The 137,626-nt window shown below is 44.2% G+C and overlaps 1 protein-coding gene across 2 annotated transcripts; it reads right to left on the bottom strand.

Annotated features, from left to right (window-relative positions):
• Positions 1 to 48,177: 48,177 nt before the first annotated feature.
• On the bottom strand, positions 48,178 to 131,887 carry LOC137439136 (uncharacterized). 2 transcript variants are annotated; one of them, XM_068134852.2, is made up of 11 exons: positions 131,787 to 131,887; positions 128,369 to 128,458; positions 125,727 to 125,940; positions 121,618 to 121,855; positions 116,745 to 116,877; positions 116,461 to 116,500; positions 114,414 to 114,570; positions 110,005 to 110,101; positions 76,876 to 77,006; positions 51,078 to 51,173; positions 48,178 to 50,764 (listed from the first exon to the last, which is right to left on the bottom strand). In XM_068134852.2, exons 1-11 carry the CDS (start codon positions 131,815 to 131,817, stop codon positions 50,381 to 50,383), a joined length of 1,611 nt encoding a protein of 536 aa, XP_067990953.2. In that variant the 5' UTR covers positions 131,818 to 131,887; the 3' UTR covers positions 48,178 to 50,380. The 2 variants fall into 2 exon arrangements, with proteins under 2 accessions (XP_067990953.2, XP_067990954.2); XM_068134853.2 differs by having other exon boundaries at positions 114,423 to 114,570.
• Positions 131,888 to 137,626: the final 5,739 nt, after the last annotated feature.

The following is a 137,626-nucleotide window of genomic DNA, read 5'->3' as shown; positions in this document are numbered from 1 at the left end:
AAGACCATGAAAAACAATAATTATACAACGACACAGTAACACAACGGCTTGAATGTGCAGAAATACTGTGGTGTCTGGCCTCCTTGTAACGTAATGAGTTAAATCGAATCACGTGACTGTTCAGGGTGGACCAGTTGAAGCATTAAAAAAAGTACTAGTACCCGACTGCAAAGCCGCAATGAGCCGGCGAAGCCAAAGCCTCTTGCCACTGTTTTACCCATCACTATGGCATCAGTCGACAGTAGGTTAGGTAGTTGGTAGTAGGTAGGTGTAGTAGGTACCGTACCGAGTTCAAAATGATACTGAAGCACGCGGTGCTACGCGCGCGACTTGCTACCAAGGAGGAAGCGGACAACGCGGTAAGTTTAATGTTCTTTATTCAAAGAGGTCACTGGAGCACTGGCGCGCTCCGGGCTAAGCGCCCGGTGTATATCCTGAGGCCACGCCTACCCCTCGGGCGTGGCCGCCGCCCACTTGGTGCGCGGAATGATGTAACCATGCCAGTCGGCTTTCGTGTCCTCCCCCCCCCCCCCAGAATTCCCGCGCACCTGGAGGGCCAGTTTGCGGGGCAAACGGCTGACCCGGCCGAAGCGCCATCTGGCGACCGGCGGCGTCCGGGGTGCAGGGATGCCAGGTGGGATGCCCCCGGCTGTAGCCGGGATGGGTGCCGGACCGGGGGGCGACGTGCCTGCAGTGCTGGGCGGTGCCGGGGGTCCGCCCGCAGGGGGCGGCCCCGACGCGGGGGCCGAGCCACCGGCGGTGGGTGGTCCACGTCGAGGTGGGCTGGTTTGAGGCGGTCTATGGAGACCCGGTCAGCAGTGCCGCCGATGTCCAGTGTGAAATGTTTCACCCCAGTCTCCAGCACGCGGAAAGGCCCGTCGTACGGGGGCCGCAGTGGTGTCCGGTGGGCGTCGTGCCGGACGAAGACGTACTCCGCGGTGCGAAGCTCCGGGGCGACGTGTGTCGGAGGGTGCCCGTGGTGCGCCGTCGGCACTGGGGCGAACCTCCGGGCGGTCTCCTGCAGTGGAACCGCTCGCACAGGCCGTTGGCCTGGGGGTGGTAGGCCGTGGTTTGGTGCAGCTGGACCCCGAGCCCCCGCGCGACCGCGGCCCAGAGCTCCGAGGTGAACTGGGGGCCGCAGTCGGACGAGATGTCCGAGGGGGTGCCGAACCGGGCGACCCAGGTGGCGATGAACGCCTGCGGGACGTCTGCCGCCGTCGTCGCCGCCAAAGGCACGGCCTCCCGCCACCGGGTGGTGCGGTCCACCATGGTAAGGACATGGGTGAAACCCCGCGAGGGGGGCAGAGGTCCCACTAGGTCCACGTGCACGTGGTCGAACCTCCGTGCCAGCACCGTAAACGGGGCCAATGGGGCCTGGGTATGCCGGTGCACCTTCGCGCGCTGGCACGCGAGGCACGTCCTGGTCCAGCCGCGGACGGCCTTCCGGAGGCCATGCCAGACAAACTTGTCGGCGACCAACCTCTGGGAGGCCTTCGTGCCCGGGTGGGACAGGCCGTGGATGGCGTCAAAAACCTGGCGCTGCCAGCCTGCGGGCACGATGGGGCGAGGCCGCCCGAGGGAGACGTCGCAAACGAGGGCCGTGCCCACGCCGTCGAAGGGCACCTCGGTGACGCGGAGGCCTGTGACGGCGGTCCGCAATGCCTGGACCCCGGGGTCGGCGGCCTGGTCCGCGGCCATCCGGGCATCGTCGATTCCAAGGTGGACTGCGTGGGTGACGGCCCGGGAAAGGCAGTCGGCCACCGGGTTGTCCTTTCCCGCGACGTGTCGGATGTCCGTCGCGTACTCGGACACGGCCGCGAGGTGACGCTGTTGCCGGGCCGAGCACGGCTCGGCGACCTTGCCCATCGTGAAAACCAGCGGCTTGTTGTCGACGAAGGCCGTGAACGCACGGCCCTCGAGCAGATGGCAGAAGTGCCTGACCGCCAGGTGAAGCCCAAGCAACTCGCGGTCGAAGGTACTGTAACGGCGTTCGGGCGGGCGAAGCTGCCGGCTGAAGAACGCCAGCGGTTGCCAAGCACCACGCACCCATTGCTCGTGCACCGTGCCCACCACATAGTCCAAGGCGTCGGTGGTGAGGGCGATCGGTGCATCGGGCGCCGGGTGCGCGAGCATGGTGGCGTTGGCCAAGGCGAGCTTCGCGCCCGAGAACGCCGCGTCCATCTGCTCGGTCCAGGTAACGTCACCTTTGCCCGGCTTCCCTCGAAGGGCCTCGTGTAAGGGGCGCAGGAGCTGGGCGATGGGGGCAGGAACCGATGGTAAAAGTTTACCATGCCCAGGAACTCCTGGAGCCCCTTGATCGTGTGGGGGCGCGGAAACCCCTTCACCGCCTCCACCTTGGCCGGTAGGGGGATGGCCCCGTGCGTGGTGACGCGGTGCCCCAAAAAGTCAATTTCAGCAACACCGAACCGGCACTTGGCGGGGTTCACGATCAGGCCGTGCTGGCCCAGACGTTCGAAGAGCGTGCGGAGGTGACGAAGGTGCTCTTCGCGGGACGTGCTGGCGACGAGGATGTCGTCCAGGTAGACGTACAAAAAATCCAAGCCGCGCAAGACGCTGTCCATGAGGCGCTGGAACGCCTGAGCCGCATTTTTCAAATCGAAGGGCATCCGAAGAAATTTGAAAAGCCCGAATGGCGTGATGACAGCCGTCTTCGGGATGTCCTCCGGCCTGACAGGGACCTGATGGTAGCCGCGTACGAGGTCCACCTTTGAAAAGAAGGACATCCCCGCCAACCGGGTAGAGAAGCCCTGGATGTGGGGGATGGGGTAGCGATCGGGGGTGGTGGCGTCGTTGAGGTGCCGGTAGTCCCCGCACGGTCACCATCCCCCGCCGGGCTTGGGCACGATGTGGAGCGGGGACGCCCACGCGCTCTCGGAGCGCCGCACGATGCCGAGCCGCTCCAGCGTAGCGAACTCCGCTTTAGCTACGGCGAGCTTCGTCGGCTCGAGGCGGCGTGCCCGGGCAGAGACCAGTGGCCCGGCGGTGGGGATGTGATGTTCCACCCTGTGCTTGACGGTCCCCGCCGAGAAGGTGGGCGGCGTGAGGGCCGGGAAACCCGCGAGGAGGCGGGCGAATTTGTCCGCTGCCAGAAGCGTACAGATGAACCTGGCCGGAACGGAACCGCTCAGCAACCCGCTCGGCGAGCCACTCGGTGAGCCGCTCTGTGAGCTGCTCAACGAGGCGGGCAGCGCGCACGCGAGCGAGCTGAACGTCTCAGCCTGGACAAGCCTTCTGCGCTTTACATCGACCAGTAATCCATTAGCACATAAGAAGTCCGCGCCGAGCAGTGCCATGGGCACGTCGGCCGTAACGAACGACCAACGGAAAACCTGCCCTCCGAACCGCAGAGAGAGACAGCGTTTTCCGTACGTGCGTATAGACGTACCATTGGCCGCAAGCAGCGCGGGACCTCGGCCCACGGTGTGCTTGTCGGACGTACCGGCAGGAACGACACTCACCTGCGCCCCCGTGTCGCACAGGTAATGGCGCCCGGACAAGGTGTCCGTTATGTACAGAAGGCTGTTTGAATTGCCGACGCTCACCGTTGCCACCGAGCGCCAGCTCGCCCGTTTCCCGACCTGCCGAATGAGCACGGCGGGCGACACTTCCGAGCCTCATGGCGTGGAAGAAACACCAGGCGGGCAGCTGCGGCGTCGGAGGCCGCGGTTTTCTTCGCGGCGGCGGCGGTGGTGGTGGGCGGGGCGTGGCGGCAGACACGAGGTGCGGTGCATCGGGGAAAGCCTCGGGAACCTCAGGAGCCTCGGGAGCGGCAACCGTGCCAAGGACTCGCCTGCATGTCCAAAGCCGCGTAGCATTTGTCGGCCTCGGCAGCGAGCGCACGGGGTTCCGTTAACGCGGAACCAGCCAAAGCGAGGCGGACTCGTGCTGGCAGCTGGCGTCGAAATAACGCCCGGAATAGAGCGTTCGGGGTTTCGTTGCCCATGAGCGCCAGCATATGGTCCATACGGACCGACGGTCGCATGTCCCCGATCTCGGGGAAGTCCAAGAGGCGATCGGCCCGTGTGTCCATCATAAGGCCGAACGTGGCGAGGAGGAGACGCTTGACCGCCTCGTAATTGCCGTCGGCAGGTGGATCCCTTAGGACCGATACGACGCGGGTGGCCGTGCCGGGCCGAGGGCGGCGACCACGTGGCAGTACATGGTCTCGTCCACCGTGATGCCTCGAAGTCGGAACTGGTCTTCTGCCTGCAGGAACCAAACTTCGGCTTGTGACTCCCAGAATTCGGGGAGCTTGATGGAGACCGCGTTGGTAGCCATTGTTGCGGCGGTTTCGGGTGGTCAGCGACGGCTGGCTCGAATGTCGGAGGTCACCAATGAAGCACGCGGTGCTACGCGCGCGACTTGCTACCAAGGAGGAAGCGGACAACGCGGTAAGTTTAATGTTCTTTATTCAAAGAGGTCACTGTAGCACTGGCGCGCTCCGGGCTGCGCGCCCGGTGTATATCCTGAGGCCACGCCTACCCCTCGGGCGTGGCCGCCGCCCACTTGGTGCGCGGAATGATGTCACCACGCCAGTGGGCTTTCGTATCCGCCACAATACCATTTGCATTCTGGATGAGCTTAAAATTTATAAAATTTCCTTCTTGATTAATTCGGTGAATTCTGTCTCAACTTCGGATATTTCCGGCCGTGAAAAACTATGCCCGACGGCCGCGAGATTTCTAAAAAAATAATTCCAAAGTCAATTTTAGAATATTTGATGCCGTTTTCAGCGTCCGAAATGTGGTAATTGAAATTTACCGCAATGAGCCGGCGAAGCCAAAGCCTCTTGCCACTATTCTACCCATCACGATGGCATCAGTAGGTTAGGTAGTTGATAGTAGGTCGGTGTAGGTACCGTACCTGGTAAGACTTGGTAAAAGAGAAGAGCAGACATTCCTCCCCAATACCTACATACAATAAATGTCACAAGAAGCTTAAGGAAGTAACTATACGATGTGCTAGCTCAGGGCCTATTTTAAGAAATTTTAACTGGGCTTAACATACGTTTTCCAAGTATGTGTGTCGTCTTCTAACTTCAGTCGCTGTCAGGGCTGGTTCTCTCCAGGCACGGCGGCTTCCTCCACCAGAAGAAGTTAGCTTGCAGTAAGATCAGTGCCGTCAGATCAGACGATAGCGCCGTTTCAACGGCAATGTCAATGTGTGACTGTCGTTAATCAAACTGAGCTTTCTTTCTTTATGTAAACCGCTTATACCGTATTTCTGGCCGTGAAAAACTATCCCCGACGGCCGTGAGAGGAGTGAAAGGCCCTCGGAGATAGCTTCATCACGGGAGATTCCAATGATTCGGAAAGCTTTGGTTTCAACAGCGTGAAGCCGAGCTAGGTGTGAGGCAGGAGCACCGGCCCATAGGGGAGAACAGTATTCCATTGAGCTGTGGATGAAAGCCTTGTATGTGGTGAGGAGCTCAGGTGTGCCGAGGAAGGACTTCACACGACAGAGGATGCCCAGTCGGCGACTGGCTTTGGAGGCCAGTTTGGAAATGTGGTTTTCCCAAGAAAGATCATGGCAGATAGTGAGACCCAAAAGCTTGAGCGACAGAACTTCTTGGAGAGGCTTGTTGAGAAAGTAGATGGGAGGGTTGTCCAGTCGATCTTTTCGGAGAGACATAGTAAGAGTGTGAGATTTGTCAGGATTGAAAGACATGTTCCACTTGTTTGACCAGTCTGTGATTTTGTCCAGGTCTTCAGAGAGTGAGGAGCCTGCAGACTGCCGATCTGAGGGAAGAGGATTGGAGCGGCAGAGAGTGGAGTCATCAGCAAAGAGACAGAGAGGATTTTCCAGAGAGTCGGAGAGATCATTGATAAAGACCAGAAAAAGCACAGGGCCCAGATCACTGCCTTGGGGAACTCCAGCCTGAACAGGAAGGGGAGATGAGAGAAATCCATTCAGGGCCACACGTTGTCTACGACCAGAGAGGAAGTCCGCAAGCCATGCATGGAGATTTCCATGGATACCATAGGAGGAGAGTTTGGTGAGCAGAGCTGGGTGCCAGACCGTATCGAAGGCACGTGATATGTCAAGGGAGACGGCTCTGATTTCCTGTTTGGAATTGAGGACCTCCATCCATTGTTGAGACACCAGAAGCAGCATGTCCAGAGTAGAATGACCTGGTAGGAATCCAAATTGATGATCGGAGATCAAGCCATTGGAGAAGTGGAAGGATTTGATATCCGAAGCAATGATGGATTCCATGACTTTGCTGATAATTGGGAGCAGGCTGATTGGTCTGTAGTTGCAAGGATCTGTTTTTGCACCTTTTTGTGTAAAGCGGTAATGTTTGCTGATTTCCAGGATGCTGGCAGATGACCTTGAGCAAAAGAGAGGGTGAAAAGAACAGAGAGAGGGTAAAAAGAACAGAGAGAGGGTGAGATAGAGTGGCAGAGCAGAATTTTAGGACCCGTGGGCTGATGCCGTCTGGTCCAGTTGCAGTATCAGAGTCGAGGTTTGACAAAAACTCCTCCACCTTGTCAGGAGAGAAGGACACAGAGTCTAGGAGCAGTTGGGTTCGACTGGGTAAGGTGGGAACAGAGAGAGATGGGTTTGGGACAAAAGATTTTGAGGCAAACACAGAGTTGAGGCATTCGGCTTTGTCACTTGCGGTTTCAACTGTGTAGCCATTTGAGGTAAGGGAGGGGATGGAGGGGGAACAAACACAAAAACGGATTTGACCAGATGCCACCAGGATTTGGAGGAAGGAGACAGGTTTGAGAGTTCAATCTTGAGTGTGGAGAGATAGTGCTTCCTGGCACTCCTGAGGGTAGACACACACTTGTTCTGAGCTAGGTGGAAGGAACTGAGATTGCCTTCAGTTGGATTTTCCTTCCAAGAGGCAAAGGCAAGTTGTTTCAGGGCAACTGCCTCACCACAAGATTCAGTGTACCATGGACGGGAGGAAGGGTAAGACAACTGAAGACGAGATGGGATAAATCTGTGCATGAGAGAGAGCAGTTTGCTTTGGAAGAATTCCCAGGAAGAATTGATGTCAGAGGCAGTGGAGATGGGAGACCAGTCCAGATGATTGATGGCTGCTTGAAGACCGTGCCAGTCGGCCTGAGTGAAATGCCAGACTCGGCGACGCTGAGGAGGCTCTCTGAGAATGGCCAGAGAGATGTCCACTTTAACAAGCACATGATCAGAAGAACCGATTGGGGCAGAAGTAGAGCAGCAGACATTAGCAGGGAAGTTTGTCATAACCAAGTCTAGAAGAGAAGATACACCATTGGCTGAGATCCGGGTCTGGAAATTGACAGATTGTGTCAATCCCAGTGAGTCGCAGAAGTCCTTTGCTGAGGTGCCATGGCTGGTGAGAGATGAACCCACACCCAGCCACCTGGCATGATGACAGTTGAAGTCGCCACATATGAGGAAGAGAGAGTTGGGATGAGTGGATAGAAGTTGGTCCATGTTGTCAGGCAGTGAAATGTAAATGGAGTCATCGCTGTTTGGAGGACGGTACAGAACACATATGAACAAAAGGTGGGAGCGGAGAGGAAGCCGTAGCCAGAGGTACTCCTGGGGGTGAGGTGGAGAGAGGGCAGTGCAAGAAGAGTGAGGAAGAGAGTTTTTGATAAAGATAGCCACCCCACCACCAGGACGAGGCTCAGGTCTATCATACCGGAGGAGGGAGTAACCAGGAAGAGATATTAAGGAATCAGAGACATCTTGAAGGCAGAAAGTTTCTGTTAAGCAGATCAAGTCTGGATTGTCAGAAGCAAACTGTATGGAGAGATCAGTCAGGTTTGAGCGAAGGCCCCGGATGTTTGAGGTCCACACCGTTAATGAAGAGAGAGGGGGAGCATCGGGTACAGGACAGGGGAGCGGAGATGTCGGGTAAGATGAAGGATGAGAGGGGGAGGTAGGGAGAGCAGTTGATAGTTTGTCAGATATTACAGAAGAGTTACAAGAAAAGGAAGGATGAGGAGAACGAAAGGTTTGATGGTGAAGGGATGAGGCACAGTGAGGGGTTGTTTGAGGGGGGGGGGCAGAGGAAAGTAGACAGTTGGGGGAGGTGGAGGTATGAGATAGAAGGGAGACGAAGTGGGGAGGAGGCAGCTTTGAGGAGGAGGAGGAGGGGGGGAGGGAGAATTGGAGAGGAATGGTATGGGAGGATATTTGAATGGGAGGGGCAAGGGGGGAGTTTAGGAGGGGAGGTGCAAGGGGGGAGTTTAGGAGTGGAGGGGCAAGGGGGGAGTTTAGGAGTGTAGGGGCAAGGGGAGGGATTTGGAGGGGAGGGGCAAGAGGGGAGTTTAGAAAGTGGATGATTAATGAAAGACGAACATTGATAACAAATTGGGTTCATTGTGATTTTCAAGTTAGCAATCCGATTAAGAACGATGGAGGAAGGATGGAAAGAATGTGAATTTAGAGCATGCAGTGATTTAGAGTTATAAGGGATTGAATTTATTTTTTTGAAATGGAATGAGTTGGAGAGGAAATTGAAAAAAGCCTTTTAAATATGAAGAAAAACAGCGCGTTGTAATATACCACTGAATAAAACACTGAAGAGGAAAGTTTAAACATATTTAAATAATATTTAAACAGAACCGTGAACAATCTTATATGCACAAAATTCTGATGGTGGGAGGGCCGAGAGGGACCACCACGAGTCACGTGAACAGAGCAAAAGGTGGATGGCAAGGAGATAATGGTGGCGGGGCGAACAGCACACATGGACAGAAGTACAGGATGAGACACCAGCACACGTGGTGAAAAGGAAAATAAATGTTTGGTTTTTTTTGGGGGGGGTGGGGGGGGGTGGGGATTTAAAACGTCAGACAAAGAGTATTATGTTCGGGGTAGAAGGGAAAAATCGAAGAGCCAAGCAAAACACGAAGTCGGGGACTTAAGTTAGCAAACAACGACGGGGGTACAAGGCCGCACACAAGGAGCAGAACACGGTTAATTATGGTATTTGCCAGACGGTATTTAAAACGTTGGACAAGTGGTCGATGTTCAGGGAAGTTAGGGGGAGAAGAGAAAATCAAAGAAATAAGCAATACAGTGAAGGAAAGAACTTAAATTCACAGAACACCTATGGGGGTAGGGAAGCCGAGAGAAACCAGGCCGCGCACGCGGTGGGACAGAAAACGATTAAATTATACAAAAGTTTGCAAGAATTGCAAATCAACACCAATGAGAAAACACACTGCAACACATGCACAATAAAAAACAAGTAGAAATTGACGAAGACACGAATGGAAAAAATACTATAACTTTGCTGCCGTGCAGAGGTCGAAGACGCTTCCTTGCTCCAGGGACCGGAAACGGAAGTGACCTTTAATCACTTTAATTACCTTTAATCCAAGATGGCTGCCATACCACGTGACCTATGACATCATAATTATCACAAAAACATTCTGCATGTGTGTCGGTCCTACCCTGGAAGTTTCGGCTCAATCAGCCATGTGGTTGCTGCGAAAAAGGAGGTTTAGCCTGTACGGACAGACAGACAACCTGAAAAACATAATGCCTCCGGCGACTTTCGGAGGTGGAGGCATAAAAGAATGAAGGGGATAATTGCCTCCTCAATTCAGATGATTGGGCTGTGGTTCTAGCACGTGATGTGGCGCTGGCACATGATGTGGCGCTGGCACGTGATGTGGCGCTAGCACGTGATGTGGCGCTGGCACGTGATGTGGCGCTGACACGTGATATGACGCTGACACGTGATATGGCGCTGACACGTGATGTGGCGTTAGCACGTGATGTGGTGCTGGCACGGGATGTAGTGCTGACACGTGATGTGGTGCTGACACGTGATGTGGCGCTGGCACGTGATGTGGTGCTGACACATGATATGGCGCTGGCTCTCACCACGATGAGAATCATTTTTAAACTTGTGGCCAAATTGTGACAGCTGGCCAAATTGTGACTGCTGGCCAAATTGTGACTGCTGGCCAAATTGTGACTGCTGGCCAAATTGTGACTGCTGGCCAAATTGTGACTGCTGGCCAAATTGTGACGTCTTTGATCACAACTAATGTGATAGTAGTAGAAGCAGTGCGATGGAGACTGTTGTCCATATGCACTGAGGACCAAAACGAGTGGACCTCGTCCATGAGCCAGCTGGTCATTATGGAAAAGGCGAAACATTTATTTGAAAAATTAAAACAAGAAGGTGAAAGTTTGACAATGGAGAATTATAACAGCAAACCGACATTGTTGTTTGTTGTAGTCGTTGTTGTTGTTGTTGTTGTTGTTGTCGTAGTTGTAGTAATTGTTGTAGTACAACCTCGGACAGTTCTCTCTAATTTGCTGCGTGGTGTATCTACCAGTTATTAATCATTATCTTGCAAGTCTTTTGACCCTACAGAGTTGGGCTACAGAAGGACAGCACATGAGATACCTCACATCTACAGTATATTACCATAGTTCATCAACCGACCTGCTGCTGCCCCAGACCTGTGAAATAATCCAGACCTGTGAAATGACCCACACCTGTGAAATGACCCACACCTGTGAAATGACCCACACCTGTGAAATGACCCAGACCTGTGAAATGACCCAGACCTGTGAAATGACCCAGACCTGTGAAATGACCCAGACCTGTGAAATGACCCACACCTGTGAATGACCCACACCTGTGAAATAATCCAGACCTGTGAAATGACCCACACCTGTGAAATGACCCAGACCTGTGAATGACCCACACCTGTGAAATAATCCAGACCTGTGAAATGACCCACACCTGTGAAATGACCCAGACCTGTGAAATAATCCAGACCTGTGAAATGACCCAGTCCTGTGAAATGACCAACACTTGTGAAATGACCCAGACCTGTGAATGACCCACACCTGTGAAATGACCCAGACCTCTGAAATGACCCAGACCTGTGAAATGACCAACACTTGCGAAATGACCCAGACCTGTGAAATAATCCAGACCTGTGAAATGACCCACACCTGTGAAATGACCCAGACCTGTGAAATGACCCAGACCTGTGAAATGACCCAGACCTGTGAAATGACCCAGACCTGTGAATGACCCACACCTGTGAAATGACCCAGACCTGTGAAATGACCCAGACCTGTGAAATGACCCAGACCTGTGAAATGACCCAGACCTGTGAATGACCCACACCTGTGAAATGACCCAGACCTGTGAAATAATCCAGACCTGTGAAATGACCCAGTCCTGTGAAATGACCAACACTTGTGAAATGACCCAGACCTGTGAATGACCCACACCTGTGAAATGACCCAGACCTCTGAAATGACCCAGACCTGTGAAATGACCAACACTTGTGAAATGACCCAGACCTGTGAATGACCCACACCTGTGAAATGACCCAGACCTGTGAAATGACCCACACCTGTGAAATGACCCAGGCCTGTGAAATGACCAACATTTGTGAAATGACCCAGACCTGTGAATGACCCACACCTGTGAATGACCCAGACCTGTAAAATAACCCAGACCTGTAAAAAGTCACACACACAAACGCTGTGTTTGATTCAAATTCCACTGAGCCAAAAAGGAATTATCCTATAGACTGGAAGGCTTGAAGCCTGAGGCCTACACAAACTTTGTGCCTCAGAGCACCTGTGACGCCGATAGGCTGCACCCTTTCAACATTTCCTGATGCTTTTAATAGTCGCTGTTGGTCTTTTCACACTGATAAGAAAAGTTATTGGGAACTCATGGCATTTGGGAATAAAACACTTCTGTTTGGAGCAGTTTTATGTCATGTCCCATGGAGCGTATTATTTCATTATATATTTAAAAAAATGATTTTTCCAAATTATTTTCCAATTTCATTCCAGATTTCGATGTAATTATTGAGGACATGAGTTCCAAACGTAAAAATATTGAATCAGATTTTGAATATCCGCTTTTAATAAGCCGAAATGATAATATTGCCGGGAGCCAATCACAGTGCACCTAGCCTCACACAGCCAATCAGTGTTACTGTGAACAGACAAATGGACAGCCATCCTTGTCTTCTCGATTAACTAAATACACTGCATGGCCAAAAGTATGTGGACACCCGAACATCACACTCGTATGTGCTCATCGACCATCTCATTCCAAAATCATGGGCATTAATATGGAGTTGATCCCCCGCCCCCCCCCCCCCCCCCCACCCCTTGCTGCTATAACAGCCTCCACTTTTCTGGGAAGGCTTTCCACTAGATGTTGGAATATTGCTGCGGAGATTTGCTTCCATTCAGCAACAAGAGCATTAGTGAGGTTGGGCACTGATTTTAGGCGATTCGGCCTGGCTCGCAGTCGGCGTTCCAATTCATCCCAAAGGTGTTCGATGGGGTTGATGTCGGGCTCTTTGCAGGCCAGTCAAGTTCTTCCACACCGATCTCGACAAACCATTTCTGTATAGAGCCTGCTTTGTGCATGGGGGCACTGTCATGCTGAAACAGGAAACGGCCTTCCCCAAACTGTTGCCACAAAGTTGGAAGCACACAATCATCTAGAATGTCATTGTATGCTGTAGCGTTAAGATTTCCCTTCACTGGAATTAAGGGCCCGAGCCCGAACCATGAAAAACAGCCCCAGACCATTATTTCTCCAACACCAAACTTTACAGTTGGCACTATGCATTCGGGCAGTTATCGTTCTCCTAGCATCTGCCAAACCCAGATTTGTCCGTCAGACTGCCAGATGGTGAAGCGTGATTCATCACTCCAGAGAACGCGTTTTCACAGCTCCAGAGTCCAATGGCGGCGAGCTTTACACCACTCCAGCCGACGCTTGGCATTGCGCATGGTGATCGTGGGCTTGTGTGGAAAAGCCCATCACTCGGCCATGGAAACCCATTTCATGAAGCCCCCGACGAATCGTTGTTGTGCTGACGATACTTCCAGAGGCAGTTTGGAACTCTGTAGTGAGTGTTGCACCCGGGTACAGACGATTTTTACACGCTACTCGCTTCAGCACTCGGCGGTCCCATTCTGTGAACTTGTGTTGCGGCTGAGCTGTTTTTGCTCCGAGACGTTTCCACTTCACAATAACAGCACTTACAGTTGACCGGGGCAGCACTAGCAGGGCATAAATTTGACGAACTGACTTGTTGGAAAGGTGGCATGCTATGATGGTGCCATGATGAAAGTCACTGAGCTCTTCAGTTTGGCCCATTCTACTGCCAATGTTTGTCTATGGAGATTGCATGGCTGTGTGCTTGATTATATATACCTGTCAGCAATGGATGTGGCTGAAACAGCCGAATCCACGAATTAGAAGGGGTGTCCGCATACTTTTGATCATGCAGTATACGTAACCTTGTCCAACAGACTTTAATTCTTTCCAGGTGGACAATTCCTTGAGCAGAAATGAAGAGTAATTCTCGAAATTTCTTTGGAACAATATTTTCTAAAGAGTGAACAAAACCAGTAAGGTTCTGCAATCAAAAGATGTGGACATACTTGATGCTATGAATCTTCTCAAGTCTCTGAAAACGTATCTTCAGGAAATTAGAGACAAATTCAGTGAATATTCGTCCCACCGCTCGTCCCACCGCTCGTCCCACCCCTCGTCCCACCCCTCGTCCCATCGCTCGTCCCATCGCCCGGCCCATCGCCCGTCCCACCGCCCGTCCCACCGACCACCCCATCGCTCGTCCCACCCCTCGTCCCACCCCTCGTCCCATCGCTCGTCCCATCGCTCGCCCCATCGCTCGTCCCATCGCCCGTCCCACCGCTCGTCCTATCACCCAGCCCCATCGCTCGCCCCACCGCTCGTCCCATCACCCGTCCCATCGCCCGTCCCATCGCCCGCCCCATCGCCCGTCCCACCGCTTGCCCCATCGCACGTCCCATCGCCCGCCCCATCGCTCGCCCCAACGCCCGGCCCATCGCCTGCCCCATCGCTCGTCCCACCGCTCGCCCCATCGCTCGTCCCACCGCTCGCCCCATCGCTTGCCCCATCGCTCATCCCACCGCTTGCCCCCATCGCTCGCCCCACCTCTGCACGCCCCGCTGCATGTACCGAGCTCGACTATCCGCTCGAACTCCTCTATCCCGAGGCCTATTCGCTACACTCGGCAAAAACTTTTGTCTTTAAACAACACCACTCGATTGACTCCTGGACTCGTGCCAGGCCTCAGAGAACTTGAAATCGGCGTTGGTCTCCCGAGAAAACGCACAAAGCGAGGCGGGAGGAGAAAGCAGAGAAAAATACCGATTGTGATTTCTCTTCGCGCCCAGCGACGGCCCGGCCCACATTTTAATAATTCCTGCGAAAAAGTGTCCCCTGAAAACTTCAATAACCTCATCTATCCCTGTAGAACATACACAGCACCAAAACAACACCGTTCTGACCTGTATCTCGCCTTATTCAACGCTCAGTCTGTAAGTAGTCCTGACAAGCGAACCAAAATTACCTCTTTTATTCAAGATAACGATATTGACGTGCTTTTTCTGACCGAAACTTGGCTCCGACCCAGTGGCGACGAAGCGAGATGTGCTGATCTCAACCCACCTGGATACACCCTGCAGTCATTTCCTCGCTCCTCTAGGGGTGGGGGCGTGGCTGTTATTTACAGAGACAACTTCTCTCCCTTTGTGTCCTTCAACAAGACTTTTTTGTTTGACGATTCAACCTACGAGCTAGCCCATGTCACCTTCACTCTGTCAGAAAACACTCTTCATTTCTTCTGCCTCTACCGACCTCCACCTAACCGGAAAAACAAGCTTACTGTCTCTATGTTCGTGACCCAGCTTCCTAATCTGCTCGACCACTGCAATACTCTTCCTGGTTTCGTCTTGATTTTGGAGATTTCAACGTCCACTACGACCAACCACAACTTCCTCTCACTTCAAAGATCATTGACCTCTTTTCTACTTTTAGTCTGTCTCAGTCTGTCTCCCAACCTACACACGTTAAAGGACACATCCTGGATTGGTTAGTGCACAGATGCGATGATCAGTTGGTGCAGTCCACGTCAGTGACCTGTGCTATCACCTCGGACCACTTCTGTGTCACCAGCCACCTGAGTATTGCTGTTCCTCGTCTTCAGCCCACCTTCATCACTGCCCGCAACATCCGTGCCATCGACCGTTCCGCCTTTAAAGAGGACCTTCACACCCGTCTCTCTGGCCGTTCCTATGTCAATGCAGAAGACCTCGACCGTTGCCTCCGCACAGCGTTGGACTGTCATGCTCCAGCGACACGGTGCGCCGTTCCCAGACGCAGGAGTACTCCGTGGTTCAGCGCAGTCAGCGACGAAGTCAGGGCTGCCAAAAAGGAATGACGACGTGCTGAGAGACAGTGGCTGAAGACTGGCCTCACAGTCCATAAACAGTTGTATAACATAGCTAAAAGACTCGTCATAAAAATCATTCTGAAAGCAAAAACGTCATATATTTCTGATCGGATTACTAGGGGCTCCTCCTGCAAGCAACTGTTCAGCATTACCAACCGCCTGTTTGCCACCAAAAATAAATCCGTTCTTCCCACTGTGTTTCCTCAAAACGAACTACCCCAACGCTTCCTGCATTTCTTTCACAATAAAATTCAGTCAATAAGAAACAATCTTGACAAGCAGTCACTCCTTTCCTTCGATGATGCTGAACACTGCTTTCACGGACGACCTCTTAGTTCGTTTACTCCTGTTACTGAGGACATTGTCAAATGTACAATCCTCAAGTCAAACACAAAAACATGTGATCTTGACCCCCTTCCCACCGATTTGTTTCCTGAGTGTTTGGACACCCTCCTCCCATTTATTACTGCAGTTATCAATGATTCTCTGACTACTGGTTCATTTCCGCTTCTCTTTAAGCAAGCTCTTGTTAAACCACTTCTTAAAAAGCCCACCCTTGACCTTAACGACATGAAAAATTACCGTCCTATCTCCAACCTGTCTTTCCTGTCAAAGATCACAGAAAGAATTGTGCTATCACAGATGAATGACCATCTAGTTTCAAATAATCTTTTCAATTCTCGCCAGTCAGCATACAGACCAGGCCATAGCACCGAGACCGCTCTCCTAAGAATAACCAATGATCTTCTGACCTCTCTTGACTGTGGTAAGGTTTCCGTTCTTGCTCTTCTAGACTCGTCTGCCGCCTTTGACACGATTGACCATAGTGTCTTAATTCGTGGTCTTGAAATCACATTTGGTATAACTGGTACTCCCCTTTCTTGGCTGATGTCCTATCTTACTGATAGAGTGCAAACAGTTGTTGTCAATGGCCAGAAATCAGCCCCTTCTCCGCTTTCCTTTGGCGTTCCCCAGGGCTCAGTCCTGGGACCTATCCTCTTTCTTTTGTACACTCAGCCTCTATTTGATCTTGTTGCCAGACATTCAGTTGATCACCACGCCTTTGCGGACGACAATCAGCTGTACAAAGGAAGCACGATTCAACAAATCGTGCCCACTGTTGAAGTGTTAGAAGGCTGCATTGCCGACGTGAAGGCGTGGATGACCCAAAACAAATTTCAGCTGAACGATGCTAAAACAGAGTCTATGATTGTAAGATCGCACAGATGTCCTCTACAATGTTCACTTCCTACCACTATTCATGTTGGTGAAACCGATGTAAACTTTGTTTCGTCGGCCAAGAACCTTGGTGTGGTTTTCGACTGTAACATGACATTTTCCAAGCAAGTACTTCAAACTTGCAAATCAGCATACTTTCAGCTGCGAAAGATCGCATCCATTCGCCACTTTCTTATTCCTCAAGCTGCTCTAACTCTGGTCTGTGCCCTTGTCCTCTCAAGGCTAGACTATTGTAATTCTTTGTATGCTGGCTGCCCTCAGTTTCTCTTGGATAAGTTACAAAAGGTTCAAAACTCTGCCGCTCGTCTTGTCTGTAAGGCGAAGAAGTCTGACCAATGTGACAGTGTGACATGGTGCAGACCAGGGGTCGACAACCTTTTTGATATGAAGTGCCAGTTTGAAATGTTCTTGCTAATTAGTGTGCCATATCAACATTAAGTTTAACATTAAGTTTAATTATGACACCACTTCAAAAAAAATTTCCCAACAGACATGGAATTTTATTCCATCCACATAGGCCACATGCATAGCAACAACATTTTAAAGAAACATTTATCTCTCATAATCAGGACATTGTAATCATTTTATCTTTGTAAAATTTGCCCCCCATGAGGTTACAAATTATATGCACGGACCCCATTTCAAAACACTGCTTTCATTAACTCATTTACAAAGTATTGCATTGGGAACAAATGTCAAAAAGGGAGAATAAAGTGTATCAAACAGAAATACCAGTACGAAAGAAGATTGCTGCCATCCTCATGAAAACATCCACATCTGAGTTGGAAAAAAAGAGATGGACAAACAGCTACATATGCAACCCATGTGTACTACAAATAAACAGATGCCTACCAGTCAGTGTGGTCCCTGGCCCTGCTTTCCTTTGCTGAGCTCCATTATCTGGGGGTTGTAGTTAGTCACTTTAAGTTGCACACATGCTTCGGAGTGGTCGGTTGTCAAACGACTGCGGGAGCGGCTGCTGCACGTTCTTCATGTGTGAGAATATCTGCTCACAGAGGTACGTTGACCCGAAGACGGACAGCAAAGCCAGTGCAACGTTCCAGAGACAGCTGAACTTCTTCGGCACGGATGTCCAGCAGGTGAAGATGCAGGTTTCGTGATCTTGCACTGCCATGGTTTCTAGTTGTTTCCGTAGCTCTGCAAACTTAGTCACCCACAGTGTTGAACTCCTCAGCTCAATCAGCTGCATTTCCATGTCCTGTGTATCCAACCAGTCTATCAGAGATAAATCCAATTCGTGTCCATCAAAGCTGTCTGGCTTGATCAAGAAAGAGAACATGGGTCCATACTTCTGAAAGTCCCAAAATCGTGTTCTGAACTCAGACTCAAGCTCGCTCATGTAATTGCATATTTCAGCGGTGCTGATGCTGTGCTACGAGGACAGCTCCCTTTCGTGTCTGAAGTAGCGGAAAGTGGAGGTAGCAACATCGCTTGAAAAGATTGCTAGCTTGCCGACAAAAGCCGTCCATGTGTCGAACATGTCCAAAACAGTTTGCCCTGCACCTTGCAGTCAGAGATTGAGCTCGTTGAGGTGTCCCGTAATATCCATGAGAAACATAAGTTTCACAACCCACTTCTCGTCCTCGAGGTCTGGGTAGTTTTGGCCCTTTTCAGCCAGGAAGGCCTTGATGGCATCAAAGCCATCTCATCGTCCCAGCGCATCTGGTCACAGCAACGCACACGATCGCACCTCCTGTCTGCAAACCCTGGCTAAATCACCTGAGTTCATCCCCACCGTACAAAGCAACATCAAGCTCACCCTGTTCAATACCCGGTCCCTCAACAACAAAAGCCTCATCCTGAACGACTACATTCTGGAAAATAAACTGGACTTTCTCTGTCTCACTGAAACCTGGCAACAACCTCTGGACTACTTCTCACTCAACCTCACTACACCCAATGGATATTCTAACATCAATAAACCACGCTCGGAGGGCCGAGGTGGTGGAATTGCCGTAATTCACCGACAGGACATCAAGACCAGCCTCATCTCCATCGCATCTGCTCCATCATTTGAACACCTGGCTTTTAAACTCTCTGGTCACACACAGTCAGTCATGGCTGTCGTCTACCGCCCTCCCAAACCACACCCATCATTCCTGTCTGACTTCTCCTACTTTCTGACCCAGCTCTGTTCCCTCTCCCCCTCAATCCTCCTCCTCAGTGATTTCAATATCCACATGGACTCTACTGACTCCACAATAACCACTGACTTCGCTGATTTACTCACCTGCTTTAACCTCACTCAACATGTCAACTTTCCTACCCATAACCGTGGGCACATTCTGGACCTTGTCTGCTCTACTGGATTAGTTTTGCACCATCTCTCTGGCTCCGACCTCACCCTCTCTGACCACTTAGCCATCACTATGACCATCAACATCCCCACCCCAGCACCAAGGAATTATCGCACTATCAACTTCCGTAAGCTAAACGCTCTTTCACCGACCTCATTCTCATGCACCCTCTCTGAAAAAATGTCCACTTCTCCCTTCGTTGACCTCCACACCCCTTCTGATGTCACTGACTACGACAACCACACTCTCTCCTCCTGCCTTGACCAGCTTGCGCCTATAAAAACCAAAACAGTTTCTTTCACCCATTCTGTTCCCTGGTTTACCCCTGAACTCCGCCTGATGAAAACTCGTGCTCGCCAACTCGAAAGACTCCGCAATAAAACAGGTCTCACAATTCACTCCCAAGCCTACAAGGACCACCTACAACACTACAAAGATGCCCTCTCCCGCGCCCGCTCCGCCTACTACTCTCAAATTATCCACTCTGGCTCTGGAAACCCAAAAGCACTCTTCTCTACAATAAACAAACTCCTCAGCCCCCTGGACACCACCACCCAGTCATTCACAGTAGACAACTGCATCTCCTTCCTTTCATTCTTCCGAAGCAAAATTGACAACATCTACAGCAGCTTAACCACCACTGCACCTGCTCCCCCTCAAACCACCTGCCCCCCCCTTATCCTGCCAACCCCTGTCTCAGTTCTCCCCAGTCTCCCCTACTGACCTCTCTGAACTCCTCATAGGAATGAAAACTGCCACCTGCACTCTTGACCCCATCTCCTCCAGCTTTGTCAAGGCCTCCCTTCCTGCTCTCTCTCCACTTATCACTGCAACAATAAACTCCTCCCTGTCTACAGGCATCGTCCCACCATCCCTCAAAATTGCTGCTGTTACCCCCATTCTGAAAAAACCTGGACTCAACCCTGACACCTTAAACAACTTCAGACCCATCTCCAACCTACCCTTTCTGTCAAAAGTTTTGGAACGCGCTGTAGCCACTCAACTTAAGCATCACCTCTCTGCCAATAACCTGTATGAAACATTCCAATCCGGATTTCCGCTCCAACCACAGTACTGAAACTGCTCTCCTCAAAATCACCAACGACCTTCTCCTCTCCTCTGACGCTGGCAACCTTAACATTCTCATCCTCCTTGACCTCAGCGCCGCCTTTGACACCATCAATCACACCATCCTCCTCACCTGACTTGAAACCACCTTTAACATTACCGGCACTGCCCTCTCTTGGATCAAATCATACCTCTCCGACAGACGCCAGTTCATCTCCATCAATAACTGCAAATCCCCCACTGCTCACCTCCCCCAAGTTGTCCTCCAAGGTTCAGTTCTTGGCCCCCTCCTCTTCATCCTGTACCTGTCCCCCCTTGGTCACTTAATCCGCCGTCATGGTCTCCATTTCCACTGCTTCGCCGATGACATCCAGCTTTTCATCTCCACCAAGTCCATCTCCACCGCCACCCACTCTATCCTGACAAACTGCATCACTGAAATAAAATCCTGGCTTCAAATCAACTTCCTCAAACTTAACTATGATAAATCTGAAATAATCATCATTGGCCCAAAAACGCTCACCAAATCCACCCATAACTTTGCCCTCAACATCGACGGTTTCCCAGTATCCACCTCCCCTCACATCCGGAATCTTGGCATCATCTTTGACCAAACCCTCTCCTTCGACAAATACACTAAACAGATCACAAAGACAGCCTTCTTTCACCTGAAAAACATCGCCCGTCTCCGTCCATCCCTCTCCTCCGTGGCTGCAGAAACCCTCATCCACGCCTTCATCACCTCCCGTCTGGACTACTGCAACAGCCTCCTCTTTGGTTCACCCTCAATAATCATCAATAAACTCCAATACATTCAGAACTCCGCTGCCCGTCTACTCACCCATTCCCGGACCCGTGACCACATCACCCCCGTCCTTTACAAGCTTCACTGGCTCCCCATCCCCCAGAGAATCCAGTACAAAATCCTCCTCTTGACCTACAAAGCCCTCCATAACCTGGCCCCATCCTACCTGACTGACCTCCTCTCCAGACACACTCCCACCCGCAACCTCCGCTCTGCTGGTAGCAACCTCCTGACCCCCCCCCCCCCCCCCCCCATGCGGACCAAATTCAAATCCTGGGGGGACAGGGCCTTCTCCATCGCTGCTCCCACCCTCTGGAACTCACTACCTCACACCATCAGACTCCTCCTCACTCACCACATTCAAAACATCACTCAAGACCCACCTGTTCAACACTGCATTCAACATTTAACCCACAGCATTTAACCCCTGACTATCTCTTCTCCTTCCTCTTGCTTTGATTATTTACCTGTTGATTTTTGTCTTTTTGCACTTGTTTTTTGTACTCTGTCAAAGCGTCTTTGGGCTTCTTGAAAAGCGCTATATAAAATAAATGTATTATTATTATTAAAGCAGCTGACAAACCGCTCCAAAACTTTTCCGCAGCTTAGCCACCTAACCGCTGAGAGGAGAGGGATATCTTTGTATGTGCAGTCCATTTTCTCGAGCAGGGACTGGATCTGTCGGTGTGTCAGAGCAGATCGCTTAACTATGAAGTTAATAACCTTTACTACCGTAGCCATAACCTCATTAAGATCTGAATTTGACATCTTTGCACAGAGGTTTTCTTGGTGTATTATGCAGTGGAGTTTCATGATGGGGTGACCGACTTTTTCCTCAATTAATCTGACAGCTCCCCTCTGTTTCCCGACCATGGCGGGGGCGCCATCTGTAATCAGGGAGACCATGCAATCCCGTGGGATTTTTATGATTAGAATATCCCACCTATATGAATGTGTTAAATAGGTACCAAGAACATGAAAAACCATGTTGGCAATTTTGAAAGTGTTGCAGATGGCAGCCATCTTGGATTTCAAAATGGACGTATTAAGGCCTATTGTTGCTATAAGGCCATGAATGTTCTGTGAGGTTAGGCTAAGTTTAGTAGTTGAACATACACTTATCAAGTCAAGGAATGAATATATGAAAATTCAAAATGACTGCCAATATGACATCAATATTTCATCCTTTTGAGTCAGTGGTACATTGTCCATACTACATGCTAGTTGTGTGGTTGGTTGCCAGAGTTTATTGCCTGCTCCAATCCTTGTGGAAGTTAAAATAACTCATCTTCACTCTCACTATCCTCCTCTTCATCATCTGAGAGAACTGTGTCTTCTGAGTTGTCACATCATTCTGAGTCCTCACTACAGCTACAAAGATCTGTGCAATTCAATCCATTCCTTCTGCATTTGCAGCGATTACTTGAACATCGTGTCTTTGCACAGGAACATTTCACCAGATCAATTGCTGCTTGCGGAGCAGGCGGCAAGGCTGTCATGACTGGTTTATATCGGCCATCTACCAAATTCCAACCACATTCCAGCGGTTCTGGTAGGTCTGGATTTGCAATGATGTCATTATTCCAAATCATGGCCTGGTAGTGCGCTCTCAAGATGGCATTACGCAGTGCAGCTTGGGTTGGAGGTAAACCTTCTGATTGAGCTTGCTTCTTCTTGAATAGCCACCACCTTACATCAGCTACATTCAACAGCTGTGTTAGGGAGATACAACTTGCATACAAATGATTCAATTGCAGCAAACAAAGTGTAAGGTAGTTCATCTGTTGTTCCGAGCTGTACAAGGGCATTTACTATCTCGTCAGTTGGATCAAGTTCCTGCAGAACTTTCCAGAATTTATTCTTTCCTTTTCCAGCAAATTTTCCTGTGACATCTGCTCCTGAAATCCCGGTAGAGCTGCAGCTTTCCTTGGACCCAAGGCACTGTGGATGGGCTCAAGGGGTATCGCCCTATGTTTTTGACCAGCCCCTGTTACAAAGGAAGTATTTGGACATAAACTGGGGTATCGTCTGATGGCAAGTACAAGCACATCGGTGTCTGGTGAGTGGATGTCTAGAGAGGTAGCACCATTTACAGAAGCATCAATGGAATGCAGAATGCGTTTGGTATCTGCTTCTTCTTGACTACTTGAGAGGTCAACTACTGCTCTATGTGTAGCTCTTGCCTTATTCCGCAAGGCAACCACAAGGGACTTGCCCATTGTTACATCATGTTGCAGTATCTTTTCAGCCAAATAGGTGGTTAATGCATCTTTCGTTGACACGTGGGCAAGCAACTGCTGCATGCTTAGTTTGCCAATTGATGTGGAATCAGTAATATGATACGCCACTGCCCTGTTACCACCCAAACGTCTCTCACGGGTTGAAGCTTTCAGATATTCTCCAGTGTCATAACGGTCAAACACCAAATGTACCTCGTCGTAGTCACCATACTTCTGCCAGTGGCGTCCAATGAAGTGGTTTGCTAGGTCATGACAGGTTTTGATGCATTCTGGCTCGTCCAACGTTTGTAAATCAGCCATTGCATCGATGACAGCAACACACTTATAGTCGACTCCAGCTTGATCAACTCTTTGGTTATTATTTTCCTGGGTCACTGCTTCGACCTTTGGCAGGTTTTCTAGTGTCAACATCAGGTCACTCTTCGATGTGGTGTGAAGGAGTGAACCATCGGCTGCAAACAACGACCTCGGTACGACAGAAAATTCAATGTACCAACAGCTTGCTTAAGGTCAATATCTCTTGCTTTGGATACTACCAGTAAACGGGCAAACAGTGCCCGATCTTCCTGGAGTTCCACAATTTTGTCTTCAATTTTTGTCTGAGTTTTCATCGCACTTGACGACCACATCTGCAACTTCTGTTTCTTCATTGGTGCCCAAATGTTGACTGTTTGTAGTGATTCTATCTGAAACAAATTGAGCAAAACACTCCTCTCCAATCTGTGTTCTTCTGCAAACGTCATGTAGGACTCTCTCTGGCATGACGGCTTTGGTAACCATATTGATCAACTGCTCACATTCATCTGTAAAGGGGTTTGTGAACTTGTTGATAGTATCCTTCATAGACTAGGCTAAATTTCTGATTTTTTTTTGGCAGAGGCATTTCTGAGTAAAAGTTGGTATCCGGGCGTTTTAGGTGGATATGAGGGTGCTGATCACGAAAAAAACGGATACCAAGCTGAAATGTGCATATTTAGGGCCTAAATCAGCAAAAAACAAAATGGCCGCCAAAAAAGTTTATGTGATATTTGTTTTTTTTCTTCAGAAAAGTGGAATGTCGTAGTAATACTTGGTATCCATGCTTATTAGCTGTATATGAGGGTGCTGATCACGATATAAAATAATACCAAGCTGAATATTACATATTTAGGGCTTAAATCAGCCAAAAAACAAAATGGCCGTCAAAAAAAGTATACGCGATATTGACATTTCTAATTTTCTTTTAAAAATAGGAATGTCATAGTAGCACTTGGTATCTATGCTTATTAGCTGTATGTGAGCGTGCTGACCACGAAAAGATAGGATACCAAGCTGAATTGCAGGCTTTCAATGGAAGATGTTTCATACACCATATTGGCTTTTATTGCCGTTTTACCTTGATTGGCATTACATTGCTTTCAGATCACTGTCAACTGTATTTTCTAGTTAAGGTTGTTATCATGTCTAGTTAAGGACGGTTTATTTACCGGGACGGTGACATGCAACCTCTCTTTCTTTTATTTTCAGACTAAATCAAGATGGATCCTGTTGCTACTCTGAAACGACCATCATCGATTGACTTCGCCTTATGCATTTTATGCCAAACAGATGGGGATTTGCGATCTGCCAGCAATCAAGGTCTAGCCACACTCGCTAAGGCTTACGAAACCAGAAAGAAATTACGCGACCCAAAAAACCGCAATATAATTGAGCGTCTGGATCTGGCGTTGGGTTCGAATACCACCTCAATCGTATGGCACAAAAACTGTTATGTCCAATTCACCGATAAAAATAAACTTCTTCGCCTAGAAAGACTGGAAGATCATCATCAGGACCGAGAAAATGTACCAACATGCAGCTCAGTTGTTGGGTCTACCCAAGGTCGTGTCATACGTCGGAGCTCTGTCAAGCCAGTTGACTGGACGCTGTGCATGTTTTGTCAGGATCGTACGTCAAAACAACGATTAAGTTCAGTTATGACATTCAATGTCAGCAAAGATATTTTAGAGGCATCTAAATTACATCACAAGCTATGCTTCAGTTTGGCAGACGTTAGTGACCTCATCGCAGCGGAAGGTAAATATCACCTTCCTTGCTTAAGTTCGTTCAAAAGAAGTACATCCAAAGTCAAAGAAGATTTTCACACCAGTCAAGACTTACCTTTGATATGGCTTTCTTCAGAACTTATGTATGCAGCCCAAAAGGGTCATGTGCTGAGGCTAAGTGACGTCTGGGATCGGTATGTAAATCTTTCAGAGGAAGCTAACACAGTTATTCCGAAGTCCTTTGTAAGTCGTCGGACAACATTCAGGGAAAAACTGCAATCTCGAGTAGGTGATACCATCCTCTTTGTTCGACCTGATGGTGGGACATCTCAGAGAGAAACGTTGTTGGTACCATCTAAGTATACCGGCAATGCTGTATCTGGACTGACGGATGAAGCAGACGAACAACTAACAATGCCTAGGTTCGGGCCTGAAGAGGACATCTTCCTGTCGCTGGTGCATGTTGCCCTAAAACTTCGAGGAGATTTGCTTGATAAGCCTGGCCACGTGGGATTTGAAGTGAGCATCGGAAACGCACTAAGTTGCGTACCAGAGACTGTCTACATGTTCCTCAAGCTCTTATATGGTGGTCCGTGTCAGCTTGAAATAGAACCATGCGTTGCCAAAGAAGATGATACGAAACTAGAACAACAAGTCCTCAGCAGTGCTCAGGACATGGTATATGGAGTGAGCGGAGGCAGTAAACTGACGCCGAAACATATAGGGCTCGGCAGCACCCTGCACCAAACTACACGATCTAAGGAGTTGGTGGAAATGTTCCATAAGGCAGGACACACCCTCAGTTACCATCAAGTGTTGCAGTTGGACACAACCTTAGCCAAGTCCACAATTAAGTCTATGAATCCAAACACCGGTGCCGTCATACCACCTAATCTAGTTCCTGACCGCTTTCTGTTCTACACTGCTGACAATATCGACATACTGGATGAGACATTGGACGGAAAAGAAAGCTTCCATGCCACTCAGCTGGCAGCGTGGCAGAGAGGACCATCCGCAGACGTGAAGTGGGACAGCATGGTTCTTTCTAAAGACCGAATGCTGCATGTCCCAGAGGTCATGGACACCTTAAATGCTGCAACTATGCCTGCCGTCAGGGCCGAACCATCTTTCAGTGGCCAAGTGGAAAAAACTTGGTATCATCAACCGTCCAAGGACACTGATTGTGCAGCAAGGGCCCAATCGGTGGATTTAGCGTTCAATTTCATGCGACTCAACTCAACAACGGAAACCAGTTGGACAGTATTCAATGAGTCCCTGACACAAAATGATCCTCCACAAACTACAGTTGGCTATATGCCCATAATCCTGGCACCAGCGCACGAGTTTGATACACTCAAAACAGTCGTGGAGCGATGTTTGGAAGTTTCATCTCGCTTCGGACAAGAATACACGGTACTGAGTGTGGATCAAGCACTTTATTGCAAGCTCATGGAGTTGAAGTGGTGCAATCCGGAGTACAAGAAGAGACTCATTCCACGTCTAGGAGGGCTACACATTTCAATGAACTTTTTAAAAGTTATTGGAGAACACATGCACGGATCTGGATTGGCAGAGGCCTGGGTTGAAGCTGGTCTAATGGGACAGAACACCATTGAAGCAGCATTGGCTGGCAAAAAGTTCAACAAAGCCATGCGAGCACACAAAATTACATGCCAGGCCCTATGGCGACTATTAGGACCCAATCTACTAGACTATGTGAAAGAAGCCGACGAGCAACTGCATATTCAAATATCCAAGGCTGCATCCGACCTGGCAGCTGTTGAGATCCTTGTCACCTTGCTGACAAACCCAACGTTTTCATCATTGATGTCAGATTTCCTGGAACGCAGAAAGGAGGACAATGTCAACTTCTCTTTCTGGTGGGGATACCTGGAAATGGTAGCAATTCTACTTATGTTCACAAGAGCCCAACGAGATGGACTTTGGGACCTTCACATCCATTCATTCACCTGCATGCTACCTTTCTTTCTCAGGTATGACCATGTAAACTATGGACGCTGGGGTCCTGTCTACTTGGCTGAAATGAGAAACCTACCAGAGTCAGTTCTCGAAGAATTCAAAAAAGGAAATTTTGTGGTCAAACGGTCGGCGCGTAAGTTCAATCAGGTTGATCCCGACCAGGCACAAGAGTGGTTGAATGGAACTGGTAAAAGGGCCGGAGGAATCGTTGGTATCACCAAAACCAATACAGCCTTGAACAGATGGGCATTGTCTTACAACCTGAGAGCACATATTGCAGCAGATACGCGTGAAATGTTGCAGATATATCCAAAAGACTTGCTCAGCCATAACGAATCGAAACCAGCAAGACAACAACGTGACAATGCAGACGAGAACATTCTGCTCAGCATATTGGAACGCTTCCATGTGTTTGCACCTGATACGCATCACGCTGCGCTGCAAAACATTGCAACAAAAGACGTTGCTAGTGAAGAAATCCAAACATCGCTACTGAACGCACGAGTCATGGGTCAGAAACAACTGGATGAATTTGTGGAGGATAGACTTGTTGGAGACGCAGAAACCTCAGTGCCTCAGCACTCATTGTATGACACCATCAAGAAGAACAATGCTCCAACATTCGACGATCTTTATAAGGTAGTACAACACAGTGCCGAAAAGAACAAACGCACTGTTCTGAAAGCTGATCAAAACTTCCTCCAACGTTTGGTAACGGCATATGCATCTGGCCACACGATCAACTTGGACAACGTGTTGAACCACGAACTTCTTCGAGTACCAGTCTCGCTGGCAGAGCTCAATGGCAATTTAAGGACAGGAAACAAATCGTTGCTGGCTGATATGTTGACAGCAGATGTTCCATGTCCTGCTACGCTCGATCTGCACGGGAAATCAGCTTGTCTTGTTATAGATGGACAGGCTCGAGTCGTGGCCATTGGGAAACCGGTTGCTGCCAAGACATTTGGAGACTTGGCAGACGTTTTCACAAGATCAATCTTCCAGTCAGGAATGCAATATCTTCGCATAGACGTTGTATTTGACAGATACCGAGATGAGTCGATCAAAGCAGGAACAAGAACCAAACGAACAAAGACAAGTCGTCCAATACGTCGTATTGTAGAAGGACGGGAGGTGCCACTGCCTAACTCCTGGATAAACTTCATTGCCCTTCCAGAAAACAAGGCAGCCCTTGCTCGCTTCCTCTCGGAAGAACTTCTGGCACATGCTCCTGGTGATACAGAGATTGTGGTTGCAGGGGGGTTTGACGATGAGCGTGAAATCAGGTCATCACGTGGCAATACTGACCTCACTCCACTAAAAGCAACACACGAAGAAGCGGACACACGCATAATTCTACATGTCATAGATAGTCGGCTGGACACTGTAGTTGTATGTGCGAGAGACACTGATGTCATGCTGTTGTTGGTGGCACATTTTCCGCGTGTCAGTTGCAGAAATCTATGGATGATGGCTGGTACTGCCCAGAAGAGAAAGTACATACCCATAGGTCCATTATATCACAACTTGCCATCAAATTCAGTCCAATCACTTCTGCCATTTCATGCTCTTACGGGATCGGACACGACATCGCACATCTGTGGACACACGAAACGTTCAGCATGGAAAGTCTTCCTTGAGTATCACCACCTTCTTGTGGGTTTGGGAGTAGGGAATTTGACCCCTGAAGTGTCAAAATCGACAGAAATATTTGTCTGCAAAATCTACGGGATGAACAATCTGGAGACAACAGATAGCGTTCGTCGGGTCATGTTTGAGAAGGCCTGCAAACCAGAAGCGATGCCACCCACGAGCGATGCTCTCAAATTCCACATCCAGCGTGTGCATTACCAATCTCTGATATGGAAGGAGGCACACTGCCCACTTCCGAACCTGCCGAATGTCACGGAGTTGGGATGGAAAAGGGTCGCTACCAATTTGCAACCAGTGCTGATGACACTCCATCCAATTCCTGAGTCGTGTCTTGAACTTGTTTCTTGCAGTTGCAGGTCACGGTGTCGTACCATGCGCTGTAGCTGCCGTAAAGCAAAACTTGGCTGCACAGCTGCATGTGTATGTCGGCAAGAAACTGACCAGGACGGTTGCTTTAATGACAATGTGTAATGTGTTAACGACATTATTCAACTTACCGTCGAGCCTGCATATCGTAAAAGACGTCATGACTGTGCTACCTGTATATAGTTAAACGTTCATATGTGATTGTTCACTGCATGTAATCGTATTAATCAATGAAGATCAAAAGTAAAGTTGTATTGCCTTGTAATCGTGTTGTTTATTATATGAGCTGTGTGGCACAAGGGTCCATGTGTAAGTGTCTGTAGATATCATTTCAGCTGCAGTTAGCCGATATTTAGAGCTATTTTGTGAGCAACCACCTTGAATGTGTCCTGTTTCAGTATATAGCTTTGGTCCAACACTAATAATAGTGCGCTCATATGCTTCCTTGACCTCGATAACCTGGGGCTAGACATCAAAATAATGATTCTATGTTCACTAGAACTGGAGATATCGTCAATATAAGATTTGATGGCGGCCATCTTGGAAAATGGCCGAAACATCGATTTCTGCTAAAATAGTATATACAAATTTGATTGCCCGGAAATATTCATCTTGTTTCACGTAAAGTGTACTTGTTGAAATGTCTTCCTGTGTGATTCTGAGTTCAGCGGCTAAAAGTTAAATATTTTGGCGGCCATTTAGTTTTTTCCAGATTTGAGCATCAAATACCAAAAATTCAGCTTGGTATCCTATTTTTTCATGATCAGCACCCCCAAAATAGGTTAAAAACACTTGTTACCAACTTTTACTCAGAAATGCCCCTATAACTTGTATTAGATGCATTTCTGGAAATTTAGCCTAGTCTATCAGTGCAGCTACATTCTTCACCTGTAGTTTGGTTTTGGCATCTGCATTCTCATGATGCTGCTTCATTGTTTGGTTTCTTGGTACAACAGCTGTTGCCTCTGCATCTTTTTCTAGCCGGGCAAGATCTGGTGCCACAAAGAAGAACTTTGCGCGGGCCAAGGGGCTGAGTGTAATACCAATGAGTCCACCAAGTACTTTCATCGTCCGGTTTACTTGCTCGAGAGCGTGATCGGGACCAATTGCACAGAATGGGTTGATGTTCTTGTTGACGACCCAATTTCCATCCATAAACTCGGCCCATATTTCTGGATCTGATTTGGCCAAAGCTTTCATGTCTGCCAAGTACACAGAAAGCAAGCGGGCATAGTTCAACTTGTCATGGGCAAAGAAGTACTTTACAAACGTTTCCGTTGCATCAATATGAAGCATCCAGTCACCGCTTCGCACTGCTCTTATGTACGTTAGCATTTCCTAAACCATCGTCATATACTGGCAGATGGCCCGTGCCAGTGGTCTGTTAGCTATAGCTTCATCAAATTCACTCATTATCTATGTGCTATACATGTTCTTGAGAAAGGCAGTTGAGAAAGTCGGTCACGAAAGGGTTAAGGTAAAAAAATAAAAAATTGAAATCCAAGATGGCCGCCATCTGCAACACTTCCAATTTTGCCAACATGGATTTTCTTACTCCTTGGGACCTAAATAGTCTACCTAGACAAGTCACAGTGAAGATGTCACATGTCAGCCAAATGAGGATAGTAAACAAGTCATAGAGAAGCTGTTACATGTCAGCCAAATGACGATAGTAAACAAGTCACAGTGAAGACGTCACATGTCAGCCAAATGAGGATAGTAAACAAGTCATAGAGAAGATGTGACATGTCAGCCAAATGAGGATAGTAAACAAGTCACAGAGAAGAGGTCACATGTCAGCCAAATGAGGATAGTAAACAAGTCACAGTGAAGATGTTACATGTCAGCCAAATGAGGATAGTAAACAAGTCACAGTGAAGATGTTACATGTCAGCCAAATGAGGATAGTAAACAAGTCAAAGAGAAGATGTTACATGTCAGCCAAATGAGGATAGTAAACAAGTCACAGTGAAGATGTTACATGTCAGCCAAATGAGGATAGTAAACAAGTCATAGAGAAGATGTCACATGTCAGCCAAATGAGGATAGTAAACAAGTCACAGTGAAGATGTCACATGTCAGTCAAATGAGGATAGTAAACAAGTCATAGAGAAGATGTCACATGCCAGCCAAATGAGGATAGTAAACAAGTCATAGAGAAGATGTCACATGTCAGCCAAATGAGGATAGTAAACAAGTCATAGAGAAGATGTCACATGTCAGCCAAATGAGGATAGTAAACAAGTCACAGTGAAGATGTCACATGTCAGTCAAATGAGGATAGTAAACAAGTCAAAGAGAAGATGTCACATGTCAGCCAAATGAGGATAGTAAACAAGTCAAAGAGAAGATGTTACATGTCAGCCAAATGAGGACAGTAAACAAGTCACCGTGAAGATGTCACATGTCAGCCAAATGAGGATAGTCAACAAGGCAAAGAGAAGATGTCACATGTCAGCCAAATGACGATAGTAAACAAGTCATAGAGAAGATGTCACATGTCAGCCAATTGAGGTTAATAAACAAGTCACAGTGAAGATGTCACATGTCAGTCAAATGAGGATAGTAAACAAGTCAGAGAGAAGATGTCACATGTCAGCCAAATGAGGATAGTAAACAAGGCAAAGAGAAGATGTCACATGTCAGCCAAATGAGGATAGTAAACAAGTCATAGAGAGGATGTCACATGTCAGCCAAATGAGGATAGTAAACAAGTCACAGTGAAGATGTCACATGTCAGCCAATTGAGGTTAATAAACAAGTCACAGCAAAGATGTCACATGTCAGCCAATTCAGGTTAATAAACAAGTCACAGTGAAGATGTTACATGTCAGCCAAATGAGGATAGTAAACAAGTCAGAGAGAAGATGTCACATGTCAGCCAAATGAGGATAGTAAACAAGGCAGAGAGAAGATGTTACATGTCAGCCAAATGAGGATAGTAAACAAGTCATAGAGAAGATGTCACATGTCAGCCAAATGAGGAGAGTAAACAAGTCAAAGAGAAGATGTCACATGTCAGCCAAATGAGGATAGTAAACAAGTCACAGTGAAGATGTCACATGTCAGCCAAATGAGGACAGTAAACAAGTCAAAGAGAAGATGTCACATGTCAGCCAAATGAGGATAGTAAACAAGTCATAGAGAAGATGTCACATGTCAGCCAAATGAGGATAGTAAACAAGTCACAGTGAAGATGTCACATGTCAGCCAAATGAGGATAGTAAACAAGTCATAGAGAAGATGTCACATGTCAGCCAATTGAGGTTAATAAACAAGTCATAGAGAAGATGTCATGTCAGCCAACTGAGGTTAATAAACAAATCCCAGTGAAGATGTCACATGGCAGCCAAATGAGGATAGTAAACAAGTCACAGTTAAGATGTTACATGTCAGCCAATTGAGGATAGTAAACGAGTCCCAGTGAAGATGTTACATGTCAGAGAATTGAGGATAGTAAACGAGTCACAGTGAAGATGTCACATGTCAGCCAATTGAGGTTAAGAAGTCCCAGTGAAGATGTCACATTTCAGCCAATTGAGGATAGTAAACAAGTCCCAGTGAAGATGTCACATGTCAGCCAAATGAGGATAGTAAACAAGTCATAGAGAAGATGTTACATGTCAGAGAATTGAGGATAGTAAACGAGTCACAGTGAAGATGTCACATGTCAGCCAATTGAGGTTAAGAAGTCCCAGTGAAGATGTCACATTTCAGCCAATTGAGGATAGTAAACAAGTCCCAGTGAAGATGTCACATGTCAGCCAAATGAGGATAGTAAACAAGTCATAGAGAAGATGTTACATGTCAGCCAAATGACGATAGTAAACAAGTCACAGTGAAGATGTCACATGTCAGCCAAATGAGGATAGTAAACAAGTCATAGAGAAGATGTGACATGTCAGCCAAATGAGGATAGTAAACAAGTCACAGAGAAGAGGTCACATGTCAGCCAAATGAGGATAGTAAACAAGTCACAGTGAAGATGTTACATGTCAGCCAAATGAGGATAGTTAACAAGTCACAGTGAAGATGTTACATGTCAGCCAAATGAGGATAGTAAACAAGTCAAAGAGAAGATGTTACATGTCAGCCAAATGAGGATAGTAAACAAGTCACAGTGAAGATGTCACATGCCAGCCAAATGAGGATAGTAAACAAGTCATAGAGAAGATGTCACATGTCAGTCAAATGAGGATAGTAAACAAGTCACAGTGAAGATGTCACATGTCAGTCAAATGAGGATAGTAAACAAGTCAAAGAGAAGATGTCACATGTCAGCCAAATGAGGATAGTAAACAAGTCAAAGAGAAGATGTTACATGTCAGCCAAATGAGGATAGTAAACAAGTCACAGTGAAGATGTCACATGCCAGCCAAATGAGGATAGTAAACAAGTCATAGAGAAGATGTCACATGTCAGTCAAATGAGGATAGTAAACAAGTCACAGTGAAGATGTCACATGTCAGTCAAATGAGGATAGTAAACAAGTCAAAGAGAAGATGTCACATGTCAGCCAAATGAGGACAGTAAACAAGTCACCGTGAAGATGTCACATGTCAGCCAAATGAGGATAGTAAACAAGTCAGAGAGAAGATGTCACATGTCAGCCAAATGAGGATAGTAAACAAGGCAAAGAGAAGATGTCACATGTCAGCCAAATGAGGATAGTAAACAAGTCATAGAGAGGATGTCACATGTCAGCCAAATGAGGATAGTAAACAAGTCACAGTGAAGATGTCACATGTCAGCCAAATGAGGATAGTAAACAAGTCATAGAGAAGATGTCACATGTCAGCCAATTGAGGTTAATAAACAAGTCACAGCAAAGATGTCACATGTCAGCCAATTCAGGTTAATAAACAAGTCACAGTGAAGATGTTACATGTCAGCCAAATGAGGATAGTAAACAAGTCAGAGAGAAGATGTCACATGTCAGCCAAATGAGGATAGTAAACAAGGCAAAGAGAAGATGTCACATGTCAGCCAAATGAGGACAGTAAACAAGTCAGAGAGAAGATGTTACATGTCAGCCAAATGAGGATAGTAAACAAGTCATAGAGAAGATGTCACATGTCAGCCAAATGAGGAGAGTAAACAAGTCAAAGAGAAGATGTCACATGTCAGCCAAATGAGGATAGTAAACAAGTCATAGAGAAGATGTCACATGTCAGCCAAATGAGGACAGTAAACAAGTCAAAGAGAAGATGTCACATGTCAGCCAAATGAGGATAGTAAACAAGTCATAGAGAAGATGTCACATGTCAGCCAAATGAGGATAGTAAACAAGTCACAGTGAAGATGTCACATGTCAGCCAAATGAGGATAGTAAACAAGTCATAGAGAAGATGTCACATGTCAGCCAATTGAGGTTAATAAACAAGTCACAGTGAAGATGTCACATGGCAGCCAAATGAGGATAGTGTGGAAGTGTAACTCAGTGTAACTTATTAATTGGCACTGGTAACTTATTAATTAACCTGGTAACAAAGCAGATACATTTTACATGCAAACTCTGTGAAAGCCGAGTTTGTAAATGAGTGTCAGGAATGCGCCCGAACATGATAATCTCTTGTCCACCTGGTCACAGCCCCTGGCTGAAGCACCCCCCTATCGTTTGGTAAACGGAACTCACAACAGGAGGGGAGCGAGCTGATACCAGGACTTGGTACATGCATGACCTCGGGGCATTAGCGGAGAGGGGATTAAGTCCAGTTTGTCCATATAAACGAGAGCAAACGTGGAGTCGACAGGACTTGCTACCAGAAGCTCTGACCAACGGGAGTGGCAGAGGAACATCAGCCGAACGAGAAGGACATTGGAAAAGAGTTAACCTGATCCATTATATTATGCGGTATTATTTGGTAAATGGAATGAAGTGAATAACCAGTTAATAAACCAGACCTTTTGTAAACCTGTGTCCGGTCATTGGAGTCCTGTGAGTCTCTCAGCTACAAATTCTCCGACAATTTGGAGGCACCGCTGACATCAGCTGGACACAAACAAGTCTTTGAAAGGTGAGTATGTCTTGTTTTGTCCAGTATGATTTACGAACTTGGGAATAGTTATGTTGTATATACATGGAGGATTTGTGTGGGACTGGCGATTGTCCATAGGTAATACAAGGATGAAACGTGTTAAATGATTCTTTTTATTCGTGTTTTTTTTTCTAAATGATTTCTGTAAATACGTATTTTTACGCTGGTCATTAAGGGTCTTACTGTGACCTGGGAGCAAACGGAGCAAGCGTGCACCTTGCGACCATTTGCTTCCAGGACGTGTAAGGCCGGTACACTCGTTTACCCACCCGTACACGTATAAAGTACTTCTTTTTTTTTGCACTTGTTCAAAGCACTCGACTTGCTCGGCGAGCGAGCGACTTGCTCGGCGCTCGGCGAGCGACAGGGAACCGGGAAAGGGAATTATATTTATATATATATATTTTTACCTCATTCCAATTTATGGTATTGCGACAAAAAGGCTTATATCTTTGGAAACGACTGGTCGGATTTAGACAAATTAAAACTCGTTCGATCAACAAATAAATTCATGACAGACAATCCCACCTCATGCCGGTCCAGAATTACTGTGAAAGATGGCGATTGGATAAAAATTGCATACCAACACTCCCTCACTGTCCCTCATTGTCCCTCATGTCCATTCCGGCACCCTGTCTCTTGCTCCCGCTCTTTTTCCCTCCCTTTACTTCCCATTGGCGGACGTTTTGCGAGAAGCAAAGCGTTTTGCAGGACGCTTCCAGGAAACAAAACCAGTGCTGTTGTTTTTTTTGACGAAATTTGCCAGATAAATAGCATGGGTGACACGGAACCAGTGCTGTTGTTTTTTTTTGACGAAATTTGCCAGATAAATAGCATGGGTGACACGGAACCAGTGCTGTTGTTTTTTTTAACGAAAAATAATTCTGTATTATTTAGTTAACCAGTTTGTGTGAAACCTCAACCTAAATATAAAAATTGATCTGCTTGGTGTTAGTTTAAGGGCTGTTCCAAATTTATCCTGATTATGAGAGATAATTACAGGAAATGTGTACTGTTCTTGTTTGGTGATTATGAGACAAAAACAGCAGAGTGGGAATCGGCAGACAATGGAACAGCTAGCGACGAGTGTTTGTGAGTAACAACCACCCTCTGGTCGAGGCTCATAGAAGGGGTGATGCTTACTGATTCGGCACGCTTACAATAGGTGTTAATGGTGGGATGTCAGAGGTTTTGGTGTGGGTTAATGTTCACACTGTTTTGGAAAATAATGCTCGATGCAACATGATCCTAAAAAGAACCCATCCCTACATCGACAGATCAGGAAGGGAAGGAATGGAAAATTTGTTAAGGTTTGAAATTAATCGGACAAGTGGGTCCCAAGGTATGGTCACCATACTCGCAAGCCGTTCGCTTTGGCTCTGCGAATGGACCAAACCATTTCATGTAAATAGAGGGGGGGTTCTGTGGTCGTTCGTTTTGGCTCTGCGAATGGACCAAACCATTTCATGTAAATAGAGGGGGGGTTCTGTGGTCGTTCGTTTTGGCTTTGCGAATGGACCAAACCATTTCATGTAAATAGAAGGGGGGGTTCTGTGGTCGTTCGCTTTGGCTTTGCGAATGGACCAAACCATTGCATGTAAATAGAAGGGGGGTTCTGTGGTCGTTACTGCCACGTGGTTTCAAAGTTTTTGTTGTTGCTTGCACGCATGTTTTTTTTTGCAAGCACGTACGGGCAAGCACGTACGTGCGGGCACGCCCTAGTATATATAAATAGAGGTAATATTGAGATATGGAATTAATTGCTTTCAACAATGCAAAGGGTGACAAGATATGGGATTTTAATGGGATTTTAATGGGATATTGATTTATTGATTAATTACAACGTTTCACTTTCGTTGTTGCAACGTTTTGCTCCAACGTTTTGTGAACATTTAAATGTTGGGTTTTGCTAACGTTTCCACAACGTCGCTACAACGTTTTACTTTCGTTGTTGCAACGTTTTGCTCCAACGTTTTGGGAACATTCAAATGTTGGGTTGTGCTAACGTTTCCACAACGTCGCCACAACGTTTCACTTTCGTTGTTGCAACGTTTTGCTCCAACGTTTTGTGAACATTTAAATGTTGGGTTTTGCTAACGTTTCCACAACGTCGCTACAACGTTTTACTTTCGTTGTTGCAACGTTTTGCTCCAACGTTTTGGGAACATTCAAATGTTGGGTTGTGCTAACGTTTCCACAACGTCGCCACAACGTTTCACTTTCGTTGTTGCAACGTTTTGCTCCAACGTTTTGGGAACATTCAAATGTTGGGTTGTGCTAACGTTTCCACAACGTCGCCACAACGTTTCACTTTCGTTGTTGCAACGTTTTGCTCCAACGTTTTGGGAACATTCAAATGTTGGGTTGTGCTAACGTTTCCACAACGTCGCCACAACGTTTCACTTTCGTTGTTACAACGTTTTGCTCCAACGTTTTGGGAACATTCAAATGTTGGGTTTTGCTGACGTTTCCACAACGTCGCTACAACGTTTTACTTTCGTTGTTGCAACGTTTTGCTCCAACGTTTTGGGGACACTCAAATGTTAAATAAACCGGATAAGAATTCACGAGTTATTTAATTATGAGCGATTATAGAAGTACTTATTTAATTAATTACATTTCTTATTAAATTACAGTAATTACATTACAGTAATTACCTGAGGTAATTACAGTAATTACAGTTCCGGTAATTACAGTAATTACAGTAATCATTACAGTAATTACAGTAATCTTATTACAGTAATTACATTACATTAACTCAGGCACCTTTTGAGTAAGGAAGCTGATATTTGGACATGACACTGACCAAGTGATGTGGCTGTCAAGGAAAATATTGATTTATTGATTAATCATTTAATAAATTAACTCGTTGATTTATAAATGACTTATTTAATTAAAAGTCCTCAGAAATACATCTTCGGATGAAATACTTACAGATTGGTTATGCTATGAGCCAATTGATTAAGGAAAATATTTTGTGATGGCCATATTGGCAATTTCGTGGCCATATTCGTGGCAACTCAGTTAGTGCCACTGCACCTTTAAAATGCATCCCTGCGTTCATTTTTCGATCGATTGAGTTGAAATTTTGAACAATCGGATCTGGACTGTCGTTGTTAACGACTCTAGCACGCACTCGTCCAATCAGGATGGAGCGGTATGGTCCCCGGATCATCACTGCCCGCAGTTTTTAATTAATTTTACTTTTTCTCTTGGTCATATAATTTTGAAGACATGCATGTCATGATAGAGGAAATGTTTGTTCTGTTGAACGGAATAAATGTTGTTTATTTGTGTGGGGGTGTATTTTTGTGTATTTTGGATATATTTTTCACACTAATTCCAGTTAACATCCTGCAAAATTTGCTCGTTTGCTGGCCGAGTCGAAATTGCGTTGAGTTTCTATGGCATGCGCCATTAAAAGCGCTGTGTAATGGTTGAGCTCCCTTTATTTCGTTTTGGTCATGCGGATGAGCAAACAAAGTGACAAATGCTGCGGCTGGAGCAGTAAAAGCGATGTTTTTTTTTTTAAATGGAAACGATGTAATGAGTAATTAAAAGTGGGAGGGGGCAACACCACGCATACCTCTTTTAAGGTGTGTATAAACCCTGGAATAAACGTGGGAGGGGGCAACACCACGCATACCTCTTTTAAGGTGTGTATAAACCCTGGAATATTTCAGCAATCAATACAATGCTGAAACTATGTAAGTTAAGTTAATGAGTAATTTAATGAGTAACTTAATGAGTAATTTAATAAGTAATTTAATGAGCAATTTAATAAGTAATTTAATGAGTAATTTAATAAGTAATTTAATGAGTAATTTAATGAGTAATTTAATGAGTAATTTAATGAGTAATTTAATAAGTAATTTAATGAGTAATTTAATGAGTAATTTAATAAGGAATTTAATGAGGAATTTAATGAGGAATAAACGTGGGAGGGGGCAACACCACACATACCTCTTTTAAGGTGTGTATAAACCCTGGAATATGTCAGCAATCAATACGATGCTGAAATGATGTAATTTACTGTGTAAGAGGGTCGACCTTGGGTTTGTTTGGGTTTTATTGTTTATTTTTGTGGGTGTGTATTTTCGTGTATTTTTGATATATTTTCACGACTAATTCCAGTTAACATCCTGCAAATTTGCTCGTTTTCTGGCCGAGTCGAAATTGCGTTGAGGTCCTATGGCATGCGCCATTAAAAGCGCTGTGTAATGGTTGAGCTCCCTTTATTTCGTTTTGGTCATGCGGACGAGCAGACAAAATGACGAATGCTGCGGCTGGAGCAGTGAAAGCGATTTTTGAATTGTTCAATGATTATTCGATATTGTTATGACTTATTGTCAATAGGTATACTAAGTGGCCATGAGGTAGCCTGTTGCTATGTACAGTTTTATTCTATTGTTGATTATACCACATAGCTGTGGTGATAAAGGAAATGTTCGTTTTAAATAGATGATTATGATAGGACCATGACTATAAAATCATGATGATTATTATGAATGATATCATAGGGTTCAAATGCAGAATGCTGCATGAACTTGGGAAAGAACTTTCAAGCCCTATGGGATAAATTGGGTATTACAAGCGATGGAGTTTCTAAATTTAGCATGATTGAAGGAATTTGACAGTCCCATTTCAGGAGTTTTACGAAATTTATATTGCCAAGAGATTTTGGGTACTATTAAAAGAAAAATGATGAGATATTTTTCCCAAAGAACTTTAGTATCTGCCATCCATTTTGGCTGTCTCACGAATGAAGGATGAGTTGCCTTTAGTGGTTGCAAAGAAAATTTGTGGAGACCAGGCAAAATGGGGAAATATGTCAGATATGACCCTAGGACAGGACGGTGATTCATCAATTAACATGAGGTACGAACCAGAGGTGACGACCGATGAGATTCGATCTCAGTCAATGGATGGACCTGTCCTGACATCATTGGGGAAAGGGCTTATGCAAGGAGTCATCCAAAATGATTAATTTGATTTATTGATGAATATTGATGAATTAATTGAAATTGAATAATTGATTGAATTGTTAATTGATTGAATCTAATTGATTGAATTTAATTGAATAAATTTAACTGAATAAATTGAACTGAATAAATTGAATTGAATATATTGATTGTTTGATTGATGAAAATGCGGTCTCAAGAAAGAAGCTTTGATATCTTTGCGAGATATTATCAATGTGGAGGCAACCTGGGAAAATTGAGCAAGGTGGTGAGTTTATATACAGATATATATGTGCGGTTACCATTGTGTGATTTCCCCGTCAACAGAGCGGACACCTGAGGATTCACCCATTTCATACTGACCCTCCGGCTCATCTGCAAATACTGATCTGTGAGATTGGATTGTGCAAAAGCCACGGCTGAGGGAGATTCTCTGGAAATCACCGTGTGAACAGGTGGAGAGACCCTTCCTGGAGGTACGAGTGAAGCTTTAGAGGAACAAACTACAACACATCCAACGCTACTTTGATAAAAGGCAGAATGGGAAATGGAGCCTGCAAGAATACACAAGGACAACCAGAGATTCCACAAAAAGGTACTTGTACACATCATATGTACGACCGTTATGGTGCAGAAGCTATAAGGCAGGTCGAGAATTGGTATTTGTGGACAAAGGGACATGATGAGGAGTTTCCAAGAGATGGTACATTTGAGCGAAGTCGATTGGAAAGATTGGAACAAAGATTGAAAGCCAGGAAGAGACAGAATCTAACGGTAGACTGGCTTGCATTCCATCTTTGGGATGGTGAATCCAGACAACGGGAACAGCAAGAACGGATAACGGATCTAGAACTTAAAATAAAAAGGATACAGGATACAGTGGAGGAGACAAATGCACAACTGCCCTCGAAATTAGGAATGAAAGTGACAGTTGTCCCATCAGATTTCCAGTTGTCTCCCCAAAAAGGACGGTACAGAGAATTTTTTCGTGTTTCAGGAGATAACGAGAGATTGCAGTGGCAACTCAGGGATGTAGAGATGCAGCCCAGCAATACAAGTGCACAGGTGCACAGATCAGACAACGACAGAAACCGGTGTTTCAAGTGTGGACGGATGGGACATTGGAAAAGAGGATGTCCGTATACCAAAAGGAAGACAAGTTCATAGGGTAAACCAAGATCAAGGGTACCAGTGCTGACCGATACCTCAGACAATGATTAGGCCTTCATTGCGACAAATCCCAAATGACGATTGGCCTCAACAAATTAGATTACTGGACAAACATGAATAACTGTCGATGATTCTTGTGTCTGAAAAGGTTTTCGGAGCAAGAATTATTCATTTTTCTTTTGCTTGTAAGCAAATTGATAATTAATTGATCAAATGCCAAAATTGGATCTTTTATGTTGGGCACACAATTTTAAATTTACAAAGTTGGAACAATTGCTTTGCAAATTTTAAACCAAGGGACAAGGGTCACATGATGATCAGGTGGGAATTTCGGACTATTGTTCCACACGATTGATAAGTCAGTGGTCGACTGACATGTAAATGGGTGTGTAGTCAAATTTGGATAAATTATTGTGGGAACTGAAAAGGTAATTTCAATGTGACATCATAGGGGTTTTCTAAGAATAAACTTTTTTGGTCCATTTGTGTATTAGCATTTATAAAAAATTGAAGGACAAATTTTATGAAATTGAAATAAAATTGACACCCATCTTGATCTGTAAATAATAGTTCCAACGCAAACAAATACGCATAATGCATGTGTGTGTGTATTTTTTGTGTCAATGTTCGTGTTTTTTATTGTTTTGTGTATCAATCTTACAAGATTGTTGACACCGACAGTGTGCCTGTCTGGAAATGGATAGTCTTATGTGGATGGGATTGAATATGCAGAGAATCCGTAAAATAAAATAGAAATAAAATTTGATTATGAACATTATCTCTTTTGTCAAGGGAGATGGAATATAAAGATTTGATGTGCTGGGTTATGAGCAGCCATTAATTAAATAGTAAAATTGTGAGTAATTTGGGGATTCCATTTTTGATAGAATTTATATGAGAATAACAGCTATTTATGGATATGAGCTTCATAAAAAGAAATGAGTGAGTACAAAATTATCCAAATTTGGGAGAGGTCTTACACTGACTTCCCAGAATACTCTGCTCATGGATTTATATATATATATATAAACTTGAATTTTATCAGCATATAAATTGTGCTGCATGTATGGATGTGTATTAGGCATAGATGATATGGGAAAATAGTAAAGAAAATCTTGCTGATTGGAACTATTGTGAGTTTTAAAACGGAATGCATTGTGCATCTTAAACCAAGGGGCAGACATGAACGCGCTGTTACGTTATTTATACTCAGAACGCGCTGTTACGTGTACCTGCAACATATTTGTTAATCTCGCACACCTATATTGGCATACTGGTGTCAGTAGTACTCACTGGGTGCATAGAAATGGATGAGCAACAGTTAAGGGGGTGTAAAAAAAAAAAAACACTTACTTGGATATTTTCTACAAAAGTAGGGGTTTCAATAAGTGGTACCATACACATGGGATTCATCAAATTAAGTTTTGGAGTTCAAACAAAGTCACTGGTTAACAGATGGGAATGGATAGTAAATAAATTCTTCGATGCTGGGTAAATGAAGTGAGATATTACAAAGACTTATTAGAGCTATTGTTCTTCCTTGCAGCAGTGGGAGAAAATTTAGATCCAACATAATGAATCCATAAATGAATGTGATAGGGATAATATCCTCAATTTGTACTAATTATTTGATTGTGGGTAAAGGAATTAATTAATCGTAGTGGATTGTTAACAAGCAGCCTGAAATGTCCTGAGAGTGTGCATCCATGTAATCAGAAATCCCAGATTTGTTTTTTACAAACAACATTTTGGTAGAGATCTTATGTGGACGAATACTTGCTTGGTAGATAAAAACGGTACTGCATGTTGGCAGCCACTTCAGTGGCCATTTAGGCCGAACAAATAGAAAAAAACTGTAATTGAATATGTAATTTACAGATGAGTATTTGGGAAGTAAAAAGGGAATTTATTGATTTGGGAGACATTTTTCGAAGGTTCATTAAAGTGTTGCAATATGACATTTGGCAAGGAAAATTATTGGATGGGAAAATTAGATCTGTTTATAAAATGAGTTTTGTTGACCCATTGAAGTTAATTCTTTGAATTGTTGTTTAATTAGCATGTTGAGTTCAAATTGGAAATAGTTTGGTAGAGCTTTGGTTAAAACCTTTGGTTGCAGTGTTTTGGAACAAATTGATAAACCGTAGGAGGTTGAAAAGAATAGAAACAAATATGGACCTAAAATAGAAAGATTGTTATGATGATATGAATAAATACTGAGATTAAAAGATTAAATCAAGTGATGTTGCAAATGAAACAGTAGAATTAAGATAATGGCATAACGACAATGTTATGAGTTGTGTCAATTACAATATCAGTGAACTCATATCACCACGAGTGACACACTGTTAGGAAAAAGAGGGAAAAAAAAAAGTGGAGAGGAATTATGGTAATAATACATTATGTTTAATTTGTTGGTTTGAAAAAAATTGTTGTTGGGAATTAGGTATTCCCATTTGTGATTGTAATCATATACAATGCTATTCTTAGTTTAGTAATAAAATACATACCTGATTGAATATTATTTGTGTGACGCATATAAATGAATATAACTTTTGTGTTAAGGAAAAACAACAAATTGTTGAATGTGAAACTGTCGGAAGATATACATGATTATGCTGATTTCATGGTAAGATGTACCCTATCTGATTCAGTGTGTGCGGAAAGCAGATTCAGATGTGACTGAGCATAAGGATAAGACGAGATCACATTTTGGAGGGATTGCTAACGGAATTGGGAAGAAGTTCGAGAAAGAAAATTTGTGGCTAAAAAATGAAGTTAATCGTGGCATACACCCTCTTTCTCAAAGAATGATGAAGACATTCTCCCGTGTAACTTGGAGATGAATGCTTACCTTCACCAAGGAAATTTATGTGACCATTTGCCTGGATCACACTGCAACATATGAAAGAAAGGCGATCACTTACTCTTGTTCGAAGGCTTCGAACATTCACCACATCAGAAGTTGCAGGACAACGACATTTTACCTGCAACCTCTGTGAAATGCGGGGACATATGTTATTACTTCACCAACGTCCGGGGAACCAGCATGGAGCTGCAAAAAACGGCTGTGCCCTTGTCACAACAGCTGTGCACGATTCTGCTGGTTGCTCCTGGTAAGGACCATGAATGACCTGAACACCATGGTCCCAACATCATTGTGGATGCATCCGGCATCCCTGTTCCACATCTTGCTGGCCAATCAACGTCACACCAATACTTGCTGCCCACTCACAATGAGGGAGGAGGCAAGTCGACTACAACTGGGTGAAGGCCTTGTTCAGGAATTACTGTGGTTTACAGCAAAAAGTGGCAAGCTATGACTCCGAAATGTTACCACAACAGCGAAATCCTACACGAAGTAGTGCAGGAGCTATGAAGACATTAGGAGAAAATGTTTCATACCAGGATTCAAACACAAGTGATCAGCCCTTCCTTTCAAACAAAGTCAACATTTGTGTGGAGGCAAACGTTTATTGCCAGATGGTGCAGATGCTTTATAAAACTTGAAAATGAAGTGAAATTGTTGTATCTTGGTGATGGTGAAGTGTTGTTTTGAAAATATATTTGTGATGCAAATGCAATAGATTGAACGATATGGAAGGAGTCAATGACCAACGAAATGTTTTGTGATTCTTGCAGGATGACGGTGTATGCCCAAGGGAATTTGATTACCAAAGTGATTGATTATTTACTTATACTTGTAATGATGTTTACTTGTAGTGATTGATTGTTTACTTATATTGATGTTTAGATTAATGGTTAATATAAACAAAAAACAAAAAGATGAGGGAATTGTGGAAGTGTAACTCAGTGTAACTTATTAATTGGCACTGGTAACTTATTAATTAACCTGGTAACAAAGCAGATACATTTTACATGCAAACTCTGTGAAAGACGAGTTTGTAAATGAGTGTCAGGAATGCGCCCGAACATGATAATCTCTTGTCCACCTGGTCACAGCCCCTGGCTGAAGCACCCCCCTATCGTTTGGTAAACGGAACTCACAACAGGAGGGGAGCGAGCTGATACCAGGACTTGGTACATGCATGACCTCGGGGCATTAGCGGAGAGGGGATTAAGTCCAGTTTGTCCATATAAACGAGAGCAAACGTGGAGTCGACAGAACTTGCTACCAGAAGCTCTGACCAACGGGAGTGGCAGAGGAACATCAGCCGAACGAGAAGGACATTGGAAAAGAGTTAACCTGATCCATTATATTATGCGGTATTATTTGGTAAATGGAATGAAGTGAATAACCAGTTAATAAACCAGACCTTTTGTAAACCTGTGTCCGGTCATTGGAGTCCTGTGAGTCTCTCAGCTACAAATTCTCCGACAATAGTAAACAAGTCAGAGAGAAGATGTCACATGTCAGCCAAATGAGGATAGTAAACAAGTCATAGAGAAGATGTCACATGTCAGCCAATTCAGGTTAATAAACAAGTCACAGCAAAGATGTCACATGTCAGCCAATTCAGGTTAATAAACAAGTCACAGTGAAGATGTCACATGTCAGCCAATTGAGGTGAATAAACAAGTCCCAGTGAAGATGTTACATGTCAGAGAATTGAGGATAGTAAACGAGTCACAGTGAAGATGTTACATGTCAGAGAATTGAGGATAGTAAACGAGTCACAGTGAAGATGTCACATGTCAGCCAATTGAGGATAGTAAACGAGTCCCAGTGATGATGTTACATGTCAGAGAATTGAGGATAGTAAACGAGTCACAGTGAAAATGTCACATGTCAGCCAATTGAGGTTAAGAAGTCCCAGTGAAGATGTCACATTTCAGCCAATTGAGGATAGTAAACAAGTCCCAGTGAAGATGTCACATGTCAGCCAATTGAGGATAGTAAACAAGTCCCAGTGAAGATGTCACATGTCAGCCAATTGAGGATAGTAAACAAGTCCCAGTGAAGATGTTACATGTCAGCCAATTGAGGATAGTAAACAAGTCCCAGTGAAGATGTCACATGTCAGCCAATTGAGGTGAATAAACAAGTCAAGTGAATCCACTTGGATTCCGCCCAGGTTGGCACATGGAAATTATGATGTAGCATAATTATCATCTCGGGTCAAGATTTGAAATTATGCCATGGTTTTTGTAAAATTGCTACTAGTATTCACATTATGTACTTTCACCAAAACATACATCATCATAGAAACATACATAGAATTTGGGTCCTCTGGGTCATTTGGGTCCTCTGGGTCATTTGGGTCCTCTGGGTCATTTGGGTCCTCTGGGTCATCTGGGTCATTTGGGTCCTCTGGGTCCTCTGGGTCCTCTGGGTCATTTGGGTCCTTTGGGTCCTCTGGGTCATTTGGGTCATTTGGGTCCTCTGGGTCATTTGGGTCCTCTGGGTCATTTGGGTCCTCTGGGTCATTTGGGTCCTCTGGGTCATTTGGGTCCTCTGGGTCATTTGGGTCCTCTGGGTCCTCTGGGTCATTTGGGTCCTCTGGGTCATTTGGGTCCTCTGGGTCATTTGGGTCCTCTGGGTCATTTGGGTCCTCTGGGTCATTTGGGTCCTCTGGGTCATTTGGGTCCTCTGGGTCATTTGGGTCCTCTGGGTCATTTGGGTCATTTGGGTCCTCTGGGTCATTTGGGTCCTCTGGGTCCTCTGGGTCATTTGGGTCCTTTGGGTCCTCTGGGTCATTTGGGTCCTCTGGGTCATTTGGGTCCTCTAGGTCCTCTAGGTCCTCTGGGTCATTTGGGTCCTCTGGGTCATTTGGGTCCTCTGGGTCATTTGGGTCCTCTGGGTCATTTGGGTCCTCTGGGTCATTTGGGTCCTCTGGGTCCTCTGGGTCATTTGGGTCCTATATTCCTATCCTATAACATATATATCTCCTATAACCTATCCTATAAATATAGATTTGATGACGTCATGTTTACACATCTGAGCGACAGAAATGAGCGACAGAAATGAGCGACAGAAATGGGTGACAGAAACTAGCTTCACTTTTGAGCGCCCGAAATTCCCAGGCAAACGCTATAACGCACCAGGTTTACAACCTGTGCGTTAACAAGTCACAGTGAAGATGTCACATGTCAGCCAATTGAGGTGAATAAACAAGTCACAGCAAAGATGTCACATGTCAGCCAATTGAGGACAGTAAACGAGTCACAGTGAAGATGTCACATGTCAGCCAATTGAGGTAAATAAACTAGGCTCAGGGAAGTTGTTTATTCGACTTTTGCAAATGCGATTGATGGATTTCTGCTCTCCCTCTTGGCTGGATCCCTTGCCTCACATCTTGCTCAGCTTGACGCCATGAAAACCAAGGCCTACAACATTTTTGGAAACTCCCACGATGAAGCTGAGTCTATAGGGCTCCCAATTTCCCATCACAGTCAAGTCGGTAGTCTCTCTGTCTTCGACCATCTCCTTTCTGGTCTTGCACCCTCTGCTCTATCTGTGATTGTCCCTCCCTTCCCGTCCCCATCATATTATTCCAGGGCACACATTTTCCACCATCAATCCCCTCCTGGTGAAACTACCGAAATCCAGAATCACTGCTCACCTCCACTCATGCGTTCCTCTTTTTCCCATTTGTGGGACCAACTTCCACGTCATCTTCAATCTCATTCTTTCCTCCAGGTCTTCAAGACAGCTGTTCACCACCATCTCAGATCATCCTCCATTTAAAACTATGATATTTTGTTCCACCATTAACCACCCTCCCCGAACATCCAAGCCCTATTTCCAAATTTCCATTTTTTCCTCCACAAGAGCCTTCCTCTGTTTTATCCCTCAACCCCACTGTTGGTATGTTTCCCCCTCTCTTTTTGTCATTCCTTTTGTTCTGCTGTGTCACGATCCATATTTTCGAGCTCCTGCATGAGCCTCGACTTTGCAGCCCATCCTCATTTCCATTCCCAACTTCGACATGAACGAGGAAAGTGACATGTTCCTTGCGGGCAAAGGACTGGCTTGCTGGTGAATGCGTGGCATCGATGTGGTTCGAATTATAGAAAGAGCAATGCACATTACAGACGTTGAGCACGAACCTCAATGGTGGATTTCAAAACAAAGTGGAGGAAGTGACCAAAAGTGCTTAAACAAAAACAAAACCAAAACTTTATTGTAAAAAGCTCATGTTTCAGCAGGACAATACAGGAATGAATTTGTGTCATCTGTTGAAGATAATGTACAGAGTATCCAATCCATAATGCTGGCTCAAGGTTAACCGACACTTTTTGTTTTAGGTAGCTTGAAAGATGTCGAAGTAATGCATGAGGTTCCCCAAGAATTGCTCCTACCTATATTGAGATGTCCTCTTGCGGCGAATGATGTATTAATGGCGGTCGCATGTCAGTGCTTACGATAGGTACACAGCCATGTCAGAATACCTGCTTTCCCACTCTCATCGCTTTGAAACTCCATATAAGTAGATTGAAGAGATGAAAGTCACATTACAACAAAACTGGGCTTAACTTCCCATCGCAACTGCTTTCTGATCAAATGGAGCTTTTTGGAGGGGGAGGAGAGGATGGACTCTCTCTTCCCCACCACCTCCATCGTGCTTACTTTGAATTTGATGTGAGATTCCATTTTGGCTTCCACACTTCCAATACTGACACGCAGTTCTGCTGTACCTTGATGCAGTCAGTGGTTATCAAAGAAATGGCCTTCTGGAACAGACCATATTTGTATGTCACAAAACATGCTTGCCCGCACACATTTGCATCCATTTTGAATCTTTTACGTCATTCAAACACGTTTCTGTATCATGGCGGACATGCACGGCTTAAAGATATTGTTATGTCGGGTGGGGTTGCGATATGTAGAGCCAGATAGATCTGAATAGGTAACGTGCTTCGTCTGTCGCGGTAAGGAATCTGCCCTGTAATAAGTTTCATGTGTAGGCGTTTTGTCAGTTAAAATGTATACTTGTTAACATACCAGGATGTTCGAGTGATAAATAGAGTATGGATTAAAGAGTAGCGCCCCTGTGTGTCACACATGGTAGCTAAATAAATATAACCTTTGTCCCTTACGGCAATGCACACCTGTAGACACATCGTTAGGTCACGAGCACAACATTAAATAATTCCCTTCCCTGACATGACTTTGGAAGACAAACAGGCAAGGGGGGGGGGGGGGGGCAGCTTGGGGCGCCGCCGCCAGTTACACCTCCGATAGGCCTGGCCACCTCGGGTAGCATGCGCTTTGACCACGCTACAGGGCACGAGTGTTGGGGTGGCGCGGTCGGCGCGAACCTCCAGCCAACGAGTCGGTGGAGGGCACTGATTGGGTGGCGCGCCAGGGCTGACGTCACCACCGTGGGAAGGTTATTTAAGGGAGCACCGAACGCCATTTTCCCTCTTGCGGTTCGTGCTCTTGGAGATCCAGCAGTTCGTAGCACGTCGGGTTTTTCTTGCTTGCACAGCTTCCTCTTGCAGCACGTCCTTCCCTGGCTGTCGTGTGCGATCGGTGCTTCTGTAGCTTGGAGTGGTGTCGGACCTCGCGGGCGTTGGCTCGCCATCTGCGTGTGCTTGGAGCGGTGTTCGATGCTGGAGCGAAGGACCTCGTGGGTGCATCGGGGCCGAACGGAGCCATGTTGGACGGCAGCCAAAGACAAGACGAGGGACAGATAAGGCCGCACGCACCATTTTACATGACGAGAGAATTCTTTTCCTTTAATCCATTCCTGTGTCTGTTGTTGAATCCGGTGTCTGGGATCCCAAATATAGGATTTAGTTTATTTGATTACCGTCGCGTTCCTTGTTATCTGGTCCGTGAATAAATCTTTATTTTTGTACATTTTAATTCGGTGTCGCGTGCATTAATTTCCATGCAGCTGCCGTCGTTTCACCAAGGTAAGCGCTTTTGCCGCAGCCTTCCATTTTCCTTCTTCCTCCCGCGTTTGATAGTCCAATCCGTGTTCGGTTGTCGCCTCCAATTAAAGCCGTTTAGGCCTATCCGCGGTCTCTGGTGTTAACCAGAGTCGCACGACAATATGTTGACACTTTTATTCACCCAAAAACTTCATTACACAACACCGCTGCAGTTCACCACCATCTTACAAATACCCAGAATTCTTTGCACAGGTGTGAAATCATTTTCCACAAGAATTGCTTGATGTTGCGAAAAACACTCCACAGCCATTCAGTGCTTTGTCATTCTTTTACATTTAGCAGAAAAACTGCAGGTTAACATCGAGGCGCTCATATTTGAATACAAATGTCAAAACCAAAAAATGTTGTTCCCCAAAATGCCACCTGGCAAAAATGCATGCCTTCTGGTCACTCAACTTATTCTCCACATTCTTTTTCAATCTCTCCTGTTGCAGAAGCAAATGCATCCTCATTTCCAATCCCATCGTTCCCCTCATCCTCCTCCTTCCCCTCATACTGCTCACATGAATATTCTTCTCCCTCATCATACTCTTCCCTTCCCTCGTCTTCCTCTTCTTCCTCCTCATCATCCTCATCCTCTTCCTCATTTTTCATGCCCGACTCGACTGCAGACTTTGCGGTCCTCTGTCTATCTCCTGTGCTGCAGTCAGCATCGACGACACCGCACATCTCTTCTTGGAATGATTCTTCACCATGATCAGCACCATCTTTGCCAATTCCCCTGGTCTTGGCTTCCTCGGCTTCCTCAACATCATCCATCTCAGCCCAAGGGTCTTCACCCTGTTGGAGAATATACATCCGATCAAGTCATCACAAAGTAACATTACAGCTTATTCATGTCACAGAGTCATTCCTCAAGTATTCAAATCTCTCGGAATGATGAAAAAGGTCAGGTTAGCATCTAACTACCAATAACAACACCATGCCCTCCGATCTAAGAGAAAGACTCCGATTCAAGTTTGCCACATTTAATGAGGTTGATAACATTATTTAAACCAAACCCACAATGAACGACAGGCAATAAGTACTTGACCACACCAAACTGACACGATATATATCCATTAGGGTGGGCCAAGCAAATTGATGTACGTACGTTCTTGAACTTCTCGTACAGACACTTGTAACGCATATTTGTGATCATGAGCTGAGCGACATTTTCAACGTAGCGAGAGGCATTGTCCCAAAAAACCTGTGAAAAGACAAATCATGGTTTAGGACAACATTGCAAGTGGATCAAATTTTAGAGCTTGACAAAACAATTTAACCACCATGTATACTCGGGGCTGGTGAGTGTGCTCATATATCATCATATAGCTTAATATTGCGTAATGATGAGCAGAACGGAAACAGGACAGGAGAGGGGAAAAAAAATGTAGAAGAGAAACATGTTCTAAGTCGTAAAATAGAGGGTTGGTGCCTGGGGGCCTGGACTCCCCACTGCCTATTTAATTTTGGCTCCTCATTATGGGGTGGTGCTGGATGAGGAGGGGCACGGATGGGGGAAGGGTGTGGGAGGATGGGGGCAAGAATACCTTAACGGTACGCTTATTTGCATCTGAGCTGTCTCACCTTGGGTTCGAATTTTGAACCTGCTATACGCTGTCACCCTGGTGTTTCACGTGCAGGGCAATGCTTCAACGTGTACATCATCCATTGGAAGGACGTTGGGTTTGGAATACCTGTCTGACAGCACTGGTTGTTAGTGGGCACGAGTAATGGCCAAATTCCAAATTCCTGTCCAGCCGGTTTGTGAAAGACTTTGGCCAAAAACATTTCCCAGCCAACTCCTTGGAAGTAGAAGTAATTGGGACCAATAGAGCATCAGCAGCAGTAACAGCAGTAGTAGTAGTATTAGTAGTAGTGGTAGTAGTAGCAGCAGCAGTAGTAGTCGTAGGAGGAGGAGTAGGAGTAGTAGCAGCAGTAGTAGCAGCAGCAGTAGTCATAGTAGAAGTAGGAGTAGTAGCAGCAGTGGTAGTAGCAGCAGTAGTAGTAGCAGTAGGAGTAGTAGTAGCAGCAGCAGTAGTAGTAGTAGGAGGAGTAGGAGTAGTAGCAGCAGTAGTAGCAGCAGTAGTAGCAGCAGTAGTAGAAGGAGTAGTAGCAGCAGCAGCAGCAGTAGTAGTAGTAGTAAGAGGAGTAGGAGTAGTAGCAGCAGTAGTAGCAGCAGCAGTAGTGGTAGTAGTAGGAGTAGGAGAGGTATCAGTAGTTGTAGCAGCAGCAGTAGGAGGAGTAGGAGTAGTAGTAGTTGCAGCAGTAGTAGTAGCAGCAGTAGTTGTCGTCCATAGGGTGGAGCTACTGCTTCTCATGTCCTCCTTGAGGCTGTGCATTCTTAGGCCTTCGATGTCATTGGCATGTTATGACAGGAGGATGAGTCTTGGTCTGCTTCTCACTTGACACAACAGGTTGTTGGCCTTGCAGTTTTTTTTATCATGCATTTCCTGATATAGCTACTCCCACTGTATCACCTTTCCAACCAATTCCTGCCTACTGCAGGTCGCACACACTATTTCAACAGAAAGTGCTCTTCCCTTGTTATGGTCTGCTATCGCCTAAGCTTAAAGTTCATCTACATTCATTAATTCCCCTCTTCCTCAATTAAATTCCCTCCTGTGGAACCATCCATTGCCTCGTGCTCTTTCCACCAAGCCTTCGGGTCGACGAACCACCACCAACCATCTCAAGGTATCTTCCATTTCTTCCTCTGAGCTTTACAACATCCACTGCGATACTGTCCACCTTTCACCTTGAATGACTCAACGTGTACTGTGGTACTTTCATGTCCACCTGCTTCATCGACACCCAACTCTGTCTGCTCTGCTCTTCCATTCTATTACTCTCAACGGATGGATGTTTTTTCACCTAAAAACCTACTATCTTAGTGGTTCAGCTGACATCCCAATTTCCCAGTCGGGAATGAATCTAGACAGTTGATTGGCTGAAATAAAACCTGTTGGTAATCTAGACCCAATTGAGTCCGTAAACTGCTTGTAGAGTCCTGCAGCTATGTAAACTGTTTCTTCACCTGGTGTTTAGTTGACGTGGAAATGGGCAAAGAAGCATTTGCTTTGACTTCAAAGCGGCAAACCCATGCATGTCAAGGAGAGACATCGCCAATTACTTTTAATATTTTGATCAGTTTCGTTGCAATGGATATATTAATGTTATTTTGGTAATTAACGGAAAACCATATAACAATAACAATCCTGTGATGATTGGTATCAACGAAGACGACAATAATCCCATGACAGTTAAGCTTGAAGAACCACCCAGCGGAATATCATGAGGCATCTGGCGTGGCAAACGCTCGACAACAGTCCACTCTCGACTGGGTGAAATGGAATAAAAGTTGGAAATAAACGTAAGTGTCATCTTACTATAATTCACCAAATGTCCGTCTGTCTGTCTGTCTGTCTGTCCGTTTGAAGGTACCGCAAAAGCGTTGAACCGATCGCAACGATATTTTGTGTGGGTAATCCTGGGATATCCAGGAGTAAAATAGGCTATTTAGTTTTCCCAATTTCAGCTTTAGTTTCCAGCATTCTCAGGTTTGGACTCCCGCATAACATTCGCGTTCGCATAACGTTCAGTGTGACGATGTTTTCATTGTGACGATGTTGTTTTCCCGGGTGCCGCACAAACGGCTGCACCAATCGGGAACGGTGACCTCGGACAAAGACCTTTTATAAGGACACGGGTTGAATCCCTGCTTGAGAGAATTCCAACCCCCTCCCCGCCATCACGGCCGTCTCTCCAACTCACAATCCCACGAGATATGCGGAAAGGACGACCCAAAACCAATATAAACATCATTAAACATCATTCGTATATAAACATCATTAAAAGTAAATAATGACCTCGGCCAAAGTTCAAACGACGTTTAATCTCTACATGAGAGAATTCCACACAGCTATTTGGGCGGTGAATACGCTAACAGATCACTGTCTCCATCGATCTTTCCAAGGCCGTAACACCTATCGGCTCAAAATCCTTTTAACTGTTGATTTGGTACAGTTACACGTATCGGGAATTTGGTACACGTATCGGAGTACATACGACACAGCGATTGTGAATGTGACAGCTCTGAGGCGTCTTTCGCTTCGCATCGCAGTGACGGTGAGCACCAATATGGCGGCTGTAAGATTAAAATCTGGCTTCAAGCCCCTCACCACCCAAAGCCTTCAACCAGACATATTAACACGCTCCTCCCCCTTCATTCCCGTTCTTCAAAGCAAAGCGGTAAAAATTGTTGTGTCGCCATTATGTGGTAAAGCATGTGGTGAGGTGGAAAGAACTGGGAAGTGGCCCTGTGCTGTGTGCAGGAAGGGTGTCGGAGTGAACTCCATTCAATGTACAATGTGCGCTGAGTGGGTTCATCAAAAATGTGGTGGTCTGAGAGGGTCATTAACCAGTGTGGCAGCTACATTCAAATGTAAGGTGTGCACAGAGGGAGCTGCAGATGGAGGTGTTGTTTTTTTTTGTTGTTTTTTTTGTTTTTTTGTATACAAGATCGAGGCTCATGAAAGAGCGAAGTGGGTTGGATCAAGTGGGTTGGAGTTGGATCTTGGAGACGGCGTGAAGCTGGAAGGTGTGAAAACATTTTGCTACCTGCTGAATGGAGAAGGTGGATCAGACTCGGCAACGGTTGCTGGAGTGAGATGTGCATGGAAGACGTTTCGGGAACTGAGTGGCGTGCTGATAAGGAGGGGAGTGTCGTTGAAGCTGAAGGGAAAGGTGTATGCTGCATGTGTGAGAAGTGTTATGATTTATGGGAGTGAGACATGGGTAGTAGTGTATATATATGTTGCTTCTGGGACACTCTCATTTTCCCATTGACTTACATGTTAATTTTTCCCCTCCCTCATTGCCCCTAAACACCTCTATTTCTCTCACCCTGTTCTTTACGAACCTTCTAACCTTTTGACATGTTATCCTTATTCATTAGACCACTTAAACAATGGTCCTTCTGTGTGAACCTGTGATCCTTCTGACCTTATGGACCTTTTAACCTTTTACTCTTAATATCATCTGGTGAATCATCTTTGACCCACTCAAACAACGACCCTACAAATATTTGTTTATGTGTGGGAAATAATTTAATTCTCCTACAACTCTCCTCACCGTCTAATACATTAACAAAAAATATGTTTGAGTTTGGTTCTTTATTAAGATATTTTAACTGAGCTAAGATAAAATGGTAAACCTCCCTCAATGTTCTTGTTTGAGCGCCTCCAGTGCCACATACCATTTTTAAATTAAAGTATATATTTTCCTGACAACCATCAAAGTTTTCCGTCCACTCAAAAATATTTCCATCTTTTTTACCCAATTCACCGGTATTTAAATTAATTCTCTTATTTGTTTTGTAAATTGTTTTACCAGTTGTCTTTTCAATTATACCTATTTGATATTTTTCACATTCGTTATGTTTACCATTTATATACCAAGGTTGATTACACCTCCACTCTTTAGTCTGGTTGGTACTTGGTTCTATCATTTATATAATAGTAAAAAGGCGGCGGTAGCCCGTTAAAATCCCTAACCCCCTTTTTAACTTATCACTTATATACTTATATAACCATAAGGGAGACTATCAATTCCATTTTCTAAAATAAACCTCTTATCATCAAAAGCCCCCAATGCTTTCTTATTCATCTCTTCTGAATATAATTTATGTTTATAACTTCTTATTCCATTAATCTTTCTAAACTCTTCTTTCTTTGTTGTTAAACAGTTATAATAATCCTTAAAGTTTATTGTTTCTTTAATAACATTTTTCTTTACACCTTTTAACTTCTTATCAGTCTTTTCGACGTTATTCACAATGTATTTATAAGCATAAGCCTTAGACCTCAATCCCACAAATTCACTCATAACATTTCCTCCTAATTCATCCTTGAACTTTCCAATCACCTTTTTATTTTTAGAAGAGAACAACTCACTCTCTGGACTGTAATTACTCGTGTCATAGATATTAATGTCTCTTTTCATGTCTGAATAAACATCGTTGGTATTAATTTTCAAAATAAAACTATCTGTATCCATATAAAGTAGATTAACATCATTTTGATATTTCTTCCTCAAGTTATTATAAAAGTAATCATACATTAATGACTTTGATAAATCAAGAATTGTTGTTCCAATATAAATAGGTTTGTTCATTTCAATACTCTCTTTAATCAAATGGATCGCACAAAAGTTCTCAGTAAAGACCTCAGCTCGAGTAAAACTCGGTCTATTAATTAATTTTGATGCTTGTTCCCAAGATGTTGATAGTCTGATATTTTGTCTTTTCCTCACATTCTCCATAGTCTTACCAAAGACCGCATTATTCATCAATTTATAAAAGTCTTTCTCAAAATCTGTTTTTGACTCTGTTCTTCTTTGTGTATTAAAATCAATGTACCCCTTTAACCAATGACTTTGATTGAACTTTAGAACCCTATGGATCTTCTCTACTCTTAGACCTTTTGATAAATATTGTCGCAAATTTCTTTGGTGTAGAACATAATTTTTCTTGTTATATAATGTAGTAAGTAATTTTTCTGTTGATTCACCTATATCAAACGATCGTTGATAATCACTCAACCATTCTTTCTTTGGACTTTCTTTCTCACAAGCAAATGGGAGATCTTTGTGTAGGTTATGGAGTTCCTCTGGATATTTTAAATCAATTTCAAAATAATAACCAACTTTTTCTTCATCCAATTCTTTTTGTGTAGAGATACATACATCTTGTAAAACGTTTTTGTAGTCTTTTTCCTTTACCCATCTAAGTTTTCCATAAGGAAGAGCCTGAGACATTGCCCAGCCATACAGGTTGTTCGCGTCATAGTACATCAAGTAAGAACTCTCTTTCGTTGGATCATAATTTGGAAGATATTTGTTATTTGCTTTTGCGTATCTACTCGAGCAGACTTGTGAAATTCCACCTCTTTTTGCCTTTTCAATCATCAAAAGCATATCAACATCGGTTATCAAATCCAAATCTTGTTTTGTCATTTTCAACATCGCACTCCAGGCCAATCCAGGTGCTGTGTAGTAGTGAGCAGGATCCAATCCATATCCAGTGCGACAAACAGATCTAAAGGCTTCAAATACATCGGCCAACAAAAGCACATCAGTTTTGAGGTACAAATCGTGATACTCACCAAGATTCTTAATGTTATATTTTTTCCAAACATTTTGTGCGTGTACATAATCTTTATCAGATATATGACTATTATTTAATTTGTTATAGAAATTTTCTTTTAAAGGAAGTTGTGTTTCATTGAATCTCTCAAATGAGTCCATATAGTCATAGGGGTAAATTCCCTTTTGTGTTAGAAAATCTTTATCTAAAAAATACTCTGAAAGACATGGAAACTCTTTTAGATTTTGAACCAAGTTAGCCAATGGACTTGCCATGAATTTAAATGTATCAAGAAATCTGATATGAGTAATAGGAGATGTGTGAATTGTTTTTGTGAATGAAATGTATTTCTGATCCGTGTTTGGAATTGCTGAGATACTTCCAGAAGTCTTTGAGAGTTCCTTGATAAATAGATGTGTATCATAATGAGCGTTGTTATGAAGAAAGACAGGAATGAAAGAGGGGAGTTGATAATTAATATTACAACTTTGATGAGCCGGACCTCTATATTTACCAGTGAGATGACAATGGTCTCTAACCTTTAGACCTTTACCAATTTTCTCCTCACAAATATGACAGACATTGTTTTTTATAAATTCCCTTTTTTCTTTACTTGTTAAGGACATTGGTTTATTGGTTTCTCTCATTATCTTGGTTAATCGAACACAGTCTTTTTCTAGTCGTTTCACAAACTCCTCTGGGGTATTTGAGCCTCTATACATCTCTAACTTGTTATATTTATCACCAACGGATGATTTGATATAATAACAAAAACCACAAGGAGTATGTTTTTGATATTTATTTGTGTATGATTCTTTTGGATCTGGAGAAGCAGTATCAATTTTTTCTAAAATACTTTCAAAATCAGCATATATAACAAATGGATGTTTTATTGTTTTCTTTTCATCTTTGAATGTGATCTTTGAGTCTTTTTTAGGCATGTTGATTACCGTTGATTTATGTTCACCACAATAATTTGAATGTTTATCTAATCTTTCTTGTGTATGGAAGAAGTTAAGACAACGCATACAAATATATATTTTATTTGTTCTTTTACATACTTGTGGTTTTATTAATTTTGTAATATCTTTGATGTATGTATAATGTGAATTTTCGTCTGAATTAAAATATAGAAGATTAATATGAGTTTGTTTACAACTGTCAGAAAGCTTTAAAACCTGAATGTTGTTTGTTTCTGTTAGACCATAAACATTAACTGATAAATTATTCATCTTTTCAAATTTAGGAATATCATTTAAAGTCATCGGAAACTTTAGATGTTTCGTATTTAATGTATTCTCATATTTTTTATAATGAGATACTCTTTCATCATGAAAATGTGGAGGATGTAAGTGTGCTAAAATAGACCAGAGAAAACATTTATTGTCTTTATTTTTGATATTGATAACTGCTTTTCTATTTTTGATAACACTGGGTAAATCAATGTAAGAAGAAGCTTTTAGAGGATCTGATTTAAGAATATGAATGTCTATGTAAATAATTTTTCCTATATTGAATCCACTTCCTACGATTGAATTATCCACATCTTGCTCTTGTTTAATAAGTTCATCATAGACTCCTGATGTTTTAAAATCTTGATATGAAGATATAAAGTGTGGCTCAGTTCTCATGTATGGTGCATCTATAACTCCTTCATCCTTTGTCATTTCTAATTTTACTCCCATATAAAATTTAAGTGGTTTCATTTCCTTTAGTGTTTTTTCAATCAACGTTTGAACAGCAGGTTTAACTATTTCTACAGCATCAACTATAGACTCTGGTTCAGGAGGTTTGAAGTTAAAGACTCTTATTTTAATATGTCCTTTGAATGCTCCATCAGAGTTTTTAGTTGTGATAAAATTTGATAAATGTAGATTTGTTTTAAGATGTATTTTGAAGCCTTTCTTGAGGATATTTTTATTACATGTAGAACAGTGTTTTGTTTCAGGTGGAAGAGGGGAAAGTTTGTTTAAAATGTTGTATGTATGTTTTGCGGTGAGAATATGTTGTTTATAATATTTTACTTCCTTCTCGCAAGTATCACAATAAACCATATTTATAGCGTGAGAAAACGTGGTGTTTTATATATATCACTGTGCTTAAAATAAAACACTTTTGAGCTTTACAGCTCCGTTTTATATATATCGCTGTGCTTAAACTAAAACACTTTTTCACTCAGAATCATCTAAGTCATAACTATCACATGAATACTCAGAATCATACTCAGAGTCATCAATAAAGCTACTCTCATAACTATCATTTGAGCACAAACTATTAGTATCATAACTATCATCTGTGTTCAATGAAATACTATCATCACCATCGTCCAAGTTCAATGAAATACTATCATCACTATCGTCTGAGTTCAATGAAATAGTAAAATCTTCACTGCTGTATTGACTCATATTTAATTAGCAAGAAAAATATTCCCATCAATATCTATATACTTTCTTTCATTAACAGATTCAATCTCTACAATTTTTATATCAAAAGTTATCTTTAAATAATCTCTAACTATCATAGAACGAAATGACATTTCACCAGAAATATTAACATCATTCATTTTACTTAGATCTACACCCTTTGGATTATTAAAGAAAATACAAATGTCTCCTCTAGAATTATTAATGGTCTTATCATTCTTTTTCAAAGTATCGTGGTCAATCACTTTTTCAAGCTTTGAATAAATTGCCAGGAGTAGAGGAGAAACTTTTGTTAGATTTACTTTAATGGATGTCTTTCCAGGTATAGTTAGAGCTCTTCCTTTAAATGAAATAGAGGGGCTCATGTTATTTTCCATAACTGGTTTTACCCAAAAATTTCCATATTTATCTTTGTTCAATTTAACATCTTTGACATATTTTTCTATATCTTCCACCGAAGTAGAGATTGATTGAAATTTGTCTTTTGTGCTTTGAAACATTGTATTTATTAATGAATAAACTTGCGTTTAGTTTAAGCAAAAATTTACCACATAAATATGATAAGTTCTGAAGGATATTTAGAATTTCCAGACTCTCCATATGATAAATTAGAGAATTGTCCGGCTTGTGATAGAATAGGGCTTAATAATGAGGGTTCATATAAACAATGTATTTTCTGTGATTTAATTTTAATTAATGATAATAAAAAATATAAAAAAATATATAACTCTTTTAAATTAGAACCAAAAATGAATTACTTTACAAGATTAATAAGAGAGATGAATGTTAAGTATTGTGATGATAATACACCATTTCTTTCAAGGGAAGAGACTATTTGTATTGAGGAAATGTATAAGGGTTTAATGATATTTATTATTCAAAATAATTTTAATGGAAATGTTAATACAAGATACTATATAAATAAAATAATGAATTATTTTGAAATTAAACCCGAACTCAGGATAAAATATAGAGTTTCTAAAATAGCTCAAAAAAAGTTAGATGACTTGTTTTCCAAATATATAAATGAATGATTTTTTACCCGTTTGGGAAAATAAGATAAAATTTAATAACCATAAAAACATTCCAAATTCATTGAGATGTCTAATAGTTGGTTCAAGCGGATGTGGAAAAACCTGTTTACTTTTAAAGATGCTCCTTGGTCCTAATTTTTTAGATTATGATAATTTAATAATTTTTACAAAGTCTAGTTTTCAACCCGAGTATCAACTACTCTCACAGGGTTTTAATGCAGGTCTTAAAAAGGAAGACATTATCGGTTTATTTAAACTTCAAAACAAACTAAATGATTATAATATTGAAGATATAATACAATTATTTTGTGATACACAGAAATCAAAATCGAAACCAAAACCCATAACTTGTATTCTCAGTGATAATACGGATGATATACCTTCACCTCAAGATTTAGATAAATCAAAAAAGAACCTCGTCATCTTTGATGATTGTGTTAATGAGAGAAACCAAACAGTAATGGACAGCTACTATACAAGAGGGAGACATTCTTCTTGTAATTGTATTTATCTTAGTCAGTCATATTTTCAACTCCCTCGACGCTCAATAAGAAACAATGCCAATACTTTTATTTTATTTAAGTTAAATTCAATAGATGTAAATAATTTTTGGAGAGATAATTGCTCTACGTTATGTAGTAAAAAAGAATTTGAAAATTATATGAAACACACGATTGGAAAATATAAATATATTGTTGTGAAACAAGATGAGATATTAAAGGATGTATTTTTATTTTAAACATAATTACATATATAAATGACAACAATTATTATTAACCTTGTGGGTAAATCTGCTTCTGGAAAGAACTTTCATAAATCTAAACTCTTGAATAGTAAAAATGAAAAGATTGTAAGTTTTTTTTAAAAACACCCTATGATTCGTTTTGTGAGTACTACAACCAGAGCAAAGCGACCAGGAGAAGTAGAAGGGAAAGATTATTACTACATTTCAATGGAGGAACATATGCGATTGAGGAACGAAGGTCAAATATTTGAGGAGGTCTCTCTTGGTTCTACAAAATATTCACATTGTAAGAGTGAGTTAAATAAAGTAAAATCTAATGGTCTTGGGATTTTAGAAACTAATCCTGAAGGAATGAGACAAATTATTAAACAATTGTGTGGTGATGGAGTTAAGATTTTATCATTCGGTTATGATATCGATGAGGAGATTCAACGCAAACGTATGAAAAGCAGAGATACAAGTATTAGTGAAGAAGAAATAACAACTCGTATTAATACCAATAAAGAATTTGATGAAATATTTAAAGAAAAAGATTTATTTCAACACATTTACTATAATGATGAAGAAAAGGAAAATTTTCCCATTGACCTTTACAATTCATTAAATGATATTTTTCAATAAATAAATACAGAAAATGAATACCGAAGAAAGAGAAAGAAAGTTTAAGGAACATCAACAATTAGTTTCAAAAGTTGTTAAACAACAGGAAGAGATAAAGAAGAAACGGAGACAGAAACTAACTGGTGAAGAAGCCTTTGAAAGAAAACAAGAGAAATTCTTTAAACCACTTTTGAAAACTCAACAATCACCTACAGTTCCCACGGTAGAATTTACTCCGAAAAAACTTCAAATGCTCAAAGATTTTAGTCAGATAACAAAACAAGAACTTGGTGAATTAGAATATGATGACGAGGGATTATTTCGGAAACTTGAGCAGGTAAATCAACCCCCTAATTATGTTGTGGAAGCTCTTCAAAACAATGAATATTCGGCGGGTTCAAAAACCAGAGCAGGTCTCATTCCAACAGAAGAACCAGCAGTGTTTCATCTTGTGGAAGAAAAGGTATTGATATTTAATGATGAATTGATGTTCTTGAGTTCTACTCAACCAAATGTTAAATTAACTCCAAGATTAATGTTTCTTCTAACAAACCCCGGATTCAGCGGTTCAAAATATTTTGAGGAACCACTTGATATGGAAAGAGAGGAAGATAGGGTATATATTGAGTTGTTAAATGCACTTGATTATGGAGTTTCTGTTGCTGGTAAAAGTAAGAAGAATGAGAAGGAGAAACATATTATTGATGCTTTAAGTAAGCTTGGTTCGGGTGTTAGTTTTCTTCCAAATGACCCATCACAATTAGTTAATAGGCTATTATTGTTGTTAGGTAGTAAGAAGGCTGGAAACAACAATTGTTTTAATGAATCCTCAGCCATTTTAGATCAGTTGATGAATATGAAAATAATTAATAAATGTCAATACAAAGATATTTTATTAGATATTAAATAAGATGAGAAGCACAATTCTTAGTTTTAATTTCACAACGAGCGATTACACAGCTTCATTCCCTTACCCACTACAACTTGACCCCCTTACCTCATATGAGGCATCTTTATTGTCAATGGAAACTTATAATACCTTGTTTAATATCACAGAGAAAAACAACAAGTTTAGTTATAATCCAGGAAGTGGATATAAAACTATAACCGTTTCACCTGGAGCTTACGAGATTTCTCAAATATCTTCAGAAGTCTCTCGCCTTATGAAAGAAAAAGGTGATGAACCAAAAAATATTGCAATAGATATTCAAAAACACACTTCAAAATCAACTATTAAACTTAAAAATAATTATAAAGTTGATTTCACGATTGAAAATTCGTTTAGAGAGCTATTGGGTTTCTCTTCAAAAAAGATTGAAAATAACGGGACGTTTTACAGTGATAATGTTATCCAAATATCCTCCGGTATAAATTCAGTATTAATTCATTGTGATTTGATTGATGGTGCTTATAACGATGGAATAAGAACAAATACAATATTTTCATTCAGTGCATACTCAACCCCGATTGGTTATAAATTTAATATGGAACCAAAAAATCTTGTCTATTTACCTGTGTCAGGAAAAACCATATACAGAGTAAATTTTAGGATAACCGACCAAGATAATCGTATGATATCCTTTAATGATGAAATTATATCCATCAGAATTCACCTACGTGAAGTTTTTCAATAAATAAATAATGGTTATTGTAAGAAAACACGAGTTGGGAAAATATAAAATAATTACAGGGGAGGGCATGTTCCTTTCACCAGACTATACAAGGTATGTGGGTAAAGGATACTATAAACCTAAGAGACAACGGGGTGTGGGTCATCAATTTCGAAATAAAGGAGATGGGATAATTGATACTCTAATGGGTATTGGTTCAACCATTCTTAAACATAAAGACCTAATTGGTTCAACTGCTTCTCTCATGGGAAATGTAGCAGGTGTTGTAAAGAGTATAAAAGATGCTCAAAAGGAGTCCCATAAATTACAAGCAATCAAAGAAATTAAAAAAGGTAAAACTCAACTATCTTCACAAGAACGACAAAAAATCATTAAAATACTTGGGTCAGGGTTTCAACAATTTTAATACTATATAAATACAAGTATGGAAGCGATTGATAGTATCTATGATTTGGATGATACGATTATCATTTCAAACTCTACTAAAAAGGAAGACTATTTTAAGGTAAATGCTATTACAGGAACCGACTGGAATTCAAACGGAACAAAAAGTTTTGAAATAAATAATCAACAAACTTACTTGAATATAGCTGATAGTTTCTTGCTGTGTAAATTTAAATTCACTAAGGCTGCGAATAATACTAATGCTACACTCGTAAATGATTTCTTCTGGAAAATGTTTGACAGTGTTCGCCTGTATATTGGAACACAAGAGGTTGAAGCGGTTGATTATGTCTCTGCTACATCTGAAATGATGAAATTTACACTATATTCGTTTGGTGATAGAATGGGTAAGGGAGCTGTTGAAGGCTTTATTCCTGATATGTCAACGGGAACAAACACAGACCCTGGTTATAGTCAAAGGAAGTCAATGTATAATGATGACGCAAAAGCTGAGAATAGTTTTACCGTAGCAGTACCTCTTAAAGGTATATTTGGATTTTGTGATTATGATAAAGTTTTGTATGGTCTTAAAATTAGATTTCAACTACAAAGGAATGATAATGTAAATAGATTGCTTTTTGGGGCTGAAAATGCTTTTGGCGACAATAATAAATTTGTTATTAATGATTTGTGTTGGTATATCAATGAATATACTCCTAATCTTAAAACGGAGGAGATGTTAAATAGAAGACTTAACTCAAAGAAACCGCTAAATGTATCATACCTTAAAAGAAGATGTCAACACGTTAAACTGGAACACACTACCTACACTTGGAATTTGGGTGTTCTTGAAGGAAAGCCACGATACCTATGGCTCATTTTTTAAAAACCAGATGGAGAGGAGGGTACTAATAAGAATAATGCGCTGAGTGATAATGCTAAGGTGAAACAACTTCGGGTTTCTCTTGATGGCACATTTTATCCGCGAGATAGATTGGAAATTGATTGGGAAAAAAATGATTATGCGGAAGCCTACAAGTCCTACCAAAAAGTGTGTGAAAGTAATGGTAATAATGATCCTATTTTGGATATGGTTGCATTTAAAGGTTTATATACAATCTACGCAATTGACCTGAGTTCTCAAAAGGAAACTATAAAGTCTAATCGAGTGGATACTTCTCTATACATTGAAAGAGGGGAGAGTGAAGAGGTTAATGCATATTGTTTGCTTTTGGAGGAAACAGAATTACAGATTAATACAGATAATGGTGTTATGATTAATATCACATAGGTTTTTTCTCATAAATAAATGGTTGGGGTATATGTTAATCAAATCAATCTTAATAAATTAACATCTTGTATTCAAAATCAAAAGCCTTGTATTATTAATGTTAATACAATTCAAAGAAAAGGAGCTGTAAGAATTGATGTTTTACTCACACACACACAAGTAAAAACACTAAATGATGTTGGATCACTTAAAATTAAAATGACGAAACCTATGTTAAAGAAATATTCAATAGATGAGTCAAGAGGAGGATTTCTCCCGTTTCTAATTCCTTTATTTGCTGGTTTAAGTGCGGCGGGAGCATTGACTGGTGGTATTTCAGCAGCGGTAAAAACTGCTAACGAAAGGAAGGCACAACTAAAAGCTCAAAAAGAATTGGAAAGACATAACAAGGAGTTGGAGAAACAAATTAGTGGAAGTGGTGTAATTGTAGATTTTGCTCAAAAACTTGAAAGTCTACCTGATAAAGCTAGATTGTTGGTTGGAGATATGCTTTCCTCTATCGCTCAAGCGGGTGTTAAACTAACTAAACGGGGTAATGGATTGTATCTTTCTCATAAATAAATGGATAAATGGTTTAAACAATTTGGAAAGAATACAACATCAAATATAGAACTAGCTAAGTATTGTAAAACACTAAAAATTGATAATGTGGTTATTTGTATGAGAGATGAATTAATACATATAAATAAGAATACAAAGAATATTATTATGAATTTAGACACACAGAATGGTTCTCATTGGGTTTGTATTCATAATAGTCAGGATAAATATTATTTTGATAGTTATGGTATGCCACCACCTGTTGAAGTAATACAATTCTTACAGAATGGTGTTTATCAAACATTCCAAGTTCAAGAAATTAATTCTAAATGTTGTGGCCAATTATGTTTATATGTATTATTTCAACTCAACAATAATGAAAATTTTTATGATATCATTTTTTATCTAATATAAATGACCTATGTTGGAAAAGATGGTTCTATCTTTGGAAAATCCTCTCAGGATATTGATTTATCAAATTATTATACAAAGGCACAGGCTGAACGACAAAAATATAGTGTAAGTAAAAATATTAATATGAAGAATACTTATAAATTAATCAATTATCCAAACCCTACAGATGCGAATGACTTGATTAGATTCAGTGATTTATCACAATATATATCTTTAAAGAAAACAGCACGTTTTGTGAAACAAGTAAAATTTACAACCACAACACCTGGTTATACTGACCATACACCTTTCCTCATTGAATTTAACTACCTGCTTACAATTAAATTTTATAAAGAAGGACATTTAGTTAATATGCGAATTAATAAATGGGGGTATGATATGCCTGATTTAGGGTATAATTGGTCTTTTTCAATAAACATAGAAGACCTACATGATTTAAATCAGTCTCGTAAAGAAGAATATTATCCACTTGGTGAAGATAAGGATTTATGTGGAAGTACAATTAGTAAACAACAAATACGTGATTTTAAGAAAATAAAAATATATGATAGTATAGCGATGGTTCGCATGACAAAGAAGGAAGGTAATGAGATAAGGATAGAAAGCCGAGGAATACAAACCGATTTGGTAGTGGGAAGATGGGGTGGTATTACCTGTCATAATATTAATCTCACATATATTTCTGATACATAAATGGCAGGAAGAAGACTACAAGAGAATTATAATTTTTGTATTCAAGGATACCTACAAGAAAAGGGTGCTCGGTATTACATACCTTATGATTTGGAGCATATACATGGGAATTTTGTCATAAAAAACTGGCCTTATACTGATATTGTTAAACCCACAAATAGAGACTTGTTTAAAATATTAAATAAAAATGAACTTCTCAAAGTTATGAAATATAAAACTCTTTTAGAAATCGTCAACAAATCTTATTGGTATCCTATTATGAGAAAAATAATTATAGATACAAGAATATCTCAAAATCCAGATGAGTATATGTATAATATTCTTTGGGGTTTAAACTCAAGGGTAGCAAGGGATGAGGAAGGAGTTGAAGAAGAGAAGGAGAAAAGAGAGAAAAGAGAGAAGGAGGAGAGGGAACAAAGAGAGAGGGGGGAGAGGGAGATGGAAATCAGAGCGATTCAAAAAAGAGTGGATGTATTACAGCAAGAAGATAAATCTCAACTCACCGAAGAGGAAAATAAAGAAAGAATGAATGCTGTGAAAATATTGATATCAAAAATTGCTAAGATAAATGAGGAAGGAGTTAAAGAAGAGAAGGAGGAAAGAGAGAAAAAGGAGAAGGAGGAAAGGGAGAAAAAGGAGGAGGAGAGGGAGGAAAGGGAGAAAAGAGAGAAAAAGGAGAAGGAGGAAAGGGAGAAAAAGGAGGAGGAGAGGGAGGAAAGGGAGAAAAGAGAGAAGGAGGAAAGGGAGAAAAGAGAGAAGGAGGAGAGGGAGCAAAGAGAGAGGGAGGAAAAATATAAAAAGATGGAAATCAGTGAGATTAATAAAAGATTGAAGGTATTACAGCAAATAAATCAAACTCAACGCACTGAGGAGGAAAATAAAGAAATGAGAAGTCTAATGAAAATATTATTTTCAAGAATAACGACGTCAATGTCTTCAGTTTCAGGGAGGAGATTTAAATGAGAAAGTGGGGATAAAGAAGAAGAAGAAGGAAAAGATTATGTGGTTGATGATGTCGGTGTAATTGACTTTAGTTAGTTTTATTTGTAAATAAATGGAGGAGAGAGTGAAGGCATTCCTTAGGATTCTTTATGTTTTAAAAATCAAGATTGAAATGTATATGTTGAAAACCAAAAAGGTTTTGATACTCTGTCGGAATTTTTCTGATAAATAAATATGAGTTATTGTCTCAAATGTAAAAAGAAAACTAAATCTAAAAATATCTCTTATGTTAAAGCTAAAAATAATAGAGTTTGTCAAAAAGGAATATGTCAAGTGTGTGGCTCTAAAAAGTGCCAATTCATCTCTCCTAAAAGAGGAGGAGACATACAAAAGTTTCTGTCAGGAAGTAAATTTACAACAACTGGAATTCCAGGGGAATTACACCTTCCAGGGTATTCTTTCTGTGGTCCAGGAACAAACTTGGATAAAAGATTAGATGAGGCTAACAATCCTAAACCTTGGTCTAAACCTACAAATAGGGTTGATGAAGTGTGTATGAAGCATGATATTGCTTATGGGGATACCACTACGTTGACTGAAAAACATAAAGCCGACAGCGAAATGTTGTATAATTTGTCTTTGATACAAAATCCAACGTTGAGAGAGAAAGTTGATAGGTTTATTGTGAGAAATTTGATAAATGCTAAATTGAAACTTGGTCTTGGTTATTCCTCAAAAAACTATTAGGCTCTAATGATGTCATCAAGACTGAGGAGCTTTTGGCTGAAGAATTACACAAACCTATAATCACAAAGTTTAAAAGAAGGAAGGTTTATTCTAAATACACCGACCACATATGGTCCGCTGATTTAATTGAATTGAATAATGACAGGGGATACAGGTATGCTTTAACCGTTATTGATTTGAGGAGTAGATTTGCCTGGGTTGTCCCTTTAAAAAATAAAAGGGGTGATACTTTAATGTTAGCCTTTAAGCGAATATTTGATCGGGATAAAAGGAAACCAAAGAAGTTATGGACTGATGAGGGAACAGAGTTCTATAACAAAATATTCATGAAATTTCTTAAGGGGAAGGGTATTAAATTATACAGCACCTTTAATGAAGGAAAGGCAGTTGTTATTGAGCGTTTTAATCGTACTTTAAAAGAGAAATTATATAAAAAATTCACACAACTCAGTTCTCAAAAATGGGTGTATTTAATTCAGGATATTGTAGATAATTACAATAATACAGTTCATTCATCAACAAAATCAAAACCATCAGAAACATTTACAAAATTAGAATATGAAAAGGAGATTAATTTGAGAAAGCCCAAGTTTAAAGTTGGTGATATTGTAAGAATATACAAATGGAAAAGCCATTTTGAGAAAGGTTATACAAAGAGATGGACTAATGAATTATTTAAAATCGTTGATGTAATGGATACAGTCCCTTGGACCTACAAATTATATGATTTAAATGGAGAAGAAATCTTGGGTTCATTTTACTCACAAGAATTACAAAAAACACAAGTAAGCAGATAATACCCTTGAAAATAATAAATAAATAAATAAATAAAATGTAATGGGGATACGTTTTTAAATCTGTGAACCCCAAACACAGAATCCCACAACTTTTTAGTTGGGGCTTAACTTTTGTGTGTGTATAATGGGGATACGTTTTTAAATCTGTGAACCCCAAACACAGAATCCCACAACTTTTCAGTTGGGGCTTGACTTTTGTGTGTGTATAATGGGGATACGTTTTTAAATCTGTGAACCCCAAACACAGAATCCCACAACTTTTCAGTTGGGGCTTAACTTTTGAGTGTGTATAATGGGGATACGTTTTTAAATCTGTGAACCCCAAACACAGAATCCCACAACTTTTCAGTTGGGGCTTAACTTTTGTGTGTGTATAATGGGGATACGTTTTTAAATCTGTGAACCCCAAACACAGAATCCCTCAACTTTCCAGTTGGGGCTTAACTTTTGTGTATGTGTGAGTGAGTCATAATAATATACAAACCCTAACCCAACCCCATCCCTAACCCAAACCCATCCCTAACCCAAACCCATCCCTAACCCAAACCCATCCCTAACCCAACCCATTCCTAACCCAACCCCATCCCTAACCCAACCCAATCCCTAACCCAACCCCATCCCTAACCCAACCCCATCCCTAACCCAACCCCATCCCTAACCCAACCCCATCCCTAACCCAACCCCATCCCTAACCCTCACATTCAAAATCCCAACCCTAACCCAACCCCATCCCTAACCCAACCCCAACCCATCCCTAACCCTCACATTCAAAATCCCAACCCTAACCCAATCCCATCCCTAACCCAACCCCAACCCTCACATTCAAAATCCCAACCCTAACCCAACCCCATCCCTAACCCAACCCCATCCCTAACCCTCACATTCAAAATCCCACCCAAACCCTAACATAATCTTTTTTTTCTTCTTTTTAAAAAATATGTATTTCTTTTTTTTTTTTTCCTCTTCTTCCAATTCTGTCTTTCAAGGCTTTCAAGTTTGAAGAAGTAGAAATGGGAAGAAAGAATTTTCCAGCATTTTCTTCCTCGAACTTTCTTGATATTGCTTAAATCAAGCGTCATTAAACAAAGAACATTGTTCATTGCTTTAGAATCCAAAGAGTCTCCAAGATGGACCCCACAGGTAGAGTCTCCAAAATAAAACCAACTTTCCAAGTTCCCAAGGTATAACCACATTCCTGTTGAGCCTCCAAGATAGGTATCACATTCCGAGTCATCAAAACAAAACCCCCATTCCGAGTCTCCAAAAATATAACCATCTTTCCAAGTCCCCAAGGTAGAACCACAATTTTCAGAAATATTTGGGGTTTCCGTGATAAGTCTCACATAGTATAACTGCGGACCATCAGGGAAAACTTCCCTTTCCAAATTTTTTAGGGTTTCTATGATGTGTCTCACATAGTATAACTGCGGACCATCAGGGAGAACTCTCCTTGCCCAATTTTTTAGGGTTTCTATGATGTGTCTCACATAGTATAACTGCGGACCATCAGGGAGAATTCCCGTTTCCCAATTTTTTAGGGTTTCTATGATGTGTCTCACATAGTATAACTGCGGACCATCAGGGAGAACTCTCCTTGCCCAATTTTTTAGGGTTTCTATGATGTGTCTCACATAGTATAACTGCGGACCATCAGGGAGAATTCCCATTTCACAATTTTTTAGGGTTTCTATGATGTGTCTCACATAGTATAACTGCGGACCATCAGGGAGAACTCCCCTTTCCCAATTTTCAGAAATTTGTGGGTCTCCAATGTATGACTTGTATTCTGGCTCATCAAGGTAGAACTTGTTCAGTGGGTTTTGTTTTGATAACTCACAACAAGTATCATCATGGTAAAACTCTTTTTCAGGATTTTGTGGATCTCCAAGGTATAACTCTTTGGCTGGGTCATCAAGGTAGAACTCGTTCTGGGGGTCTTGGTTGTTCAAAATGTCTTCAAACAAAAAAATAACTTCATCCCAAGTTGTGTTAAAAGCAGAATTTTCATTTCGTATCTCAGATACAATTTCCTGTGAAAGAAAATAACAATGTATTAATTTAATACAATATTTTTATTTGTATAAATCAAGCTCTATGAATATTAAAATAAACTTTGTTAACTCTTACATGAGTCTCATCTAAAAAAAAAAAAAAAAAAAAAAAATTAAATAAATAAATAAATAAATAAACAAACTTACCTCCATTGATAAGAGGTTCGAGTCCAGTTCATCAATCTGAAGGTTGAGTTCTACACAGGTAGTAGGACTCCAAGGAATAGCAAAGTTATCCCATTCCATTTCGGCATAGGAGTCCATTCTCAAGTGAAGCAGAAAGCGTGTTTGAAAAAGCCTGTGTGGTCGGTGCCTTTTATAAGAAGGGCTGGGTGTGTGTCATTTCCTGTGGAAATTCCCTGGGCGTGTCAACTGGAAATGATGTGATGGAAATTCCCTGAAAATGATGTAATGTATTACCTGGAAATGATACAATGCTGAAGAGTTTATAAAGTGGGTGGGACTTAGCAAAAGTGGGCGGAGCGTAGCAAAAGTGGGCGGGACATAGCAAAAAGTGGGCGTGGCCTAACAAAAAGTGGGCGGGGCTTAGTAAAAGATGGGCGTGGCTTACCAAAAGTGGGCGGGGTTTACCAAAAAGTGGACGGAGCTTAACAAAAGGTGGGCAGAGCCTACCAAAAAGTGTGTGGCACTGGAGGCGCTCAAACAAGAACATTGAGGGAGGTTTACCATTTTATCTTAGCTCAGTTAAAATATCTTAATAAAGAACCAAACTCAAACATATTTTTTGTTAATGTATTAGACGGTGAGGAGAGTTGTAGGAGAATTAAATTATTTCCCACACATAAACAAATATTTGTAGGGTCGTTGTTTGAGTGGGTCAAAGATGATTCACCAGATGATATTAAGAGTAAAAGGTTAAAAGGTCCATAAGGTCAGAAGGATCACAGGTTCACACAGAAGGACCATTGTTTAAGTGGTCTAATGAATAAGGATAACATGTCAAAAGGTTAGAAGGTTCGTAAAGAACAGGGTGAGAGAAATAGAGGTGTTTAGGGGCAATGAGGGAGGGGAAAAATTAACATGTAAGTCAATGGGAAAATGAGAGTGTCCCAGAAGCAACATATATACACTACTATGGGTAATGAACGTAGAGCAGCAACGAAGGTTGGAAAGGGTGGAAATGCGAATGGTTCGATGGATGTGTGGAGTATCGTTGAGAGAGAGGAAGACAAATGATGAATTGCGAAAAATGATGGGAATTGAGCCTGTGATTGATGTTGTGAAGAGGAACAGGTTTTTTTTTTTTGGTTTTTTTGTATGCTGAATCGAGGCTCGTGAAAGAGCGAACATTTACTTCACAAACAAATCAACCAGACAAACAAAATATATAAAAAGAGGGAGTGGAAGACAAGATGGGGAGAGAAGGGGAAGCACACAAACACTTGAGAGCACACAACATTTGAGAGCAGGGAGATGTGTGGGAGGGAGAGGGCTTGGGGGGAGGAGGCGTGGGAAGGGGGGGGTGGGTGGGAGAAGTATAAAACACAAGGACACCAAGGACTTCCAGGACAGAAGTTGGTATTTCAAAAAAGTGGAATTGGGGTAAAATTAGCGGGGGTAGAAAAGATCAAGGTTTTGGATGGGGGAAAATAAGAGATGGTGGTGAACAGCTGTTTTAAAGACCTGGAGGGTGGAGTGGGATTGAAGAGAGTGAGGGAGTTTGTTCCAGAGGTGGGAGAAAAGAGGAATGAAGGAGTGAAGGTGAGCAGAGAGTCTTGATTTTGGCAGTTTAACCATAAGAGGGTTGCAGGCAGATCTTGTGCGACCTGCAGGAATATTTGCGGGACAGAGCCCAGAGAGAGCTGGGGGGGGCAAGTCCAGAGAGGAGTCGGTAGAAGACGGAAAGACCACCAACCTGCCTGCGGTGAGTGAGTGCGAGGCCCTTGGAGTTAGCTTCATCGCGGGAGATTCCAGGATGAGATGGTTTGATCATGTGTTGAGGAAGGATGAAAGTGACTGGTTGAGAAGAGTGATGGAAATGAATGTAGAAGGAAGTAGAGGACGGGGAAGACCGAGAAAGACTTGGCTGAAGATGGTGGAAGAAGAAATGCGGGCAAGGGGGTTATAACAAGGAGAGATGCAGAAAATAGGGCAAGATGGAGAAGATTGTCATGGGGACCGCAAGGCTAACCCCCGCTCTTGCAGGGAAAATGGCCTTAAAATGCATGTTGTTGTTGTGTTGTATTATGATACGGAAGTAAAGGTAATCCTGTTTAAACACTCCATTCATTCCATCGATGTTTTTTGGTTTTTTTTCGCACGAGTTTTCAAGGCTAAATCGTGTTCACGTCCATGATTAATAAAGAAACTCAATTTCACGTGTGCATGGACATGCATGCAATTCACAGATGTGGAACAAATAAATAAACACAGACGGGAAATTGCCAGAGATATTTTTTCGTTCCTATTTTCTAAGCTATGTGCACATGCACATTAAATAAATTTATTTGAAATCTTTAATTTTAAAAATGTAATTTTGTATGCTGCATCGAAAAGAGAAACTTTGGTTTTCCCTGGACAGAAAGGTGTAAGGTAATGTTCTTACACACCGTCCAAAAGACTTTTTCCCAGGGACGTTTCCATTTGAGCTGTATTCTTTATATCGTCGGAATGTTTTATTCTTTACACGTCGTCACAATAAAAAGTTACAATTGGGTACTCTGCACGTGGGGAGGGGGGCGTAACATCGTTTACGTGTCGCCACTTAATCGTGGTAACAATTACGCGTCGTGTTTGTACATGCTATTTCCAAAATGAATAAAATAATGAGGGAACAGAACGAGACCGCCAATGAACGTTAACCCAGACTTGCACGGGATGCTGAGCAAAAAAGACGTTGGAGGGTAATGTGTGCTCAGCAAACATATAGAAGAGCAGCTGTAATGAATCCGGATGAAGTATCGGATAATATTGTTGAAGATCATCAATCATCATTGTGGTGCAAGTCCGATGACGTCACCATGCGTGTATTGTTCTGCGAAACATTTCACTAATGAATGAACAGGACAAGGGGGCGGATTTACACTGTGTTGCTCCAAGAGAAAAGTTAAATTACCTCTAATATTTGCCGTACCTGCTCGATTGGAACACCTGCCGGACGGAGTGAGTGGTGGAGAGGAGTAAAGGGAAGAGAAGAGTGGTGAGGAGTTGGAAGGGAGTGAGGAGGGAGGAGTAAAGGGAAGATAGGAGTGCGGAAGAGTTGGAAAGGAGTGAGGGGAGAGGAGTGGGGAGGAGTTGGAAAGGAGTGAGGAGAGAGGAGTAAAGGGAAGAGAGGAGTGCGGAGGCATTGGAAGGGAGTGAGGGGAGAGGAGTAAATGGAAGAGAGGAGTGGGGAGGAGTTGGAAGGGAGTGAGGGGAGAGGAGTAAAGGGGGGAAGAGAGGAGTGGGGAGGAGTTGGAAGGGAGTGAGGGGTGAGGAGTAAAGGGAAGAGGAGAGGGGAGGAGTTGGAAGGGAGTGAGGGGAGAGGAGTAAAGGGAAGAGAGGAGTGGGGAGGGGTTGGAAGGGAGTGAGGGGTGAGGAGTAAAGGGAAGAGAGGAGTGGGGCGGAGTTGGAAGGGAGTGAGTGGAGAGGAGTAAAGGGAAGAGAGGAGTGGGGAGGAGTTGGAAAGGAGTGAGGGGAGAGGAGTAAAGAGAAGAGAGGAGTAAAGAGAAGAGAGGAGTAAAGAGAAGAGAGGAGTAAAGAGAAGAGAGGAGTGGGGAGGAGTTGGAAGGGAGTGAGGAGTGAGGAGTAAAGGGAAGAGAGGAGAGGGGAGGAGATGGAAGGGAGTGAGGGGAGAGGAGTAAAGGGAAGAGAGGAGTGGGAAGGAGGTTGGAAGGGAGTGAGCAGTGAGGAGTAAAGGGACGAGAGGAGAGGGGAGGAGTTGGAAGGGAGTGAGGGGAGAGGAGTAAAGGGAAGAGAGGAGTGGGGAGGGGTTGGAGGGGAGAGTAGGGGGTGGGGGGTGGGCTAGATGAATGAGGGGGAGAGGAGATGAGTGAGGGGTAACACATTATCAGAAGTAAATACATTGTGTAGATTACATCATTTGTGGATCTGATAAATTGCCAATGACCATTTTGTAAAACTGAATGTGCAGCATCAAACTCAAGATGTCCAAATGCATGCCCATGGGATTCCCACGGGTGACCCCACTCGTCTATCTGCATTATAAAAGGAGCCGTGTTTGTCTGTCTGTTTGTTTGTTTGTCAAGTTATAACTTGAGAACGGATTAACGGATTTCAATAAATCCAACTATGGTGGATTCGGGTAACTCCCAGGAGTATTTTTGATTCAAAAAATTTTTTTCCATGGGTATATAAAGCCTGTTGTTGGCTTAGCGGTTAGGGTGCCGGCTTGGGATCCCAGGATCCTGGGTTCGAATCCCGATCGATCGCTGAATTAACGCCAGGGGGGTTGACAGCCTGTCATCCTTCCGAGATCGGCAAATTTGAGTACCAGCTTGCTGGGATGAATGATCACGGTGTGTACCCCGATTTAGAATCGGTACACCGTATCCCTGCGCATCGTAAGAGGCGACCAAGGGTTGGCGTCAGGAAGGGCATCCGGCCATAAAAACATTGCCTCAAACAGGGAACCATGATTGTCATGGGGCCCGCAAGGCTAACCCCCGCTTCAGCGGGGAAAATGGCCTTAAAACGATCATTCATTTCATTCATTTTATGGGTATATGGACCAACCAAACCAACCACCTTTAGAGGCCATTTTTCCCCGCAAGCGGGGGTTGGCCTTTTACAGGAACCGTGTTTTTCGGTCCCCTTTTTGAAGCAATGTTTTACGGCCGGATGCCCTTCCTGACGCCAACCCTTTTTGCCACCTTTAACGACAAGCAGGGAATTACCAGTGAACTGGTACTCAATTAGCCGACCTCGGAAGGATGACAGGCTGAGTCAACGCCCCTGGCGTTAATTCAGCAATCGACCGGGATTCGAACCCAGGATCCTAGGATCCTAAGCTGACACCCTAGCCGCTAGCCCAACACCAGGGTACGCGTGTCAAAACTGCAAATGCCAACATGTGACCTTGGTTATCCCTGCATGGAGAGCAGGATCTCCCAGGAATCCTTTTCTTTTTCTTTTTTTTCTTCCCCCATAGATTAGCCATCGCAGCAAAGATTGGTATTTCCGTCAGCGAAGCGACAGGTCTTATATTCTAGTTGTTAATTATACGAGTAACTACCAAGTTTGGTGACAATGGAAACAACGGTAAGAAACGACACGGCATCCGTGACATGCAAACACACCATATAATTTATATTACTTTTTGGAAAATCAGTGAAATAAAGAAAGCATTTTAGAAGAGGCTATGGGTGTCTGACGACTGCGAATTTTAAGCTATTTTGCAAAATAATTTATGAACAATTGCACAAACAAACTTGAGGCAGTTCTTGAACAATCCTTTTCTGTGAAGTCAAGGTGTACCAGAAATGCCCCAAAACATCGATATCGAGAGCCTTGCCTCGTGGAGTTCTTCATGTCCATGGTCCTTGAGATGAACTTCCACTTCAAGCATGGAACTGGGCAGGAACACCCTGCAAGCATTACACTTGACCACCAGCATTCGTGTCATGCAATCTGGCAGCTCAATGCCTGCGCGCGCACGCACACACACACACACACACACACGAGCACACACTTAATGCTTAACCTACACCCTGCGATATTAAATAAGGCAATTATCCATGTATGTACAGTAAGTCCTCGCTTATCAAAGCCCAAACCTTCTGTAATGAGTTCCAAGAGACCCGCCAGACCTTCGCCAATCACACCTCATCTCAAGAAACAATGAAAGACTGTTACATTAGAGGTGAAATTGAATATAATTAAAAGACATGAGAGTGGTGAAGGAACAACGGAAATTGGCCACACATATGTGATCGCTGCACGACTGTGCATTCAATCGTGAAAAGTTTGGCAAAAATCAAGGAAATATCGGAGAACGACCAGTTTGAATGCTAGGAGACTAACCAGAGTGAGACACAGTGCCCTGCAGAACATGGACCCGTTATTAAGTACATATATATATATGTACTTACTTTTTCCACATGCGAAATTTGCATTTATGTTAATTTAAATTATACAATGGACTACAAAATGTAAATGTTTCATGATATTTTTTATATTATATCACGTTTATCTATCAATTTTGTTGAAATGAAGATCAAATAGCTGTATGTTGAAATATGTTGAAAAAGTCAAAACTTTACATGGGGTGTACTTACTTTTTCACGTGACTGTATATATATATATATTGTTACGGATTCGTCACTTCCGCTGTTTTGGTTTTCCTCCACTTGAAAGATTTCTGATTCTATGTACTATTATTGTCTTCCAAAGGTTTATTGTTTATGAACAGTTATTAAAAGTAAAAAAGTTTAACTTAAAATGATACAGGAACCCGAACCGGAAGACAATGAGGAAGAGGAGGAGGTGGTGAGAAAAAGTCGGAGAAGAAGCTGGTTGCTTTGCGTTCTGGATCGACCGTTGTCGAGCAAGAGACACGAGTGAACTTTGGGGTTTCCTGGAAAGGGATTCAGCGATAGAGTTGTAATCGCTGTGACTGATCAAACCTGCGTGTCAGGTTGGCGTTGGATTCGGGGGAACCATCGTCATGTGATTACGTCTCAAGTACGAGCCGTCCGCCATTTTGACTCGTGCGCTTCGCGCGTCGAGCAGACTTTCCTTGCTTCGTCAACCGTTTTCACTGCGTTCAGACGTATCTGTGGTGTGTGTGTGCACCGAGGCTTCTGACGATTATTTTGCGGCTCGCCGACCGTGAACAGTGAAAGTTCATACCTGGAGGGGGCCTTTTGATTTCCCAGTCGCCGTGAGTGCGCCTTTGTGCCACTTTAACCACGTGACCCTTTTCTCCGCTTTGGGTCGCGTGCGCCTTGGTGCCGTTTTGGGCGGCGTGTCTGTGCCTGCCCTCGGAACGAGATTCTGGTTTAGAGTCGACATCGTTCCGTTGATCACTGGAGGGGACCAACTCTGAGCTCGAAGACGGGAATATAGAGACATTGGGGAAGGTTCTTTCCACTCACTTGGAACACTGAGTTACTTTATGCATGCTCGCTGATGGAATAGAGAGTGCACTCTGGGCAATGTCTGTGTTGTCACTTAACGACTCCCTCAAACTTTTGTTTCCGTGGTTGTGAAGTGTTTTTAATAACGTTGTGGTGGTTTTGAATCACGTGGTGGTGAGGTATTTTGAATTATGTGGTGGTGAGGTATTTTGAATTATGTGGTGGTGAGGTGTTTTTAAATCACATGGTGGTGAGGTGTTTTTAAATCACATGGTGGTGAGGTGTTTTAATATCACATGGTGGTGAGGTGTTTTAATATCACATGGTGGTGAGGTGTTTTTAAATCACATGGTGGTGAGGTGTTTTGAATTACGTGGTGGTGAGGTATTTATAATTATGTGGTGGTGAGGTGTTTTTAATTACGTGGTGATGAGGTGTTTTGAATTACGTGGTGGTGAGGTGTTTTGAATTACTTGGTGGTGAGGTGTTTTGAATTACTTGGTGGTGAGGTGTTTTGAATTATTTGGTGGTGAGGTGTATTAAAATGACGTGGTGGTGAGGTGTTTTTAATTTCGTGGCTGTGAGGTGTTTTTAATTTCGTGGCTGTGAGGTGTTTTTATTACGTGTTTTATGGCTGTGGGGTGTTTTTAATTTCGTGGTGGTGAGGTGTTTTTATTTCGTGTTTTATGGCTGTGAGGTGTTTTTATTTCGTGTTTTATGGCTGTGAGGTGTTTTTATTACGTGTTTTACGGCTGTGAGGTGTTTTCAATTTTGTGGTGGTGAGGTGTTTTTATTACGTGTTTTATGGCTGTGAGGCGTTTTCAATTTTGTGGTGGTGAGGTGTTTTTATTACGTGTTTTATGGCTGTGAGGTGTTTTTATTACGTGTTTTATGGCTGTGAGGCGTTTTCAATTTTGTGGTGGTGAGGTGTTTTTATTACGTGTTTTATGGCTGTGAGGTGTTTTCAATTTTGTGGTGGTGAGGTGTTTTTATTACGTGTTTTATGGCTGTGAGGCGTTTTCAATTTTGTGGTGGTGAGGTGTTTTTATTACGTGTTTTATGGCTGTGAGGTGTTTTTATTACGTGTTTTATGGCTGTGAGGCGTTTTCAATTTTGTGGTGGTGAGGTGTTTTTATTACGTGTTTTATGGCTGTGAGGTGTTTTTATTACGTGTTTTATGGCTGTGAGGAGTTTTCAATTTTGTGGTGGTGACGTGTTTTTATTACGTGTTTTATGGCTGTGAGGTGTTTTTAATTTTGTGGTGGTGAGGTGTTTCTATTACGTGTTTTATGGCTGTGAGGTGTTGTTATTACGTGTTTTATGGCTGTGAGGTGTTTTTAATTTTGTGGCTGTGAGGTGTTTTTATTACGTGTTTTATGGCTGTGAGGTGTTTTTAATTTTGTGGTGGTGAGGTGTTTTTATTACGTGTTTTATGGCTGTGAGGTGTTTTTATAACGTGTTTTATGGCTGTGAGGTGTTTTGAATTACGTGGTGGTGAGGTGTTTTGAATTACTTGGTGGTGAGGTGTTTTGAATTACTTGGTGGTGAGGTGTTTTGAATTACTTGGTGGTGAGGTGTTTTGAATTACTTGGTGGTGAGGTGTTTTGAATTACTTGGTGGTGAGGTGTTTTGAATTACGTGGTGGTGAGGTGTAATCGTCCCAAACTTCCAGTCTGCACCTACCCCTCCCCTATGTATGTGCTGAGGGGTTCTTTCTTGAAAAAAAAATAAACATTCAACCTAAATCTTCAACCTAAATTGCCTATAAAAATGTAATATCACAAACACAACAAATGCATTTGTGCAAAATAATTGTTTGTATTATGATTGGTGTAAATCATAACAACACAGCAACTCAGGTACAGTCATTATCCTCAGCTAAAATAAGCCCGTTCCTCAGTAACGACGCTTGGTGAGGCGAGCGCAAAACAAGCCGAGCCAAGCTAGTATATATATATATATATATATATTTTAGCTGAGGATAATGACTGTACCTGAGTTGCTGTGTTGTCATGATTTACACCAATCATAATACAAACATATTGTTACGGTCCGCGGATAAGGATGTTGTTTGCCGAGCGGAGGCACCGCGGCCGAACAGTTTTCCCCGACTCAACCCGATTCCTGAACGTTGGCGGATCGCGCCACAGATATTCAATTTGGAAACCTCTAAAGCGACCGAATGTAAAGGGGAAGAAGAAGACGTACAGAAGAGTAACGGGATTTAATATTTACACACACAAGCAAAAGGAGCAGTCAAAGTTATATACAGGGAACATGGAAAAAGCAGGTGACACAGTGAAAATACTAGCTTATACAAACTTAATTAAATACCCAGGACAGAACAAACAGAACAAACTCACGTACACAAGAAGGATGGAATGGCAGGAATGAATGCTGGAAGGAGGAATGGGAAGGTTCAGCTGGGGCAGATGGTTCGGGCTTGATCCCGCATGGGATGTCGGCTGGACCTCGACGGCCACCGATGCCACCGCTATCTGGTTCCCGCGGGGTAACGGGTTGAAGCTGCCTGGTGGAGTCAACACTGCTTGTGGAGCCAAAGCTGCTTCTCTGGCTCACCTCAGGGCGCGTCTGCCGTCTCTGGCGCAACTGCTTGTAATTGACCTCGAACCTTCTCTCTCTCTAAAGCTCATCTGGATCTTCTCACGCAGTACCTTGCGCGCGCGCTTTTATAACGCCTCCGGCGATCAAGCCGCCGGCCTTCAGGACACGCCCATTGGTGTGCTCACCTCGGCCCTGGTTGGTCGCGCGACCCTCTTGCTCCGCCCTTGATGACGAAGGGCGGGCACGCCTTTCTTCCCCGACCCGAGCACATGTTCAATGGTGGTTTTGGAGGGGATGTAATATTGGCAATCGAGGCTTGGTCATGACAAAAGGGAAAATGGAGGTTTTTGGGAATGGGAATGAAGAATGAAGGGAATCTATCTTATTTCACTTGGTGCAATGGAGTGTCATTTTAATGGAAGACAAAGCCTTAACCTAATACACAGAATAAGGAAATAAACTACTGAACAAGGGTATTATAGTGTCCTTCAATGTATGCTTCATGGAATTAACTACCGGAACGCCCTTTGACCTTTATACACACTGGAGCAAGGAGGGCTCAGAATAAGCAATAATTCATAACAATTTACAATACAATACAACACAATAAAAAAAACACAATCCTCATATCCGCAACAATATATATATATATTTTTTTTTTTTAACCAAAGAAGCACACAAACCTTATGACAGGACAATGATGTCATGCACATAAATTATGCCAACACATCACTTCCAAACGAGGAGGTATCCGCGTGGTACCCAAGTCTTTGCAGACTGATATTAAAGCTCTGTGGTCACAGGCAACACTTGTTGCTAACAGGTTGTGCAGCAATTGCTGGGGTGAGACTCAATCTGTGCCTTGCTTCCTCGTCAAGTTAGGGGGTTTAATTTGTGTGTATTAGCGGCTTAGATTGGTCACAAATAAACAATTTGCAGTATGTTGTCCTCATGAGGGAAAAATAAGCCCTCGTCGGGACAGCATGGTGTTGAAGTCGTGGGGACTCGACTCACTCCTATGGAGGAGCGGTCCAACTGTATGTCCATGCATTCTGGCCAGTCTGGGTCAGGATGCATGTGTTTTGATTGGCCATGGTGCTTCAGCCTTTGGGTTGAGGTGCATGTGTATGCCAATGGGACAGTCTTGATAGACGGTGTGCCTTGGCCGTGGGGTCAAGGTGCACGTCCAAAGATGTCTAAATGTTTGATTTTTTTTACCTTTTTTATTATTAAAAAAAGGCAGGCCTCATAAGGCCCATAATGAGGGTGAAATCTAGATCAACATCTCTGCCTTTGTCTATTTTTGACTGCATGAAGAGAGATTATAGAGAGGAGCATAGGATTGGTAAGGGGTGCATCAGAGGGAGATGGAATGTTAGAGTCATCCAGAGTGGAATTAGAGGAGAAAAGAGACCCAAAAAGAGTTGCTTTATCAGGTGGAGAGACAGCTACAGTATCATCGGAACAGAAATGGGAAGCAAAGGCAGAGCGACAGAAGTTGCTGGCGATAGTTTTAGCCAAGGACCAGAAAGATCTATTAGTGGAAGAAGAAGAGAGGTTGTCACATTTCTTTTGGATAAAGGAATGCTTCTCCTCACGAATAACATGTTTGCAATGATTTCTGGCAGGTATGAAAGCTGAATGTGAGTCAGAGGAAGAGGAGTTTTTGCATGTCCGATATGCCGCATCCCTTGCACGAATGGCTGCAGAGCAGGAATTATTGAACCAAGCGTTGGAAGGAGAGGTGAACTTGAAAGAGAAGGGGATTTTAGCCTCCATTCCTGCAACAATAACCTCAGCTATACATTCAGCAGAGATAGAGGCACGGACGAGGAAGTCTTTCTTTCCAGGGAGTCTTTCCAGGGAAAATCAGGAAAGAAGTCTCGTAAACCAGTCCAGTCAACACTATTTAAATGCAAATACTGGCCTTTAGTCGGAGCAGTCGGAGGTGAAGTGATGGTAAAGTGATGTTCACACGATTTTGGTCAGAAGAACCAATTGGAGGTGAAATTGTGTAGCTGTGACGGAACAGATTGGAGGTGAAGAACAAATACAAAGTATTGGAAGAGTGGTCATGATGATCTGGGATATGGGTAGGATGGGTGATAATTTGTTACATTTTCCATTCTCAATGGTTTGCAAGAGCTTCAACTCCCCCAACATCCGTGTGGGAAGATTTCAACCACTCCCTGTGGTGTACATTGAAGTCTCCTAAATAGAGGAATTCTGCTTGAGGGTGTTCAGATGTCATGGCCTCATGGCATGAATTAAGATAGTGAAACAAAGATATAAAGTTTGTTGAATTGGGAGAGCAGTAAGTGAAGCAGAGAAAAATAGTGATGGTCGGGAGACAAACAGCAACCCTCTGATGGTTAAACTGCCGAAATCTCGGCTCTCTGCTCACCTTCACTCTTTCATTCCTCTTTTCTCCCGCCTGTGGAACAAACTCCCACACTCCCTTCAATCCCTCTCCTCCCTCCAGGTCTTTAAAACAGCTGTTCACCACCATCTCTTATCTTCCCCCATCCATAACCTTGATCTTTTCTACCCCCACTAATTCACCCCAGATCCACCTTGTTTGAAATTCCAACTTATTTCCTGGAAATCCTGGCAGTGTCCATATGTTTATACCTCTCCCACCCCCCCCCCCCTTCACATGCCTCCCCCCCTTCACATGCCTCCCCCCCAAAGCCCTCTCCCTCCCACAGATCTCTCGATGTCTCCATGTCTCTCGGTCCCTGCTCTCAAATATTGTGTTTGTGTCCTTCCCCCTCTCTCCCCATCTTGTCTACCGCTCCCGATGTTATTTGTTTTATGTGTCTGTTTGTCTTTCTGTGTGATTAATGTTCGCTCTTTCACGAGCCTCGATCTTGTATACAAAAAAAAAAAAAAAAAAAAATAAAAAAAAAAATAAAAAAAAAAAAAAAAAAATGTTTAGCTAGATGACGTCAAAGTTTGGAGATTCGAGGTTCACAAGGTGCCACAGCAGGTGTGTTTATGTTGGAGTCGATAAAAACTCCTCCTTTGAGAAGCAGTATTGTGAGTGAAAGTTGTAGTTTGAAATGTTAAAGGAGTCAAGAAGAACAACATGTGACAATTGGGTCTCAGAGAAGCAAGATATTAGGAGAGGTACTTGCTATATGGTGTTCAACAGAGGAAAGATTTGAAGAAAGCCCACAAATGTTGGTGAAATTAATTGAAAAAGTCATGTTGATTCAACAGGTAAGGGTCTTGTAAGAGACCGACACTGCTACTGCTTGAGCCCTCCCTCTCGTTGGCATTAGAGACGAGCAGGTCACCGGAGATTCTTCACACCCCATTATGCTGGGAACTAGGGGCCATTGCTTTTTTGGACCTTTTCATATTTAATTGGACGTTTCTGAGGAAATGAGGAAAGATAAATAAAAGAGAGAGAATGTAAAGGTGAGGAGTGAAAATGAGTAAGCAAAGTGGATGATGAAAAATGTAATGTATGGTGTTTGCAAGAAAGAGAGATTAGAGAGAGTTCACCAAAGCCATCAAAGCACGGCTCGCAACACCTCTCCATAGTGGTCCTCATGGTGCACCATGTCATGTACCCATGAGTAACCACCTCGGACCCTCAGAGGTCTCGGCCCGTCTGGGGGCCCAGTGACCCACAGGCCCAAGACTCTCTTCTAAGATAATCTCTATCCTCCCCCATAAACGTAACACAATATATTCATATTCATACATACTCACATACATACGTACATACATACATAAAAAACTGTGTACCGTATTTGTGCATAAAACATAATATTGTTGCGGTTTTGTGTTTTTATAATAAAGGTTAATTTCCCCTTCTAGTTTAGTTACACGACAACATGTAGCCTCGTTTAAAGCTCAGTTATTTCTTAGTAAATGTAAGCGTAGACCTTTCCTGTGTTTAGTTTTGCGTTGAGTAGGATAATGAGAATTAGGTCCTTTACGATGCCTCGATGCTTTTGGCGTGAAATACGAGGCAGGCCTGAACAAGTCGACCAAGGCCGAAGGAAGGCGGAGGAGAAGCCATGGTAAGCGTGAGCCGCCAATCAGGGCTCGAGGGGAGTGACTTACCACTGTGGCTAAAGGCGGGGTTTGGAACGTTTGAGTCTCGCTAGGGCGGGGCAATATAACCCTGTGCCCAGAGCCCCCCCCCCTCCCCCCCCCACGTCAGTTATGAGACGACCTCAGTTATGAGAGGGGATGCGCCGAGTTGAGTTCAGTTATAAGATGAGCGAAGGGCGAGTTCAGTTGAGTTCTCAGTTGAGCTGGAATCAGATCCCCGAGGAGTGCAGGCGAGTTGCGCAGCCCAAGAGACGAGTTACGAATCGGAGTTGTGCGACCGGAGCGCTCAGTGTATTAACCGCGCTGTGAAAGACAGCCGTGCCGGGCCACATATGCGCATATTTTCCCGCCTGCCTGCCTTTACCGAGAAACGCGCCGCGAGGATTTTCCCGCCTGCCTGCCTGCCTTCGCCGGGATATGTGCTGTGACCGCCAGAGGACCACGCCGGGTGAGCTGTTCCTGGAGGACCAAAGCAGGCGCGTTCGCCACGTGAACATTCTTCCTTCATCTCCCTGTGTGTGTAAGTGGGCCCATTGTCTGGGAAAATTAGTTACGACTGCTTAAGACGGCCCTGTGTCTCTTCTCCTTCCAAACCATTGTAAATAGTCATTAAATCGTGTTATTCCTTTGATTCGACTGCTTTTGTCTCTCTATCATTGGCTTAGCATGGTACGAATTGGATCGCTCTGATCGGGTTCCATAAGAAAGGTAACAGCACGGGCCATGTGGTACGCCATCCGCTCGGGTGTACTCAATTACGCGTGGTTCGTGCGAGACTCGATCCCCGCTGCCGCTGCGGCATGGGTACTTAAGGTACGTGCAAAATTGTCCCGAGACCCTTTTCCACGTCTGCCCGGAAGTGGCGACTCAGTCTCGCGGTTTGAAGACCCAAGGAGAAAAAGGGGCTTAATCTCCCCTTTTGTAAGGGAACGGGCTTTGGAAAACCAAAACAATTTGGTAGTCAGGAGTGGGATTAGGAACCCTAAAAAAATATTTGGACACCAAATTGTACATATTGGCAGCAACATTTGGTGTCCGGGAGTGGGATTGGACCTGCAGTACGTTTCACGTGCTGCGAAATTACGAGCGAACGAAATTTAGTTCTTTTAAAGCCAAATTGTATTCGTACCATGGCTGGCCAAGGCGGTCGAATGCCGGTGGGGGTAGATGAAGAGGAGGAATGGATGACCCAGTACCTGCAGGAGAGACAGTTGGTAGTGGAGGAAGCTGAAGAGGGGGCGGTAGCTGGCGAAGAAAATGGCGGCACCTCACAAGTGGCGGCGAGAGCCGAGCCAGCGAGTGCCAGCGGGTTTGGACCTGTACTTACTTATAGATCAACTACGAGCATCTATAGAAATGCAGAGGGACGAGGCAAGGGGTAACAGGGACGATATGAAGGCTCGGGTGAGCGATTGGAAAAACAATTGAAAGAAATGGGGGACAAAACCACCAGGGAAAGGAACAAAGTGGGCGAACAAATGGTCAGCACGATAATTTTAAAAAAGCGGGGGAGGACATTAGGCGCAGGTTGAGCGGGAAGGTCGCGGTGGTACACGACGAGATGACACGGTGTGAGGAACGCGTGGAGAGCGAGGTAGAGCGAAGGACAGCTAAGTTGACCGGGACTATGGAAATCGCGACGCGGGGTGTAGAAGAGCCGAAGGTCACCGAATTGGACAAATAAATTTCATGGGGGCCGGCGGTCGTCGAGGAAAAAGAAATAATTGAAATTGGAGAGACGGGAGAACCAGAAACTAAATCGTGGGAGAAAGAAATAGAATGCGCGCAAAGTCTGTATTTGCACCATGATGCCGGGCTTGCTAATGAAATAAAAGGTTTGCATGTGCTGCCGGGGAAGGAGGACCCCGAGGTGAGTGGAAAAAATGGCGCGAATGTGTTTGGCGCGAACGGGTTTTTGGCGCGCTTGGTAGAGAGACGAAACCCGGGCGTTCGCGGAAGGTCCATTGTGCGGTGTACGAGGGCGACTGGTACGAAGTACGAGAGAGAGTGTGTGCCAGGGCGTGCGATGATTGAGTGTGCGAAGGAGGAGTGCACACCAGAGCGTGTTGCAGAGTGTGTGCAGGAGTGCACACCCGAGGGTGTTACGGAGTGTGTAACAGAAAAGTGTGCGATAATGGGGTGTGTGGAAGGCGCGGGGACGCCTGAGTGTGCAGTAATTGAGTGTATGGGAGGTGCGGGGACGCCTGGGTGTGCGAGTGCGGAGTGGGTCGCGAGGTGTGAGGACGCGGCTCAAGCATCGACACCGACCGGGGTAGCGTTTAGCGGGACGGATCGCAGACGTGAGCCCCTGGTGAGTTGTGTGCAGCAGGTACAGGCGGGGATCGGTGCCGCGGCGGTCTCACAAGGACCGGCGTGCACGATTCGTGCCGGCCCCCGCACTGTATGGTTGGTGCCGTGCCGTGGCGGCAAAGGCAATCGGCGAGGTTCAAGGGGAGGTAGGAGTTTTCGGAGCCGCGCACCTTGGCGGGTGCGATGCTCCGACCGGGGCCGATTTGGTCATCGTGCGTGGGACCGCGAGGCCCCACGCAGGGATGGAGCCCTGCACCTCGGCCCATCAATACCTCCTCCCCTGGATCGAAAATGCCGGACGGACCCAACATACAGGAGACAAACCACCCGCATGGATCGCTCGGCCTTTCGAGGCCGAGCCATGACAAAGTATATCCACATGAAGAGGCTCGAGTGTGGTGGACTGGTGAGAGTAGTGTACCCCACGTGGGGGAATGGTGGTGTCACCATTCCTCACACGCCAGGGCCCATGGGCATTAGTTTAGGGGGATGTCAGTGATAGGCACATGGGGTGCCAGCAATGGTTACCTCCATGGGACACCGAAGCTAGCCGAGGGAGGGCTAGGATAATGTCAGGGATCTAGAAGACTGTAGAGACATGAGAATTAAGTAGTGACACTGGACTGTAGAGGGGACGTAGGTAGCTTAGGTGGATGATAATGACAAGGGAGTGCACAGTTTAAAGGGACGACGGGGAAGCACGAGTTTTAGGGGAACTCAGGTAGTTAGATGATGCTGTGTGTGTGAAAAAACAAAAGGAATTGTGTTTGAGGTGTGCGAGGAAAGAGGTGTGTGAGCACAAGAGGTGTGCCAGATATTTGGTGTGTAAAAGTAGTAGTGTGAATTGACTTGCATGGTGTGCAAGACGAAAGGTGTGTGAGCACAAAACGTGTGCGAGAAAAGTGGTGTGTGAGATAAATGGTGTGCGAATAAGTGGTGTGGAATGCTTGGTGTGGAATAGAAAGGGTGGAATGCATGTTGCGAAGGAGTGAATGGGGGGATGTGGAACCCATTCACGGACGCCCGGGATGGGTAGTGCAAAGCCAGGTAGAGGGCATAGGCAAAATTTGTATGGATATTGACACCTGTGGTGCGGGTAGTGGAAAGTAGCATTTTTGTTGGGTACATGAGTATGTGGAATGGCTGGGCGTGTGGCTTAATTGGTGCGTATGGTTATTGGGGCACTCCGCCACTGGTAGTTTGTTGGCCAGGTGAGGCCGCAGGTAGGCTCTGGGAGCCGGTTAGGTTAGTGTTGAGTGGGGACGAGGATCCCAGGAGAGGACCCGGGTTGCCCAATGCCAAGGTGGGCATCAGGGGGTAAAGTGCCAGGAAGGGCCTTCCCCAGTTAGGTAGTCGCAGGAGCAGGTAAGCTCGGGTGGCGACTTCAGTGGCGGAGGTGCACAGGTAGGTAGACCTGCTAGTGGAGCCACACGACCCAGCCCCGAAATTGTGCAAAGGCACAGTATGCAAATTTGTGGGAGTGAGACCCAAATTTGGATGGCATCACCAGGTGGGCAATGGGAATTCGCGTTTTTAGAACCACATAGTTTAAAGATGGCCGATTGGCAGGATACGACCCCGGGTAGGTTAAAAGTAAATGTCAGTAGTGTAGTTAGGATATGAGAAATCCCTTCGCACCATCCACAGCCAATCACCAAGGAGGACGAAGCTCCACACCAGGGCTCTGTAAGCCGTTTGAGTTGTAAGACGCATCATGACGTACGTGAGACATTGTGTTTGTTCCATCCCTTCCTTCCTGGGAGGGATTGTGAGACGAATTTGTAATAGAGGGGGATATGGGAGACAAGACGTAGACGGATTGTAAATACAAGGGGGGCTCAGGTAGTATAGCCGACGGTGGGGGGGTACGGACGGCTAGGGACGAGCCTGCTCTGCTCACTCTTCCGCGCCCCTCGCGCTGCATTACCTTGTGGTTCTGTGTGTCATTGCATCCTTTCCGCTTTGCTTGTTGTGCCTCGTCTCTCCCCCCACCCCAGGACCATTTGGGAGGTGGAGCTGTGCAGCACCATCGACCTGTGCAGCATCCCTTCTGCACCTTGCTACATCTGTGCAGCCGAACGGCGCAGCATTTGCTGCCATATCCTTTTGCTGTAACTTTGCTGCACCTGTGCAGCACTTTGCTGCCACAAACCCTTTGCTGCACCTTACACACTATGGACCACAAGCTTTGTGGCCTTGCACCTCTGCTGTGCAGCACCTTGCTGCAAAATCATCTTGCATCTTCGGACCACTTGTTGAGTGGCATTAATGCCAAGCAGTCGGACCACATGGGAGTGGCCCTGCCTGCCAAAGAAAAAGAAGAAATGAAATAAAAGCATTTTTTGTGCATTTTTATTATGGTGTGCTGGGTAGGAGAAGATGTGCAAGATGAGATATCCCTGAAGATTAAAAATGGCCTGTATGCCGGTCCGGGAGCTAGCCGGTTTGATAGATGCACACAGAAGAAGCAAGAAGCAAGATGCAAGAAGCAAGCAGCAAATGTCATGATTGTTGTGTGTGTTTTTGCTGTGTTTTTCTCTCCCCTCCAATCTTCTCTTCCAAAAAGGACAGGTCCTGGGTCATATAATTGTCAATAAAATTAAGTTTTTGTGCTTGTAAATATAAGAGTGCTGCCCACCGGCTATGTGTTTTAGTTTGAAAAATTCCGGAAATACTCGGTTCGTTGTGGGTGTGAATCTGATATGCAGCTACTCAACACAATAGGAGGGACATATCTAGTGTTTTAAAACTGTCGCATACACGGGTCAGAGTAAATGTTAGGGGGAACCACACCTATATGTCACATGTAAAAGTAAAAGTTAATTTTGCATGTCATTCTCTAACCGGTCGTTCCATTGGTGGTTCCGACTCGGGGACGAGTCTGATGAAGGAGGGGTGTAGTGTTGCGGTTTTGTGTTTTTATAATTTCATTATAATTGTTTTTATAAAGTTAATTTCCCCTCCTAGTTTAGTTACACGACAACATGTAGCCTCGTTTAAAGCTCAGTAATTTCTTAGTAAATGTAAGCGTAGACCTTTCCTGTGTTTAGTTTTGCGTTGAGTAGGACAATGAGAATTAGGTCCTTTACGATGCCTCGATGCTTTTGGTTTTGGCATGAAATACCACGTGGCAGGCCTGAACAAGTTGACAAGGCCAAAGGAAGGCGGAAGAGAAGCCACAGTAAGCGTGAGCCGCCAATCAGGGCTCGAGGGGAGTGACTTACCACTGCGGCAAAAGGCGGGGTTTGGCACGTTCGAGTCGGGCTAGGGTGGGGCAATATAACCCTGTGCCCAGAGCCCCCCCCCCCACCCCCCACGTCAGTTATGAGACTACCTCAGTTATGAGAGGGGATGCGCCAAGTTGAGTTCAGTTATGAGATGAGCGAAGGGCGAGTTCAGTTGAGTTCTCAGTTGAGCTGGAGTCAGATCCCCGAGGAGTGCAGGCGAGTTGAGTTGCGCAGCCCAAGAGACGAGTTACGAATCGGAGTTATGAGACCGGAGCGCTCAGTGTATTAATCGCGCTGTAAAAGACAGCCGGGCCGGGCCACAGACGCGCATATTTTCCTGCCTGCCTGCCTTCGCCGGGATACGTGCTGTGACCGCCAGGGGGCCACGCCGGGTGAACTGTTTCTGGAGGACCAAAGCAGGCGCGTTCGGCGCGTGAACATTCTTCCTTCATCTCCCTGTGTGTGTAAGTGGGCCCATTGTCTGGGCAAATTAGTTAAGACTGCTTAAGACGGCCCTGTGTCTCTTCTCCTTCCAAACCATTGTAAATAGTCATTAAATCGTGTTATTCCTTTGATTCGACCGCTTTTGTCTCTCTATCATTGGCTTAGCATGGTACGAATTGGATCGCTCTGATCGGGTTCCATAAGAAAGGTCACAGCACGGGCCAAGTGGTACGCCATCCGCTCGGGTGTACTCAATTATACGTGGTTCGTGCGAGACTCGATCCCCGCTTCCGCTGCGGCGTGGGTACTTAAGGTACGTGCAAAATTGTCCCGAGACCCTTTTCCACGTCTGCCCGGAAGTGGCGACTCAGTCTCGCGGTTCGAAGACCGAAGGAGAAAAAGGGGCTTAATCTCCCCTTTTGTAAGGGAACGGGCTTCGCAAAAAACGCAACAATATAAAGATTGTGCATAAAACAGTGTATTTGTCTGTCCTCCTTCATAAGAACGATTTGAATCGGGTTTTAAAGGCCAATCTTTTAACAGACTGTGTGTTCACTGTGGTATATTTTTGAGGATTAAAAAAAATAAAATTCCATGAAGGAGTAATTGCATCTCTTCAAATTTGAATTGTAGACGGTGACTTGCAAACCAAACCTCGAGGGCAGTGTACAGAAGCGTTTTTTTTTTAAATAGCAATAAATACAAAGCTCAGGGAGGTGAAATTCTCTGCACATGATGTGCATTGTAAAATGGGTGCTCGTTTACATTTTTAAGTCTAATAAAGAAGATATCAGCACACTTGATTATAGTCCGAGGCTTCAGACTTTGGCATGCTCACAAGGCCGTACCGTAGAAAAAACTCCCCCCTCCCCCCCCCCCCCAACCCGTAATTTTGACTGGTTTTTGTACTAGTCTGTATATAGATATTCGAAATGGAATACTGCTCTCCCCTCTGGGCTGGTGCTCCTGCCTCACACAGAGCTTCGCTTCACCTGTAGAAACCAAAGCTTTAAGAATCATTGGTATCGGCCGTGATGAAGCCGATTCTGAGGGCCTTTCACTCGATCACCGCATCCAGGTTGGTGGTCTTTCTGTCTTCTACAGACTCCTCTACAGCCGAGCTACCCCAGGTCTGTCTGTGCTCTGTCCCCCAAATATTCCTTCAGGACACACAAGATCTCTGCTTACCTTCACTCTTTTATTCCTCTTTTCTCCCGCCTCTGGTACAAACTACGACACTCTCTTCAATCCCACCCCTCCCTCCAGGTCTTTAAAACAGCTGTTCACCACCATCTCTTATCTCCCCCACCCAAAACCTTGATCATTTCTACCCCTGTTGGAACACCCAAATCCACCTCTTTCAATCTCTGACTTCTTTCCTGAAATTCCTGGTAGTGTTTATTTGCTTTGTACCGCGTACCATGCCCCCCTTCCCCCCCCCCCCCCATCTCTCGCCCTCTCCCTTCCACAGATCTACCGATTACCCTGGTCTCTACTGTTGTTGTGATTGTGTGCTTTCCCCTCTCTCCCCCTCTTGTCTCCCGCTCCCTTTATTGTATGTTTTATGCATCCGTGAATGTTTTCGTGTTTAATGCATCAGCTCTTACACGAGCCTCGATTCTGTTTTCAGAAAATATATATGTGACTGGCTCTGGCAAAAGAAGATACTTGGGGACAAAAATTAAAATTGAGATTTTGATATCATCTGATTCCTCATGCTTTTCTCTTTCATTTGACATATACATTATGTTAATTGGATGAAAATTAACGAAGTTATGGTATTTTAATGACAATTATATTTTCGTTTAAACAATGGAGAGAATTAGGTTAAACGTTCACAATACAGTTCACACACGCACAAAGCACACGTAGAGCTTTTCATTCATACCAAACATGTATGTCAGGGATTTACTTCGAATTACGATGTATGGCTTGTAGTAAAACATCGAAATTTTGCGATCTTCATGTCTTTTCGACCAAGGAATCGTGACTTTCTGAGCACATTTTGAGCATGACATTTTAGATTCTTCGTCGAATTTCACAACTTTTCTGCTGTTTCTTGGAAAAATGTTTTGGTGCATAATAAGCTGTAGAGTTACTCTTTCTATCCATATAAAAATCTCAATTTGGTCCCTGTTGTGATTGGTACTACGTACTGGGTCGTGACGTCTGGGGGCGTGGCTTCAGTGGTTAATGGCGGCTCGTCATGATGGCCGTGCGCTCTGTGAGAGCTTGGTATCGTTTTTAATAAACCACTTGATTGAAGGAGATTCCTGAACTTACTTGGCAGCGTGAGACATGGTGGCAGCGCGGGATCGTGAAGATCAACAAGCAGATTGACGTTTGGTCTTGTTTTCTTTGCGGATTACCACGGCGGCAAGTTCCGTGTTTTTTTCAACATGGCGAAGTTCCCGACAATGGACTGGTCCAGCTCGGACCTGGCAGAGACCTTCAAGTTATTCAAGCAACGAATGAACTTGGTGCTGTCGGACGAGGGCATCGATACTAAAGCCAGACAGGCCATCAAGATTCAGATTGCTGTGGGAGACGAAGGACTGAGGCGGATCAATGCATCGACTCTGAGTGAGGATGATAAAAAGGATCCGGATAAATTATATAAATTATTCGAGGATCAGTTGGACATTCATGTAAACTTTCGGATTCACCGGCTGAAAATGATGAGATTCCGGCAGCAAGAAGGAGAGTCCATTGATGATTTCGTCAACCGATGCCGACGGAAGGGAAGGTTGTGCAATTTCTCCGAAGCAGAACTATCGGAACGGATTATCGAGTTGATTGTTGCGAGCACCCCACATGATGATTTTCAAAAGCATCTGCTCGACCAGGAGGTCGGGTACGACATGGACCTGGTTTTAAGTGAGGGACGCAAGTACGAAGCAATGGTAATCGGAAAGCAGGCCATCCAGAAGATGGAAGGGCCTTCATCGTCTGTGAATGCCATGACACATCGACAAAAGTGAAAAAGGTGTGGACTATCACATCCACCACGGAACTGCCCAGCATACAATGATTATTGTAAGTATTGTGGTGAACTGGGACACTGGGCCCATTGTGAAAATCCCAAACTAAGCACGAGATATGCTGATGGATACGGCGAGTGGAGCCGCCGTCCTGCAATGGGTGGAAGAGGCCGTCGAGTCAGCAGAAGCAAGTTGAGAGGTATGCTTCAGGGAAGTAACAATAATGGGACCTCGGTGAATGAAGTGTCGGGGTATTGTACTGAAGGCGATGAAGACAGTTACGAAAGTGACACTGAGGCATATGAACACACCAAGCCGTTTCACGTGATCAGGGTATCCGCACTGTGTATGAAGGAGACGAGGGATGAAGTGTACACATTGTTGAACATTGTATGCCCTGACATGAAAGGTGTATACAAACTGCAGTTGAAAGTGGATACAGGTGCGTCAGGGAATACTTTGCCAACGCGTATTGTGAAGGACATGTATGGAAACAAATGGATGTCAAAACTGACTCTGCTTGGTGGGACCAAGCTCACTGCTTACAATGGCAGTGAGATCAAGTGTCATGGAATCCTCAAGCTTTTGTGTCGATATAAAGACTCAGATTGGTTCAAGTACAGGTTCTATGTGGTTGAAGTACATGGACCTGCAGTACTTGGACTACCAGCGTGTGAACGGCTCAACATCGTCACCATAAACAGCATTGCTGGGCAACGGAGGACATTGCTGAAGGCTGCTCCTCCAGCATCAAGGATTCTGAAACCAATGCGCCATGAGGAACAGGCCTACAAGGTGAATTCCGTGGATGATTTGAAAAGGCTGTTCCCGGACAGGTTTGACTGCATTTAGCGGGGTGGCTTGGGGTCAATTTTCAAGATTACCGTTACCGGGCGGACAAAAGCGCCATTTTTGGTGTGAGGCTTCCTTAGGGTATATCAATTGATTTTAGCCGAGGAGCCCTCTCGAAATATGTACGTAACCATGGTAACACAAACAAATCCAAGATGGCTGCCGTTCATGATAAAATACCAATTTTCTTGGGTTGTAGTTGTTAGAGGAAAGCCAAATTGTATCAAAATATTACTTAAATATCAGAACCATGTCCTCAACATGTTCGGTCACCCTCCTGAAATATTAAAGTAAAACATAAAAATCCAAAATGGCCGCCATTTATGCTGAAATAGCAATTTCCTTGGTTTTTAGCGGTCATATGATGGCTAAATTGTACCAAAGTATGATTATATTATACCAGAATATTTTTATTGAAGCCCTATTTTTAAAAAAGATACACAAATAACCTACCACATATGGACAACATGGTTGTTTATTTCCCGTAGGTCTAAAGATCAAAGAAATCAAACTACATAATATTGACTGCAACATCCAAACTAATTGAATTTAAAAGTGATCTAAACTATTTTTTCTCAAGATAGTGCGTTCTTGAGACAAGGGTTTGAACATGGAAATAATGTGAATGTTTTAATTATGCTTTTATCCTAACCTTAATGTGACCCTTGTGGGTATCCGTAGTTATATACCTAATTTAGAGGGCGACATTGTGACTACAGGCATTGGGAATGGGAAACCCCTTCCTTGATGATTTTGAAGAGCTAGTGACACTCGACAGTCGCAATTGCATGGATGAGTCTGTAGTATCCGCACTACGCACATTGGAAGACACAGGCATAAAGCAGTATCAGGAGTATGTCAAGAGTGTACTTGAAGATCGCAGCTGCTCTATACATGACCCAATCAAGAAGAACTCACTGGCTCTCTTCAAGAGACCTAAACCCAATGCCCCGACAAAGCAGGGGAAGAAGATCAAAGTGCTCCAGAACAATGTGGCACTTTTTGGCCAGTTGTACATTGCCATGCAAAGTCGCGAGGGTGACCTGAAGGAATTCTTTGCCCATGAGATACAACCCTTTCCACCTTCTCTCTCAGACTTTGGTAAGCTGCATTTACCAAACACAAAGTCCGATCTACTGAAATGTATTGAGCAGCCCGAGCAGCCTGAGCCACCTTCAACCTATGACTGCATTGTACTGGATGGTGCTGTCATTGTGCACTGTCTGCCGACTACTGCAGTCAGCACGTTCATTGAGTATGCAGACAAGGTGTTCATCCCCTACCTGGTGAAGCAGCTACAGAATGCCACAAGGTTGGATGTTGTGTGGGACACATACATTCCAGACAGTTTGAAGGAATCAACCCGGGAAAAGAGAGGAAAGGGTGTGCGCAGAAAAGTGTCCGGCCAAACCAAGCTTCCAGGCAATTGGATGGACTTCCTCCGTGATCCAAAAAACAAACAGGAGCTATTTGCCTTTCTGACGTCCAAGGTTGCCGAGTTTACCTTTCCATCAGGCAAATCCGTGTACATCACATCAGGTGAATCTGTAGTATCCACAGGCACCATCAACGCCATGCTGAACTGCAACCATGAGGAAGCAGATACGAGGGTCATAGTGCACATCGTGCATGCACTAGAGCAAGATATGAAGACTATTAAAGTGCGCACTGTTGACACAGACGTTGTAGTCATACTTATTGGTACATTTTATGATCTCATGGTCACTCAGCCATTGGTAGACATCTGGGTTGCCTTTGGAATGGGTAAGAATTACAGATTTTACAGTATCAATGCCATATGTGACAGACTTGGGGAAACAAGATCACAAGCTCTACCAGTATTTCATGCCCTTTCTGGATGTGATACCACATCAGCCTTCCAAGGTAAGGGCAAGAAGTCAGCCTGGCAGGCTTGGCAAGCCTATGAAGACATCACAGAAACATTTGTGTATCTGGCTCGTCACCCCTTTGAGCTTCTTTATACAGACGCTGATCACTTCCAGAAGATCGAGAGACTAATCATCATCTTGTATGATAGAACAAGTCCCTTGAGCTCCGTCAATGAAGCAAGACAGGAACTCTTCTGCCAGAAGAATCGATCAATGGACAGAATACCACCCACACAGGATGCTCTTCTTCAACATGCCCGGCGGGCATTGTACCAAGCCGGAATCTGGACAACCAGCACACAGACACAGCAAGTGGTTCCTTCTCCACAGACATTTGCATGGACCAAGGTGTCAGATGTATGGGTACTGTTGTGGAAAACCATTCAGGTCCACACAACTTTAGTCCAACGGTTTGGTTTAATTGCATTTAGATCATCACATCATTCCTGTAAGTAGAAATACACAATAAGCATACGATGCGACATCTCATAAAGCCATTCATATCAGTCAATGCAAGCAAGCTAGATATTCTATAAAGGCGTACCATTAACGAAGCTACCGATGTAACATGTCACAAGGGAGAAGTCTCGGAGCACTGACACAGCAACGGGTCTTATAGTCACGCCCCTAGCGGTGACAACAATGACAGCGAGCAGCGAGCATCCCCACCCGGGTTCAGTACGGATACGATTTCACTACATTCACCCCCCCCCCCCCGTCAGAATTATACGGCCGCGTGGCTAAAAGCGAGTGAGCGTCAGCATGAATAGGGCGCGGAGTATCAGTCGGCCCAATCGTATCGGGCCGGGCGGCGAATTTCTCTGCCAGCACGCGTTCGAAATTCCCCGGGTACGGCGTCTCGTAACCCTGTATCCCCGGTGTCAGAGGCGTCAACAGGGTCGGGTGATGAAGGGGTTAACGCCAAGTCGTCGGACCCGGGCAGTCTCGACGGGGGGAGGGTCGGTGGACTGTCGGCGATGGGAGCGTCGGGAGAGGCCATAGTCTCATAGATGGGTTCGACCGGTTCGTCCGATTCCCTACTAAGGTCGTCGACCCCGCAAGGGGCAAGATGACGAACGGAGACAGTAGTCTCACGACCATCAGACGTCATCACACGAGCATGCTCAGGATCAGCCTGGAGAATCTGCACTTTGTCCACAAGGGGGTCGTACTTGCTCGCGCGAACCGCCCGTTTAAGGTAGGCCGGCCCGGGCCCAGCGAGCCAACTGGGCAAAGACCGTATACACCCCGAGCTCCTGGGGTGGTGGAAAAGTCGCTCGTGGGGAGTTTGGTTAGTTGCCGTACTCAGGAGTGCCCGGATTGAGTTCAACGCCGCAGGTAGCGACCAAGCCCATTTATCGAGGCCCCGGCCGTGGGTCCGGAGATGGAGCATGACGGCCCTCCAGATAATCCCGTTGAAGCGTTCGATCTGCCCATTAGCCTGGGGTCTGTACGGCGTGGTGTAACTAGACGCAATGTTGTTTTGGAGCAGATAGCCGCGCACCTCCTGAGACAAGAAGACTGCACCCCGGTCGGTATGGACATAGGCCGGGTAACCGAACATTGAGAACAAGTTCTGTAAGCATCGCATCACCGTGGCAGCAGTCATGTCCGCGCACATATAAGCAAAGGGGAATCGTGAGTACTCATCAACGATAGTGAGCAGATAGCGAGAGCCGCTCGACACCGGCAAAGGGCCCTTGAAATCCATCGCCAAGCGTTCCCACGGGCGTGTAGCCTTCACCAGAGTCCCCATAGGGGGGTTATAGAAACGCGGTTTGATTTCCGCGCAGATAGCGCAGTCGCGACAGATACGGCGGATATCGTCAATCGAGTAAGGGAGATTCCCACTCCGCACGAAATGAGCGAAACGCGTTACGCCGGGATGGCCCGCAGTAGCATGCAGCACCCGTAGGCCCTCCAACGAGGTGATACCAGCACATGTAGTCGGGCGTGATAAGGCATCGGCGGCCTGGTTATCCTTCCCTGGGCGATATTTGATGGTGTAACAGAAGTCGGCGAGTTCGATACGCCAGCGAGTGATTTTCTCGTTCTTAATGCGCTGGGCGTGTAAGGTGTCGTACATGAACGCAACGCTTTGCTGGTCCGTGATGATTTGGAAGCTCCGCCCGAGTAGGTACGGGCGCCATCGCCGAATAGACTCGACGATCGCATACGCTTCCTTTTCAACGGACGAGTGCCTCCGCTCAGCGGAGGTAAGAGTCCGTGAAAAGAAAGCCACGGGACGTCCCCCTTGGGAGAGGGTCGCCGCGATGGCCTGATCCGAGGCGTCACTTTCGAGGACGAACGAGCCGCTCTCGTCGATGGTCGCTACGGCGGCTCGGGCGATGTCGGTCTTAAGACCTTCAAAGGCCGTCAATGCGGCCGAACTCAGGGGAAAAGTGTCGCAGGCCACAAGGGGGCGAAGTTTCGCGGAGAAATTTTGCACCCATTTGGAGTAATGGGCGAACAGCCCAAGGGCGCGTTTCAGGGACGCCCGATCGCAGGGAGGGGCCATGTCGAGCAAAGGTCGCAGACGTTCCTTATCCGGAGAGACAGAGCCATGGGTCACGGTGTACCCCAGAAGATCTATGGTGCGTAGGGAGTATCGGCACTTATCCTCGTTCATAGTTAAGTGATACCGTTGCGCGACCTCAAGGAAGCGCTTCAGATTAGCGTCATGGTGCCCTTGGTCATATCCACAAACCGTAAGGTTATCGAGGTAGACGAAAACATCGGTTAAGTGCTCCCGCGCAACGAGGTCATCCATGGCCCTCTGGAAACAAGCGACCCCGTTCGTCACCCCAAAGGGCAATCGTGTAAATTGGTACAACCGCTGCCCCGACTCGAAAGCGGTATAGATACGATCCGCCCTAGAGATAGGGATCTGGTGGTACGCACTACGGAGATCGAGAGTACTATAGACCGAATACTGGGATACCTGTTGCACTAGCGCGTCCATCCCCGGAAGGGGGTAGGCATCCAGCTGTGTAAAGCGGTTAATCGTTTGGGAATAGTCGATTACCATGCGTTTGCGATGGGCCTCGCTGCGCACCACTAAGACCTGAGCGCGCCACGGCGACCTGCTAGGTTCTATGATGCCGTCCTTCAAGAGCTGAGCCGTTTCGTCCGCAATGAATTGCATGTCCGCGCGAGAGTAGCGTCGCGATTTTACCGCGACGGGGGTACAGTCGGAGGTTAGATTGGGGAACAGCGAAAGCGGCCGGACGTCCATTTGCGCTAGGGCGCACACCGTTAGCGCGTCGTCCGGCCCCACAACAAGAGTGTCAGGCCCACCGAACTCCATTACCAGACGTCCATGCAGCTTAAGAAAATCGTGTCCTAGCAGAATATCAGCACATAATGCGGGTAAAACCATAAGGTGTACATCAGGGAAAACCCGTCCCTTTAGCACGAGTTTCAATCGGCATTCCCCTTTCGTGCTGAGCCGCAGTCCCTGGGAAGCCATGAAGATCCGTCTCGTAGACCGCCCAATCCGCCATCCATGCCTGAGCACAAGTCGTTGGTCGATAAAACTATCCGTAGATCCGGTATCCACCAAGGCCTGAACACAATGGCCCTCAACCATAAGGGGAATAAGGGCTTGAGCCAGGCCAGACGAGGCAGCTGGGAGCGGGACTGAGCCCCCCGAATGGGTCGGTCCAGCCTCGCGGGTGGATCCTACACCAGCAGCAGTTTTGCGAGCGTGGCCGGAGGCTGTGTTGGCCATGGGGATCCCATTATCGTCATCAGAGGGCTTTCCCCAGCATTCCGGTGTTTCGCGATTCAAAATCCGACGAGAAAAGGCCTCCGTAGTATTTGACATTGCCTTTTGACACTCCTGGCAGATAAAGGCTTCCGTAGTATCCGAAATCGCCTTTTTACATTTTTGGTCGCTTTGACAAGAGGCTTCCGTAGTATTCGAAATTGCCTTTTTACATTTTTGGTCGCTTTGACAAAAGGCTTCAGTAGTATTCGAAAGTTGCCTTAACTCTTTTGACGGGGCGGGGGCCGCCGTTAGCTCGTGGGCGACTCGAGGAGTACGAGGGGCTTGGTGAAGTGTGGCCCGTGGTTTGGCCAAGGACGCGGCCTTTGTCCCCGATGGAGAATGAGACGGTGGTGGCTGTCCGGTGGCGCCAATCAAGGTCGTTTGAGCGCCCAGCGGGCCGCAGAGAGCGGCCCTCCCCTTCGAAGTCGGGTAAGGCGCTGGGCTCGTGGGTTCTGCTACGAGCCCGTTCAAGGTTGCTGCGCCCGCGCGGCCGCGGCTGCGCGAGTCGAAGGGCCGCGAGCCGCGTGCCGTTTTCTTGCACACTTTCGCGTAATGTCCCTTTAGCGAGCACAAATGGCAAATAGCGTCACGTGCCGGACACACGACTCGGGCATGACGAGGCCCTCCACAAAAAAAACATGCGGCCCCGCGCAAGGCCTTGGGTCTGCTGGTCGTAACGGCAGCTGTCAGGGTAGGGTCATCCTCCGGAGCATCCCGGAGTTCAGCAGGCGGATCCACGTCCTCGTCAGTGGTACTCTCCGGCCGGGCGTGTAGTGAGGTGCCCGCCAAAAGGCGCGTGCGATCATAGGCGTTCGATTGCATCCGCGCTTCGGTATACACCGTCGCTTGCTCAACCGCCGTAGCGAAGGTCAGGTCGGTCTTCTCCAAGAGTTTGAGACGTAGTTCCTGGGAGGAGACCCCTGCTATGAAGGCATCTAAAAGTCGATCATCCTTAGCCTGCTCGGGAGTCCGTGGCTCCTTGACGCTGTCCAGCATGAGCTGCCGGAGCTCCTGGGCGTAATGATCCATAGGCTCGTTGGGCTGCTGCCGTCGCGTCTGCAGCAAATAACGCGCATACACAGGGCTTTTTTCTTTTATGTAAAGCCGCTTGAGCTCCGCGATGGTAAGATCATACGTCGTGCATTGAGCGACCGCGTGGTAGACCCGGTAGTCGATTTTTGAGTGTAATATCGCCAGCTTCGCGGCAGGCGTCGGAGCGGTCTCAGGCTCATCAAAGAGATGCTCCAGTTGTCGGAGCCAGTGCTTGAGTTGCAAGCCTCCGTCCGTGGCTTGTGGGTCGGCGCTGAAAATGGACACCGTCAACGTCTTGTTGCCAGCCATGTCAGCAGATCTTAAATGCAATTAAGTGTTGTGGAAAACCATTCAGGTCCACACAACTTTAGTCCAACGGTTTGGTTTAATTGCATTTAGATCATCACATCATTCCTGTAAGTAGAAATACACAATAAGCATACGATGCGACATCTCATAAAGCCATTCATATCAGTCAATGCAAGCAAGCTAGATATTCTATAAAGGCGTACCATTAACGAAGCTACCGATGTAACATGTCACAAGGGAGAAGTCTCGGAGCACTGACACAGCAACGGGTCTTATAGTCACGCCCCTAGCGGTGACAACAATGACAGCGAGCAGCGAGCATCCCCACCCGGGTTCAGTACGGATACGATTTCACTACAGGTACCAGTTTGGATATCAATGCCAGAGGTTTCCAGAGCATGCAGAGAACTAATCAAATGTGGTTGCAAAGGAGACTGTACCACCACATGCAAATGTGGCAATGCCAATCTTGTCTGCTCAAAACGTTGTGTTTGCCCATGTATTAAATAGACAAGTAAATAAGAACATTGCAGATGTCTAGATTACTGAGAAAGTAAGGATTTGCACATTGCACACTGAACATTATAATATACTTTTGTTCAACAGAAATCCCCCATGCTCACTACTGAATGACCAAAGTACTTGTACACTCAATTTTTTAAAATTATTTTCTTTAAAAGTTGATGACTGAGGTCAATTATATCATGTAGTGGTTATAAGTTTCATGATTGTGTGGCTACAAATTCCCCTCATCCCAAGTGGGACTGGGAGGTTTTTTTTAGACCAGGAGTATTGTAATATATAAAGCTATATCAATATGCAGTACCAGAGACTTTTGGGGGCATCCTCATTTTTTCAAAAACAAATGACATACTTTGCTTACATGTACCTCCAAGTCGGCTTTTTTTTGTTTCAGTGTTTTGTTTCGATTAATGTGCAGCCTATATCAGGTGTACATATGTACTTAATAGTCTAGTCCAAGCTGGATCCGACCAGAAAGGATAACCATTAGGAGTGCAAAATATCGAGCCCAAGAATTGGGCGTGTCGCTTATTGGATGTCACGCCTACCATTACAATCAGTATCCACTATAAACCAATGAGAGGTTTAGATTAAGTCTTAATCTAAACCTCTCATTGGTTTATAGTGGATACTGATTGTAATGGTAGGCGTGACATCCAATAAGCGACACGCCCAATTCTTGGGCTCGATATTTTGCACTCCTAATGATAATGTTGTATTTCCAGGGTACAATGTTTACAGCTTATCATTCGCAATAATTGATGACCTGGAGTTATAAGCAATGTATTCAAGCCAAAAGCTTTCCCCCCCCCCTAACATTGAGGGCGCCCTTCACATGAAATCACTGAATGTCCCTTTAAATTTAATGGTGATATTGTAATATCAAAATACACATTCAGTGTCCTAAAAATTTATATTTTGATACCAATTTTTGCTATCCATGACTTATATAACCCGGGAAATGTGTTTTTAATTACTGGATGGCGGCCATTTTGGATTTTTTGGTTTTACACGAATACGCGTAAAAATTCGCGAGGGCTCCTCGGCTAATATTGATTAATAGGTCATTAGGAGTGTTCATGCCAAATTTGGTGATTTTGTCCACCGTGTAACGGTAATTTTGCTAAGCCACCCTACTAATTGGGAATTTTAAAGGAAAAGTGAGGCTTCATCTAAAGCCTGATGCAAAGGCATCGATTGACGCACCAAGGAAGTGTAGTGTTCACATCAAAGGGAAGTTGAAGGAAAAATGAATGAAAATGGAAAAACAGGGTATCATCAGGAAAGTGGACAATCATACGGATTTATTTTTATTTTATTTTTTTTGTATACTGAATCGAGGCTCGTGAAAGAGCTAACATTTACTTCACAAACAAATCAACCAGACAAACAAAATATATAAAAAGAGGGAGCGGAAAACAAGATGGGGAGAGAAGGGGAAGCACACAAACACAACATTTGAGAGCAGGGAGATGTGTGGAAGGGAGAGGGCTTGGGGGGAGGAGGCGTGGGAAGGGGCGGGGGGGGGGGGGGGGGAAGGGAGAAGTATAAAACACAAGGACACCAAGAACTTCCAGGACAGAAGTTGGTATTTCAGAAAAGTGGAATTGGGGTGAAATTACCGGGGGTAGAAAAGATCAAGGTTTTGGATGGGGGAAAATAAGAGATGGTGGTGAACAGCTGTTTTAAAGACCTGGAGGGTGGAGTGGGATTGAAGAGAGTGAGGGAGTTTGTTCCAGAGGCGGGAGAAAAGAGGAATGAAGGAGTGAAGGTGAGCAGAGAGTCTTGATTTTGGCAGTTTGACCATAAGAGGGTTGCACGCAGATCTTGTGCGACCTGTAGGAATATTTGCGGGACAGAGCCCAGAGAGAGCTGGGGGGGCAAGGCCAGAGAGGAGTCGGTAGAAGACAGAAAGACCACCAACCTGCCTGCGGTGAGTGAGTGAGAGGCCCTTGGAGTTAGCTTCATCGCGGGAGATTCCAATGATTCTGAATGCTTTCGTTTCAACAGCGTGAAGACGAGCTAGGTGTGAGGCAGGAGCACCAGCCCAGAGGGGAGAGCAGTATTCCATTGAGCTGCGGATGAAAGCCTTGTATGTGGTGAGGAGCTCAGGTGTGCCAAGGAAGTACTTCGCAAGACGGAGGATGCCCAGTCGGCGACTGGCTTTGGAGGCCAGATTTGAAATGTGGTTTTCCCAGGAAAGATCATGGCAGATAGTGAGACCCAAAAGCTTGAGTGACAGAACTTCTTGGAGAGGATTATTCAGAAAGTGGATGGGAGGGTTGTCCAGTCGGTCTTTTCGGAGAGAAATAGTGAGAGTGTGAGATTTGTCAGGATTGAAAGACATGTTCCACTTGTTTGCCCAGTCTGTGATTTTGTCCAGGTCTGCAGAGAGTGAGGAGGCTGCAGACTGCCGATCTGAGGGATGAAGAATGGAGCGACAGAGAGTAGAGTCATCAGCAAAGAGATACAGAGGATTTTCAAGAGAGTCAGAGAGATCATTGATGAAGACCAGAAAAAGCACAGGACCCAGAACACTGCCTTGTGGAACTCCAGCCTGAACAGGAAGAGATGAGAGAAACCCATTCAGGGCCACACGTTGACTACGACTGGAGAGGAAGTTCGCCAGCCATGCGTGGAGATTTCCATGGATACCAAAAGAGGAGAGTTTGGTGAGCAGAGCGGGGTGCCAGACCGTATCGAAGGCACGTGATATGTCAAGGGAGACTGCTCTAATTTCCTGTTTGGCATTTAGGACCTCCATCCATTGTTGAGAAAGCAGAAGCAGCATGTCCAGAGTAGAGTGTCCAGGTCTGAAACCAAAAATTGGTGCTCTTGGATTGGTGCTCTTCCATCTGTAATAGTGTAAAGAAAGATGGGAGCTTAAGAGTATGTCTCGATCCGAAACGCCTAAACTCTTGGCTGAAGAGGTGTCCACATAAAATACCGACATTAGCCGAGCTGAACCCAGAATTTGCTGACGCCACAATATTCTCAAAATTAGATGCTCGGGCTGGTTATTGGGCTGTGCATCTGGACGAGGAAAGCCAGGATTTGACCACATTCCGCACACCTTTTGGGTGCTGGTGCTTCAAGAGATTGCCTTTTGGGTCATGTGTCAGCCAGGATCTGTTCCAGCAAGCCATGGACCGCATACTCGAGCAAGCACCAGGCTGTATTGGTATCTCCGATGATGTGGCAGTATCAGGACGAACTGAAGAGCATGATCGTAATCTTCTGAACCTGATGAAAGTAGCACGAAGAGAGGGTCTGGTTTTCAACTCTTTGAAATGTATCATCAAGACCGACCGTATCAACTTCTTCGGCTCGATCTACAGCAAACAAGGAATCTCACCTGATCCTGGGAAGATCTGTGACATCCGGAAGATGCCGTCACCGCAGCATAAGGAAGACTTGAGCCGATTCATTGGACTGATGAGCTATCTGTCACCACATATTCCCCACTTTGCGGATAAAGTGGCACCCCTCCGAGATTTACTGAAGAATGGAGTGCCATTCATGTGGCAGGAAGACCACCAGTTTGCATTTGAGCAACTGATACAGAGTGTTGATGCAGACGCCTGTCTAACATACCATCATCATGACAAGGAGACAGTTTTGGAAGTAGATGCGTCACAGAAGGGACTGGGTGCATGCCTTTTGCAGGATGACAAGCCTGTTGCTTTTGCGTCACGTACTCTGACACCCACTCAGTCTGCATATTCAAACATTGAACGAGAAACCCTGGCCCTTGTTGCTGGCATACAGAAGTTCCATACTTATGTTTGGGAAACGCTTCAAGGTATACACAGACCACAAACCATTGGTCATGATCATCAGCAAACCGCTTACAAGCGCCCCTCCATGGCTTCAGCGCCTTCTTGTGAAAATCCAAGGCTACGATTTTGATCTGGAGTATAAGGCCGGCCGTGAGATGATGCTATCAGACATGCTGTCGAGGCTACCAAACCCAGAGAACAATCAGGAACTGCAGTTGGACACACGTGTAGATGGTATTGAGCTTGATGATGTGGATGATCATCATCGCTTTGACCTCATTGCTTCAGAAAAGACAAAAAGAGTGTGGAAAGGCTGATAGAACCTTTCGAGCATTGCAGCAGGTTGTTCATCGAGGGTGGCCTGCTAGGATTACAGAGCTGCCTGTGGACCTACGTCCGTACTGGCCATACCGTGATGAAATTGGTATTTGTGACGGTGTTCTCTTCAAAGGTCGACAGGTACTAATTCCAGAGCAGCTACGGAAGGATATCCTCGACCAGCTCCATGAGGCGCACATGGGGATCGAAAAGACAAAACGTCTAGCACGCGAATGTGTTTACTGGCCAAGTATACATCTGGACATTGAGAGAGCTGTCAGAACATGTACGGCATGTCAAGAGAACCAACCAGAACAAAGGCGTGAGGCTATGATAGCTCATGAGATACCAGCGGTACCATGGACAAAGGTAGCCAGTGATATGTGTGAGCTACACGGGCAGACCTACCTCTTGGTGACGGATTATTACACCAAGTACCCAGTTGTGAAGAGAATGGAATACACGACGAGCAGTGCAGTAGCCAAGGCCACATCTGAATGTTTCAGTATGTTCGGCCCACCTCTGGAGATCATATCGGACAATGGACCTCAATATGTGGGTAAGCCGTACTGTGATATGTGTACCAAATGGAATGTAAAACACACGACAACATCGCCGAGGTATCCACGCAGTAATGGATTGGTTGAGAGACAAGTTCAAACAGTGAAGAACATGATCAAAAAGGGTATTAGATCAGGGAGTGACATAGATATTGCACCACAACACCTGAGGTGCACACCTGTAGATTCCCACCTCCCAAGTCCAAGCGAAATGCTGTTCAACCGGCCCATACGCACCAACCTACCAAGTCGTCTGTTGGTTCCTGCACAACAAAGGCATCAGGAAATTCAGGAACGATTGAAGGAACGTGGAGACCGGATGGCGAAGCAATACAACAGAACGGCTGGGCCGCAATTACCTGAATTGGGCTATTGGACATCGGGTTCGGATTCTGAACAAGGACACGCACCAATGGTACCCTGGGAAAGTTGTGGCCCGCTGTAATGAACCCCGCTCGTATATAGTACAGACGCCTAACGGGATGCATCTTCGAAGAACCAGGGCACACTTGCGTGAACTTCATCCACCCGATTGTGGCGCCAAGTGGAAGGACGAACCGACCCAACCAACACATCAAAGTCTACCAACTGCTCGACACGTCCATTTCAACGACGACGCTTCAGCAATGGAAACTAACGGCTGCTCCAGCTCCAAGGATGACGAGAGTGCTGAGACAACAAGGCCGGACAACTCTCCATACTCGACCAGATCAGGCCGTGTGATTCGAAAACCGTCGAGATATCGTGATAGTGAATAACGACCACCAGAAATCAGCCCTTGTAATATTGTTGCAGAGACAATGCGTTGATTGGAATGATTCTGTGTTTTCTCTGTTTTAGCTAATCATACTGAGCAGTAATTACATTTTGGTTAAGAGTTATAACAGTAACCCCATATCCCATCTATGTGTGGTTCAAGTTGTGTCTGATTGTGTTTATTATTTTGATTTAGTTTAGTAGTGTTTTGTTGCATACAAACATAATAATTTCAATGAAAGGGAGATGTTGTGATTGGTACTACGTACTGGGTAGTGACGTCTGGGGGCGTGGCTTCAGTGGTTAATGGCGGCTCGTCATGATGGCCGTGTGCTCTGTGAGAGCTTGGTATCGTTTTTAATAAACCACTTGATTGAAGGAGATTCCTGAACTTACCACAGTTCCTATGGTCATATTTTGACTCTTCGTCTTTTTCTCGCAAAGACAAATGCCCCCAAGTGTCTGCTTTTACCAGAGCCAGTTATATATATCTACTATATAAGAGAGCCGTTGGTCTCTGTGTGTGTCTATCTGTCTGTCTGTGTGTCGCCATTCTTCTCAGAAATGGCTGAACGGATCTTCGTAAAACTTTCAGTGGTTCATCAGTGAGTGCTTGGGAGTGTTTTAGGCAAAAAGTTAGTCAAAAAAAAACAAAACGTTTTTTTCAAAAAAAAATTCTTGAAGAAAAATTAATAAATAAAAAGTGCTGGAGTGCCGAAGCCTTTTTTTATTAATGACAGTTATATGCAAGTACACAATCGGATTAATAAATACAAAACAATCACCAGACATTTGAACACAAATAATAAAACAATTCCGGAAGCGGTCAAAGTTGGTGGAAAGGCTTCTTCTTCTTGAACGTCATCATACTTCACTCAAAAACGTGATGAACGGCACATTCAGCACAATATATTCAACCAAAAGGTAAAATAATTATTTAATATTTGTGATTGATTCTAATTTGGATGTAATTGCTTTTCCATCATATTTGCCCTCATTTCAAATACTAGGGCATGCCCGTACGTGGGTGCCCGTTCCTTGCCAAAAAAAAAAAAAAACGCTACCCGTACGCTCTACCCCGCCCGTACGCCCGTAAACAAAAAAAACAACGCTCTTCGCTTCCGCCCTTCGCTCTGACTGAATTGGGAGAAATAATGCGCATAAGAAATCGAGAAATTATTATTTTCTCCGGAAGAAATCGAATTACGAACCGTAATGGCGCAGGCTCTCGGGCTCGCAACAACGCGTTCTGTGATTGGCTGCCGGAAGTGAAGTCTTCACTGTCGCAAATGTGAAGCGATGAATACGATGAATCGCAAATTAGTTTTTATTAGTTTTAAAACATAGTTTAACGGCAACATAGTTTGCCGACGGGAAATAAATGAATACGCTCTCAAATGTGCCATCCGAGGCAGAGTCTGTTCGCCACGTTCGGCACACGTGATAGCTCGCTGCTCTCTGATTGGTTGAATCGTTTTTTGGACATAGCTCGGTAACTACTTCTGCGATTAATTTAAAACCTTGAAAAGGCACATCCTCGGGTCCCCAGCAATATACCTGGCAAGTTTCAAGTATATCGGACCGGTAGTTGTCGAGAAACAGCGGTCACAGACAAACATACAAACATACAAACAAACATACACACAGAGATTAGTGGAATTATAGATAGATGTTAATGTTTTTTTTTCGCTTGAGCAACCCTGGGTACTCCAGCTATAAACACTTATATACTTTACAAATACAAATACAATTTTGTCTGGGGGGCAACATAGGCTATGTGGCCGCAGCCTCATTCGGGGGTATGGGGGACCTGGAGAGGGGTGTAAATTCTCAATGTAAATGTGTACTGCCACCTGCTGATGGTGGCAGAGGGTATTACAATTACCTTTTTTTACCTGGGCAACACTGAGGTAATGAAGCACTCTTTGCATGGGTAAATTTTTCCTCCTTCCCCCCCCCCCCTCCCCAAAACAGAGGGGCCTGTCAAAGCCACCCCAACCCCCAAACGATGTATATGTAGTATATCTTTCCCCTCCCCCTCCCTCATCCCCGCCTCCCCTACCCCTTCTACTTCCTCAGTTCGGAGAGGGGCAGAGCATGGACTGCACATAAATAAAGAGTTCGTACTGCTCACCAATACTTGTATTATTATTATTATAATTACTATTGTGGGAAAGTTCTCACCAGCAAAAGGATCGTTTGGCGCAAAGGGTGTGCCATGCAATTCCTCCCAGACTTGTCTTCTCTTTGTAACCTTCCTCATTTTGTGCATCACAACATCCTGCAAAATAAAACACTTAAACAAATGCAATCTGAAAGCACCCAAAAGTTCAATAAAAAGGACTACTTCTTGAATGGCTCAAATTCAAAAACACAAGCGTTACGCCTAGGTCCCCCGTCGGTGAAGTGATGTGAGTTGTGTTACGTGCTCCTCCCCAAACCCCGGTCAGGGTGTACCTCCGAGCCCCGAGAGGAGTCACCGCAGAAAGATGTGTTATTCTGTATGTCAAAGATCAATGCTGAAACCACACCAATTGTTACCAACAAACAAGTATTGTATTAAGATCACACAAGAATAACAATACAAAAAACAATAGTAATCAATTGTACAACAAATATATCATTCCTATGATGGTACCATCAGTTTCGTACAATATAACTCACTGTGCTCCAAGTGAATGAAAAGAACATCCCCAATGTCTCTATCCCGGCTTCAAGCCAAAGTTGTTCCACGCTCCAGTGATCGTCAGAACGATGTCGAATCGAGACCAGAATCCCGTTCGGTTGACAGTGACAGTCACGCTGCCAAAGATGCGTAAAGGTGCCCTCAAGGTGACTGGGAAATCACCCCTTTGGATATGGACGTTCAACGGCTCCCTACGGCTCCCTTTACGGCGAACCGCAAATTTCCACTCAAAATCCACGTGACACACACACACCAGCTTAACTTCTGGATGCGGTGAAATGGTTGAAGCGAGGCAAAGAGCCCAGAGTGATGCGAAATCAGGCGTGAGACAAAAACGGCCAATGGGCCTCTTCTCGAGGCGCAACTGCCCTCAAACAACGATTCTCTTCGGAATCAACCGCAAAACCTGACACGCAGGTTGATCTGTCACAGCGATACCAACTCTGTCGCAGGAATCCCTTTCCCGGGAAACCCGAAGTTCACTCGTGACCCTCGTTCGCCAACGTTTGCTCAAGACCTCGAAGCAGCTCGGCTTCTTGTCAGACTCACTCGCTCCGCCCCCTTTTCCTCTTCGTCTTCGTCCGGTTCCGGTTTCTTTTAAAACATTAACTTTTTTTACCTTTTGAAAATAGTAATCTCTATTTCACTTAAACGACAACAATAGTAGTACATGCAACCAAAAATGTTTACAGTGGATGAGAACCACAACAACGGAAGTGACGAATCCGTAACAGTTGACAAAGTGGACGACGCAAGGCGGCCATCTTGGATTTTGACGTAGCGACCCAATTTTCAATAGCATTCTCCCTTATGCGTAGATACACCCACACACCAGATTAGAAGTTAGTAGTTCGTTTATTTTTCAAGATATTTCACTCACAAGGTACAGACATATATATATATATATGGTGGCGGCCATCTTGGATTTTGACGTGGCGACCCAATTTTCAATAGCGTTCTTCCTTATGCCTAGATACACCCACACACCAGATTAGAAGTTGGTACTTCGCTTATTTTTCAAGATATTCCGCTCACAAGGTTCAGACAAACATGGGGGCGGCCATCTTGGATTTTGACGTGGGTTGCACCCACACACACAAATTAGAATTCGGTCCTTCGCTTACGCACGCATGCACGCCCGCCCACACGCACGGACGGAGGGGAAAACCATAGTCCCCCTTTCGCTCCGCGGTGCGACGGGGGACAATAATGGGATCGGCCTGGGAATATTTTGGTCAAGGTCTTTCATGAATGCGCAGGCCCAAACCTGATGTCCAAATGAAGGTGATGTAAACATGAGAATGTAAACAAAACAATGAACAATGAACGAACAATGAATGTAAACAAACAAAACAAAACAAACAAAACAAAGAATGTAAAACAAACATGTAAACAAAATAATCTTGTTTATCACAGTCTGAGAGTCCTTTAGGTGCTTTTTTGCAAACTCCAAGCGGGCTTTCAGGTGTCTTTCACTGGGGAGAGGCTTCCGTCTGGCCACTCTGCCATAAAGCCCAGATCGGTGGAGTGTTGCAGTGATGGTTGTCCTTCTGGAAGTTTCTCCCATCTCCACACAGGATCTGTGGAGCTCAGCCAGAGTGACCATCGGGTTCTTGGTCACCTCTCTTACCAAGGCCCTTCTCCCCCGATTGCTCAGTTTGGCCGGGCGAACAGCTCTAGGAAGAGTCCTGGTTGTTCCAAACTTCTTCCATTTAAGAATTATGGAGGCCACTGTGCTCTTGGGAACCTTCAATGCAGTAGAAATTTTTTTGTAGGCTTCCCCAGATCTGTGCCTCGACACAATCCTGTCTCTGAGCTCTGCAGGCAGTTCCTTCGACCTCATGGCTTGGTTTTTGCTCTGATATGCATTGTCAGCTGTGAGACCTTATATAGACAGGTGTGTGCCTTTCCAAATCATGTCCAATCAATTGAATTTACCACAGGTGGAATCCAATCAAGGTGTCGAAACATCTCAAAGATGATCAAGAGAAATGGAAGGCACCCGAGCTAAATTTCAAGTGTCATAGCAAAGGGTATGAATACTTATGTCAATGTGATATTTCTTTTTTTTTCTTTTTAATAAATCTGCAAAATTTTCCAAAATCCTGTTTTATCTTCGTCATTATGGGGTATTGAGTATAGATTGATGAGGGAAAAAATGAATTTAAACGATTTCAGCATAAGGCTGCAACATAACAAAATGTGAAAAAAGTGAAGGGGTCTGAATACTTACTGAATGCACTGTATACTGTATATATTGTACATATGAGTACAATATTTATCATAATCATCCCATCCTCAAAATGACCAATGGAGTACTGTATATGAGATTTTAACTTGGTATGCCAGCATCATGGGCTACATGTTAGAAGGGAAAAACACACATGCGCCACCCCACACGCATGCGCCACCACACACGAACGCGTGCCCCCCACACGCACCCCCCCCCCCCCCCACACACGCACGCGCGCCCCCACACACACACGCGCCCACACATGCACGCACGCCCACACACAAGCACGCACGTGCACCCACACACACGTGCGCCCACAAACACGCACGCGCGCCCACACACACATACCCACACCGCACGCACACACACATGCACACCCCGCACACACACACACACACGCACACCGCATGCACACACACACCGCGCGCGCACACACACACACACACACACACACACACACACACACACACACACACACACACACACACACTGAAGAATGAAAGTGGGTGAAATATTTTTCTCCCACCAGTAACACGTCCCACCCCTTCTCCACTTCACTAATAAGTACAGGTATCCCAACTGCAGTGCATCTTCACCAAATGCTAAGTTAGGAAAATAAAAATTGAGAAAGCCAACATGAGGATGAAGGATATGGAGGAAAAGGAATGGCAGGAAAGTTAGAGCGGTGTATACAAGGAGAGAGGTGGGGGAGAGGGTTTGGAAAGAGGTTACTAAGAAAGAAGGGAAGGAAATATATGGGGTCAGCAAGGTGTGCAGGAAGTCAAAAGTTCTGCCGTATCAGGCAAAACAATAAATATACAATGGGGCATTCAGAAAGTTCTGCAAACAAGATACTCTTGAGGTTGTTTTTTAAATTATCAATATAGGTATTAACTAGAACGGCACTCAGTAGAGAGCATATCTCCGCCAGGCAGAACCAGTTTACGTTTTGTATCCCATTGATAGGTCGGATCTGGATACGGACCTGAACCAAAATCGAATCGCCTTGTTCTTGTCACCAAACCAACTCGTCCACCAAGTTTCGTCATAACTCGTCTATAACCTTTTGAGATATCGTGCTATGTATCGGTTTTAGCCCTATCTCTCAATGGTGAAGAATCACTTAAAAATTAAATAATTCTCATATCCGAATCCATAATCAGATCTTCACCAAAATCGAATCAATTCGTCTTTGTCACACACACAACCCTTCCACCAAGTTTTGTCCAAATCCATCCATAACTTTTTGAGATATCCTGCTATGTATAAATTTCGGCCCGATCTCCCAATGGTGAAGAAACACTTAAACATTTCGACTAGCCGGATCTGAAGCTTCACCAAAATCCAATCATTTCGTCCTTGTAACATACGCTGCCTCTTTGCCAAATTTCGGCCGAATCCGTCCACAACTTTTTGAGATATTTTGTTCACAAACAAACAGACAAACAGAGGTGAAAACATAACATCCATCGACCTTCGGTGGCGGAGGTAATAAATATGATTATTAACAAAACATACAAATGCATATTTTATTTCAAAATACACGTAGTTATACATTTTCCTTGTGTGTCTGACTATTGTGAGCATCTCATTCGGACAACCTTTGAACATTGCACGAAAATGACCCTTCGAGGGTTTACACCTCGTTTATGAAGCACATTTTTTACTTCTCACCACACGTACATGGAGAAATGGTGCAAGGGCCTTCTCATGCGGGAATAAGTCCACTACGGCCTTCAGCACCTTGTTGTGGTCAACGCTCTCCACGTGATGCTGCATTTCATCTTCCACGAAAGTGTTGAAGCGGCAAATAGTGCACGTGTACTTATAGCTGCATACAATCAACATCATCATCAGACAGTGTACAAACTAATGTGCAATTGTTATATGATCTTAATCAAAAAGAATATTCAAACTCATTGGAGAGTGGATGTCATAGAATTTAACGTTTATCGACCAGAAATCAGGTACGGTCGTGTTCTCCATTTGGATCTCAAGGTCTGACCATATCAGGGTGAAAATCACATGAGGATTTGTGAGCGACGTAAAAGTGACATATTTCAAGTTTTTTACCCCATTAATGAGCTGTAGGACCAACTGATTCTCCTCCACCCCAGCGAAACCCTCAACTTCTACCTTGCCTACAAAATGTCACATCCCAAGAAAGAACATCCACCACAACTCAATGGGTGATATGGCAGAAATAGAAAACGTCACCATGGCGATGTCTCCATCCGTCAGATACTTTCATTTATTTTTTGCGAAAAGTCCTGATATGTCCTTGAGGAGTTTTGGCAAACTTTATGCAAGGAAAATTAACTGCACACTTGGCACGAGCATGCCCGTGTAAATGTTTTCCCGTCAATAAAAATCATTGAAATGTTTACCTCGTTCTTTTTTTTGTGTCCGTGGCTTCAGTTTACATCAGTTTACCAATGTCCGTTCTCGTGACTTCTTTGTAACTGTCGGTTTTACACACATTCAGGTCCATCAGCACCGCTCTGGGCTTTGCTCGACACTTCAAAAATACTACTTCCAAGGGCCAAAATTGTTATTGGGATTATTGGTTCCAAAACTCAGCTTCACATATTACAAACTGCACAATGAAAAGTTCATAAATAACATTTTCCAATGCTGCATCCCATATGCATAAAAAAAATCTTTGGAAAAGGTCATCCAAAATGTATTTCGCGTTGTAATCCCTATTCGAGCCTTTTTGGAATTATTTTTCAATACGACGGTTTCTTTACACTTTGACTTTCAGAAATAATTAAAATCTTGATCGCTCACTCAGTCATTTTCCAGGTCAGTTGCAATTTAAATGTCGCTCTACTACACCATCCCATATATCTATCCGCTGGTTGCATCAATTTCCTGAGGCGCGGCTGCCGCTGATGTAATGCCTCTCTATTAGTCATCTGGTACTCATTTTGCCGACCTCGGAAGGATGACAGGCTGAGTCAACCCCCCTGGCGTTAATTCAGCGATCGACCGGGATTCGAACTCAGGATCCGAGGATCCCAAGCCAGCACCCTAACCGCGAAGCCAACACCAGGCTGAAAATCAATAATTAATGTCCCCAGATTTTGTCCCTAATGACCTCTGAATGACCTGTTAGATAATGGTTAACATACATGCATATACATATACATACAACTGTGGCTCTATATGACTGAAGAATTCCTTTTGATGCATTTTATAACACAAGTATACACCCCAAGTAGTTTTGAATTTGTTCAGTTACAATGTCTCTGCAATAGCATCTTCAATGCAATAATATTGTTACATTTCGGAGGGGAGGGAGGAATGACCTTAGAATAGATACAACTGCATAGAGCAGCATGGTCTGTGTGCGAGTAGTTAGCAAACCTCGATGTAATACGCAGGGACACGTCAGCTTAAGGATTGTCTTGTTTGAATGTGTACCATACAGAGGGTGGTGTGTTGTAATGTATAGCGAGGGATTACGTTAATGAAATGTGTGTACAGGCCTGTAAACATCTACCGGGAGCGCCGGGAGACATTGCGAGAGAGAGGTGGAGCAAAGGGAAAAATTGATGTGGCAGACACCTGGATCTTTTAATTAACCCTAGTTTACACAATTTACACCTTTAAAGCTACTTTTAACATCCAAATGCCATGCGTATATTTTTAGAAGCAGTTAGCCTCCCTACTAATCTGGGTTTTCCAAGAAAAAAGGCTTGGTGTTCCAATAAATTACCCAAAACCATTTTTCAAGTTGATCCTCCTCTTCATGTCACCTGTTGGAGGAATAAAAGGAAAAAGATGCATTAAAAGCATATTCCAGATTGGGTTGAAAGGCACAGATACAAGTGCTCGAGTGAATCACATTGTGCGCTGTTGTGACGGTCTCACTACTTATTTGACTTCATTGTCATCAATGGTGTCATTCTGCCATTTAACATGTTTGCTGACAAACTACTGTAAACATCCTCATCACTGTCACTGTCATTGTGCTGTTGTTCCCCCACCAAACAAACTTACCATGTTCATTTCTCGCAGCCTTTTTTCGACGTCCCACTTGTCCAATTTTCTTCCTTTTCATTGGTGGTTCCTGGCGACCTTTCATGCCAAGACCCCACCACCATGGCCCAGATTCTGGACCCCAAGGATGACCCTACCACGAAAACAAAACATCAAGACACGATCAAATCTAAACCTCCTCGTGAAAGCAATAATGGCTTTCGCTTTATTTCTCCAGATGAGAGAATTGACCAGACCAGCATATGCACACACCCAGGTTTGTTGCAAACCATGACAGGTGGGTTTCAGAAGGTGAGATTAAGCTCAAAGCAGGTCTCCACTAAAGTTTTTGTTTCATCAGATCAACTAATCATTTGTTTCTATTTAAGGATAGCAGCATTTTCAGATTATATTCCATGTATATTTGTTTAAAGGACTCTTTTCAGTACTCCATGAGGTTGTTGTTTTTTGATCACTTCAGTCGCTACAAATGTTATTACCTGTGGCACCGAAGGTGGACGCAAGTTATGTATTCACTCCTGTTTGCCTGTTTGTGAGCAACAACTCTAAAACTTATGGACTGATTGGGAAGAAACTTGGTGGCCAGGTTGGGTGTGTGACAAGGACGAGTTGATTCGATTTTGGTGAAGATCCAGATCCGATAATTAAGTGATTCTTCAGCATCGATAGATAGGGCCAAAATGATATTTCAAAACGTTGTCGACGGTTTATGACAAAACTAGGTGGATGAGTTGGGTAGGTGACAAGAACAAGCCGATTGTATTTTATTCAGGTTCGAATGCAGATCCGGCCTATCATTGGGATACAAAACATAAACTGTTCAGTCTGGTGGGGGTATGCGCGCTACCGAGTGCCGTTCTACCAGTTGGTTATGAGGCCTATTTTATTGAGTTTACCAGTGCTCTTCACTTTGTTTTTAGCTCACCTGGAACGAAGAACGAAGGCCTCGTGTGTGTCAATGTTTAGTTTGTTTGTTCCAACAACGGAAACATGTGAGGACAGAAAAGAGGGGACAATTTTTCATTCGAGTAACGAATGGGTTTAATCGAAGTAATCAAGGTTCATCAAGGAACAATCCAAGACAGGAGAAGCCAAACAAATTTTATAGTGTCGTACATCTCCAGAGGATTGCATCCATCATCGAAGATTCTCAATGCACATTGGCGAACTGCCCTATTCCTATCCTCTGCCGCCTCCTCTTGAGCTAATTCAAGCACTCCCAACGCATCCATATTCATTATTCACCGTCCCATGTGAAGTACCAATAATTATAAGCCATGCAATTCTTGCTTTGAGGCTTCAAACACACTTTAAAACATGCCCTCACCGACGTATAGAAGTTTCTTTGTTATTTAAGTGCCTGTGATTAGGTTTTGATCTACATTAGATAATCACTATTTGGTGAATGGCGACTAACTTTTAACAGGTGATCATTGCATGCTTAGCGATTCGACACGTGTCTAACTCTTAAACGCCTTTCGAAAATTCGGCCTGATAACATTAAAGAGAGAGTGGATGTCAGTATGGGAAATATAGGCGGGGGATCTAACAGATTGGGTGGGGATAGAAGTGTCACCAAAGGCCTTGGCTGCATTTCCAACAGGGAAAACGAGACAGCATTTACATCTCCCTCTCCACAAACATGGACCATTGTATAAGCACTCATCCCAACTGCCTTCCTCATATGCAGTGATTTCAACTGCCACCGTTCCTATAGGCTGGGTGTTGGTGCCTCTTCAACAAGATAGGGCATTGCAGCAAAGAACTTCCGACTCCATCGGCCTTACCCAATCAATGAACTGTCTGACCAGGATTTCTCCCAATTGCACATCCTTCCATCTGGACTTGGCAATGACAAATTTTCTGACCAATGTCTCCTGTTCCTCTTCTGTTCCAATAGGTAAATATCTGATGATGTGCTCGTCAGAGTCAACATGTCTCTGACTATTGTCTGCCTCAGCGCAGTAGAGTCTGGTGTTGCTCACTGGCAGGGACTGCAAGCTGCCCTCTCATGTCAAGGACTGGTCCTTCATTTCCACCTCTCCAGATACTAATACTGCCTGAGAATACTTTCACACAAACTTTCAATTCTGTACAGATTTATATAATTTAGTATGCAGTTATCATACTTGTCCTCCCAAAAAGCCTGGTGTTGGCTTCGCGGTTAGGGTGCCAGCTTGGGATCCAAGGATCCTGGGTTTGAATCCCGGTCGATCGCTGAATTAATGTCAGGGGGGTTGACTCAGCCTGTCATCCTTCCGAGGTCGGCAAATTGAGTGCCAGTTCACTGGTAATTCCCTGTGTGTCGCAAGAGGCGACTAACAGGGTTGGTGGCAGGAAGGGCATCCGGCCATAAAACTGCTTCGAAAGGGGAACCACAGTGCCCGAAAAAGGCCAACCCCTGTTCTGCGGAGAAAAATGGTCTCTAAAGGTGGTTCATACTTATCCTCTCACCCCTAGTACAGGGAGTTATCTTTAAAACAATTTGCTCATGAGAAAGCCGCATGCCTCAATTGTGTGTTTGCTTCCAAATCTTGTGTACCCAAATCCATCACTGCCCATGCCAACCTTACCCTCCTAATACCCAACTTCCCCTGGATAGTGTTTTTCCCACTTGAGAAGGTGGAGAGGTTTCTGGCAAACCTCGACGACAATTCTGTGACAGGCCGAGATGGTATCAGTGCGTGTTTTAAATACCTGCCCTGCATCTCTTGTTCATCCTCTTTCTGCTCTGTTCACACAATAATTACCTCGAGGGCGGTTTTCATCTTCCTGGAAGTTAGCAAACATCACTGCGATACAAAAGCATTGTGTAAAAATGGATCCTCTCAATGACAGGCCTATTCACTTGCTTCCATTTAAAAGCAAAGTCATGGAATCTGCTTCCTCCACTCTTCCTGATTACTGATTTACTCCACTCCCATATTCAGCATGTAGCTCTTAACGGGATGCTCTCATCTATCCGCATCCAAGCTGGAATGCCCCCAAGGCAGTGTCTTGGGCCCAGTCTTGTTCCTCATATTCATGATAAATGATCTTTCTGATTCCCTGGAAAATCCTGCTCTTTGCTGACAATTCCAATTTGCCTATTGTTTCTCATTCTTCAGACAGGCAGGCAGCAGCCTCTTCCCTCTCTGCATGCAGACATTGGCAGAATCAGTACCTGGTCCAACACTCGGAGTATGTCTTTCCACCCAGAAAAATCCCACACACTCATCCTGTCTCTTCAAAAAGATCATCTGGCAATCCCTCCAATCTACCCCCTGAACAAACCAATTGAAGAGGTTGACATTCAAACGTTTGGGCCTCACCATTAGCCATGATCTTTGTTGGGCAGACCGTATTTACAAGATGGCTTCCAAAGTGAGCCGCTAACTGGGCATCCTTCGTTGTGCAAGGTCTTTCTTTGGTGAATGTGAATGTTCGACAACCTACAAAACCTTCAGTTACAGCTTCATAGGGTACAGACAGCTCCCCCGTTTGGGGTAGCACCCCTCTCTCACACCTTGCCCTTCTTGATGCCATGTAAGAGCAAAGCCAGCAAATTCATTGGGATCTCTTGGGACAAAGCCGAGTGTCATGACGCACATGGACCGCTCGTAACCCTCTTCTTGTTTAAGGGGTGTTGCAAAATAAATGATACTTTTTTCCCCAAAGATGAAATGAAGTTTCAATCAGATGAAAATCCAACCAAAGGCTTTATTTCATTCAAAAATTAAAAACTCACGTTTAATACGCGTCAATATGTCCACCATTAGCTTCAGAAACCATTTGAAGTCGACTTTGAAAAGATTTTAGCAAAGACACGAACATTAGTCGCAAATATGACGGAGACAACACGCAGGCAACATGCGTGACACGTCATGATGACGCACGTGAAATTTGAATTCAAAAATCGCGGACATGTGGTTAATACAATCTGGGGGGTAAAAGTATCATTTATTTTGCAACATGTGGTCAATACAATCTGGGGGGTAAAAGTATCATTTATTTTGCAACACCCGATAACTCCCAAAATCCGGGTTCACTGGTCACCTCCACCCATTTGTTCCTCTTTTCTCTCACTCGTGGAATAAACCCCCCCAGTCTGTTCAGTCCCATTCTTCCCTTCAGGGCTTCAAGACAGCTCTTCACCGCTACCTCAAGTCATCCCCCATCCTTAGTCATGATCCCTTCTACCCCAAATTTCCCCATTTCACTTTTCCAGGTTATCATGATTTTTCGTGTCCCTCACCTCATCATGTTTGTTAGTTGTCAGTTGGTTTGTTCCTCTTCTTTCATCCCCGCTTTCCCCTACTTCTTGCTGTGTTTCATTCAGCCTGTGTGCAGCTTACTCACCCTGAAGCATCCTTCTCTCTCTCCCCTTGATCTCGCTCTAATCTCTATTCTGTTGTTGGTGTTTCCTCCGTTCCATTTTGTTCCCTTTGCTCTGCTCCAGCTCTTCCACGAGCCTCAATCATGTATACAATACCATGGACAGTGGATGTGAGGACCAAGATGAAGCCAGATAAAATGGATTTAATTATCTTAATCTTCATAACCAGAAGTCTTCATCAGTACAATGAAATACATCTACAGTTTGAGTTTCAAACCTATGTGCGTAGGATTGCACGGGCCATTTTTCCATGTCCATTGCATTTCAAAGCACAATTTCACGTGCATTTTGGTGCATAATATAGAAACAGCCATGAGGTATCATTTCAGTCAACATGATATTAAATATCAACTCAAAATGCAACATCATATCTGATCACTATACTGCATATGTTTCAATCATATAATCACTTCTATGATTCTGCTCAATCCAGTCATAATCGCTCCAACCTTCATGTAAATACATTTGCAGCACTGACCCAACCCCATATCCACTTACCCCCTGGGCACGGAAGCGTGGGGGTGGAGGCTCTATGTCAAATGGACCAGGAAAGCCACTTCTTCCCAAGGACCATGGTGGAGGTTTCTTGAAACGGCCTTCGTTGGGACCCATAAGTGGGCGAGGATATCGTCCACTTCTCCCATGTGGCTCAAAACCTGGACCCAAGTCTTGCTTGCCAAAATTACCAGGAAAATCCCCACGTTGTCTCCTGAATCCATGTTTATTTGATGCAGACCTAGTACAACAGTTTAACAAAGGCAATTAGCATGTAACATTTTATTCTAAAACTTGTAAAATCAGCCCATAATGCATCTGGCCAAAAAATGCACTTCAGATCATTCGATGCAACATGGCGGTAAGACTAATGAGGTAAGGGAAACATAATTGGTTGAAACTACATTTTTTTTATTCTGGTATCATGTAATGTGCTATATTGTTGTGAGATTGCCTTTAAATGGGGTAACTTTGCATAGTATGGTGAGAGTTATTTCACATATTGCATGTATTGGAATGAGCACGAGGTAATTTAATTGCGATATAGAATATGCATCCTTTTGTGTGAAGAAAGCTGTTGTCAACCTTCCCTACATGCGTCTAAAACCGCTTTCCCTTGACACCATTTTAATGTTCTTACCTTTGTAATCTGTCCTAAATGTTATTATAAGTGTGCTCACAGGCCGCCGGCAGGTTCAGGCGGGAAAATGCCTGACCACAAACCCTGGCAGTGAGCACCATCTGGGTAAAAGGTAAGGGATTCGCCCCGCCCATGGACCGTGCGAGGGACCAATAGCGGCCTAGCGGGGAGAAGCGAAGTGCACCACAGATACCGACCGGTGGGAACCAAAGCTACAAACAAGTATGGTGGGAGAAACACAGAGAGAACTTAGCCACCTGTGCGTGAGAGACATCTGGATTCCTCCACAGGACGAGCAGTTGCTGCCACGGCTTACAGCCATGCACGCACCAACCCCAACAAGCCGTGCCCACCCCACCCACCCCCTCGTGCTAGCTCCGGTCCGCAGCCTGAGACTGTTCCTGAACAAGCCGTGGTACCACTTGGTACTCGCTGCATAATGCCGGGCGGATACAGCCACTGTTGTTCAGTCATGTCTGACTCTATCTCTTGTCCAACTACTGAGGAGCATTTGAGGCCTTAAAGTTGAGCTTATTTTAAGTTTCCCCTTCGTTCGTTGACTCGAGGGCGCATATTTGGGGTAAGGGAAAGGGTTATTGCACTGTATTGCTCCTTTTTGTATTCTCGTCCCCTTTGCTCGTGTCGTGGATTTTTAATTTATTTAATAAGAGCCTTCAATGATTTGACAAGACTCAAGATAATTAAATGTCCAAACTCGTTTCCGAAGACAATATACTGATTTAATGACACATGCGAGTTCTTGATTCACTGGTACCAAAGGCATTTACTGAAAACACTTCCATTCGAGTTACACATACACGAATAAAACGAAATCACTACTCTACATTCAACAAAGGTCAACACTACATTTAATACATTACAACTGAACCAAGAGCTGCACGATCGTCAGCAGCATGGCTATTTATGGTCAAAGAACAAAGAGTCAGGTAAGGTTCAAAAAGATAGCAAGCATTGCGTGAGTCTCCAACTCCTTGGGTCAGCTCTTTTCTTTCTTCATATCCAACTCTCCCAGCCATAAAATGTCGTCATCGAGAAAACAGAGATTTCTAACATCTTACAAAATAAACAAAGCCTTCTGCTTCTAATGGATAATATGCCTCAGCGTGACTGAGGACATCGGTTCTTTCTCAATCTCTAAGAGAAAAACAGGGTCGGAGAAAGTTTATACATCATTCTTATAAGTTCTATGTATTGAATCTTTTTAATACATATGTGTATATCGGTCTATGACCGATATGTGTATATCGGTTTAAGCGCCTTTGGGCTTCTTGAAAAGCGCTATACAAAATAAATGAATTATTATTATTATGAAAAGTCGTATCGATATAAATAAAACACAGTTTGTGTGTGTGTGTGTGTGTGTGTGTGTGTGTGTGTGTGTGTGTGTGTGTGTGTGTGTGTGTGTGTGTTTTACCGATAGACTCCTAAACGGAGAGGCTCACGTGCTTGATATTTGGCATAGACATGGCCATTGAGCCTGGGAAGGACAGGGCCTACCTAAAAATATTTGACGAGATCCATATTTTTTATTCATATTTACCTCAGCGCATTTGAGCGAGGATCATTATACATGGAATCTCAGCCGGTGCCAGAGCGATCACGTGATGTTCCATCCTCGCTGTCAGACCACTGAACGGAAAATATATAGAATGACCATTGCCATTCACACCACATAGGTGGAGATGCAGCTACCGGGCACCATCTTGGTTGGCACTCGATGCTGGGCGATGGTGATTTCCGTCACGCGTTTGCACGTAATTCAGAGCGAAAAGCGATTGCGTTTTTTCACCTTTTGTACGATCGTGTTTTGTGTCGATTTTTGTCGATTTTGTGCGATATGAATTAAACGTCTTTGAAACAGCTGTGAAACGTCTTTCCACAACCCTTCCTTAACCGATTGAAGCAGTTTATTTCCGCACAAAATGGCATTTTAACAGTTGTCTCGCTTTTAAAATCTCGGACACGTTCAAAACAAACGAGATCCGCGAAGCGAGTTGGTCGAGTCATGTGAGTCGTGCTAACCAAGATGGCGACACGGCGGCTACACTTTTCACGGAGTATGAGTGTTCTATATATTTTCAATTCAGTGCGCCAGACTCGCTCACGTACTTGATTTGTGGCACAGACATGGCCATTGGTCCTTCACAGTGTAATTTGTGCGAGGCTTTTGTCCGAGTGAGCTTGAGTCGAGAGGGCGAATGTGCGGGTCTCCCTTCCCCCACCCGGCAACGCCGGTACTGGAGGGCGTCACAGGATCGGTGAGTCTCCAAAATCCGCTTCGTGCTGTTGTCGCGAAGATGCAGGACGATGTCGCGATTGTTGTGCTGCTCTCCTCCCATGAGAACTGCAATGTCATTGTTGACTGGCCCTCCCCTTCCTCCCCTCCCCTTCCTCCCCTCCCCTTTCCCCTCCCCTTCCTCCCCTCCCCTACCCCCTCCCCTTTCCCCTCCCCTACCCCCTCCCCTTTCCCCTCCCCCCCTCCCCTTTCCCCTCCCCCCCTCCCCTTTCCCCTCCCCTCCCCCCCTCCCCTTTCCCCTCCCCTCCCCCCCCTCCCCTTTCCCCTCCCCCCTCCCCTTTCCCCTCCCATTCCCCCTCCCCCTCCTTCTCCCCCTCCTTCTCCCCTTCCCCCTCCCCCTCCCCCTCCCCTCCCCCGCCCGGCAATGCCAGGTACTTCTGCGAGTCATATATAAATATACTATTTATCCAATATCAGGCTGACAAGGGACTCTAACACTGATTAATATATGTATTCATTAGGTTTACGTGTTTGCAATGGCAAGGTCAAGCCTCAGGGAAATCCACTTGATTCACACAAATTACGTACGCAAATTAATTTTCTTCTTCTACACTCGTTTCAATACACTTTAAAACAACTTGGTCTCTGGGTGCATTCAAGTGTCTGATCGCCATTAGAATTACTGTGTACACATCTGTTGAAGGACAGATCAGGAACATAGCACCCAATACGACGTCCATGCCTGCAGTTATTTTGATTAAATTATTTATTATTTTGCTCCCTCGTCAATAGAGTATGGACACAGAGCACCAAACAGCGCAACACATCGATTGGCTTGGTGGTTCCATTGGAGTACGACATCAAGGAAAACAGGCCTGTGATCCAACTCGGAAGGGACCAAATCAATTGGTGGTCGCGGCTGCTTTGACAGGGTTTGTCGGGATTCGGAACGGGCAACTGGTCTGACCCAATGGCTGTAACAACACATGCAATGTCGACTTTGCAAAGTGTTAAACTCCCCCTCCCTCACACCTTGCCCCTTAAAAATATGAAAATAATTCTAATGCAGCTGAATAACTGTTAGAGCTTTCTGGGGTTTTTTATATTTTGCTTATGGAAAAAGTCCCAAAATGAAATAATTTCCTAGTTCTGTGCAATTATTGCTTTGCTGATCATGAACCATAAGGAAACCGATACATGACCCACCAGCCTCACCCTGCATTGCCCTGATGGCCCTTGAAGCCGGAGCTACGACGGGAGCTCCCACGGCTGTCAGGATGAGAATTCTTCCTCTTCCTCACGTTTGAATCTTCACCAGATTGGCCACTTGAGTTGTTCTTCTGTCCAGATTTACTCTGGGAACTTGACTGAGAAGCAACCTTCTTTGGGGGAGAACCTGAGTCCTTATCCTGGGAAGATGTTGATATGTCTGTAAAGAAACAAAGTGCAATCCAGCTTGATAAAGTGCTTCTTCCATGAGGAAAGCAATAAAAACTATGACGGCAGCCTGAACAGTTTATGTCCTGTATTCCACGGATAGGCCGGATATGGACAGTAACCAAAATCTAATCAGCTGTTGTCACCGATTCAACTCATCCATAAAGTTTTGTCATGACTTGTCCAAAAACGTTTGACATATCATGCCATATTTAATGTTTTGCCCTATCACTCAATGGTGACGAATCACTTCAACAAAACTCTCGTATCCAGATCCACATCATCATCAAAATCGAATCGATTTGTCCTGGTCACACACCCAACCTGTCCACCAAGTTTCGTCCAAATCTGTCATTACGTTTCGAGATATCCTGTTCACAGACAAACAAACAACCCGATGAAAACATAACATGCAGGAAACTTTTTATGAAAGCTTTCCAGCTACATTTTGTAAATAAACTTCAAGATTAAATTTTACCATGAAATACATTCAGGGGCATGTGTCAAGGTACGTAATCGGTTTCTGCGACTTTTTCGGCACCCATCAGCAATTTCCCACCAAGGGAGATAACTTCGACTGACTGACTGACTGACGCTGACGCATACGCACACGCACACGTACGCACGACCTAATGATCCCATCTAGCGTTAACAAAGAAAAAAAACCCATAGTGATCAGATACCGCATGAAGGTACAAAAAAAAAGAAAGAAAAAGTGCATTGCTAATTGGAGTGGCAGTACCCAGAGATGTTTTTTGTTTTTGTTGAAGGATCCAGGCACGGACTATATAGCCCTCATCGAGGCCTGGCCTTAAATAAAACAGAAGAAAAGTGTGTGATGTTTGTTTGTGAGAAAGGTTGAAGCTCGCCCGGTAGCAACAACATTGGCTCGTATTTCAAGAAGATGACCAAACGCCAAGATATAAAAAAATAAAGTAAAAAGATCTTGGAACTGAAGGGCTTCGATTTCTTTTTCTTGGAACAGAAATTGGACCAGTGATTGTTGCAGCAACGGGGATGATAAACAAGAACCTTGCACAGTGCATTGTGATTGGTCATGCACTCCTTACTGAAATCTCTCAACCACTTCAGGAAAGCCATGCAACAAATGTGAGAAAGAGCAACAAAAGAGTGAAGGCTTGAAGGGGGTTACTGAAAGAACGCATGCATCTTGGAGGAGTTGAGGAAAGTCAAAGGGTTAAGAGAGCACAGGTAGCTAGACCATGGGAGAGGCAGTAAAAAATAAAAACCAGAGAGATCACTGACCTGTCTGCAATAAGAGCAACAGGCCTTGTGTTTTCGCCTAATTACAGGAGATGTGAACAATGTTGAGAGCTTTAGATTCCACAGAATCCAGAAAGACAAATATAATGCTGGAGTACCAGCCCAAAGGGGAACACAGTACTCCACTTAGCAACAAAAAAGTCATTATAGGCTTGTACAGACAAGTGGGTCTTGTACAGATGAGGCATTGTTGTTGTTGATCCTACGTGACATTGGAAACGATCTTCAAAATCAATGATATTGGGAACGATCTTCAAAATCAATGACATTGGAAACAATCTTCAAAATCAATGATATTGGGAACGATCTTCAAAATCAATGACATTGGGAAACAATCTTCAAAATCAATGACATTGGAAACGATCTTCAAAATCAATGACATTGGAAATGATCTTCAAAATCAATGACATTGGGAACGATCTTCAAAATCAATGACATTGGGAAACAATCTTCAAAATCAGCACGATAATTGCAAACATTATTTAATCAGACTTTGTGGTGTAATGGGTAGAGTGTCCTTTCCGAGTTTGGAAGGTCGGTGATTCAAAGTTCAAACCCAGGCCGAGCCGTACCAAAGATGTTAAAAATGGTACGTGCTGCTTCCTTGGTTGCCGCTCAGCATTTAAAAGGTTACGAGAGCATGGGCAATCCCCGTAGGTTGGCATGGGAGGAAAATTCCTCCTCAGGTAATGCCTCGTTGAATATGGTAAAAGCGGTGCAATTGTTGTGATGTTTCTGGTACCTAGAGAAGTGACAGCACTTGTCCCATTCAACAGCCTTGTGCATGTATGTGTATGTGGATGTGTATGTGTGCATTCCTTTGTCAATTCCTCTTTATCCAACTGTGGAATCACCTTCCTGCATCTATCCGATCATTTTCATCCCTGCACTGCTTCAAGGTTGGAGCTCATTTCCATCTCATGTTTCAAATTATTGTCTTTTTGATTCCTGCAAACCTCCTGCCATACCCCCCACCATTTCTTACATTAATGTCTGAATGTCCAATCACTATCCATTTGTCCCCTTCCATCCTTTTGGAGTTGGTCAAAACCTCCTTAGAACTTCCTATTGTTTTGCTCCTCAATGACCTCGACTTTGCATTAAAATTAAATTGTGTGCAGGTTTGCCAGCCTTACCCAAGTTCTCTGAGCTTGGATCGCCATCAGCTTTGGGTGTAGACATCGCTTGTGTAGAGAGGGAGGAGGTTGCATCACGAGAATCACCAACTGCAAAACAACGTTCAACAAGATGAATGAGAACAAATAGAAGCTCTCCAATAATTACCTTTGAAAAGCAAAGCTTTGTTCATACCATTTTCATCAGGGCAATTTACCGAGTGGTTACCTCTAAAATGTATAGGATTTTACAAAAGTCAATAGAACAGGTAAACTATATTACACAGGAACATACTGTGAACTCATACCAATCCAAATTCATCGAAAGGGAGAATGGGTTAGTGTAGATATGGTAAAGGATATTTTGGAGACTGACTGTGCATGTTTCGTGTTTCTGGGGATTTTAATATAATTAGTAATAGTGAAATTGGGGATCTGATGAAAATGGGAGCCAAATATCGGGAACCAGTAACTCGACCTTGGAGCTGCATTGGGTCTTCAATCGTAGATTCTGTCTCCAATTTTATTAACAGAATGTGCAACAAGTTTAAGTTATCTGTAACCAGTTTCAATCCATGGTTTAACAGAATTGTACAAGTCCTGGAAAATAGGATTGAGGTTTTTCGTAGTCGGGGCTTGCTTTCATTGGGTTGGTCTAAACCAGTGTTGAACAAGCCGAGTGTTCGTAAAGATATTAGGGATCTGCATGATAGATACGTCATAGCTCCAGGGGATAAGGCTGCTAATAATTTTGTTGTGGTTTGTAAAACGTTTTATGTGGAGGTTTTATTAAGAGAGTTAGGCATTGATCCAGTGACTTTCACTGGTATAGGAAATAGCACATATGATATGTTCCTTGTCATAAGTCCCTCCAGGATATTATCTCTGAGCATCAGGAAGTTAATAAGTTCAGAATTAAATGTAAAGAGGCGAATCTTTGTATTCCTCGGCTTTTCTGGATTCCCAACTTCATAAGAACCCATACAAGTTTAGGTTTATAGCTGGTGCCAGGCAATGTACCACCAAATATTTATCGGTTATAGTTAACTCGGGCTTACAAGTTGTTGGGGAACAGTTCAGGAAACATTGTTTGGCAATTGAAGAGAATTCTGGTGTTAACTCTTTTTGGAGCATCAAGTCTACTTTGGAGTTTTTGGAGAGGATTTGATGCCTCAATATCAAGTCAGTTGAGGTTTGTTGATTTTTCAACTTTATATACGGATTTGGATTTAGCACTCGTAAGGGATTCACTCTTCATTCACGTAAGGGATGAGCCTGGTGTTGGCTTAGTGGTTAGGATGCCGGCTTGGGATCCTAGGATCCTGGGTTCGAATCCCGGTCGATCGCTGAATTAACGCCAGGGGGGTTGACTCAGCCCCTCATCCTTCCGAGGTCGGCAAATTCAGTACCAGCTTCCTGGGATGAATGATCCCGGTGTATACCCCGGCTTAGAATAGGTACACCGTATCCCTGCGCACCGGAAGAGCGTGACCAAGGGTTGGCGTCAGGAAGGGCATCCGGCCATAAAAAAAAACATTGCTTCAAACAGGGAACCATGATTGTCATGGGGCCCGCAAGGCTAACCCCTGCTCTGGCGGGGAAAATGGCCTTAAAACGATCATTCATTCATTCATTCAAGGGATTCACTCTTCAAAGTAATTGACAAGGTTTTTAGCTCTTTTAATAAGTTTTTATGTGTCAGATTTGATAGAACATTCTTTTCTAAAAATAAATACTCAACTTTTCATTGTTTTGATAAGCAGAAGTTTAAGGATGCTGTTAATTTTATTTTATTTGATACTTTTGCATCCTTTTGTGGGATAATGTTTCAACAGGTTAAGGGTATTCCCATGGGTGGGAATTGCAGCCCCCTACTAGTGCCCCCCGACTACTAGCGGACATTTTTCTTAATTTCTGTGAATTTTCATTTATTTAATGAAGAAAAAATTCGGATTTGCGGGACAGACGGACGGACAACCCGAAAACATAATACCTGCAGTGACTTGGTCAGCGGAGACATAAAAAACCCCAGCCATCTTGAGCTGCACAGCGTCCTTATCCTCCCATCCAGAACCCTCTCCAGTACCTTCATGACATGACTAAGTAGTGCAATGCACCTGTACTTCACGGATCTTGAACATCCCCTTCCCCTTCCCCTTCCATATTGGCATAATTTACCTTGTCCTCCACCCCTCTAGAATTGACCCATCTCTCATATATATATATATTCATCAACTGCTTCGTCCACCTGAATCCCACTTCTCCCGCTACAATAATCACCTCTGTACACACCTCTTCAATACCTGGTGCCCTTTTTCAAAAACCGAACATCCTAATTTTAACCACATTTAAATAATGGTAGCACAGGATCACAATAGCTGCATAGGATACACAAGGTACACTAGGGTTCACCTGTACCATTTAGGAACTGGTGTTCACCTGCACTGCTTCGGAGCTAGTGCGAACCTGTACCACTTAGGAGCTCGTGCGCACCTGTATCGCTTAGGAGCCGGTGTTCACCTGTACCGCTTAGGAGCCGGTGTTCACCTGTACTGCTTAGCAGCCGGTGTTCACCTGTACCGCTTAGCAGCCGGTGTTCACCTGTACCGCTTAGCAGCCGGTGTTCACCTGTACCGCTTAGCAGCCGGTGTTCACCTGTACCGCTTAGCAGCCGGTGTTCACCTGTACCGCTTAGCAGCCGGTGTTCACCTGTACCGCTTTGGAGCCGGTGTTCACCTGTACCGCTTAGGAGCTGGTATTCACCTGTACCGCTTAGGAGATAGTGCTCACCTGTACCGCTTAAGAGATAGTGCTCACCTGTACCGCTTAGGAGCCAGTGTTCACCTGTACCGCTTAAGAGCTCGTGTTCATCTGTACCGCTTAAGAGCTAGTGTTCACCTGTACCGCTTAAGAGCTAGTGTTCACCTGTACCGCTTAAGAGCTAGTGTTCACCTGTACCGCTTAAGAGATAGTGTTCACCTGTACCGCTTAGGAGCTAGTGCGCACCTGTACTCGAGTGTATCAAACACCGATTTGTTCAGTTTCCGCGGTACAGGTACCCATGGTAGTGCGTTCAGTATTAATGGCCACAGTACACGTAATTAGCTCTTCCATGCGAATCGAAAGTGAACCGAGACCAGTTTGTTTGTTTGTTTGTTTGTTTGTTTGTTTTCCATTCTCAACGTTCACGTCATGAATAGAATACATTTGATTTGTTTTACCAAGAACCAGGCCCGGGCTTATCGAACAGGCGGCAAGTTTAATTAATGTTACCTCAATCCATAACTCCATGTTTTGCGCTCCAGACATAAACAAAATTACCCTTCGGAACTGCAAGGTCGAAACCTCATGTGTCTGGAAATTTCACAAACCAATCCATTTTTTATAAATCGCAATAACGTCACAAAACGTCATTAAAATCGCCGAGCCGCATGAATACCTTCAGAATCCTCCTGCTCCTTGGACGCCATGTCCGAATTAGCCGTAAAAATGACAAGGCCACAGGTTGGTGACGTAAATGGTGGTAAAAGTCAATTTCCTTCTTTCATGCAATAATTGCCGGCGACTGCAAAATTTATTCTTAAATATTCCCTCTAAATAACATGAAATACCCTTTTTCCCACCTACTCAAGGATAATTAATTCACCTGAGAGGTTACGAACTCGTGGAATTACAGCCGTGCATTACTCCGTCATGGCCATGAAGACTGCACAATCGTTTCAGTGAGCCTGATTTAACGAGTAAATAAAACCATCACAAGTGATGACAATCTAATAAAGACACAACAAAGACCATGAAAAACAATAATTATACAACGACACAGTAACACAACGGCTTGAATGTGCAGAAATACTGTGGTGTCTGGCCTCCTTGTAACGTAATGAGTTAAATCGAATCACGTGACTGTTCAGGGTGGACCAGTTGAAGCATTAAAAAAATATTCATTTCGTATTCAGGCCGCAGCTGCTGGTTGCATCATTGCTGGGAGCGCAACTGTGCCGCCGATGCAGTGCCCCTGACCCCAGTAAACTGGTGCTCGTTTTGCCGCCCTCGGAAGGTTAACAGGCTGAATCAACGCACCTGGATTCAACGAGTCGATTAACGGATCGACAGGAGTAGTACCTATTGCAGCATTAATCACCAGCTTCTGTCACATGAAGTAAACTGCAATTACTAACAAGAACAAGTACAAAAAGTTTTAATTAAAACAAAAGCCGCGTCGATGTTACACAATGCCTAGATGCAGCTGTGCCTATAACGTCGATGTTATAGGCACAGGACATTCCTATTGATTCGATTACTTGATGTTATTTTTGTGCAAAGTCAAAATATATCTCGGCAATTTCCCGTGTGTGGCGACGAATTTTTAATATATCTCGGCATTTTCCCGTCTGTTATTTCGGGCGGTATATGACTAACCATGCCGCGATTTAAACAAAATATATATATCTCGGCATTTTCCCGTCTCTTATTTCGGGCGGTGTATGACTGACCATGCCGCGATTTAAACAAAATATATATATATCTCGGCATTTTCCCGTCTCTTATTTCGGGCGGTGTATGACTGACCATGCCGCGATTTAAACAAAATACGTATATATATCTCGGCATTTTCCCGTCTGTTATTTCGGGCGGTGTATGACTGCCCATGCCGCGATTTAAAAAAAAAAATCTCAATGGACTTGAAGTTACAGGCCTTTGAGAATTCATTTCGTTCTATAAAGGGCAATTTTCATCGGATTTTCTTCCCGTTTTTTTTCAATCGAGTCTAAAACTATGTTAGCGACTGTGAAAAATGAAATGATATATCGAATTTGATTTGAAATAAAACTGTGTGAGAGAGGAAGACACCACGGGCCTACAAAACAGGCCTCAAAGCTATGCGAGTTAATAAAATGGTGCATATTTGTTTATATGAAGGCTCTCCCAGAATGGGTGGAGCTATGGTTCCCAGAATGGGTGGAGCTTTGAGGTTTTGTCTTCTCTGCAAGAACAAGAACAAGAAGAAGAAGAACAACAACAACAACAACAGCAGAGGGCACTCTATGAGCAGCGTCTGCGACGTGGCTAAAAAGAGCAATCAGAGATTGCAGACCCTCGCCAGGATGTATTTTCAGTAGATTTTAAAGCTTTTGTGTTAAAACAAATATGGCGGCAGAACCACGTGACCGATGACGTCATTATTATTATTCTTTTTTCTCCACCAGTTTATGCCGACATGGTGCTCAAGAAATTTCATCTTGATTGGATGAAGTTTTGTACTTGTCGAATTATGACGTCATAATGGAGGCACCTATGACATCAACATTAATATTTTATTCCCCATGGAAAGCTCTTTACAATGAGCCATTAGTTAGGTCCAAAACTTCAATTCCGTGACCATTTTCTGGCTAGTAAGGTTTGACGATTGATTTGACTTATATTGACATTTTATAACAAAAATAGCCTCTATGTCCCTTCCAAAAATCCCGGCATTTTTCGCCAGAGGCCCGAATCCAAGATGGCCGCTGGCACTATCTTGAAAAATTAAGTTTTGAACCAGAACACCTAGAATCACGTACAAAGACACTTTTTGGGGTAATTTGACCACGAGGATTCCGAATCTGACATTAGTTTGACGTTATGACATTATTTTGACCCAGAAATCCAAGATGGCCACCATCCAGTAGAGCGAAAATGCAACTTTTGTACTTAAACATGTTAAATAAACAATAGGTACGGGAGGTGGCTATCTGACTTCTGGGCAATGCTGACAAATCTCCCTGCTGATCAGGTCACCTTCCTTCGTACTGACTTCGCTCAGTCCATCACAGGCAACCCCTACTCCAACATGGCCTGGGACATGTGGATCGAATGCACCATGAACAAGGGCAGCAAAATGAAGTCTGGCTGGCTCTCCATCCTCAAGAATGAGAAGCAGCTGCTGGTGCACTCCAGAAATGTGAACAATGTAGCCCAGATCCGGGCGGCTCATAATGCCCTGGCCAACCGAAAAAAAGCCAAGAGGAAGCACATTGAATGTGGCCCAAAACGAATGCGAGAGGATGAGCAGTGCGTGCAGGACCTGGTAGCCTGCATACATGAGTTTGACTCCTTTCCATTCGACCCATCCTCACCCACACTCCGCACCCTACAGTCAGCCATGCCTGCCTCTAATAAGCTCGTTGTGGACTTCAATTCTGCCCATGCTGCAGGGGAGGAAAAGTTGCCCAGCTTCTTGCAGGAGCGGGTATTCAGTAAGAATACCTCCCTTCATGCACCTGTCCCTCTGAGTAAACGCTTGACATTTGCCAAGATGCCAGACACGGAGAAGCCCAGGGAGGAACTCAAAACGAGAGCTGCTGAAATGGAGCAGAATGCTCTCAAGGCAGTGATCAACCTGGTTGAGGTCGGTCATCTTGTGGACCTCACTGAGTTGCTGGAACATCGTGTTGTTGAGGAGTGTGTGGCTTTATTCAACTCCAACGGAACATACAGGAAAACACAGAAGAGTAAGCTCATCCAGAAACTCTCTCTGCAATCTGTAGATCTGCAGGAACCCTACACCGCTCTCATCGACATGGGCATGATTTGGAGGATGGCAACTCCATCAGCAGAGGATCGACAGACGCAACATGGCACCCCATACAAGTGGTCAGACTATGTCCACAAGGTGTCTTCCATCATCCTTGCCCGCCATGGTGATGCTGAACGTATCTTCTGTGTGAATGACCCATATGACACACCATACTCTACTAAAGATGACGAGCGAGACCTGCGGGTACAGGGTAAGGCACATATACCCAACACCTACATGAAACTGAATGACCCCTTCCCTTCTGCCCAAGCATTCAAAACACTTCTATGTAGCGTCAGCAACAAGGGGCGGATGCAAAAGCTGATATGCACCTACCTGACACCTTGCAGAGAGTGTTGATGCAGAGATTGTCTACTCTGTTGGCTCCCACTGCACCAATTTGTCAACCCAGCAACCAATGGAGAACTACAGCTTTGACCAGTCTGAGGCTGATACTGTCCTCTTTTCTGCTTACGCAGTTCTGCGTGAATCAGGCTACAGTGGCCCTGTTGTCATTGATACCGCTGATACCGATGCCTATGTCGCAGCAGCAGTCATCTCGCAGCAGCTGCCCGGAAAGCTCTGTATCAAGAGGAAGAAGGAGACTATCTTATGTCCTGGCCTGGTTAATGACGAGATGGCAGACTGTATTGTGCAGCTGCACTGTATGACAGGCTGTGATGCCAACTCAGGCTTCTATGGCAAGAGTAAGAAGTTGGTGTATGACCGGGTGGCGAAGAGCCCTGTGGCTCGACGGCAGCTCTCGCTGTGTGGAGATAGCCTTGACCTTGAGGAGGAGGTGCTAGAGGAGCTCTTCCAGTTCACACGACATGTCATCTATGGCGACGAAAAGAGTAGCACCATGGCTGAGGCCCGTGCAGCAAAGTGGAAGACACTGAAAAACAAATCATTTATCCGTCTCCCTCCAGATGCAGACAGCCTACGCCAACACTGCCTCCGAGCAAACTACTTGGCATATCTTGTGCGTCATCCCTCCAAGAAACACCACCCCTCGCCACTCGGACATGGCTGGGAGCTGGTGGGTGGTCGCTGTCGCCCTGTCCGCCACACGCAACCTGCTCTCCCGACACATCTACCTGCACCAGGGCCAGCTGAAGAGAGTGAGGAAGATGAGAGCCAGGAGGGGAATGAGGAGCGAGATGATGATGTACAAAGGCGGGGAGATTCATCGGAATCTGATGATTCAGATTCTAGTGAAGCAGAATGCTCTGATTCGGACTAATCATATAATTAAAGGTCATATTGATTAATTACTTCATTTGAAAACTGTTCAAGTCACAGCTATTAAAAAATAGCTTATTTTGAAGTGTAATGAGTTTACTTGTCATGCAATCATCAATTACTTTACTGCAAGATATCCTTATGGAGGTAGTTTCTTTAACATGTTTAAGTACAAAAGTTGCATTTTCGCTCTACTGGATGGTGGCCATCTTGGATTTCTGGGTCAAAATAATGTCATAACGTCAAACTAATGTCAGATTCGGAATCCTCGTGGTCAAATTACCCAAAAAAGTGTCTTTGTACGTGATTCTAGGTGTTCTGGTTCAAAACTTAATTTTTCAAGATAGTGCCGGCGGCCATCTTGGATTCGGGCCTCTGGCGAAAAATGCCGGGATTTTTGGGAGGGACATAGAGGCTATTTTTGTTATAAAATGTCAATAGAAGTCAAATCAATCGTCAAACCTTACTAGCCAGAAAATGGTCACGGAATTGAAGTTTTGGACCAAACTACATGTCTCAATTTTGCTATCGAGCGCTTTCCGAGATATAGAGGTGCAAAGTTTTTCGGTTTTCCAAGATGGCGCCCGTACCACGTGACCTATGACGTCATAATTATCATTAAACATTTGTGTGACGAGGTGCACCCATGGTGAAAATTTCCTGTCAATCGGACCAACGGTTGCAGAGAAAATCATATATATTCTGTGCGGACAAACAAACAGACAGACACAGACTCAAATGCGAGACCCTCTCACCTGGCGAGGGTAACGAGGGACGTCGTGGTCACAGTGATTGAGCTGTGAGCAAATCCGGACAGTTCAAATCAAAAGGGTCATGATGCCCACTGGGGAATCGGTGTAAAATGGACGACGTCCGCAGTTACTTGTGTGAGGAGAAATCGCTTTATGATTTCAGTTGTTGTGAGATTTTGGATACCTGTACCTTTTTGAGTGTCACCGCACAGTGCTTTCACTTGTTGAAGTAAAACAACTGTAATCGTCATAATGTAATTTTCTTTATTTCCAACCATAAAAATTCATGGGAACTCAGCACCGACCATCCAACAAGAACAACAACAACAACAACAACAACAATTTTAACATGGCGGATCAGACGAAGGAGTCTGGGGATGCAACATTATTTGTCGAAAGTATTCAGGCCGGATTCGGACCTTCACCAAAATGTAATCGATTCGTCCTTGTCACACATCCAATCTGTCCACCAAGTTTCGTCCAAATCCATCCATAACTTTTTGAGACATCCTGCTATTTGTCGTTTTTGGCCCTATCACTCAATGGTGAAGAATCACTTAAAAATTAAATAATTCTCATATTCGAATCCAATACCCCAAGGCAGTGTTCTGGGCCCTGTGCTTTTTCTGGTCTTCATCAATGATCTCTCTGACTCTCTTGAAAATCCTCTGTATCTCTTTGCTGACGACTCCACTATCTGTCGCTCCATTCTTCATCCCTCAGATCGGC

The sequence above is a fragment of the Myxine glutinosa genome, chromosome 13 (genome assembly GCF_964187855.1).
Source record: "Myxine glutinosa chromosome 13, kmMyxGlut1.1, whole genome shotgun sequence".
Classification (NCBI taxonomy): domain Eukaryota; kingdom Metazoa; phylum Chordata; class Myxini; order Myxiniformes; family Myxinidae; genus Myxine; species Myxine glutinosa.
Note: the sequence above shows the minus strand (reverse complement) of the source record. Positions and strands in the feature narration are given on the sequence as shown.

Bases quoted from the DNA above. Each gene is read 5' to 3' on its own strand.
- LOC137439136 (XM_068134852.2), bottom strand. From the start codon at position 131,817: ATGGCGTCCAAGGAGCAGGAGGATTCTGAAG. The intron at 121,856-125,726 runs GTGAGGCTGGTG...CTGTTGTACTAG, and splicing joins GGCCATCAGGGCAATGCAGG to GTCTGCATCAAATAAACATG. The intron at 51,174-76,875 runs GCAAGGCTCTCG...GTCTTTTCACAG, and splicing joins GACATGAAGAACTCCACGAG to GTTTTTTGGGACAATGCCTC.